At 37.0% G+C, this 138147-nt stretch overlaps 3 protein-coding genes across 3 annotated transcripts; 2 read left to right on the top strand and 1 right to left on the bottom strand.

Moving 5' to 3' along the window:
* Positions 1-1825: 1825 nt before the first annotated feature.
* Positions 1826-6554, top strand: spcs3 (signal peptidase complex subunit 3). Its single transcript, XM_051121625.1, has 5 exons — positions 1826-2082; positions 2489-2564; positions 3974-4048; positions 4213-4328; positions 6326-6554. The coding sequence occupies exons 1-5, from the start codon at positions 1940-1942 to the stop codon at positions 6456-6458; spliced, it is 543 nt and encodes a 180-aa protein (XP_050977582.1). The 5' UTR covers positions 1826-1939; the 3' UTR covers positions 6459-6554.
* Positions 6555-22481: 15927 nt separating this feature from the next.
* Positions 22482-73291, bottom strand: vegfc (vascular endothelial growth factor c). The gene is given in 8 exon segments (XM_051121694.1): positions 22482-23552; positions 25224-25406; positions 25408-25540; positions 33327-33430; positions 54175-54314; positions 57890-58080; positions 58321-58531; positions 72756-73291. Coding segments are annotated over 8 exon segments (1194 nt in total). The 5' UTR covers positions 72873-73291; the 3' UTR covers positions 22482-23437.
* A 16697-nt stretch (positions 73292-89988) lies between these two features.
* On the top strand, positions 89989-91074 carry LOC127163153 (uncharacterized). The gene has a single exon (XM_051106226.1). It carries the CDS (start codon positions 89989-89991, stop codon positions 91042-91044), a length of 1056 nt encoding a protein of 351 aa, XP_050962183.1. The 3' UTR covers positions 91045-91074.
* Positions 91075-138147: the final 47073 nt, after the last annotated feature.

Here is a 138147-nt window from a genome sequence, read left to right as displayed (position 1 = left end):
GGGTCATTTCCTGCAGGAGACATTTTGAAGTAATATAGAATTTTTGATGAATCAGTGGTTTTTATGTACACTCTGGTGTACATTTTTGTGTCATAAAGGGATAGTTCATCCAAAAATGAAAATTACCCTATGATTTACTCATCCTCAAGCCGTCCTAGGTGTATATGATGTTCTTCTTTCAGAGTTATATTAAAAAATGTCCTGGCTCTTCCAATCTTTATAATGGCAGTGAATGGGTGTTGAGATTTTGAAGTCCAATAAAGTGCATCCCTCCATCATAAAAAGTACTTGGCTCCAGAGAGTTAATAAAGGCCTTCTGAATCTTTATAATGGCAGTGAATGGGTGTTGAGATTTTGAAGTCCAATAAAGTGCATCCATCCATCATAAAAAGTACTCTGCATGGCTCCAGAGAGTTAAAATGGTATAAAATGTAATCTCTAGCTTTCACTAACTATCATACGTGTGTTCACAAGAGAGTGGTGTTCCAGTGGATGACACGGTAGGCTAACACGCTATGAACGCAGAAGAGAGCAAAACAAACACTGGTCACAAATTAGAAGTACAAAATAAGGATTTGAAAGAAAAATGTCACAGTATTTTGATATAAGCTTAGAAGAGACTTGTTTTCTGTTAAAGACAACATGTTTATAATATCTCTAAACACAATAGGTGAAAAAAACTATAATAGGTGTATCAGTTTCTCATAAAATGGACATTATTTTAGGAAATTCTACATATACAAAAGGTCAGGGTCATTTCCTGCAGGAGACATTTTGAAGTAATATAGAATTTTTGATGAATCAGTGGTTTTTATGTACACTCTGGTGTACATTTTTGTGTCATAAAGGGATAGTTCATCCAAAAATGAAAATTACCCTATGATTTACTCATCCTCAAGCCGTCCTAGGTGTATATGATGTTCTTCTTTCAGAGTTATATTAAAAAATGTCCTGGCTCTTCCAATCTTTATAATGGCAGTGAATGGGTGTTGAGATTTTGAAGTCCAATAAAGTGCATCCATCCATCATAAAAAGTACTCTACGTGGCTCCAGAGAGTTAATAAAGGCCTTCTGAGTTATATTAAAAAATGTCCTGCCGCTTCCAATCTTTATAATGGCAGTGAATGGGTGTTGAGATTTTGAAGTCCAATAAAGTGCATCCATCCATCATAAAAAGTACTCCGCATGGCTCCAGAGAGTTAAAATGGTATAAAATGTAATCTCTAGATTTCACTAACTATCATACGTGTGTTCACAAGAGAGTGGTGTTCCAGTGGATGACACGGTAGGCTAACACGCTATGAACGCAGAAGAGAGCAAAACAAACACTGGTCACAAATTAGGAGTACAAAATGAGGATTTGAAAGAAAAATGTCACAGTATTTTCATATAAGCTTAGAAGAGACTTGTTTCCTTTGCTGTAAACAAAACTTGGTTCAACAGTTAGCAGAAGCTAGAGATTATGGTTTATAAAGTTTTAAATATGTGTGGTTAAATATGGTTTATAAAGTTTTAAAAAAAAAAGCATCGATTCGCTTTAGAGGGCCTTTTTTAACCCCCCAGACCCATGTGGAGCTCTTATGATGGATTTATGCACCTTTATTGGATTGTATTATCTGTAAGAATAAAGTCTTACACCCCTAGGATGGCTTTAGGGTGAGTAACTCATGGGTTAATTCTCATTTTTGGATGAACTACCGCTTTAAATGTACATTTTGTTTACTTCACTCACATAAAAGAAGCTGTACTTAGACTGTTGAACCAATTCCTGACCACTTGGTGTCAGTATGTCCTTTTCAAAATCAAACAGGAAGTAGATCTTGCTTCCGAATCATCTTTTAACCGCCTCACTTCCTGCTTTGAACCTCCGGTCGGAGCGTTTCAATACATCTTTGTTTTGCAATACACTCTTTTAGTTTGATCAGAATTAGATTGAATCATGAATACGGTATTGTCGAGGGCGAACTCGCTCTTTGCCTTTTCACTCAGTGTGATGGCAGCTCTCACCTTCGGATGCTTTATTACCACAGCCTTCAAAGACAGAAGCGTACCGGTGGATATACACGTATCCAAAGTCATGATGTAAGTTAACTGCACAGTTTCTGAGTCTGCATTCACAGACTCATCAGAAAATTAGTCTCATCAAAAAATATTTGATTTTCACGAGGCACCGTTCATTTAGAATCGTTTGTTTTGCAGCATATGGCACTTGCAGATGCTGCTGACCTGGCGGCCAATAGCAGTGCAGCACATCAGCTATGCAGATTAAATTAATATATTTATTTTGTAAGGTTTTGTTCAACAATATTTTGAAACAAGATCTGTATCTGAAATTATGGAAGAGAGAAAGCACTATATTGTGTAGGATTCCCTTACTGTTACTTCATTTACTTATGTACTTTTTAAATGTGAATGGCCTGTCAGGTTGCAGGTTTGAATGTAGTTTCACTTGAAACTTTACCAACCTTATTCTGTCTTATTTCTCCAGTAAAAATGTAGATGACTTCACAGGACCACGAGAGAGGAGTGACTTGGGCTTTGTGACATTTGACATTTCTGCTAATATCCTTTTGACAGAACAGACCACTGCTGTGCCACACAATTACCACCATGTTAAAAAAACAAACAAACAAACAATCAAACCGCTACTTTGGTCTATAGTTTCTATGAAAGCCTGTTTTCTGCCTAGAAATTTAAAAAATAAAGTTATTGTGACTCACAATTCTGATTTTTTCTTGCAATTCTTAGGAAAAAGTCCACTTCCAAAACAAAGATTCACATATAATGTACTCACCACCTTGTCATCCAAGATGTTCATGTCTTTCTTTCTTCAGTTGTAAAGAAATTATGTTTTTTGAGGAAAACATTTCTGCATTTTTCTCCATATAATAGACTGATATGGTGCCCTGATTTTGAACTTCCAAAATGCAGTTTAAATGCGGCTTCAAACGATCCCAAATGCGGTTGCAAACGATCCCAGCTGAGGAAGAAGGGTATACAGTTAGGGTATGTTGAAAAACTGCAATCGTATTTTCTCCCTCAACTTCAAAAATCATTTCAAAATCATCCCACATCACTGCAGAAGTACTGACCCAGTCTTTGCAAAGTGAACATGCAATGAAGATCAAACACCCTTAACAAAAAAGGTAAAACAGCGATATAGGACGATTTTGAAGTTTTTCGACATACCCTAACTGTCATGAACCGGAAAAAAAAACAGTCCAGGCAGAGTAAGACAAAACGAACATTTGACATTAAAAAGTATATAAATTGTATTATTCTTATGAAAATAACCGATTGTTATGGTCGATAAGACCCTTCTTCCTCAGCTGGGATCGTTTACAACCTCATTTGGGATCGCATTTAAACTGCATTTTGGAAGTTCAAAATTGGGGCACCATATCAGTCCATTATACTGAGAAAAAAGCTGAAACGTTTTCCTCAAAAAAACATAATTTCTTTATGACTGAAGAAAGAAAGACATGAACATCTTGGATGACAATGGGGTGAGTACATTATATGTAAATCTTTGTTTTGGAAGTGGACTTCTCCATTAAGATTTGCAAGTTGTAAATTGGAATTACATCCAGACATGGAATAAAAAAATGTAAAAGGTAATTGTGACTTTTTATTCAGAAATGTGAGGAAAAAAGTCAAAATTCTGTGAAGAAAAGTTGAAAGTACCTTTTTTTTTTTTTTTTAATCCTGTGGTGGAAAAAAGCTTCCTTAAGTTTATTTGTAATTATTATTTAAAAATTTCCTTTATTTAATGTTTCTTTATTCACTGCTTTATATTTATCATTATTTTTGCAAATTTAATTCCTGTGTAATTTTTTTTTTTTTATGCCATCTCAGTGCACCAGTCTTTGTAAATGCACCTTTTTGTGGAATACGTGCCACTTCAGATGTAGCTTCAATGCAGTTTACACCTGGAACTAGATTTGCATTATTTGCCTTAACCACTTTATAACATCTGCAGCCAATATTTGATTGGAATGTAAAGGAGCTCTTTCTCTACCTGACTGCTGAATATGCAACCAAAAGCAACGTAAGTCCTAACCACTTCAGTCTACCCAGAGAGTCAGTGGGTCTGGCAGACATAATTAACTTATAATTTAACATTTTGTTGATGAAAAAAGCTGTTGAGAGATTGTAATATTTCAAACCTGTTTGTGATTTTCATATCAGTAAAGAGTCTTTATTTCATATTAGGCACTAAACCAGGTGGTGCTATGGGACAAGATTGTCTTGAGAGGTGACAACACCAAACTAAACCTGAAGGATGTTAAATCCAAGTACTTCTTCTTTGATGATGGGAATGGTCTAAGGTTAGTTCCATTTTCTTTCATTATTATTTATAAACTTAGAATCATTTGACAGCCATGTGCTCTTACTAGACCGTCTCATTCTAGTGTTTAATGCTGAGCAGTACTCAAGCTTTCTATTTGAAAAGCACCTTTAAGACAATCACTTGCTTTGTTTCTGAATGAATCAACCAACAGAGTGTTTTCACGACACATCGTCAGTCGTCCATATTGGCAGCACTGAACATAAACAATGCCACTGAGCCGATCGAAACCCGCATATTTTGCTGATTATTGCTGCTAAAAATGATTAATTGTTGTCATGGTTTGGGCTGTACTAATCTGTCATTTAAAATATGACTACCTAACTTGTAACAAATCAAGGAGAAGAGTGCAAAAAGTGTTTGTGGTTGGCCAAACTGAACCAGGATTTACAGGGTAAAAATCTTGACATTCGTGTGTTCTTATCATTTGCGGTCAGGTAGGTAAAATATTATGGAAATATCTTAATTCTCCTCATACATATCTTTACCACCTATTAAAGTAGAAGTTCACTTCCAAAACAAAGATTCACATATAATGTACTCACCCCAAGGGGTGACAAGGTGAGTAAATTGTAAATTGTTATTCTGAAAGTGGACTTCTCCTTTAACTTTAGTTTTGTCAAAATATTGTGCCCTTTCCTGCTTACTAAGTCCTACTCTATATGATTTAGCAGCTTCCACACATTTTTTCCATGGTTTAGACAGCTTAAATTAGCAGAACAACATATTCGGTAGTACATTAACCGTGCCATCCGTGCTGTTGTTTACATCCGAGTATCGCTAGTATGGCCGTACATCCGTGTAACTGACCAAATTGTGACGTATGTGCAAACCCTCTATTGGATGAATTGAATGAAAGACTGAATGATTCACTATGCCATCACCTACTGGCTTGTAGTTTCATATTGAGAGTATAATTTCATTTTTCTTTTTAGTCATTTAACTTTCAACCATATTTGAAGTCATGTGTTGTTTTTTTTAAAAAATAATTTTAATACCCTTTATTATTATTTATTCAATGTTGAATCCAAATATTTCTTTCTAAAACTACTTTTTGTAATGTATATTCAATGTTTTTTTCTCATTTAAAACAGTAATGACTTTAAATGATCTTTTGAAGCCAAAAGTGATGTGTGAATAATTAGATTAATTAATCATATGTTTATGTGTATGTTTTGTTTATAATACTCTAAGAAGGGCATGCCCAAACTTGGACCTGAAGGGCCGGTGGTCCTGCAGAGTTTAGCCATAGCCACTAGATGGCAAGCTTGCAACCATTAGCTGAAAAAGTGTAATGGCTAAAGCTAACGCTTCTGGTCTGGCAGTACATGGGAAAGGAGACCAGAGGCCTCCTTTTTTTTTTTTTTTTTTTTTTTTTTTTTTTTTTAGAGAAAACGGCTTATCATTTAATGAATCGACAGCCTACCTGTTAATCTTTAACATGTTTTACACTAAAAAATACTTTTGGATTGAACTATTTTTAGAGTTTACCACGAAAAAAAATGCTGTTTTATAAGATAAGTCACTGACTTTTTGTGACAGGTGGGATTCAGATTATGGCACTTTTCATTCATTCCTATGATATCCGTAAACGGTAATTGAGTGTTGCACAACTCAAGGCTGTAATGTGATTGGTTAATAAGAGACACGTGATCCAAGTTAGCCATTACGCTTTCTCCAATAATAAGTAATACAAACCCTTTCATCTCCCTATAGTAAGACAATCTCTGGTTTAGCTCCAACTTGCCTTAACACACCTACCTGGGATTTTCTAGCATGCTTAATAAGAGCTTGATTTGCTGGTTCAGGTGTGTTTAATTGGGGTTGGAGCTAAACCCTGCAGGACACCAGCCCTCCAGGACCAAGTTTGGGCACCCCTCCTCTAAGATCTGAATCTGATAATACCCCAGTTGAGCTGAATGAAAATTGACCATGATATGAACTTATCTCTCTTACATTTATTTTTCCTTAATCCAGGGCGAATAAGAACATCACTCTCACTCTCTCATGGAATGTGGTACCAAATGCTGGAATCCTGCCATTGGTCATGGGATCAGGACACAAGAGTCTGGCCTTCCCTGAAACATACGAAACAGCAAAGAGCTACTGAACTGTTCCAGTCCATCCCAAACTAAATCCCAAACTAAAATATTTGTAAATGTTGTGCTCTCTACGGGTTTTAATAAAAGTTGACAAATTGTTTTAAGGAGTGACTGTTGTTTAAGGGTGTAAAGAAAATAATTGGAACATCCAAGGGATAGTTTAACCAAAAATGAAATTTTTGGGCATCCAGGATGTGGAGGTGACTTCGTTTCTTCAGCAGAGCACAAATGAAGATGTGGGACCCACGGCTTTGAGAGTCAAAAAAAAAAAAAAACATACACAGACAAAACCAAATTAAATCCTGCGGCTTGTGACGATACATTGAGGTCTTTAGACACATAACAAACATTCTGTGCAAGAAACGGAACAGTATTTATATAATTTTTTACCTTTATGTGTATGTTTTTTTTTTTTGACTCTCTCAGCTGTGGTTCCCATTGACTGCCATTATATGACTGACAGACTGCAACGGTTTGAGTTAAAAATCTTAATTTGTGTTCTACTGAAGAAAAAGTCACCTACATCTTGGATGTCCTGGGGGTAAGCAGATAAATATCATTTTTTTTTTTTTGGTTGAACTATCCCTTTGAGAGTTGGATGTTATATGCAGTTCTGCAGCCAATTACAGTTGTAGTTACAAAAAAGCCTAAGAATATTTTTCTTTAGGAAAAATTATTCTCTGGTTTCTTAAAACGGTTTCAATCAAATAATATTTTTATTCGTAACTGTGTGTTTTGGTTAGTTTTAAAACATCAGTTTGTCATAGCAAACATACATGTAGTAACCAGTTAAAGGAAGGAAGCACAATCATTCAAATTAGGGTTTTGAGAGCCATATACATGCAAAATTAATTCCAACTCTAATCAAACACACCTAAACCAAATAATCAGGCTCTTTGGAATTATTTGGAAAATTAGTGTTTTGGAGTGTGTTTCGTACTAAACTGCTAGTAATAATTTTAAAATAGCAGGTTCCAGATTCAGTCACCAGATGGCAGCACTTGAACACTTCACTTTGTCCGTTGCAGTATTTTAATTGGATACACACTATGACTGAATACACCAAAGCATAAATTGCTTGTTATAATGTGCCAGAAACATACAGTTTTTGTAAAACTCTTAACACATTTTCTTGTTTCCACACAAATTGCAGGTCAGGGGTGATTGTTTTGTTTCATTAAGCCTCAAATTCATCAGTCTCACAATCGTTTCTTTGAAAAACAGAGAAACAGAACATTGTGCAATGTTTAAAAAAAAAAAATAAAATAAAATAAAAAATTTATTATGACTGAAACTCATTAACAAGTAACACTTTCCAGTGCAGACTGACAGGATCACTGTTTGGCTAAGGAACCAGAACCAGAAGTCATTGCCTAGATACAATGATGTGATCACATCCGAATGGCATGACAACACTTGCTCTTCCAATCAGTGATGTGACAGTGTTTGGTAATATAGTCATGTTTTTATTTTTATGTTGAGTGGAGTGTCCAGAAAATCTTCTGCTTTTAATATGCAATTCATGTAAAGGCTCTCAATGAGAAAGAAAGAAAGACACAGAGAAAAGTACCCCACTGTACAATTGCACATCTCATTCCTGTGAGGGCAACATTGTATCACACAAAAGAAACAAAAGATCAAGGTTTCTCATTCAGCGAGAGCAGGTGAAAGGAAATAGGCCAAATATTTGTACCTAAAATTCAATTTCTCAACATACGTAATAGAAGTAATTTTAGCAATTCAAGCTGTTTTGCTGTAGTACACATGGAGTGAATAATAAGAGGCAATTCACTCGCATTTATGTGCGCCATTTGGCCCAAAAAAGAATGTTCTGGACATTTTCAGTAAAATAAGATACAAACCAAGGTTTAAAATGAGGTGATTGTAGTGAATAAGAGGGATTTTATACTATAATAAAACCAAATGATCACATAGCTGGAACTTCTCCCTGTCTCTTGAAAAACGAAGCATGTCACAGATCAGAAAGGGGGGCTAACAAAGATCACTGGTCTTGTAAACTAAAAAAACCTGTGATTCAGTATATAGAATAAATTATCAATGGCTTGAGTTGGCATGAAATACAGCACACAAATGGTATAACCTGCTTCTCTTTTTCATTTCAAACCAGTCACTTTCATTGTTTCAAAACTGTTCTGACGAGAAAACAAATTCATCTACATCTTGGATGGCCTGAGGGTGAGTATATTTTCAGCAAATGATCTTTTTAGTGAGCTCTTCCTTTAACAGTAATAAATTCTTTGTTACACATACTAATATTTGCATTATTTGCTTGGTCCCCCAGTCCCAAAATACCACACAGATTCTTTCCAACATGGACAGTTCACAATTCATGTATTTATGGAAGTGGTCTGTGTAAACAGGAATTAATAACAGATTCCATGGCAGTTCATTCATGTTCTAGAGTCAGGTGGCAGGCAGCACCACCGGAGCACAGGGACTTGAGTAAGCAGAGACACATTGTGTTGAAGTCCTTCAAATGGAATGCCACAGATGCTGTTTGTGTGAATCGTGCCTTGTCTCCATATGCTCTTTCTCTAATTCCCAATGCAATTGTAATATTTGCCATTATTTTGGGCTGATGCCCATCTGTGGCATTTAAGGAATTCTGCTTTGTGTCATTTCCAAGATAGACAGAATAGAGATGATGTTCTATTGTGGTTTGTTTAAACGATGCGGGTTTTTCTAGCCTCTGTGCTACACATTCCACTTGTCTGATTCATTTAAACATTAAAAACCAAAGTATGCAGGTATAGCCATTGTAAATGAAACCACAAATTCCCTGCTTGGAATAGATTAACCTTTTGTGTGTTCTCACTGGAGATTTCACTGTTGAACGTGTCAGTGTTTCAGATTTACCGTGTTTGTTTTTTCTGTGGCTGTTTGTCTTTTGTCTCAACAATAATCACTCGATATTTCCTTTCCAGCTAATGTCAAATGCAGCGTTTATTCTTTCGGTGTATGCGGTTCTTTGTCTTAAGGGGAGAGTACGGAGTGCAAAGGATCTTAAGGAAAACAGATTTGAGGAGTAAGGCTGTCTGAATCACTGGAGTTCAAAGGTGTCTGTTTTCCTTGCTAAGACTCCAACAAGCTTCAGAAGACTTTACGTATGAAGTGCACATACTGTGCTTCAGCAGTGTCTCAGGAGAGCAATGCTATTTGCTAAACTCAAACCTTTCATTTCCTACATGATAATGACAAACTCAGGTTGCTGCAGTGTCAGTCTGAAGCTTGGCTTTTAATGGAGAAAAGCAAAAATAATTATATATAGATACCCATATCAGGGACGTTTCCTCTGAGGAGGCAAGGGAGGCAGTGTCTCCTCAAAATATGAGAAAAAAAATTGTAGTATAAAAATAAAAAAAACACTAAAAATGTACACATCACTTGTTTTGAATTGCAGCGGCCAAAATAAGAAAAATGTACACAACTTCATTCTGTTCAAAAGTTTACACCCCCGGCTCTTAATGCATTGTTTTTCATTCTGGAGCATCAGTAAGCGTTTGAACCACCTGGTATAGGTAGCATATGAATCCCTCAGTTGTCCTTAGTGTGAAAAAATGGATCTCAAAATCTTAAAGTCATTGTTGGAAAGGGTTCAAATACACAAAAGCAACACAGTATTAAGGATCAAGTGTATGTAAACCTTTGAACAGGGTCATTTTTATAAATTGTTCTCTTATTTTCTCTTGTGGACTATATTTAAATGTCTTTTATGTGAAATATCTTATTCAAGTCAGTACAAAATAAAAAATAACACGCATTTTGTAAGATCCCTCTTATTTTGGTAAAACAATTTACATTTTGAGGATTCTTCAAGGTGTATGTAAACGTTTGACCTTAACACAAGTTACCCCGAATCCTTGAATTTGATTGCTCGAGCAGTCAAGTCACTTTCGTTACAGTCATTAATGGTCGGAATTTTTGGTTTGTTTTATCTAAAGAAACATTGTCCATTAGCGACACCAGCAGGTAAAGAATAGAGGGTATGCATGTGACGTCACCTTCAGCTGGAGTGGCTGCGGCTCCGCCCACTGAGTGGTAAAAAGACTGAGTGGCAGCATTAGTGATGAGAAGTTCGGATCATTTTACCGACTCGGTCCTTTGAGTCTCGTTCAGCAAAATGAACGAATCTTTTTTCGAGTCATTTCGTTCATTTCGTTCATTTTAGCAAAATATAATTAAAATGTTACGTTTTACCTCCCTAACACATCTACTGCTTACACAAACGTTGATCACACTACAAACAAAACAAAACTATAATGCTATAAGAAACAGAAAAGATTCATTCATTGTTTACCTGGGTCTTTAGTCTATGATTCGCTCACCTCGCCTCTTATCTGACAAGTTTTCGGGTTTGAGTTGTTCGTTCATCACGTGACAGCCCAATTAGCTAACCAACGCAGTCTGAGCCGGAAAGAGAATTGATTAGTTCATCTCTCGAGTCCTCGGGTTTGAGTCGTTCGTTCATCACGTGACATCCCCGTAATGTTAACCTATGCAACCTGAGCCGGAAAGAGAATTGATTAGTTCATCTTTTGAGTCTTCGGGTTTGAGTCGTTCGTTCATCACGTGACAGCCCTGTAATGTTAACCTATGCAGCCTGAGCCGGAAAGAGAATTGATTAGTTCATCTTTTGAGTCTTCGGGTTTGAGTCGTTCGTTCATCACGTGACATTCCCGTAATGTTAACCTATGCAGCCTGAGCCGGAAAGAGAATTGATTAGTTCATCTTTTGAGTCTTCGGGTTTGAGTCGTTCGTTCATCACGTGACATTCCCGTAATGTTAACCTATGCAGCCTGAGCCGGAAAGAGAATTGATTAGTTCATCTTTTGAGTCTTCGGGTTTGAGTCGTTCGTTCATCACGTGACAGCCCCATAAGGTGAACGAACGACTCTAAAACAGGTGAACTAATTCCAGTACAGAACCTAATAGGATGTTGCGCATGCGCGACTGAACGAATCACTCCCCGAGGCGACTCGTTCGTCCCGAGTCACATTAAAGATTCGTTCAAAATGAACGAATCGTTCAAGAACGACCCATCACTAGGCAGCATTGGTTTCAACGCGAATGCTGCGACAGAACAAGAACAAGCTTTGCGATTGACTGTACAAAAAGATTTGACAAGAAACCTGAGGTATATTTTACAGACTGCTGAAAGCTACTGAAAAGAAGCAAATTAATCGCTGCAATTCAAAGAAACTAATGGTTTCCAGGCAGCGAAACACGGATTTGCGGTTATCATTTCATGTTAATATGTTGAATTGTGCCGTAAAATCATATCCTATATATTGTATTGTAGTATATCGTATTGACAAGTCATATACTAAATATTTACCATCTTAAATTCTGCATAACTGGATGTTTTTTTCCCCGGTGTCAAAATCAGACAAATATAAATGTTAGAAAACACGATTTCTGGCTGCATCAATATCCATTGACCACTGGATATTTATTAAGTTGTCAGAAACATTATATCAGGTTCAGCAGCCTTTAGTTTAAACTGATTATCGTTTGTTTACTCGCGTTTTCGCATCTTCCCTATTAAATCCATTCACGCTAAAAGCTCTTTTGCCGTTCAGTCCGGCTAAGGGGGCGTGTCCCGGCGGGAAAGTGACGTCAGTGCATACCCTCTATATGACTGGTTCGGCTGTGATTGGTTCATGCGATAAATCCCGCCTTTCCGCCCGTTCGCGCATGAACAATATGGCGTTAATGGGAAGACTAATTTAAGAAAGTAAGTAAACTCGCACACTTCGATATAACCACTTTGTTACATGAAAATAAGACTCAAGGTGGCATGAAAACATGATCTGTGGGAGTTTTTAGTGACTTTTAGAATTTTAAGTAGTAATCTCTGTGTCTGTGATCAATATTTACTGAGTTTTGATGACCGATGATCGGAAAAAAAAAAAAAAAGTTAAAAATTAACTATTAAAATATATTGTTTAAACTCTTACTGGCTTGAGTTAATGTTTTGGAATAAATGTAAACTGCTTAAAACACTAACTTGATGAAAATCATATTTGGCTTTAATTATTAATGTAAACATAGAAAGTAGACGCATTGCAAGTAATGTTTATTTAACCAAGGAAATACTGGGACATTAATTTGCATTTAATTAAAAAAAAATCTGCAAAATGTTCATTATTTTACCAAAATAAGAGGGATCATACAAAAATGCATGCTATTTTTTTATTTAATACTGAACCTGAATAAGATATTTTACATAAAAGATGTTTACATGCAGTCCACAAGAGAAAATAATAGTTGAATTTATAAAAATGACCCTGTTCAAAAGTTTACATATACTTGATTCTTAGTGTTGTTACCTGAATGATCCACAGCTGTGTGTTTTTTCTTATTTTGTTTTGTTTTGTTTTGTTTTTAGTTGTTCAGGTGTCCCTTGTTTGTCCTGAACACTTAAACTGCCTGCAGTTCTTCAGAAAAGTCCTTTAGGTCCCACAAATTCTTTGTTTTTTTTGTGTTCAGGATAATTTAACTTATTTTGTCGTCTGTGAATAATGTAAGTATCTCCTGTAGCTTCTGCAGGGCTGTACTAAATTAAAAAAAAAAAAAAAAAATGACATTTGGCCAAAATAAGAAAAATGTACATGTCTTCATTCTGTTCAAAAGTTTACACCTCTGGCTCTTAATGCATTGTTTTTCATTCTGGAGCATCAGTAAGCATTTGAACCACCTGAAATAGTAGCATATGAGTCCCTCAGTGTGAAAAGATAGATCTCACAATCTTACAGTCATTGTTAGAAAGGGTTCAAATACATAAAAATGCTGAAAAACCAAAGAATTTGTGGGACCTGAAAGATTTTTCTGAAGAACAGCAGGCAGTTTAACTGTTCAGGACAAACAAGGGACTCATTAACAACTATCACCAAAAAAAAAAAAAAAAAAAAAAAAATCTGTGGATCATTCAGATAACAACACAGTATTAAGAATAAAGTGTATGTAAACTTTTGAACAGGGTCATTTTTATAAATTGTTCTCTTATTTTCTCTTGTGGACTATATGTAACTTATCTTATTAAAGTCAGTACTAAATAGAAAATAACATGCATTTTGTATGATCCAATTTACAATTTTCAACAGTGAACAATTTACATTTTGAGGATTCTTCAAGGTGTATATAAACGTTTGACCTTAACAAAAGTTACCCCGAATCCTTGAATTTGATTGCTCGAGCAGTCAAGTCACTTTCCGTTACAGTCATTAATGGTCGGAATTTTTGGTGACTAAAAGTTACCACTAGGTCTATGAGTTGGCTTCATGAGTGAGTTAACAAGGTCATTCGCTCAGCTGATTTGTTCAGAAATCCTGATTCACCCAAGAATTATCTTTATAAGTATTTGAATCATTCATTCAGCCTTGCTCAAATGCCATGGTTCCATGATGAGTGGGTGCTTCTTTTGAAAAAGTACTTACTTTGACCATTAGAAAGTATGTTCTATGTAATACGAATGTGTGTGTAGTATGAAAGTAGTCTACCAGTGTCAGTTCCATCATTTCACGCTCTCTCACAGCCTCATGGGATAGTAAAGTATTCACTGAATGTGCACTTTAGAATTTCACTGAATGTAGTAGGGCATATAGGTAATTTTTGCATACTATTTTTTTAAAACTTGTGGCTACCATATAGTAGGGAAGTATGATTCCTTCAAACAGTTTGTTCAAAAATGCTGACTCATTCAGGAAGAAGTGACTGTCTTTATGAATGAATCAGTTGAACCAGTTTATTCACAATCTCCTAAATGCCACTACTTTTTAAGCTTTTCTGCTGATGGATTATAGTAAGTACTATGGGTTCCACCTCCAAAACTCAAACCATACACAAAGATAATATGATGTAGGCTTAAAGTATCTACACCATTATGCTGTGAGAGGACTGTGAATTCACACACTTGCTTTATTACAAACTCCCTTCTTTCATTGTTGTACGTCCAATCCAGCACACACCCATCTCCTGAAACACAAGCTAACACATATAATGGGATTCTCAGTGACTCCTGCCTCGCCCCTTAAAAAGGTCATAAGTCGTGTTCAATTTCTATAGCAGGAAGAGTGCATGATAGTAAATAATGGGTACTATGATGTAATGTATGGTGTGAACGGGTCGCAGTGGCATGAAGACTATCTGACAATCTGGAGAGCAGGGCAATTGACACCGTTTCCTTCCCTCCTCTGAGGATTTTGGCCATCCTTGAAAGAGTTTCTTGGACCAAGTCAAGACTCTTGTTATTGTCTTAAAGTATCTAGGAGACAAGCTGACAACAAACTGTTTTTGAAAACAAAAAAAAGAAAAAAGAAAAAAGGGTTACATTTAAACAAAATCCAGAAATTATGAAATTGAACTTTGAGCAACAGCGTTTGGAAGAATGTCAAGGCAATGATAAACGTGTATGATAAAAAAAATGATTGCCGGGAAGAGGACGAAATATGAGAGAGGAGTTTTCATTTCACCTTAGAAGCTGGATTTAATTTTAGTATGCACTTTCAGTGACATACTAGTAAACTTTGATTGAACTAAAACATAAGTTGATGTTGACACTTAAGGTTATTATGGCTGATGTGGTTTGGCATATATTTAAAACATTCAGTTTCGTCATAATGTTTTCACATAATAAGGTGATGTTCACTATAAATCTAAAATCCCCTGAACTGTTTGATGAATATGTGGTTTAAAAATCATTATCCCCTCTAGAATTCGATGAAAAAACATAACCCTGCTTTTGGTTAAAGCTGAAATAATACTTAGACAACATTACTTATGTGCTTTGACAACAAAAGTTTCTCTGCTCTGCAATAGTAGTGCTCTGTGTCCTCTGGGGTTTAAGATCAAATCGTTTTTTACAAATATTAGGAATAAAATTATGCCAATTTACTAGTTTGTTCACCCAAAAAAGAAAATTCTGTCATTAATCACTCACCCTCATGTCGTTCCAAACCCATTTGACCTTCGTTCATCTTCGAAACACAAATTTAAATATTTTTGATGAAATCCGAAAGTTTTCTTCCCCTGCATAGACCCAGAAAGGTAGTAAGGACATCGATAAAATAGTCCATGTGACATCAGTGGTTCAATCTTAATTTTACAAAGCTACGAGAAAACTAAAACTACGGTATTGTTCAACCATTTCTTCTCTTCCCTGTCAGTCTTCAACAACGTGTGGTACTCTCGTAAATGCGCGGCAGAGAAACGAAACGTAGTGCATCCAGGTTCTATGTCAGATTGCTGCCTCCTGAAAACTGACACAGAAGAGAGGAAATGTTTAAATAAAGCTGTTGTTTTTGTTTTATTTGCACACGAAAAGTATTCTCGTAGCTTCATAAAATTAAGGTTGAACCACTGATGTACGTGGACTATTTTAACACATCCTTACTAATGTGGTACTTCCGTTGTTGTCTATGCAGGGTCAGAAAGCTCTCAGGTTTCATCAAAAATATCTTAATTTGTGTTTTGACGATGAACGAATGTATTACAGGTTTGGAACAACATGGTGAGTAATTAATGACAGAATTTTCAACCCTGCATTTTTTTTTTTTTTTTTTTTTTTTTTTTTTTTGTCAAGAATTTCTTCCTTCCTTTTTTTTTTTTTTAAATTATTTTTTTTTCTTAATTATGATATTAAGTTTTATCACTGTGATATTTTTTGACTTTATAACTCCAAATAATATAATTACTTGAACTTTCAAGTTCAAGTGATTTAATGCACTGTAATTGCATATTTCTATATATTTTTTTGAATAAATGAAATAAATCATCATGTATAATCAAAATGTCTACCAATTAAAGGCAAAGCAGGTGGGCTGAGGTGTTCTGGCTTAACTCAGTTGTTAACACAAAGAAATTGCTTTCAACAAACTTCTCCTCTTGGGTAGTTTTGTTCCATTAAGCCTCACAGGGGCTTGTCTCCCACGTGGAGCTCAGTTGTGAAAATGTGTTGCAAAATGGCTTTCTTCAAGAGTAGTAAAGTTGAAGTGTGAAAAGCAACATTGTATATTTGTGTGTGTGTGAGTTGTTGGGCACCATTGGCTGTTTCAGATAGATTCAGACTACATCTGGAGTGTGCAAATTACAGTTACCGGCTATAGTAGCCCCAAACAGCCTGAAGCCATGCATTTATAGATCCTGCCTGTGACTTAATTCATTCTCAAAGTTTTAACAACCATTGTAGACTCGACTATAGCTGTGGACCTCAGTGGAGAGTAATGGTAACTCTCCTTTTGTTTGTGCAAGCAGTTTGTGAGTTGTCTTCAAAACACCAGTATCTGACCAAATAGACAGCATAACCCTAATATAATCTAACAATTCCCAGATGACACAAAGCAATTCCAGAAGTAAGGGTGAAGCTTTCTCTTTTAAGTAGGCCTGTGTGTTTATGGCTTAAAGAATGCTTACTTGTAAATTTGAAAATAGCTCCAAAAGCACACATCGTCCTCTATAGACGATCGAGGAATTTCCAAAATATGCTAGTGACCCAGAACAGATGGAAATTATCAGATGGATTTAGAAACAATGGATCATATTCATAAAACCTTCAGATATTTCTACTGTCCAAAAGTTTTTATTAAAAGGACAAGATGATGCAGAAAGTTTGTATTGCTGAAAAGGTTCTGCATGGTGGATGACATGTAAACACCCTTGAAAAGGTTTTGACCTTTAAAAATTTATTTACTTTTTAGTTTATTTGAGGCTGATCACAATCAAAATCAATCTGATAATGATTTTATTACACAATGATGTGACGTTTAGTAATTTCCATGCTGAAAAGGACAAAAGACAACCTTTTAACATCATAAAATGAAATGTCAAACGGGACCTTTTGAAATAATTATCTTAAATTTTAAAGGATTGTTTTTAGTGATTTTAAAAGAAGTTTTAAGTGCTTCCCTGCTTTACTGCCATACACATGTCGTGGTTTTAAAAGACCCAGTGAGTTTAAGAACAAACACGCTGAAGCTGTCACAAGCTGGATTTGCTTAACTCTGGTTTTTATTGACTAAACATGTTATTTCGACCAATTTTGAGCCAGTCTGAACCAAGAGAAAGCATTTTTTTGACTGTATACTGAAATGATTGCAATCTTATTAGTTTTAAATGCTTTAAGGCACTTTTTACAAACACCATTTTAGAGAGTAAATCTCCATAAAAGGATCCGCTGGATAGCGTATCTGTGAATGAGAACTAGACTGTTTGAACTAATTATAGGATGATATGAAATAATAATAAACATTAATAAGTGAACTATTCTCAGAGAATGAAAAAAAAAAAAAAGAATTTATTTTCTCAGTCTTTATCCATGGGAGAGCACAAGATGTAAAATTAAAAATTGATCAAACCAAAACATCCTAAAGCAGCCAAAGGAAATAATTGGCATGACTATAAAAATAAGACTAACACTAAATCGAGGCTTCAGCTAGCGTAGTGTGAAATTAAACCAATTTGAAGTTTACTTTCCTACCGATTGTCAAAATATCAGTTGTAGATCTTGTTGCAGGATGAACTGGTCAATGATATTTTTGTCCAAATGTGATCATTGTTTTTATTTTGACTGTAATCTGATGATTGGATTGGATTGGTTTAGACCACCAGAGTGTAATCCTTATTCCCCTGATGAATGAAGACGTGCTAAAAATGCTGTATCTGCTATAAGCTTTATATATATATCTACTGGATCTTAATGTACACTTGTTTATTCTAGGCCATATTTTCCAAAGTATCACAGACCTAATGGTTTTAAAAGCTTATCTTGATTGATTACAACTATTTCAGACTCTCCAAAAAGAAGGAATGTCATGTTTAAGTTTAAATGACATGCTATAGGAAAAGTACCGAGACAGATAGATGGATTCTGAGAAGTCTGTGTCCATAGCAGGCCGTCTTTTGACCCCTGGCTGTTTCTTCACAGGCGTACATAGGGTGGCTTTAATTGTTTAAAGGAAAAACACCCTCCCAACTTGCCAATATCCACATCCTCTCTTTCTTGCCCTTTCGATTAATTTTTCATAATCACTTAATGGTTTCCTTTTCCCACACGCTAAAAAAAAGCAGGCCCATCAGGGCACATTGATGCTTATTCTGGCCTCTTTTGTCAGTAAGGCCTCAGCGGAATTCATGCCAGACTGTCTCGCTGAGGAGATCGGATGGTGCCGGGACCCAGAAGCTGCTGTCATTTTCAAGAGATGAACATTTAGACCCTAGCCATCATCCTGAAACGTATGTGTTGGGGTCGGCCTGTGACTGATTGATTTGCTGAAAGGCAGAGACGTGGGAAATCAGGCAACGTCCTCCTTTTTCCTTCGTGAGCTACTCCAGCACCGGGTGTAATTTAGAGGAAGTCTTAATCTTTTAGCGGAGGAGTGGTTGGGAGGTGTTTACCTTCTTACACTTGTGTGTTTATTGTGGTGGTTTGGTGGTTTCGGGCAAGGAGGAAAATGTGGGAGGGGGCGCTCTGGCTCGACTAGCTGGGCAGGAAGAGGGTGAGGTGCTATGGAAGGATTTGCATCCTGTAGGTCAGGTTGACCAGCCGTATTGTACTATAATATGGACCGTTTCATATGACTGTACTTGCTAACACACAACTTTGAGTGACATCAGGACAACCATAACTTCCAGTGCTGCCGGATCCATTAAAGCAGCAAAGACGCCAAAAACTGTGACTCCTCAGGAACTCAGTCTAAAATATCCATTATTTATAGCCTCTGAGAAAAGAGAAAGAAATGGGGTCTGTTTTCCAGGCCAATCAGTCAGTCAGTCCATGTTCTCCCTCTTGGGTCTGTCAGGGACATTGAGAGGGAGTCATTCCAGGTCTCAATCATTGGAGGAGCATACCCAGCTAATACAGTTCCTCAAGTAGTATATGGTTCCCACATTCCTAACTAACATTGTATGGAGGTTTTTGTGTAAATAAGTAAAGAAATTAAAGGATTAGTTCACTTCCAAAATAAACATTTCCTAAAAATGTACTCACCCCCATTTCATTCAAGATGTTGATGTCTTTCTTTCATCAGTCAAAAAGAAATTGAGGTTTTTGAGGAAAACATTCCAGGATTTTTCTACATATAGTGAACTTTAATGGGGATCAATGGTTTGAAACTCCAAATTGCAGTTTCAATGCAGCTTCAAAGGGATCTACACGATCCCATCCAGGGAATAAGGGTCTTATCTAGTGAAACGATTGCTCATCACAAAAAAATTAAAATGTATATACTTTTTAACCACAAATGCACATCTTGCACTAGCTCTGTGATGCTCATCTGCGACTTCACGCATTACGTAATCATGTTGGAAAGGTCAACGCGTTGTCTGTGTGTGGTTCAAAATGGTTGGGTAGGGTGAAAAACTCCATGTAACTTTCTCCTCTAAATTTAAAATCGTCCAACATCGTTGTTTTACCTTTTTTGTAAAGTGTGTTTGACTGACTTTGCATGTTTGCTTTGTAAACACTGGGTCAAGACCTACGTCACGCATGCTAGAGCTAGTGCAAGATGAGCATTTGTGGTTAAAAAGTATATAGATTTTTATTTTTATTTTTTGAAAATGGCCATTCGTTTTGCTAGACAAGGCCCTCAGGTTGTGTAGAGCCCTCTGAAGCTGCATTGGAACTGTAATTTGGACCTTCAACCCATTGGCTCCCATTGAAGTCCACTATATGAAGGAAAATCCTGGAATGTTTTCATCAAAAAAACATCATTTCTTTTCAACTGAATAAATAAAGACATGAACATCTTGGATGACATGGGGGTGGGTAAATTATCAGGACTTTTTTATTCTGGAAGTGAACAAATCCTTTAACTTGAAGGTTTCATTTAGAGAACAAGTAGCTTAGAAATGCAAGTTATCTGAAATTAATAAACAGAATATATACATGCATACATTTTTAAATTTAGTCCACAATAAAAAAAAAAAAAAAAAAAGCAAAATAAAACAAAACTTTGACTCGTATACCATCCACAGCCTAGCATTTTTACCAGATGCAGCTGTTTGGACTCTTATTCTGAAGGCACCTACTCACTGCAAAAGATCCATTGATTAAACACTCATCTACAGACTCATTTACTTCTTGGATGGTCTGAGAGCAAGTACACTCTAAAAAATGCTGGGTTAAAAACAACCCAACTTGGGTTATTTGGAAACCCAGCGCTGGGTAAATATTAGACAGAACACATGCTGAGTTATTTTTACTCAACTGGTTGGATTAAATTTTTATTTAATCCAACCAGTCAACTTTTGTTTTTACCAAGTCAACTTTTGTTTAAAAAATGTTATATTCCTGGCCTAAAATGGACTGGAATTACTAGATACAATAAATACACACAGAATTACTAAAGGCAACAGCAATAATCAACAGATGAACATTTATTATTAAGCAAGAACCGCTGGACAAAATGCAAGACAAATTGAATGGATATTTGGGGAATACAGCATAGTTTACAATGTAATATTTAAAAGTAGTATTTTAATTTTAATGTATTCAGCGGTTCTCTGTAATCATTTTTTGGCAAAATAGTGCCAATTATGAAAGCCATTTTTGACAGCTGAAGTTGTGTGAGTGATTGGAAGCATAAATTCACAGGCCAGACATTTAGACAAATGAGGATAGTACTCAGTTGATTGCCAGACCCCCTAGTAATGCCACAAACAGATTCCACAATCAGCTCTGAAAATAAACTCTGCATTTCCCCTCAGGGTACATGCAAACAATTGGTGTCATGCTTGTAAAATGCACATGAAGGCAATAATATCCCTAACCAACAGTACATCCAAATCCATATTAAAATCATGTGCAGGTGAGTTAAGTTACATAGCACCCAGTTTGTAACAGGACAGTACGGGAAAGTGATCTCAACTGCAATACAAAAACTGGCAATGCAGCAGATACCTAAATGATGCCAGGTGTGCATGATACTGGAGCCTGTTCAGGTGTAAAATGCAGGCAGACATTATAGCTTTTATAGACTCGAGGATTTACTTGATGACCTCTAGCTGAGGTTCCCAAGACCACACACACAGGAAGAGATATTTCATCAGCAGTATAGCATATTGACATGTTCCTGCTACCACAAGTTTTTCTATGCATAATCGAATTTACGTTACTCCACATATATCCATAAATTCGTTGTTGTGCTGTATTTCGGTCGTCGCTTATTTTTGTTTACATTGTATAAACATGCTAGCTGGGATGTCTGAAACTCTAGTCCTTTAAAATTACCAGAACAAACCACTCATTTATTTACATGTCCGTACTTGTTTTCGTTTCTAGTTCATTGGGATATACAAGCACAGACGAAAACCCAATGTCGGTTGCATGTTGAAATGTAAACCCCATCTTCATTCACCACTACGAAGAAGGTAAGCAAGCCAAAGCAGAAGGGGAAAATCAGGCTAGACATGGCTCCCCCCCCATTCTCAGATACTCATATCCACTGACCAGGCGGCTGTTTCTAGTTATTTCACAGTGATTCACTGAGTGCACACATGTTATTTTTATCAGGTCTCTCCTGGGATGGTGCAACGGATGCAGATGGCTATGGTACAATCTGTTGCAATCCAGGTTACAAGGGAAACCCTCGTTTCAGTTGGAAACAGATAAATGGTGCACAATTTTACAGTATAAAGTCCGTGGTAGCATGTCAGAGTATGCATTTTAGAGAAGGAAGAAGTAATATAGTCCAGATGCAAAAGTGATGCGACCTTAGATCTAAAAAGCCCTGTTGAGAAGCAGAAGAAGAGATGTGTGCGTGTGTGTGTGTGTGTGTGTGTGTGTGTGTGTGTATATAAGTGTATATGTGCCACTAAGGACAGTGGCCACCTGCAGTATGAGTATGTTTGAAGACAAAAGACTCGCTGGATTTTGCTCCAGAGCTTGTTTTTGATCCTTCCTGTCCGATGGATGAAGATTATGGTTCTGTTATGGGGCTACAGGGGGTTTCTGTGGAATGAGAAACAGTGAAAAATCACACGCACGGTTTTGGCAGACACAGACGCAAGGACTGAGATGGAAGCAGAGGTGATTTATTATATTTACAGTGTCAAGCTGAAACAGTGGGCGGATACCAAGTGGAGTTGGGCCAATCACATTGCTCCTATGTACACATCCACTGAGGTCAAAAGTCTTTGAGACCACTGATCTCCAAACCTTGAGGTCATTCATATACCACCTTTTTCACTTATACTGCTTTTTCTTAAGGAGGCAGGTTGGACATGATGTGGGTGGAATCCATTCATCACAGTTACTCATGTAACTCTTACGGAACTGCATACACGTAGCACCAGTTTTCAGTTATTAATAGTTGATATCCAGGTTATTGTGCCGTGTTAGAGTCTTGGATGTTGTTGGTTGACTTGCGTAATGATCTTAGATTGTCAACAAGCAATGCTTCCAGCACAAAAACATCTCTTTTCCGGCTTGCACTGTGAGTTTGATAGAACTTAATCTGGAATGATAGGTGCATATATTTGGTAGTCAAAATTGAATACATTTGAATCATGTGCAGTATTATTTCAATAAGATAGTCTAGCTTATAAATAAGTTAACAATATATAATACACATTTATACTTTATTTTACGGGACTTAACATGATACAAAAATATTGATCACAGTGTTTTTTTCTTCTTCGCAGAGATTCGAAATGAATGCTATGAACATGGGAGTTTCAAAACATTTCATGGCAATAAATTATATAATCATTATCTGACAAATACGAATAGACAATTCAGTTAAGACAATGAAAAAAAACATGGCTCCAGCCTTTAGAAATCTCTCTCGGTCCTTGATAGCTCACCCCATGCTTGATATGTGGGGTTGAATGTGGACATTTTTTTGTCTCCCGTTACTCCACGCTAGTCCACATGACTAGCACATGTGAGTCAGATAAGCAGCAGCCGAACATAGCACTGCTCCAAATGCCAGCGTGTCCGTTAGCATTCAGCGCCACCTGCGCTGTTAAGTGTTTAGTTTAGTCTCCCCCAGTATGTGGGTATACAGCGACACAGTTCATCACTGAAATACTCGTTATCATTACATCCTCTTTTCTTGGGGTCCACGTTACATGGCGGCCTGACACAACTAAGAAAAAGAGGGAAAAAACTGGTATTACTATCTGATATCATCAGTGTAGCATTAAAGTGCAGCAGTAATATTTCATATTACTCAGCTACAGTTGAAGTCAAAAGTTTACATACACCTTGCAGAATCTGCAAAATGTTGATTATTTTAGCAAAATAAGAGGGATCATACAAAATGCATGTTGTTGTTTTTTTTTATTTTTTTATTTAGCAGTGACCTGAATAAGATATTTCCCATAAAAGACATTTACATATTGTCCACAAGAGAAAATAGTAGTTGAATTTAGAAAAATGACCCTGTTCGAAAGTTTACATACACTTGAATCTTAATACTGTGTTGTTGCCTCAATGATCCACAGCTGTGTTTTTTTTTTTTTTTTTTTTTTTTTTTTTTTTTTTTTTTTAGTAATAGTTCTTGAGTCTCTGTCCTGAACAGTTCAACTGTCCGGTGTTCTTCAGAAAAGTCATGCAGGTCGTACAGATTCTTTGGTTTTTCAGTATTTTTGTGTATTTGAACTCTTTCCAACAATGACTGTATGATTTTGAGATCCATCTTTTCACACTGAGGACAACTGCAGGACTCAAATGCAACTATTACAGAAGATTCAAGTGCTCACTGATGCTTCAGAAGGAAAAAATGATGTATTAAGAGCTGGGGGTGTAAACTTTTGAACAGAATGAAGATGTATGCATTTTTCTTATTTTGCCTAAATATAATATCTTTTTCATTTAGTACTGACCTTCAGAAGCTACAGAAGATACTTACATCTTCCCCAGAATACAAAATAAGTTAAATTTACCCTGATCTTCAAATTTTCATCCCCAGCTCTTAATACATTGTTTTTTTTCTTCTGATGCATCAGTGAGTGTTTGAACCTTCTGTAATAGTTGCATGTGAGTCCCTCAGTTGTCCTGAGTGTGAAAAGATGGATCTCAAAATCATAAAGTCACTGTTGGAAAAGGATTCAAATACACAAAAATGCTGAAAAGCCAAAGAATCTGTGGGACCTGAAGGATTTTTCTGAAGAACAGTAGGCAGTTTAACTGTTTAGGACAAACAAGGAACTCATGAACAACTATCACTTAAAAAAAAAAAAAAAAAAAAAAAAAAAAAAAAAAAAACAGCTGTGGATCATTCAAGTAAAAGCATGGTATTAAAAATCAAGTGTATGTAAACTTTTGAACAGGGTCATTTTTATAAATTTCAGCTATTATTTTCTCTTGTGGACTACATGTAAACATCTTTTATGTGAAATTTCTTATTCAGGTCAGTACTAAATAAAAAATAACATGCATTTTGTATGATCCCTTTTGCATTTTGCAGATTCTTCAAGGTGTATGAAAACTTTTGACTTCAACTGTATATGTTGTTCCAAACGTGCAAGATCTTCGTTCATCTTCGGAACACAAATTAAGGTATTTTTGATTAAATCTGAGAGCTTTCTAACCTTGCATAGACAGCAACGCAACCACCACGTTCAGGTCCAGAAAAGTAGTAAGGACATTGTTAAAATAGTCCATGTGACATTAGTGGTTCAACCTCAGTTTTATGAAGCTACGAGAATACTTTTTGAATGATGAACGAAGGTCTTGCAGACTAGTATGACTAGCATTTTTCTTAGTATCTGAAAAAGCAATAATACTGATACATAACAGCAAACTCTTTTCTCACCTGCATGTGGCTTGATGGAACCGCCTTCCTTTTAAGAAGCACTTGTTAGGGGACTCTGTGCATTCACACGCACATTTGGTGCGGTTGAGAGGCTGATTACTAGGACACACTTTGGTGCAGGTGCACTGGCAGGTGTCCTTGTTGAAGCTCTGCTGTGGCCTGCAGGAAGAGGGCTTTGCTTTACACACACTGACAGGTGTTCTTGTCCAGGTAGCGGTGCGGCCCGCAGCCTGCCGTTCGCAGCTCTTTTCGGCATACGCACTGACAAGTCTCCTCATCCAGCTCTTTGTCGGGGCCGCAGAAGTCCTGGTCTATGTCTGCGGATGGAGAGAAGAAGAGAAATAAAGAAGTCCTTATTTTATGTTACAGCTTATTTTTTTACATTTGTGAGGAAATCTTTTGTCAATGCTATGGAATGCCTGGCCATTTCCCAGAGCGTTACGCAAGTAAAGAACAATGTCCAGCATGCACATTTGTCAGACATGATAAACCATTTAGCAATACAGGCTTTCTACCCAGCATTCCTTATGCTACCCCCAAAGGCCTAAACAGATGTTTTTCCTTTACAACTTGATGAAAACATTGCATTTGGTGGCTAATTTAACCCTTTAACTGTCACTGTCCACTTTGTGTTACTTCACCATATTACAAATAAATCCTAATCTAATCATGACAAACTATATATCGTTGGGAAGGTCTAAGACTTCTAAATGAATGTTTTACCACTCTTTTGTGATACAAATTATGTAGGAAAAGTATTGGATTAATTTATGACAAGAGTGCACCTCAAAATTCTACATCAAAACAGGAGACGTTCTTCGTTGCATTTTTCCCTATCACGCAATGGAAATCTTAAGAAACTGTATATCAACTGAAAACTTAAAATCTCAAAATTCATCCTTTGAAAACCATTTCAAAATCAGACATTGCATTACCATGGAAATTGTACATCAAAATCATATTACAAAATGTTTTCGTTCATGAATTATAAAATGTAACTTTGCATTTTCATGTCTATGTTCAAGATAGGGAGTGACAGTTAAAGGGTTAACTTTACTACAGTATATTCTTTCCTTTGTTTTGGAGTCTACAAAATGGCATAAGAGCTAAGAAGAGAGAAACTGAATTCCTATCACAAGTGTTAGTGTTTTCTAATGATTAAACTAATTGTATCCACACTACAAAAAATCAAAGTTATGTGGAAAGTCTTTGTAAATGGCCACATAAACTTTTGTCAGCATGTTGTTGTGCAGAGAACCTTGCAAAATAGACAAAATGTTATTTCTTTTAAACCAGAATGATTTAACTTTTAAGTTGTTGTCACATTCATGCGTGTCAATGGTGTTTTTGTAGCGTGGTTTGCCGTTGCTGTTTCAAGACATTTTCTCTTGGGAAACTGCTCTGTTACGGTAAATAAAAAGCTATACTTGGTTTTCCCTGGAAAGGTACCATCCAGTCTGGTTTTGCTGGAAAAACCACATTTATAAAACGTCTCTCACAACACCGAGGGATTTTTTAAAAATATGTCACTGTGGGTTCAACTCGCATATGATTTCACAAAACGTATTCCCTTTGAGAGAGATGGGGTTTTCCTCATTTACTGTACTTGAGATTCAAGTCAGCATTTATATTGGTTAAAATTACACTGAGAGCACATTTCTGCAGGTGTTGGATTTAGATAGTTGTTCCAAAACACTTTTAGGATATTCATATGCTGGCAAAATGGCTTTTATTAAAAAATTAGGAGGTTGGCTAAATGAGGTTGGATATATAACTTTGTTCACTGGACTTGAACAGATCAGATGCAATCTGTGAAAGATCATTTTTGGACACTAACTTTGTCCAAACCTATTAAATGTATTTGAAAATATATTAAAAACAACATTTCATACTTGAAATTAATATGCATTTTCTGTCAGTGCATTTGTAGTTTTTTTTTTTTGGTGGTTGTTGTTTTGTTTTGTTTTGTTTTGTTAGTAGTGTCTGGTTGATACAACTGTTTTGATATTATAATGAAGAAAAAAGAAAAAAGAACTGATCATGGCAAGGTTAGTTCAGGTCATTATGTCGTACAACATCATAATAGTAGTAATAATAATAATAATAATAATAATACATTTTTTAAAATAAATATGGAAGCCCGTTTCTATGGAAGACTGTTTGTGCCACTGGATATATATATTTTTTTAAAAAGACAATTGCGACTTCTCACAATTCAGATTTTTTTTTTTTTTTTTTTCTTGCAGTTGCAAGTTTACATTTCACGGTTTTGACTTTTTTTCCCCTCAGAGTTGCATAATACAAACTTGCAATTCTAACTTTTCTTGGAATTGTGAGATTTAATCTCGCAAATGTGCGGAAAAAAAAAAAAGTTGCAATTCTGAGAAATTCTGACTTTTCTTGCAAATGTGAGTTAGTATCTCACAATTTCTTTTCTCAGAATTGTGAGTCTAAATCTCTCAATTCTGACTTTATTCTTGCAATTCTGAGAAATGAAGTTGGAATTGCAAGATATAAACTCACAATTCTGAGTTTTGTCTAAGAATTGTGTGATGTAAACTCACAACTGTTAGTAATAAAATATTAAAGTAAGAATAGCTGCATATAAACTCGCAGTTGTGAGAAATGAGCACTTTTCTCTCGCAATTCTGACTTTTTTCAGAACTGTGAGATTTAAATTCACAATTGTGAGTGGAAAAAAAGTCAAAACTGTGAGATATAAAGTCGCAATTCTGAGAAATGAAGTCGGATTTGCAAGATATAAACTTACAATCCTGACTACAAATTGTGAGATCAAAAATGAAGTTGGAATTGCAAGAGAAACTTTTTTGCGTGATGTAAACTCACAATTGTTAGTAATAAAGTCAGAATAACGGGATATAAACCTGCAATTGTGAGGGGAAAAAAAAAATTAAAAATGTGAGATACAAAGTAGCAATTTTGATAAATGAAATCGGAACTCTATTCTGACTTTATTACAATTGTGAGTTTATTATCACACAATTTTGAGAAAAAAGGTCAGAATTGCGATTTCTCAGAAATTCTTTTTATCTCACAATTCTTACTTGTTTTTTGCAGTTGTGAGAAATAAAAGTCAGAATTCAAATTGGGCAATATAAACTTGCAATTTTCTTTTTGTCTTACAATTCTGACTTTATTTTGCAGAATTGTAAGTTTATATCTTACTATTCTGACTTTTTAAATTGCAACAGACGCTTCGCAAACAGCTTGATTGACATGCAGTCTGACCAATCATAACGCAGAATCTGCCATTCTGTCTGACAAACAAATCAGACAGGAGTGTAGATTAACTTTGGACTTAAACTTGAAAATTTGTGTGTATTTACGTCTTGAAATAAAATATGTTCTGATGTTCATACTTTTTTTTTTTTTTTTTTTTGTTGCTTTAAGTAAAGAAGAAAAGACGATTGGTTCACGTGTCGATTGATCTAATAAGGATCTAATAATACAGTAAACTGTCACACATTTAAAGAGCCACAAAACAGTATTTATTGTTTGAATTTCTTAAAAAAATAACATTTTAAAGCTGAGACTTCGTTTCATACCAGATGTAACTTGCTCTGTCTTGTCTGTCGGTGTGTTGTCAGTTTCCTCTTTGTTTCGCGATGTATTTTTTACTACGTGATGTGTAGTGTGAGAGTGGCATTGTTTGTCAGACATAGCAACAGTAACTAAGGAGGGTGGGTTTTATGAACGGTCAGTTGTGAGTTTATTAGGGGTGTGCTCTTGTATCCTACCTCTCTCATTCGGCATAAATCCAAATATTCCATAATATTTCTGTATTTGCGATGTATCCAAAGCTAAACTATTATTTATTATGTAAATTTTAGGCTTTGTACTTAAGTCGTGTTCCTACGGTGACACAGTGAGGCGGGCGCGCTGATGTTTGGTTCATTGTGTTTTATTTTGATAAAGTACCAACTGCGCTGTCAAGTTAGCAATGCTAGAAGCCTGGAACTGATATATTTTGTGTGTGTGTGTGCATCAGCGCCATTACTTCAACTTTCCTCATAAAATCAACTTAAACAAAAAACACACAGGATGTCGCGTTCTGCCATTTGAGTTTATTTTCTGTCACAAAACTGAACTGAAACTCAGCAAATATAGGCTACGTTACGTGTCGCACTGTTTTTCCCCCTTGTCTAACAGTTAACTAAATTAAATGTGTGTCAAATATTTATTCCTTGTATGTATATATGTACTGAAGATTTTTTAACTACATATGACATTATAATTTGATGATATATTTAGTATTTTCACATGTAGGTGGAAAAAAATGTAATTTGTACTACTGTCTGTTTAAAATAAATCAAAAGAAATCTAGCATAGTAGATTATTATTATTTATTTTATTATTATTTTTTTTTCCCTCTCTGTTGTACTGAAATCGTATCAAACAGTGACCCCCGAACCGAGGTACATACGAACCGTGATGTGTGTACCTTTCCACCCCTAGAGTTTATATCTCACAATTCTGAGAAAAAAGTCAGAATTGCAAGTTTATTTCTTGCAAGAAAAAAGGTCTTGGAATATTTTCATTTTCTTTATTTTGAACACTCTTATTTATCACTGACACACATCATTACAACACGTATCTGAAAAAAAAGAATCCATTCATACCACACAAATACAAATGTATACAGACACAGAAGAAAATACTCCATGCTGCAAAATGTTGCTTCACAAGCACAAACAAAACCCGGCCAAATTTGCATGCTCTGACAGCAATCAGTGTTTTTGCAATGGTGCTCTGTCATCGTCAAGCCACATAACTGCTCTCAAAGGATTTCAGCTATGTTTATGTGCCTCAAAGGACATACAGAACAGACTTGGGAAGGATGTGTAGAAAGAGAAAGGGCTAGTGGTAAAAAAATGACCCTTTGTGTCAGGATATCATCAGTTTATCTTATGCAACCTGCCACTGAAGCTGAGGAAGATCTTCCTACCTTTGAGCATTTATACATTAGAGAGCGAACGTATAAAATTACACAACTGGAAAGAGTTGAATACGTAATGCTTAGCTATTAGCAGTTAAAGTAAGCTGACCTGCAAGATAATGTGCTTTTACAGTATCCAGTATAAAGCTTTTCTGTCACAGACTGAGCCAAGTAAAAGGTGATGTGGGACATTTCCATGAAGCAAGGGAAAAGAAAAACAATCCCGACACATTCCTCCTATCGTGTCTGCTTTAGCAAAGATTCATTTCACCTGTTTTACTCCCCAACCGCTACGGTGGAGCTGCACGCGAGTCTATTATTCCATTTCGGTATGACAGTCAACAAAATTGGCCAGCATGCTATAGCAACATAACCATCTACACCAAATCAACCTGTCTTTTCAAATTTAATATAGTGCTGCAATACATGTGCAGCTTTTTTTATCTGCACTCACACATGCACTATATATTTATGCCTATTTTAGCCTTAGGGTCTTCTGACTGCATAGCTTATGCATTCTCATGCTGTGTGCATAAACCAACAGACTCCGGTTTGACCTGTCATATTTACTAAGCGTAAGGAAGACAAGTATGTCACTACCACAGCACTGATCCTGAATTACATCATGCTCCACTTGAACTAGATGTCTGGTTTGAGATCAGATAGAAGGGTGAGCGATTATCCCATTTTAACTGAGCACACTTTGGTGGGGATGTTTTTGTTTGGCTTGAATGATTGCCATAAAGCTGAAAGCAGAAGAAACTCAACTGTGTTTTTGTAGCCTTTGTTTTGTTGACGTAGTCAGGGTGTTGATTGCCGAGTTTCGCTGTGATTACGCTTTGCCTTGAAAAACTACTTCCTTTATTCCAGAGTGGACAGCAAGGTTGCATTGTCACCACCCATTCCAAGAACAATAAGTATCTTTCTTTTTTGCTCGCTTGCTTTCTTGCATAAATAAATACACTTTCAGCTTTAGTTACTGCGTTTAGGACTGCATATTATCATCAATTATTCATGTGTTATTATATAAATAAATAACAAATATGCAATAAATAAATAAATGGTATTAATATGCTGTTATAAATGCAGTAACTTAAGCTTGATTATTTATTTAATAATACAAATAATAGATGTTTATTAAATGAATGCATAAATAAACTTCTGCTTTAGATATTGCATTTAGAACAGCATATTAATACAAATTTATTTATTATTAAATAAATAAATGACAAATAAACAACTAATAAATAAATGGTATTCAAATGCTGTTCTAAATGCAGTAACTTAAGCAAATTTATTTTTCATAATGTAAGCAAATATATTTATTTATTTCATAATGCAAATGTAATAAATGCATGCATAAATAAATAAACTTCTGCTTTAGTTACTGCATTTAGAACAGCATATTAATACAAATTATTTATTTATTATTAAATAAATAAATGACAAAAAACAAACGAATAAATGGCATTAAAATGCTGTTCTAAATGCAGTAACTTAAGCAAATTTATTTATTTGTTTCATAATGTAAATTTAATAAATTAATGCATAAATAAACTTCTGCGTTAGTTACTGCATTTAAAACAGCATATTAATGCAAATTATTTATTTATTATTATATAAATAATTAACAAGCAATAAATAAATGGTATTAAAATGATGCTATAAATGCAGTGACTTAAGCGTGCTTATTTATTTAATAATACAAATAATACATATTTAATAAAAAAAAAAACTATAGTTACTGCATGTAGAACAACATTCTAATACAAATTATTTATTTATTATTTATATAATTGACAAATAGACAACAAACCTTCGAATAAATAAATAAACATGGTATTAACATGCTGTTCTAAATGCAGTAACTTAATCAAATGTATTTATTTCATAACTTAAGCAAATTAATTAATCTTTTTATGTATTTTATAATGCAAATTTAATAAATGAATGCATAAAAAATAAAACTTCTATAGTTACAGCATTTATAACAGCATATTAATACAAATAAATTATTAATAAATAAATAAATGATATTAATATGCTGTTATAAATGCAGTAACTTAGTCTGCTTACTTTTATTTATTTATTTATTTATTTATTTATTATTTAATACAAATTATACATATTTAATAAATGAATGCATAAATAAACTTCTGCTTTAATTACTGCATTTAGAACAGCATATTAATACCAATTATTTATTTATTTATTATTATATAAATAAACTGAATTAATATGCTGTTCTAAATGCAGTAACTAAGGCACATTAATTTATTTATTTCATAATGCATATTTATTAAATGAATGCATAATAAACCACTTCTTTAGTTACTGCATTTAGAACAGCAATTATTTATTTATTATTATATAAATAACAATTAAGCAATAAATGAATGTTCTGTTCTAAATACAGTAACTTAAGCTAATTAATTAATTATAAAATTAATTTCATAATACCGATTTAATAAATTATTGCAGCATATTAATAGCAATTATTTTTATGAATTATGTTCTAAATGCATTAACTTAAATGTATTTATTTAATAATACATATTTAATAAATTTTATATTATTAAATATTATTAAATAATAAATTATTATTAGAGTGAGTAAATATTATATAATAATTATAATAATTTATTATTATATAAATAACAAATAAATTAATATTATTAAAGTATTTAATAATACATATTTAATAAATTAATGCATAAACGTGCTTTAGTTACTGCATTTATGACAGCATCGTAATACCAATTATTTATTATTATTAAATAAATGAATAAATAAATAAATGATATTAATATGCTGTTTTAAATGAAGTAACTTAAGCTAATTAATTCATTAAGTAAGTAATTTGCCATAACTTACTAAAATGCTTCAAATATTTTCAGTGTGACTCATGACTTCTAAGCATTTGAACATAAATCAGCTTGCCAAACCATTAAAATAGCACTACAAACTTTTTCCTCTTGTAAATGGATATATTTTTGTACTACATACTGTATTTCTTATTGAAGAAAAATTCTCTCCTCAGTTGGGTCCCTCTTTCAGTAGGTTTATTTCTCTTTCATACAGTCATGCTCAGACACATATGCAAAACACAGCATTGTAAGGCTTTAAACATGCACATTAGCACTTACCAGAATGCGGTTTTGAAAAAAGGGTGTCGGGCAGTGGCACACATCTGCATAAGCGATCACTCCAGCTGTGATTCTTTGGGCATGTTTTATTCGCCACATGACATCTGCGGAGGAAATAAGTGATTAGCAAGGAGACAGACGGTAGCGTGGTTTGGGAAAAAATCCACAATAAAAGGCAATTCACCAAGCGCTGACTCACATAAACAAAAAATGTTAGCTGTTGACTTAACTGTTATAACTCAGAAACTGATATTTCAGAGATAGATCTCTTTTGATCACAGTCTGGGTCTTAACCTCACTGCAAATGAGCCTATTTGCATTCTTTAATTCAATAATAAAAAGTCCAACTTTCAAAGAGGACACTAAAGATGACTTCACAGACTACAAATATATTTCATTCTGATCACTGACTTCTGAACAAACCTCAAAGGAACTGTCCTGAAAAAACAACATTTTATGCTTTGTTATAGGTTTGGCAGGACTCAGGCAGTCTATCTACAGGATAGAAGAGTCAGAGTAGTTTCAGACAGAGGGAAGGAGGGAGTGATGCTATCAGAGTCCCTTGCTGTCCTGCTAACCAGCAGCACATGGTGTAGTTGGCATGGAGGTCATACTGAGCGAAGTAGAAGCACACTACAGTCCTTTAAATCATGAACAGCACAGGTCAGATTCTTACAAATAGCCTATTCAGATGCCACAAATACTGTAATATATTTTAAGAACTCTAAACGTATGTTTTTCTTAAAAATGTTCAGGAGTAATGCGTCAAGCATCCGTATGGGTTTGCCATTTTGCCAGATACACTGCCAGTCAAAAGTTTTTGAACAGTAAGATTTTTAATGTTTACTAAAGAAGTCTCTTCTGTTCACCAAGCCTGCATTTATTTGATCCAAAGTACAGTAAAAGCAGTAAAATTTTGAAATATTTTTACCATTTAAAATAACTGTTTTGTATTTAAATATATTTTAAAATGTTATTTATTCCTGTGATTTCAAAGCTGAATTTTTAGCATCATTACTCCAGTCACATGATCCTTCAGAAATCATTCTAATATTCTGATTTGCTGCTCCAAAAAGATTTATTATTATTATGTTGAAAAGAGCGGAGTAGATTTTTTTTTTTTTTTTTTTTTTTTTTTTTTTTTTTTTTTCAGGTTTCTTTGATAAACTAAACAAAGTTCAGAACAGCATTTATCTTTTGTAACATTATAAATGTCGTCATCATCATCACTTTTGATCTATTTAAAGCATATTTTAGTTCAGATAAATGGTGATCTTTGGATCTTTCTATTCATCAAATGGAAAAAAAGAACAGCAAATCAGCATTTTAGAATGATTTCTGAAGTAATCATGTTGAAAATTTAGCTTTGATCACAGGAATAAATTACCTTTTAAAATATATTCAAATAGAAAGCATTTATTTTAAATAGTAAAAATGTTTCACAATATCACTGCTTTTGCTGTATTTATGATCGAATAAATGCAGGCTTGGTGAGCAGAAGATAATTCTTTAAAAAGAATTCTTCTGGTATTGTACATTTGCTAACAATTGCTAACATGCATAACCGGAAACAAGAGAAGCAATATTAATTCAGATAGGAAGTTTGTCAAGTGCAAGTAATCAAAAATCAGACAGGTCTTTACCACGTTTTGCATGGAGTGTAAGAGATTTTTACCATGTCAAGTTACAGATATGACAGGATCTATTGTTTGAGTGAAATTTGCCAAAAATTGCATGTTTCAATACGATAGTCAGGACCAAATATAGCTGTTGTTATTCTTTCAGTCTTGTGCAATATACTAAGTATTGCAATTGAATCTGATTTCTTAAACTATTAACCACAAAAGGAATATGGAAAATGTGACTTTCATTTGACATTGCTTGCAAAATACATTACAGATTAAGCCTTTTCTTCCCTGAAAATAAAACAAATCAAATTGAACGTTTAGATGTCATGCATTTTTGTTATAAATTATATTATATTAAAGGTGACGCATAATAAAAATATGAATTTTTCTGTTTAAATGCCACAACCAGATCCCTGGTGCATCTAGCAGCCCAGAAAACATGGAAAAAGAGTTTGTTTTTTTTTTTTGTTTTTTTTGGTAAACCTTTCTCTGCCAGCTTTTGAAAAAAAAAAAAAAAAAAAAAAATAGCCGCTCAGGTTTCAATCCACCACCCATCTCTTCCCCCCCTGACACCAGGTTTTTTCAATCCCTAAACTAGCCCAATCGCATTTTGGAGGGGGTCCCTTGGTAAAAATCACATTCTGGAGGGTAAAAAAAAAAAACAAAAAAAAAAAAAAACATTTTTTGGCAGGGTTCCCCTGGTAAAATTCGCATTCCACGGGATAAATATCATGTTATTGAGGTCGCTTGAACCGCGGACTTGGCAGCACTGCCGTGATGTAGAAAGGAGATATTATTATAATATTACCGCTCCTTAATCTGCACGTTTCCACCCACGGCATTGCTACAACAGGGTACCAGTTCTAATGCTATGGCGAGCAAACCATGCTAACTGTTCTGTCTTTGGCTGCACTGACGAGTACAGAACACTATTTAGACTCCCAGCCTCAGAGGAGACAAGAAAGCAGTGGATTTATTGATTTATTGACTGTATATTACACTGCTACCACACAGATCTAATACAAACATGCAATTTCCTTCCCAGCTGTTTACCTTCAGAGACGTAACCGACTGTTTTTGTAACTTGTGTGTTTTTAACATAAACTTGTGTGTATTTGACAGTTTAAGCGCAATAAGACATGAAAGACAATTTAGTTTAGTACTCACATGCCGTGTGACAGCTGCTCTCTATGCGCGTGAAAACCAGAAAACCGTATATCAGAAGTTTATACTAATATGGTTTAAAACACATAATTTTAACAGGATAGTCATGATAATTAAAACCAAACAGATGCTTTTTAGCAGAGTATCGAGCTTCGAGCTGTAAAGGCACAGCCCTATTCTGGAAAAGGAGGCACGGAGCAGTAGCTCATTTGCATTTAAAGGAACAATCCCTCAGAATGGGATGATTTTTGCAGAGCTCATTTTGATAAGGTAAAAGGGAGTTGTTTTACACAACCATTGAGAATTTTTAACCAAAGTATATTATAGACTTTTCATTAAGAGCCTAAAGAATCATAACAGCTTGTGGAAAATGGGCATCCGATGACCCCTTTAAAAAAAGAAGCATAATTGGTGTCCTTTAATGTAACCTTGAGATAAAAAAAAAAAAAAAAAACAATACTAAATTATAAATGCCTCAATCAGTACATCAATTCAAAATTATGATACAACCAACTAGCACATCTATGTTTTCCATTCCATTTATTTTCCAAATCCAACACTGACTACTAGGAAGATCCAAACTGAAGTCACAGATGAGGTCAAACTCATCTTCTTGTCTGCTCCATTATCCATCTATCTTCTCATGGCCTCAGATTTTCAGTCCAGGCTGCAGCTACTGGGCAGTGAAATCACGGGCCTAACCCAAGATAAACTTTACTCTGGCTTCTCTTTTGTGAAGTGATATGAATCTCCAAAACTGGAAAGTGAGTGTTAACCTAAGAGTGGATCGACACTAGTGTGAAGCATTGCTTTGCTTTTCCATTAAGTGTGGACTGCAAATCGTCTGGGATTTTATATTGCCTGCAGGCAAGAAAAACGATACGGAGAAACCCGTCGAGGAGAGTCCTGTTCTATTAAATTGTGCGAGGAGGTCATTTCTAAAGCCCTCTTTGAATTTCAAGACATCTTTTTCATTTGCATTGAGTGTAATCAGTGCATATGCATATGGTTTTAAACATCTGCAGTGCATTTACATATATCCACAGCTGCAAGGCATCTATAAACTTCAAGGAGATTTACTTTTAATTGCGACTTCATCCGTAGATTATTTGACTATCGATGTTGGGAGTCAAGCCATAAAACAGATTCTAGGACGCAATATTTTTAAGTTATTATTAGCACATCAACAAATCTCAGAAACTGATGTAACCGTAATACCCTGTAGTTAAACTGCCACAACCCATACAGTCCAATGAAACTGAAAGGCCAAGGGCAATGCTTTTCCTGACCCCTAGAAAGACTCCATCCACTAAAAATGTCATGTCGTGGCTCACTGTGAAGAGAAGTTGGCATGAATTCTGGGAAAACTAGCTGGCTCTCCCTCAATTTAAAAAAAAAAAACAAAAAACCCTTAGCGGATTTTCAATAGGGGACAGAACTGATAACCAACACTTTGAAACAAGTTTGAAATTAACATTTATTAATATATTCAATAAATGAACATTTATTAATAAGTTAAGTTAAGTTAAAATAATAATAATTAATAAACATTATGTAAATTGATTATTTATAAATGTTCACCTTTTGATTATTGTTAATGCCTCTAGTAAAATGTGTCTGATTTTTAATTTACAAGGTTCATTTTAAGCCAGCCATATACAGGAAAAAGGTAATGTTTTTAAAAATGTGTAATTTATTGTAAATATTACAATCACAATACCCTATATTTACAATTGCAATTAACTATATATATATATATATATATATATATATATATATATATATATATATATAAAAACGCTAAGTCAACATTCAACGCTACTGAAACTCGTATTTTAGGAACAGGTAAATATATTATGCTAATATGATTGAAGTTTATTAATTGCATTGTGTTATTTAATAACTATTTCTGCCATCTCTACACAAAGACCAAAAAATTACAAGACAACAAAAAAAAGCTTTGGCACAATCAAAAGCTTTTAAAAGCATATTTCTATGAGTTTAGTTTAAACACTTGCAGAAATCCACATATACTGCAACATACTGCAATCTTAATCATTCAAGTACTATATACAGAACTATATACTGTAGTGCATAATGTCAGTTCCATATTGACTACAAAGTATTGCTGTTTACTTATAAAGCCCTAAATAGTTAAGCTTTATGTATTTATCATGCTACAATCCATCATGCTTTTTAAGGTCACAAAACTCTGGACTTTTGGTAATACTAAGGATATCAAAATCCACTAAACGTGGTAGAGAATTTTAGCATTTGGCTCCTAAATCTTAAAATAGCCTGTTTTGATAATATACAGGGCTCACACACACTCTCCGTGTTTAAATCTAGATTAAAGACACATCTCAGTAGCCAAGCATTCACATAATGCATCTCATAACCTTGTGCTATAGTTACTTTGGCTCAAATGCACATGATTATCTATTGTTTGAAATATTAAGAACAGCAACAACACTATTTATTTTCCAACTGCTGTACTGTTTCTACTTCAGTATGTTACTATTATGCCAGATTCAGTTTGAATCCAGCCTCTAATGAAGATATAGATGACCCCGACACCTGTGAAGAGATGACGCCAACCCTGACGTCAACTCTAAATCAACATAAAAGCTTCTAATTTTCCTTAAATTGTATTCATGATGATCATATAATGTAACCACTGCTTTAATATGTTAACTGTTTCTGCCTAAATAAATGTGATGTTAACTATCTGCATAATTTTTATAATCTTAGAATTAATTTTTGCCATATGCACATTACTTTAACAAAGTAGACTGTGAAATACTATTATTAGGGGTTCAAGCGTGTAGCGCTGAAACCGTACTGTAATTGTTAGATTGGCCAAGGATCAGCAATAACCATGTTAAACTGGATTAGGCAAACCAAACCGTAAGTCATAGAGACTTGAAACTTGGAAGAATGGTGGTACTCACACCTTCTACAACTTCACCAAGGCTCGCCCCAATCAGCCTGACTGGGGCGCTACAGCGGTCAAAAGTATGAAATCACTCCTAAACCGTTTATCACAGGCTCAAGTGTCTCCTGTCGTTGGAATCATCCCTCAGATCATCCTTGGATTCATCCATCACCCTGATGAAATTTTCGGGTATTTTGCTTTTTTTTTTTTGTTTTTTTTTTTAAAGTACCTACTTTTGCGAATTAGTACTAGGTATTAGTACTAGGTATACGCCTGATCTGAACAAAACCAGTGCAAAAAGATTTGCTTGAGAGTGAATATTAATAATTATCAAAAAAGACTTTTGACTTGCCATCGCAAAGGGACGCCAAAACGTTCGAAAGGGACAGGGCCTTTACTAAAATGGTGAAATTAGATATCTTTGCCAAACTCACAACGCATATGTAAGAGCTGAATCTGAGGTCACATGAAAAAATTTGCGGAGCTTGGACACGAAAGGCACTATCAGAGGGAAGAAACCTAAAAACAGCCATAACTACCCAACCGTTTGTCCTGTAGACACGATAAACGAGACACGGTACTTTGGTCTTGGTCCAAAGTACCACAAGTGGGTATAAGGACATTTGCTTATCTCAAAACACATGGCCAGCATAGGCCAATACACTCCGAGCGTCTATTAGACCAGGTTAATGGGCATTGATCGAAACGAAACTTGGTGGCCTGTTTAACTCGTGGCCCTAAAGGTCTGTGAGTAATCTGATAGAAAACTCCCACTGAGGGGGTGATATCACATTTTTCAAGGGCGTAAACAATTGTATATTGCACGTTTTTCACACATATGCGTATCAGCCTTCCTCTTTCCGAAAAACTTTGCCTCTAGAACCACTGCTGTCCATCAAACCGTTTGTTAAATGATTGAGAAAATGTAAAAAAACATACTTTTGTGAACTAGTCTTGGGTTTTTACTCAATCTGGAAAAAAAAACACTACAGTGCAATTCTCTGAACTCTCTAGGTCAATAATTATAAAAAATGTTGAAATTTACCCTTTGGAAAGCTATAATAGGGTCGTTTAGAAAAGGGGCCTGTCCAAATATACTTAAAAGCCTATAAAGCCTAAATGAAAACTCAAAACTTCACAAAACCTGCTGAGCACATGCGACAGGTGATTCTAAACAATCATGCAAAGTTTTAGGGAGTTCAGACCACAGCTGGCATTATAAGAAGAAAAAAATGTTTAAAAAAAACATATAAAACATATTTCTATGGAAAATTACCTGGATTTACCAAAAATGCCTTTTTAATCATTTATTTAGGTGGCTTGCTAAATAATATGTCGTGTCTTTTTTTTTCATATGTGCTTAAATGCCTTAAAGCACTTGAACCCCAGTAATCGCTACTTGCATGGAAGCCAAGAACCAAATGTAGATTTTACCGTGGGTTAACTTTGCACTTAGTCAATCACAAAGTCAAATTTAGACCTACAGACCCCTCTCTCTCTCTAGTCTATTCTAAAGGAAATACCACTCACGAACAAGTCCTCAGAGAGTAAACTTTTTTTTTCTAAAAGAAAAAAAAAAAAAGATGTGGAAGTGAACGATCAGGTTGGGACCATTCAGACCCATGCTATTTATTACTTTGTCACCTCCCTCTCTCCCTCCCATTTTCTTTACCACCCTCCACTCTCTCCTTCTCTCTGTTTTTGTGAGTTTAAGTGGCTCGGGCGTAATGTCAGGTCCCCAGGCAGTTTTGGCTTCAGAGTTATCCAGCGAAAAACCAGGCTCAGATGTGGGTTTCCCCTCTAGATCAGAGAGACACGAGACTTCACGGTCTGCCCTCAACCTTTGCGCTGGAAGATATGTGTGTCTGTGTGCAAGTGTGTGTGTATGTGTGTGTTTGTGTGTTCAGTCTTACACCCTGCCGAGAACTGACTCGGATGTAACAGCTCCAGTTACAGGTCCACTATCATTAACCTCCCTTGGCTAAAAGGTGAGAGGTCAGGACCAGTTAGCATGACCCAAGGCTGGATCAGGTCCAGTGAAGGACCATTCTCATGCATACATCAACCCTCCTGTCTGGCTGTCCATGAAATCACTGCTTTTCCACCTAGACAACATGGTGATATATTACCCATGTAGAACTGGTTGTCATTAAGGGTTTGTTCACACTGCACACAAATCTGAATTGGGTTTCACATCTGATCTTTAGGACTGACTGTCCACACTGTCAGTTGCAAATAATGAAATATGTTTGTTTGCAGTCAATATGCAGTGTGTCTGCCTCATTTGTTCTAGCAAATAGAAAACAGCCAACATACAGTTGAAGTCAAAAGTTTACATGCAGAAAAATCCTTCAGGTCCCACAAATTATTTGTTTTTTGATCATTTTTGTATATTTGAACACTTTCTAACAGTGACTACGTATGATATGATTTTCACACTGAGGACAACTGAGGGACTCGTATGCAACTATTACAGAAGGCTCAAATGCTCACTGATGCTCTAGAAGGAAAAATGATGCATTAAGAGCCGGGGGTGAAAACTTTTGAAAAGAATGAAGATGTGTACATTTTTCTTATTTTGCCCCTATTTTTTTTTTCATTTAGTACTGCCCTTCAGATACTACAGAAGATATGTTTCCCAGAAGACAAAATAAGTTCAATTTACCCTGATGTTCAACACCCCCTGGCTGTTAATGCATTGTGTTTCCTTCTGCAGCATCAGTGAGTGTTTGAACCTTCCATAATAAATGCATACGAGTCCCTCAGTTGTCCTCCGTGTAAAAAGATGGATCTGAAAATCATACAGTCATTGTTGGAAAGGGTTTAAATACCCAAAAATTAAAGAAAAAACAAAGAATTTGTGGGACCTGAAGGATTTTTTCTGTAGAACAGCAGACAGTTTAACTCTTCAGGACAAACAATGGACTCATGAACAACTATCACTAAACAAACAAAAAAAAAACAGCTGTAGATCATTCAGGTAACAACACAGTATTAAGAATCAGTACTAAATAAAAAAATAACATGCATTTTGTATGATCCCTCTTATTTTGATAAAATAATTAACATTTTGTAGATTCTGCAAGGTGTATGTAAACTTTTGACTTTAACTGTATATGGCTGATACTGAAGCCAATAATTATTTTCATGTTGTAACTGATAAAAATAAATAGCCAATATTAAAAAATTGTCTCAATAATACATTAAAATAAATAAATAAATAATAAATAAAATGTATTAAACCTAAAAAAAAACTGACCATCTTAAATGCTAAAAATTACAAAACTAAAAATTAGCCTCATTTGACCATCCCACAAGATGCATGAGACAACCATGGCAAAAACATGTTCAAATTGCTCATTCATCTATTTATTCATCTAGTGAATATTTCAAAATTCTCTCTATGAAGACAATGAGACAAAACTCTGCAATTTGTATGTCAAAAAACTAACTCTGATTCTGATCATGAAGATGCATTCCAAAAAAATTGTCTCAACTATACAAATCTGAGTCAAAGAATACTCTAGAATATCAGAATATTGCTGCCTCTCTGACAGTATATGATGAAAGCTTGAGCAACCATTGAATAAGCAGCAAAAGCAACAGTAGGTGTAACTGACGCAAGTGCTGAGATTGCGCCCTGCTGGACACAGTATGTGTTATGCATTTGATGACAGAACAACAAGCTTTCTGACACAATGCACTGTAAACACCATTACATGTCAGTCCGCTTTGCATTCTAAACTTCAAACATACCATGCAAGCTATTCAAACAGATGTCAGTATAATTAATGTTGCGGGTGTTTACTTAGAAAAAGAGAAACAGGTTGTTGAATATCAGAACCGTGAAATAAAGCAAATTGCAGACTAGGCCCGAAACGGTTCAGCGGTAAACTACACACGTACAAGGTTCTCAGTGTGTTTTCAATTACCATATGCTCAGTGGCATAAGACAGCACATTCCTGAGAAAAGAGGGGGGAGATAAAAAGGACTTATGATATGGTCCACGCGAGGTGGAAGACGACCTATTGGATGACTAACGTGTGCACTTGCACCTTGCGTAACGCAAAACAGACGAGTCCATTTAGTCTAGCAAGGTGTCAGGAAGATAATATATAAGCTAGGATAACTTTGAGAGCATGCTTCTAATACGACTACACTGCCATAGATGTCCATAAGCCACATTGAGACAAATCCGCATTCCCACCTCTACAGTAATTCAACAAGCCCATATGTTGTTTGTTACACAGCACGGATTCGTTCTTTGCTGGGGGCTGTCTAAAGAGGTCTGCAGATTTACATTTAAAAGTCTAAAGAGGTTATAAATATCCATTTTCCATATATTAATGTAAACTACGCTACAAGCCATAGTCAGCCTGCACTTTGAATCACATTAAAATGCCAAAACGAAGGTCGGCTGTTCAAACAAACACGTATTTCATATCAACCTCTTTGCTCTGTATTTCTAAATGCTGAAAACACTACTTATCATACCTATAATAATGGACTGCTAAACGTTCCAGGAATTCAAACTTCACAAGAGATTGAAATCAGTTGCTGTTACCAGGAGATCTTCAGATCAGCAGAATAAAGCAGAATAAAGCAGTATTGGCAGTGTGAAGGTAATTATATATCAAGATTAGAGTACGCATTATTGCAATGTTGTTATTTTGGCTGGAAAATCCGTATAATGATGTTTTACATGAGAAATAATGAATCATAGGCAAATGAATTTTTATAATAAATAAATAAATGCACACCTAAGGTGGTAATGCAGCCACTGCGCAAAGCGGAAGGAAATAAAAAGGCTTGTTGTAGGTTGTTAGTGATATCAAATTTTAATACGGTCAAAACCTGCTTTCAACTACTCTAGCTGTACGTTTCCTGAAAAATAATTGGAGACTTTCATCAATGTGCATTAACCAATCAAATTCAAGCATTCAGCAGCCCCATAGTACAAGCATTACATAACAATGGTGTAAATATTCTATTACAAATATTCTGTTTGTACATCGGATGTTCATTTTCCACGAGTTGACATGATTTAGAGTTTAGGGTCTTCATAAAATGTCCTCAATGGTCATGTAAAACAACATACTTTTGGCCTAGTCAAAAACAGCTCTGTTCACATTTACATGTTTCAGTGCATGTCTCTTTAAATGATAATGAGCTACTGCTCACCCCACCCCTCTCTTCCGTTTTTTTTGTATCAAAAACAAAACTAATGAACCGTGTCCTCAGTGTCTTATGTTGGGAGAAAATGAAGACTTTTATGTTTACTTTTACATCCCACTATAAAACACATGCATTATGAGACACTGTTGTTGCTACAGCTGAGGGTGGAAATATGCAAATACAGGACAGTCTGTCAGTGGTTGTGGGCGGGGCTTGAGCAGTATGACATCATACTCAAGAATCAAACAATCAAAACGGCTTGATAATTGAGACTGTTTAGGTTTTTTATGCAAACGTCATGTAAAATTTAATTTTGCATCCAATGCCCCCTTTAATTCTCATTATATACATTTTTTGATACACTTGGTCACAAACCACAAAATCAGATTTTTTTTTTTTTTTTTTTTACAACAAATGAAGTCAGTTTTTGCATCCCATTATGCAACATTTAAAGGATTAGTTAACTTCCAAAACATTCACATATTTTATAAATTACTCACCCCTTGTCATCCAAGATGTTCGTGTTTTTCCTTCTTCAGTTGTTAAGAAATTCTGTTTTGTTTTTTATTTTTTTGAGGAAAACATTTCAGGAATTTTCTCCATATAGTGGACTTTTATGGTGCCTGTGAGTCTGAACTTCTAAAATGTTTAAATGCAGCTTCATCTGAGAAAGAAGGGTCTTATTTAGTAAAATGATCAGTAATTTTCTAAAAAAAAACAAAAACAAAACAAAACAAACAAAAAAAAAAAAGTACAATTTATACACTTTTTAACCACAAATGCTCATCCTGTCTGCAATGCACGTGCGTACTCTGTGCACTCTGGTATAAGACAGTTAGGGTATGTCGAAAAACTTCCATGTCATTTTATCCTCCAACTTCAAAATCGTCCTACATTGCTGTTTTATCTTATTTTGGAAAGGCCATATGACCTTTGCATGTTCACTTTGTAAACACTGGGTCGGTATTTCTGCAGTGATGTAGTACGATTTTGAAGGTGGAGGAGTAAATGCAGCCCAATCTCAAGGCAATTCATACATATTTTATGAGGTGGCTAATTCGTACAAATTTGAACGACCTCAGTCATACTACCTCACTTGTATGAACTTACTCGTACAAATTTATACGATTTTAGTGAAAAAGTATGTATTTTACGTATTATTATTGCACAATACGTATGAATTCGTATAAATCACCTACATATAACCCCACCCCTAAACCGACCCTTCACCGAAATCGTACAAAATCGTACGAGAGTTGAATTAGACACCTCGTAAAAATATGTAAGAATTTGTTGTGAGATAGCGTTGGAAAATGAGATGCTAGTTTTTAAACATACCCTAACTGTATTGACCCGGAGTGCACAGAGTACGCATGCGCATCACAGAGCTAGACAAGATGAACATTTGAGGTTAAAAAGTATATAAATTGTAAATTTACAAAATGACCAACCGTTTCACTAGATAAGACTTTTCTTCCTCGGCTGGGATCATTTAGAGCCCTTTGAAGCTGCATTTTGGAAGTTCAAACTTGCAGAGACCATAGAAGTCCACTATATGGGAAAATTCCAAAAATGTTTTCATCAAAAAACATAATTTCTTTACGACTGAAGAAAAAAAAAAAAGACATCTCTCTTTATAATCATTGTAATATCTATTGCTCAGTATTTGATCATTTTTAACTAAAAAAGTTGCGGAATGCAGCTTTAAATATTATTGTTTTTATTGTGTTATATTCCGTTTAATAATTATCTACCTCCTATATGTCTGCATATTGTTTGTACTTTCTTCTCAACTGGAAGCTCCTGTCACTAAGATAAATTCCTTTTGTGTGTAAACATACTTGGCAACAAAGCTCTTTTTGATTTACAATGTCTGAGTCTACAATGCAGTAGCCATGCTTTAACGCTGTAACACAAATTAGACTGTAAGAACTGAACTGGCATACTATAAACATTGCATCCACAGAGTAATAGAGTAAGAAGATGGTGTTTCACAGCTGTTATATAAGAACTTGGTAGTTTACGAGAAAGAGTGGAAAACAATAGTAAAATCCTGATGAAGTGACAAAAAAACAGACACGCATATTGGCAGATAAAGAACAGCTGAGGGTCAAAAGTCATTAGGTAACAGTCTGATTTTGATAGCCCCAGTGATGTCTGAAAGTTTCTCCTCCTGGAAAGTCTCTATTTTCCTAACATAGTGAATCATCACCTCGCAAACAATACAGAGAGAAAGCGAAACGCAACCACGAGCCAACTGCTGATAATCACTACCAGCCCTCTGCCATTTCACTGCACATGCGTTGATAACACCAATAGGGTTTATATGCTATGTTACACTCTAGACCACACATCTGAGGTGAAACGCGTACTTTTTCTTCTTCACAACAAACAGTGGGAACGGTGTGACTTTAACACCTTGCGGTCCAAAGCTGGACGCTTGAAGTAGACCACCCTGCGTTAAACCCCGGCGGTGCAGACTGCCCTTGTCTTTATCAGATGGCACAGGTTCAGGCAGGATTTTTCCGAATATATGATTAGAATCAAGCCGAAAGCATTCAAAGCTGACCTGGAGTGATCTTGAATTAATCTGGCCTTGGAGTCAGATTAAATAAAAAAAAAAACCTTATTCTACAACGAATTCAGAAAGCATACTCTGCAACATGGAGGAGATTGCAAGACAGCAAGTCCCCAGCTCGCTTGTTGACCTTCTCACAGCTGTAAAGACAGCTGTAAACAATTAAAAAGACAGCGTAAGAGACAAGCACACAGTAAATGACGTCAGCTAAAGGTAAAGCTGCACGTCCGCATTGAACTCTCCATCTCCAAAATGTGGCATCCTCACATGCGCAGACGTTGTGCTGTCCCCGCTTGCGTGAAAGCACGAGAGGAATGAGGAGATGAAGCCTCAGTGTGTCCAGGAAACCAAAACAACATATAACACACTTCCACAGTGCAGGTCGCCCTAGGAACACATCTGCTTTTTCTTAAGCAAGGCCTGGCTGTGCAGGACCTTGTGGGGGGATGATGCCTCTTTCCTTTTCACTCCCCCTACCGCAAATCACTTTGACAAGGGATGGCTTAAGAAAAAACAGCGCTGAAACACATAACAATAAACAGTTCTTTTCCTCAGTTCTTCACTGAGAGGCTCGTGGGTTGCTTTTTAGCGTTTAACAAGTTTCAGTGTGACGTGTGATTACGTTTAATAAATAATTAAAGGGTTAAGTTATCCAAAAATGAAAATTCTGTCATCAATTAGCCTTCCTCATGCCGTTCCAAACGCTTGATACATTCGTTCATCTCATACACGGAGCACATCTGATAAGGTAATAGAAGATGAAACGTGCTTGCTTGATGCCCGAGAATCAACTGGGTTTGTTCTCGGAAGTCATGCAAGTACCATATTTGACGTGCTCTATATATGTGCACTAATCAGTGTTTATATGTGAATAAATGCCTTATGTTAACCATATAAATGATCGTGTCTGTTAAGAACACTTCAGAAGCTTAAAGGAATAGTTCACCCAAAAATAAAAATTCTGTTATTAATTACTCGCATTCATGTCATTTCATACCCGTAAGACCATCATCCATGTTTGCAACACAATTGAAGATATTTCTGATGAAATCCAAGAGCTGCATAGACAGCAATGCAACTGACACTTTCAAAGCCCAGAAAGGTAGTAAGGACATCATTAAAATACTCCATGTGACATCAGTGGTTCAACCATAATTTTGTGTGCAAAGAAAACAAAACGACGCATGCTGACGCAGGAGCCACTGATGTCACATGGACTACTTTAACAATATCCTTATTACCTTTCTGGGCCTTGAACATGGTAGTTACGTTGCTGTCTATGCAAGATCTAAAAGCTGTCAGATTTCATCAAAAATATCTTACTTTGCATTCAGAAGATGAACAAAGATCTTACAGGTTTGGAAAGACATGAGGTTGAGTAATTAATGACAGAATTTTTGGGTGAACTAACACTTTTGGAGATATTCATAACCAGTGTTGGCTAAGTTACTCTGAAAATGTAATTTAAATTACTGATTACAGATTATTCCTTTTAAAAGTAATCAAATCACTGTTCTGATTACTTTATTTCAAAAGTAATTGGTTACATTACTAGTTACATTACTTTTTTCTGTACATCCACAAAATTTACGAAAAATAGTACGTTTGAGTGTTGCCTAACATCCCAGCATAAACACTCTAAATCTGTTATTAAAGCATCAATATTCACAAACCACTGTTATTTTTACTAAAAGCAATAGGCTGCTGCGTGCGTGGTTGCAGAATGCACGGCATTTCGAACGGTGAGTGGATTTTCTGATTGTCCATTGCATTCCAGAAATCAACATTTTTCAACGCTGCAAACACGTGTTAGAAATAGAAACTTTGCCTATGCGTACGCGTGTTAATCGTTTTTGTTTTATATTAGTAGTTCTTGTCGCTTTTGTGCAGTACATAAATAGCAGTTCATTTGTTTGAGATATTTTATGTTAAACTTTAGATATTTCTATTTTGCTGGAGTCCCGCATATCATTTTATTCTATTGCGTCCCGCACACACGAGTCTCTGCCCTCCCGCATCCACACACGCCCATCAAGTCTTGTCCCGCACCACTCTCTGTTATGTCGATTAGGACCTGCACTCCAGCTGAACTTGACGCTACAGAGACAAGACACGGGACAAGACTTTATGGACGGGTGCGGTTGTGGGCACGGCCGGGCAGAAACTCATAGGAAGAGAACAGAAGTTGATGCGTTGCTCTGCGCACCCGGTACGTTCTCAAGACGTTTTAATGTGCCGTGCTGCCCTTTCAGGAGGTTTTCACGGTCAAAAAAGTTTTCTTTTCCTCTAACTGACAATGCACAATAATGTTTTTGACGGAAATAAACAGAACGCTTACTTTCCTCTTTCCATGCTAACTTTGTTTTCATTGGTAGTATCCGCTTCACAGACGCTTACCAGTCAAAGTAGGTCTCAGGTAGAGGACGTCGTGTGTGCTAGCCAACACCCTTATTACAATCTAGATGTTAAAACACATTGTGTTGGCAATGATGTAACACAGCGGTAACGCATGCTTGTAACTATACTCTAATTACTCATTTGGAAATTATAACATGTTAAATTACTCCGTTACTAAAAAAAATAAATTATCCTGCCCAACACTGTATATAACAACAAATAAGGTTAATGTATCCAAACTGGAATTTGCCTAGTGCTAGCAATTACTTATGCACTGTACAGCACCAAATATACAATGCAAATGACTAACCAGCATCAAAAGATATAGAGCAAATGCTGTTTACTAGTTCACATTTTATTACTGATGTAACACCTCTGTTGTTCCATCTGACATGGAGTGTTTTGGTAAACAAAGTAATGTCAAATGTTGAACAGCATCACCGTACTGTATATGTAAAAGCCAATTTCCGAAGTGTCTCATCCTCTTTGCCTTTCTCAACGTGGCCAACATCTCTGTGACGCTTCTCCTCCTGTTTGCAAACAGATCTCTGAGCAATGGAGCAACAGACTGGCTTCCATTGCCACACATGTGGGATCGATAGGTTCCCTCAACACAGAAAGAACAGCCGCTGTTTTTGCACACAAAGCGTGCATTATTAACAAGTCTTTTTCACTCATTTTCTTTCCTTTCCTCATTGCGTGTGCCAATGAGTCACTGTTTAGCACAGCGACTTCTGTCACGAACATGTGAATGGGCTAATACTTCGATCAAATGGTTAACATTTACACAAAGTATGTGAGGGAACAATGCAGGGTTAAAAACAGGGGCTGTGTTTCATTGTAAAAAGTACTGAAAGACAGAAAACAGACTCAGGGTTCCAATTCTATTCAGGACAGTATTTTGCAACTCATTTTGGTTTTTGCAGTCAACACCTTTAATGTTTATGCACAAAACACTCGAGGTTGAGCTACGTCATGGTTACTGGCATGGAAAAATATGACACCAAAGCATAGCTATCCCAATAACTGCGACATAACACAACCTCCAGTGATTTATTGCTTTTGTATAGTGTTAAGTCATCACAAAAACAAAACAAAGTGATGGTTTGGTACAGTTCTTTTAGAACTCACATTTCATGGTCTGAAACAGGGACTCTAGGGAGTTATCTTACCCTACTGTGTGGGGAACGAATTATGATTTATGTCCCAGTTAAATAACCTGACCTCAAAGATAGGATGCATGCATCCTTTGCATTAGGAAATGAATCCTTTGCAGAAAGAACCCTAATCATTTATTAATATTAATTAATATAGTAACCTATAGCTTAATACCAGATATTATGGAGCTTAAAATACAACAAGAAAACAACTTGAATATTCAGTATTCAGTGAACAGGTTGTAATTAATCTTTCAGAAATGTCTTAAAATCTATGTTGTAGTAGTGAGGAAAACTTTTACGTTTTTAAGTTGTTAATACCTAAGAAACAATTACTAAATAATTCATGACATCGCATTATAACAGCATTCAAATATGCATATAATGCCTAACTGTTCAGTTCATGTGCATACACTTATGAATATATATGCAAATTAGGGCTGTCAAGCGATTAATCGCGATTAATCGCTTACAAAATAAAAGTTTGTGTATATGTGTACTGTGTAATTATGTATATATAAATACAAACACATTAATGTATATATTTAAGAAATATTTACAAGTATATGTATTTATTATAATTTTTATATAATTAATATTATATATAAATAAAAATATTTTTTATATAACATATTTCTCTTAAAATATATACATTCATTTGTGTGTATTCATACATACATAATGATTACACAGTACACACACATATATTAGGCAAACTCGAACTTTTATTTCGCTTGCGATTAATCGCAATTAATCACGATTAATCGTTTGACAGCCCTAATGCAAATGTACGCATTTCATGACAATCTGAAGAAAAAGTACATTAGATATAGATAAGATTTAAACATTACATAATATAAAACTTCTAAACATGCTAAGTTGCATTATGGAAAACTTCAGCTCAGCTTAACTTTTAAGCTGATGCAGAAAGAAATTTGAAGATAGTTTTACTGTTGATTCATCTTCTTTCTCAGTTCACATTTCTTGCCATGTGTCTATGCTCTGCTATATGCTCCGCTCTCATTATAATGACTTCTCTATCTCTCGCTGCGGCAGCAAGGGAAGAGGCAGATGTATCGGAAATAAGGAAATTGGGTTTGGGATTAAAGAAAAAAAAATTATGTTTAGGCTTATAACTTTCTGTCTGTCATTATTTCTCTGGTGGCTAAAATGCAAGGCCATCACTGTTGCTCTGTGTATCAAATTAAGCATTTCAATACACTGAAGAAGTTACAGTTTGCTGCACAGTGGGATGCAGTGGTCTGAGTTTTTGCAAGCAATAAGCACTTTTTAATGTACATATAGTGTAAGTCAAGGGGTCATTACATCCTATATAGTCAGCCAAAAATGGTTATCTCTGAATTTCTAGTTTTTTGTTCATATTGTAATTAACATGCATTGTATTATGCATAACATGCATCTTTTCAAAAATACGTGGGATCCAGGGATTGACAGCACTGACAGTTAGATACCACCAGCCAAAATTAATAAATATAAAAAATGAAATGTCCATTACAAACAACATAAATATAGACTGTTTGCATCGGGCCACAAAAATACATGTGCTTTGTTGCTCGCTTGTCGGTGCTGCTTAGTTAATCAAAGTCTGCACACTGCATGGTAAGTTCATTAAGATTCCCTACTGGGATTTTCCTGCCTGACAAAACTCCTACAACAACAGATGAACAGGAAGTTCTCTGTCAGCCTTAACAATGGGTGGCCACACCACACCATCAATATGAAAATCAATTTGATGAGCTACTGTACGTCATTGGGTGTGCAACTACATCCAAAATACACACATCATGTAGCCACATATCCGCTGATGAGACGCTCCAGAGGGCCAAAACAAACTGGGAATACAGTAAAGTCAATATCTTGAATGTCTTGGTGTGATATTTTATCTTTTATATAAGATACCCTATCATCTGTTGCTTCCACTGCCTGAGAGTTAGTTTTAACACTTTAGCACTTACTTTGTTTGAGGTTTCTGTGAAGAGTGAGCAAAAGAAAACTGTTGTTCTGTTTCAACCTAAACTGTTCTTGCCTTTACATCAGTCCAAAGTAACATTCAAGGTACACATTTTTGCCTGGATAAAAAGGCAATCCCAAAATGAATTGTGACAAGCTTAACAGAAAACAAAAACCCAAGATGGCAGATGAGAGAAAAGTTGGTTGTATGTACAGTTGAGGTCATAAGTTTACATACACCTTGCAGAATTTGCAAAATGTTAATTATTTTACCAAAATAAGAGGGATCATACAAAATGCATGTTATTTTTTTTTATTTAGTACTTACCTGAATAAGATATTTCACATAAAAGATGTTTACATATAGACTATAGGAGAAAATAATGATTGAATTTATAAAAATAACCCTGTTCATGTTTGCATATGCTTGATTTTTAATACTGCCTTGTTACCTGAATGATTTTTTTTGTTTAGTGATAGTTGTTCATGAGTCCCTTGTTTGTCCTGAAAAGTTATACTGCCTACTGTTCATCAGAAAAATCATTCAGCTCCCACAAATTCTTTGGTTTTTCAGCATTTTTGTGTATTTGAACCCTTTCCAACAATGACTGTATGATTTTGATATCCATCTTTTCACACTGAGGACAACTGAGGGACTCATATGCAACTATTACAAGAAGGTTCAAATGCTCACTGATGCTCCAGAAGGAAAAATTATGCATTAAGTGTTGGGGGTGTAAACTTTTGAACAGAATGAAGATTTGTACATTTATCTTATTTTGCCTAAATATCTTTTTTTTTTTTTTTTCCCATTTAGTACTGCACTTCAGAAGCTACGTAAGATACTTACATGTTTCCCAGAAGACAAAATATGTTACATTTACCCTGATCTTTAAACTCAAAAAGTTTTCACCCCCTGGCTCTTAATGCATTGTGTTTTCTTCTGGAGCGTCAGCGAGTGTTTGAACCTTCTGTAATAGTTGCATATGAGTCCCTCAGTTGTCCTCGGTGTAAAAAGATGGATCTCAAAATCATACAGTCAAAAAAACACACACAACTGTGGATCATTCAGGTAACAACACAGTACTAAGAATCAACTGAATGTAAACTTTTGAATGGGGTCATTTTTCTAAATTCAACTATTATATTCTCTTGTGGACTATATGTAAATGTTTTTATATCTTATGCAGGTCAGTAATAAATAAAAAATTAAATTATGAAATTTTGTATGATCCCTCTTATCCTGCAAGGTGTATGAGAACTTTTTACCTCAACTGTAAATAAACGTTTTAATTCTGCACAACTTAGTCACTTTCAAACCAAGCAGCTTTTGGTTGGTCAGTAATTTCTGTTGAAAACCACATAACCAACTTGAACCTGTTGCAAAATCTGTGTGGGGAAATCTTTCACCCTCAATTGAAATCTTGTGGATTCCCATTGAAATGGGTGGATTTTGTCTGAGAAAATTTGATGACCAATGGTTAAAGTTACCGCACCTTTAGTGAGATGTTAACTTCGTCTAGTCTCTTGTGTGGTGTGCAGTGTTGCTCTTATACCATGTTATCACCAAACCATGTGCTTGCACTACTTCCGACAACAGTACAAATGGATTTGGAACAATGTAGACTCCATGGCGCTTTTGGCGCAATACAATCCGACAGAGCGTTACGCTGTGTTGGCCTACACTGATATTCTATTCCAACCTCTCAAATATTCAAAGCGACAGAGAAATGAAAGAATAGTAAAGACTTAACACATTAAAACCTTCATCAAATCATCAAAAATCATCATCACAATTCATAAATAGCACTTAGGGAGAAGTGAAGGAGTGTGAACACTTACTCTGGTAGGGCCCTTCGAATTATTGAGTGCTGCTGTCGGTACAAATCCTGTTTTGACAAACAGCTGCAGGAAGTGTGGTTGGCGAAGCTTATGGTGACTGGCTTGGCCCCATACTTCATAGGAACTGTGATTTCGAACAACTGCAGAATGAAAATTGAAGAAGGGTCAATGAAATCAAACTTGAGGTAAAATGTGAAACCGCATAAAGGGTTACTTAGACTTTTTAAGGAGTTTGCTGGATGTCAACATGAATTGTGGGCATTCAATTATATCTAAATCAAGATTAGTGAATGGATTTATGTCTAAAGGAGTTGTGCAACTGTGATTGCACAGAGCCTTTCTGCGAAATCAGTGTACAGACACAACCGCAACTACAGTCTGATCAAACAAACTGGTAAGGGGAAATGGGTAATGGGGAACTCGTGCAAGATAATTTGCAAGCCAGGCAAATACTGTTAGACCAATAAATCAAAACTTCCTCCTGCTATGGGGAAACATTCCAAGAAATTTATGTTGAATGTGCAGTTATAAGGGGTAGTAACGGAAATGTGCTCCTAAAATGGCATATGTATATATATGGTATATATCATAAATGACGTTGTTTTTTTTTTATGAATATGATTTGTAACTGCATGTTAGATTGAGACCATATTAGGAAAGAAGGTGTGCTTTTAAAGAACAAAGCATTATGGTTTCAGACTAATCGTGATTTGATTAATTCCTAAAAAGTTTACCCAAAAATGGAAATTCTGTCATTATTTACTCACCCATAAAAAAGAGAATTTCTGACGCTTCAAAAAAAGTACATAAATGCACCATAAAAGTATAATAAAATAAGTCCATATGAATTGTGTGCTATAGTCCAAGTGTTGCCATACAGCATCGGAAATTCACTGACAAACGTTTCCTTCAGTTAGCTGTGAGTGTTAGCTTACCACTTTTAGGATATTTTTATGACGATACTGTATCTTTTTTAAAGTTTGAAGGCTTCAGTTGACGTAATTGCAATTGCATGGAAAAGAACATGGAAAGAAAGTCGCACAGGCCTGGAACATCTTGAGGCTGAATCATAGATGACATAAATTTCATTTTTGGTCTCTATTGTCTTGTCTAAGTATCATGCACGCTGTGCAGCCTCTTTAAGATGAATAGTAGCTGCTATAGAAACCTAGATTCTTCATATTCTGAACTAAGGCAGTAAATTCTTTTAGCAGGACAAACAAACAAACAAGTTTCCAAAGCCTCTGGAATGCTAAACCTCCCACGTCAACTGCTGTTGGATTAACAAACCACTCTCAAGACACACATAAATGAACTGTGTTTGATGAGAAAGACAATTATGGGATGTTACAGTCTCTCCCTGACTCCAATGATTGGCTCAATTCACTCGGCAGAGTTTCCATTCTACCTCTCCCTTCTAACTACATAGCTACTGTACGTCTAAAGCTTTAGCATTGAAAATCTGTGAAAATATATCCAGACTGCAAAGATAATATTAAACAAGAAAATTGGAAAGATTAACAACCCATCTCAGCATAGACTAAACTGGTGAAATGCAATAGGGTCAAAATCTTGGGAAATAAACTATTTCTCTTTGATGTTCGCAGGACTCTATAATTTAGTTATTAACTGCTTTTACCAGGACAAGTGATCCCAAAAGCTTCACTTGCTCACCCTGTAAATGTGTCAGCCCACCAGTCTTGATGATAAAAACACTTTACTGCAGTATTAACAGTCCTGAGTATTACGTAGGTGCAGGTGAAACAAAGGTCAGACGAAACCAGAGGTCCATTTCATATGTTTTCTTTCTCTCTCTGAGACTGATGACACGCTAGCAGGTTTACTTGTCACAGTTACTTCACAGATATAAGTTTGATATTTCACTCTTGTACTGTAGGTGTCTATGTTGTCATTACTTTGTGTTTAATGTAAATAACTTATCAAAACTAATACCACTATATCATGTTCATCTAATGGATATTTTACTCTTGACCCAATCATTTCGTCAATGAAACCTGGAGATTGTAATTTCATAATCCAAATCTTACTAAGATATTTTGAAATATCTTCACATTGCATCTGCTGTTCAGGCTTTGTGCCCAGAATGGGAGTTTTACGTCTCTGGCGCAGTAGCGTGGACATGGAGACCTTGACCCGCACAGGCGGCTCAACTGGTGGGAGGGCGTCATGGTTTAAATCACAAGAGGAGAAGCCATTGCCTGCTAAGGTCAGCCCACCCAAAATAAGTGGGCAATTAAAGGAGGCCTTCTTGCAAATAATTCACAGCCATGACCTCCCAACCAAACCCCTGCCTCGTCCCCAAGTCTCTAAATCATAGCTTAGCTGATCATCTGAGTTCTGTCTACACTGGGAATAGGCTTTAAAACAAAAGCAGACGCTTTTGTTCAAAGCAGTAATGAACAATTTGATTGAAGATCATTCAAGTTTACTATGTTATTACATAGAGGAATAGATTTATATATAAGGTGTTAGTTAAGGGTACGCAGTGAAGCAATTATCTGTATATGTATCTGTATTTGATGCAGTTGAAAATAATCTGCATCTGTATTCAGATAGAACCAGATGTGAGCGAGGCTTTAACCAGAATCGTGCTGAACCTAAAGCTACATTAGTCTACATCAATCCGGATACATTTGAAAACAGTGTTTGGTCACACTTTATTTTAAGGTCCAGTTTTTGCTATTAACAAACCATTAACTACGGCTTTTACTTCAATAAACTCATCTAATTTGTTGCTTATTAATAGTTAGCAAGGTAGTTGTTAAATTCAGGTACTGGGTAGGATTAGGGATGTAGAATATGGTCATGCAGAATAGGTGCTTAGTAAGTATTAAAGGGGTCCTATTATGCTCTTTTCCAAAGTCTTGATTTTGTGTTGGGAGTGTACTAGAACATGCTTTCATGCTTGGTGGTTCAAAAACGCATTATTTTTAACATAATTTACATTATTACAATGCATTTCTCCCAACCTGGCACAAATGGCTCGATTAGTTCCGGGTTTATTGAAGGCCCACCTTCCGAAAAACAAAGTGTGTTGTGAGCACCCCTTTAATAAACAGCCAATACGGTAATAATAGGCATGCTAATAAGTAACTAGTTAATAGTGAGAATTGTTCCTGATACTAAAGTGTTACCCAATGTTTTTTGTTTCATAACACTTTCCATCCACACTAGAATTTTCCAAAAGGTTTCTCATCCAAACTGAGATGATACAGACAGAACAGACAAAGTTATCACACCATTCTTATAGCAGAATAAACATTTTTATCATCTTTGCGGGACTGTGACATGAGGAGTGGAAAAAGTAACACATCTTTAGCAACAGTATAAAAGAGATTTGCGCTTAACGGGCACAATACTAGTATAAACAGACATCTGTCAGTACAATATGTGTCACATGACTAAAAATGCTTCATTTTCAAATATGCATCATTTTCGAATACCTCCAATCTCACAGTCACACTACAATGTGAAAACAATGTTTTCAAATGTATCCATTTAGAAGAGTATTTTCAACAAGCTAGTTCCCATATGGCAAAAATGCGGTCTCAGTGTGGAAAGACAGAGAAAGTTATGTAAAATTCATGTAAAGTGAGTCATGTAAAATGAAGCTTAAAATTGCACGTCAATACTGCTCACCCTTCGTTCAGATAAACAGGTTTATGGATGCAGATGCAAGCTGACAATCACTCACCGTCTTGCTGATGTATGAAGTGCTCATGTTCTTGCACACTTGCTCCTCACTGTTACAGCAGCCCCCACATCTGTAGACAGACACGCAGGGTGGTTTATAGAAGGTGTTTGTAGCTGCCCCAAACTCTTTCCCCACATCTAAACAAACTTGGCGTGGCATGCACAGGGTGTTTCTCCACTCTGTCTGAATACCTGGAGGAAGCGCAGCAAGACAGGAAGAACAGACACATTAAAAAAAGGCCAACAGTGAATGCATGGATTTGTATGCACTGCAATTATCGCAGATCACGGTCTGACACATTCTTGGCGTCCTAAAGAAACTTTGTCTCAGGATTGTCAAAAAGCATTAAAAAGTCTTGCCTGTAAGACAATAAAGACAAAAAACACACCGCCAGCACAGTCTGTGCTGGTCCTAAGTTAATAGTCACTCACTTGTAAAAATATCAAGATTGATGAAAGCAGCCGCATAGGAGGCCTCCTCCGACCTTGTTTCTGTGGAGCTGTGATCTCTGTGAGGTAAGCGCGATCCTATCTTGGAACGACACTTCAACATGCTCCAGTAGCTGGGGTAAACTATCCTCATAAGCTCATCCACGCTACCCGCTGAACGCAACTGCTCCACCAGGTCTGGCTCTGAATCCTCCTGATAAGACAGAGAGACCAAATAAAACTGGGGATAAGCAGCCTGTCAACTTTGTTCCGTTACACAAGTCATATTCACATTTTTTTTTTTCACAAATGTTGTCACAAATAAGAAAGTAACTAAGCTAAAAAGAGCTAAACCAGAGTAACACTTAAAGGGGTCATCAAATGCTAAGTTCACTTTTTCATGTTGTTTGAACATTAATGTGTGTTGGCAGTGTATGTACAAATATACCCTATAATCATAAAAATCCATACAGCGGTTTTTAATTAATCTGTAAAAACAATATTCCCTTTTTCAAATCGAGCCATTCTCAGATGCCTGTCGGTGAGCCGTCACACCGACAGAGGCCGCTCCCACGAAAGTTGATTGACATGAGCGTTTTACCTCGGATCAGCTGTCACAGTCCGCCCTCTTTGTTTCGATGCCTGAGCATAAGTCAGACAAGAATATCTCGGATTGAGTGATTGAGGTGTTGAAGATGCAGTAGATTACGTTGGTTTGTGAAGGGAATGCGCCTCCAAATCTACATATATCTGTCTATGTTCGCGCGAATCATTCATGATCCAGCTTCACTTACAGCAGAAGTGAGTATAAAGGTTTTTTTTTTATGAATCTTTGCGATCGCCTTCCCTTAAAACGTAGTAGTTAGGAAGTTTAGCGGCTACAGTAAACAAGAACGTCATTCCACAGAGAGAACAGAGGGGCGGGGTGAGCAGAGCTCATTTGCATTTAAAGGAACAACCCCTTAGAATGAGATGATTTTTGCAGAGCTCATTTTGAAAGGTAAAAAGGGTGTTGTTTTACAAAACCATTGAGAATTTTTAATCAAAGTATATTAGAGACTTTTCATTAAGACCCTAAAGAATCATATCAACTTGTGGAAAATGGGCATCCGATGACCCCTTTAAAGGATTAGTTCACTTCTGAATTAAAATCTCCTGTTAATTTACTCACCCACATGTCATCCAAGATGTTCATGTCTTTATTTCTTCAGAAAAGAAATTAAGGTTTTTGAGGAAAACATTCCAGGATTTTTCTGCATATAGTGGATTGGTGTAAAGGTCCAAAATGCAGTTTCATTGCCGCTTCAGTGTGCTCTACATGATCCCACATGAGGAATAAGGGTCTTGTGTAATCTAGTGAAACGATCGGTCATTTTCTAAAACAATAAAAAAAATATACTTTTTAACCACAAATGCACAAAAACAACTTGTACTAGCTCTGCAATGCATGTTTGCATATTACCAATTAAGTAATTACATTGGAAAGGTCAAGTGTGGCTAGTTCTTCATCTGTGTACTCTAGTTCAAAAGGGTAGGGTTCATTTACTTCTCATTCTATAAAATTGCCCAACAATGATGTTTCACCTTTTTTTTTTTTTTTTTTTTGCAAAGACTGTTTGACTTTCTTTGCACATTCACTTTGTAAACACTGGGTTAGTACTTCCAATTACGTCACAAGTGACCTTTCCAATGTGACTACGTAATGCATTGAAGTTGTGAAGACCGAGCTAGTGCAAGCATTTGTGATTAAAAAACATATTAATATATATATTTTTTTAGAAAATGACAGATTGTTTTGCTAAATGAGACCATTATTACTTGACTGGGAGTCCTTTAAAGTTGCATTGAAACTGCAATTTGGACCCGTTGGGCATGTTGAAGTCTACCATATAGAGAAAAATCCTGGAGTGTTTTCTCAAAAAACTGTCATTTATTTTCGACTGAAGAAAGAAAGACCTGAACATCTTGGACAACATAGGGGGGAGTTAATTATCAGGAAATTTTAATTGTATAGTGAACAGTATTTTGAGGAAAAAAAAAAAAAAAAAAAAGGAAAGAAATTCTTAAAAATATCTTTTTTTTTATGTTCCTAAGAACAATTTCATTAGGGTGACTAAATGATGACAGGAGTTTAATTTTTGGGTTAACTATCAGCAGCACTTGAGTTACAGTTACAGAAGAGAGTTAAACCAGTGCTAGGCATAATGAAGAGCTGGAATAGAGCATTGCCTTTCCACTACAACAATTAAGCATTGCCATATTGGATGTATCCCAGAGAGACTAAGAGAAATATCAATTGTTTTTATTGCGTGTTTCAATCTCTCATTTGCTTATAAAAGATGGTTTGGGACTTTACTCACAGAACCAATATTTGAAAATCTAATCAGCAATCATAAACACATGTGATTAACTTTTCCATTGTTTTATTATCACTAGACAGTTCCACTTCGGTTATGCCATTTGCATTTCTGTTTGTACATATCCTCAGCAGATGTTTTCTTACTAAATTACAACAAAATCTACAAGATTGATTTAACCATATACCAGTAGCATTTTATGCAGTGTTTAATCAAGCTGACACTACAAAACACCATTTGCTTATTAGACTGCGTCTTAAAATGAACAGCTGCAAAATCAGTTGGTAGATATAGGTATAGGTTTTCCATATTGTGAATGTGTAGAAATGAAGTTTGAAACTGAGACATGCAAGTAATCCCTTCATTAATTGAACGGTCAGACCTCAGTGGTCTCTCGTGACCCAGACAATTGACAGTATTGCTTACTCAGTAAGCTGATGGATGTGATCCAGGGTTGCCTGTGAAGACGGAGCCATGTCCGTCTTCAGCAATAGGCAGCCCAGCTCACGCAATCAAACCCCCTAAGTCTTGACCTCACCGTAATCCGCAGCAGAATGAGAGTTTGTAAGAAGTGTGAAAACACCAACAGCGTCTGAAAACAGCCCAAAGTCCCTGATGGAAAATGATACTGCTGTCTGGGACATTCCAGGAAACGTGCCCAGTTTACCCACATGGCTGATCATGACGGTCGATAAAAAAAACAAAAACAAAAAAAAAGTGCACCCTCCCCCACTTGTGGAGGTGTTAAAAAAGTGAGAAAAACACAACTTGAATTGAACCACAATAGAATTCGAAGGCCAGTTTGGTACTGGCCAGGTCTGAAATCTCATTAGGCAGATCACCAAGTTTACAGCAGAAAATTTATATTTGCAAATGGTAGGAAATGGCTTCGCTCACTCTTACGTTTTGTTGTAAAACCCATTATTTACATGCAATAAAATTTTTGGCTGGATGAGTATAAGCAATGATTTTCTAGGCCTCCCTATTTTATCTCATTTTTAAAGGAGATCCTCAGAACAAACAAGAGCGTTACAGTTGGACAGTTCGAAAGTATAAACCTGAAAGCCATTTTTTATGATACAGGACACACCACTTTGCCAAAATCCAACCCTCAACAATAAAAATGTAACCATTTATGTGAAATATGACTTTAAGGCTGCATAGTTTCAAATGTTATCATAAAACATAGCTGAACAAGACTTTTAAACCCACATTGTTACCTGCAAACATTCAGTTGCGCCGCACACCAAGGAAAATAGCTCTAATCGTGGAAAAAGGAAAAATATAATCCTTGTAGGAAATGACCGCTTCTCCCTGCATTGACTCCCTTCTGTTTATTCAGGAAACTCAAATAGCACAAAAAGAGTATGAACAAGACTATTGTATGTGGCCTCTTCCATGCCTTTGTTTACAGTGATTCCTGAGATAACACACTGGTCTGTTTCCTACTAGAAACAATGGAGACCAAGAAAATGATGTGTGGTGTTCAGCGTACAGACACATTCACACGTGAGTCAGTCCTAAACTTAAGGTTTGGTAATTGTAAAAACGCAGATACAATGCCCTATTTTTATGTTTCACTGGCAACTAAAAAAAGAGACTGATGGGAGAACGATACAAATGGGAACCATGAAATCTAACGGCATTTGACCCAAAAATGCATTCATTGTTTCACTCTTGTGATCTAATTCATATTTGGGATAATATTACATAATGAACGTCATTTTCAATAACAAATATAGCTGCAAGCCGCAATTACCAGTGTTCAAGCGCTTAAGGCATTTAAGCATATAAGGAAAAAGACATTACAAATTATTTACCATGGCTGCACCCACTAAATCAATGATTAAATAAGCATTTTTGGCAAATCCAGGTTTACCAAATATAGTCTTTTTTAGTCCTTTTTTTTTTTTTTTTACTGTTATAGCACCAGCCGTGTTCCAATCTCCTTAAAACTTTGCATGCTTGTTTAGAATCTCATGTGCTCACCAGGTTTAGTGAAGTTTTAAGTTTTGTTTTATAGGAGTTTGGGTAAATCTGGACAGAAACCAGTTATAATTAATTTAACTTATATATTTTTTGATAATTATTGACCTATAGAGTTCAGAGAATTGCACTGGGTTGTTTTGTTTTGTTTTGTTTTGTTTTTTTGTCAAACAGTAGCAAAAAACCTAGGACTAGTTCGCAAAAGTAGGTTTTTGACATCTTCTCAATCATTTAACAAACAATTTGATTGACAGCGTTGGTCCTAGAGGCAAAGTTGTCTGGAATGAGGAGTTTTATTGTATATTATGTGTATGTGCGAATGTACAATCGTTTACGCCCTTGAAAAATGCAACATCCCAATTTCTAATTTCTCTCAGACCTTTGGGGCCGTGAGTTGAACAGGCCTACCGAGTTTCGTTCCAATCGGCCCGCATTAAACTTGTCTAACAGGTGCTCAAACTTCATCGCTCAGTGTTTTTTGAGATACACAAATGTCCTTGTAGACACTTGTGGCACTTTGGTTGTGCAGTTATAGCCATTTTTATGTTTTTTTCCATTTAATAGCACCACCAATTGGCCAAGCTCTGCTATTTTTTTCCTGTGACCTTAGACTGAGCTCTTACACAAGTGTTCTGAGTTTGGTGGAGAGATATTTCATTCCGTTCAGGAGTTTTTACTAAAGTTCATTTTACTAAAGGTGGTCCTGCCCCTTTTGAACGTTTTGGTACCCCATTGTGATGGTGAGTTGAAAGTTCAACTTTTTTTTGATAATTATTGATATTCACTCTCTAGAGAATCTTTTTGCACTGGTTTGATTCTGATCAGGTGAAAAACCTAGGATTAGTTTGCAAAAGTACGTTTTTCAAAAAATGAAACGCACTGTAAAAAACAATTTGTTGAGTCAACTTGAAATAATTTGTAACCTGGCTGCCTTAAAATTTTAAGTTCAGTCAACTCAAAAAATGTTTATTCAACTTAAAATGTTAAATTATACTATGTGACAACATAGTATAACTCAATATTTGAGTTGAATCAACTTAAAATTTTAAGGCAGCTGGGTTACTTACCCATCTGTTAAGTTTAGCAAACACAAATATCTAAGTTGTTATTTAGTACAACTTAACATTTCAAGTTGAATAGATTTATTTTAGTTGACTGAACTTAAAATTTTAAGGCAGCAGGGTAACAAATTATTTTAAGCTGACTCAACAAATTGTTTTTTTTTTTTTTTTAACAGTGTACCCAATTGAATCTGAGCTAAGGATTCCAATGAAATAAGACACTTGAGCCTCGTCTGAAAGTTTAGGAGTTTGCGATTTTGCACTTTTGTTCAGTGTAGCTCTCCCGTCAGGTCGATTGGGGTGAGCCTTGGTCACGTTGTAGGTGGTGTGAGTACTACCATCCCTCCAAGTTTCAAGTCTCTACGACTTACGGTTTGGTCTGCACGCTATGCGCTCGAACCTCTAATAACATTAACATTAAATATCACATGTAATTTCATATAAAGATTAAATGTAGAATGCATCCAACAGCTTGCAGCCATTTTATTATGGAAAAATCTTACACTTTTTAAGGATTTAAAGTTGAAGTATGGCCTCAATAAGAGATCACATTTGCCCTTGGAGGACAGTGATTCATGGAAAGTGATGAAATGATGACCTGATCATAGATGCATACAATGCTGCATGGTCAGACATGAGCCACATTGTGCTGTTAACCAATAAAAAATTATTCACCTCTAATGCTAGAAAGTATGTCTCATTCAATGAATCACAATAGAAAGCAGCTGGGTTTAACCCTTAGGACAGGATACCATGTCCATCGTAACAAAAACAAGATCTGATGCCATGCACGCAAGAGATCCCAGTAATGACGATGACCCCATCGTGACTGCCATTATTTTAAAGTTCAAACTTGAGTCAAACAGTTTGGTGCCAATTAGAAAATGTGCATCATTAGATGGAAGGATCATTTCAGACACCACAGTCACTTGACGGCTTAATGTTTCCTGAAGCAAACCACAAAACTGACACAATGACAAAAACAACTAGATCCTTTTTTGGCAATGAGTTTAGCGTTTATCCTCTTAGCTGATACCAGCATCCGGAGATATTTTGGATGAGGTTTCTGGAAGGCACCCTCACTGCATAAATTCCTTTAGTCTGAGTCAAAATGCTTCATATTTAGGCCAGGTTTATACAGTTTCATTTCCATTACAGTCACCCCATACCCCAACTAAAACATAATCAAAACATCAAGCCTTCACAATTTCATTTTTTCCATGAGTTTTTCAAATAGTCTTTACGTAAAGACATAGCTTGCTGCCAATTATGTAATCAGGCAGTGTTTGATGTACTTGCATATAGTTATTTAAGATTAAAAAAAAAGCCTCATGGTTTATTGTCTATAATGGGCAGTTATGAGATTGTGAACCAGACAGTCCTAAATATTATAATTATAACAGTGCTTAACCAGATTGCTTCTGCACACTTACAATAAGTTCTAAACAAATAAAAGGCAAAGTTAAAGCCAGTATTGTACTAATTTCTCCTTAAAAAAACAAATGCTGTCACTGGGGAGCATTACAGACATCATCACAGATGCTCAGTGAACTCAGGTGGAACATGGCCCCCGTTTTGGACACTACAGCAGTGGTACATATGCACAAGAACACATGTTGCATCTGTTCCAGACATACCTTTATCCTCAGTATTGGACTCTAGAGAGTAAGCTTGCGAATGGCGCTCTGCTCGCTGAACTTGAAGGATGTCGTTGAAGTCTGCTAAGGGCATGTCTGAGGCTACGTTTGCCGACACTCAGGAGGAGAGGAAGAGGATCTGAGATATCATTAACCCTCTAATGATCTCTTAGAAACCCTAGAACTGGCTGCGAGCTTTGAGCTTTTGACCTAGGGGAGAACCAGTTCCTTGGAGAATAAGTCTGGCTACAAGTCTGAAGAGTAACTGAGACCCTCTTCGACATCCAAGCTTCCCACATTTCAGACAAACAATCCTAACCTGTCCTGTTTTCCTGAAGCAATTGAGATGTTCCCCAAGGCAGAGAACTCCACTATAAGCTCATGAATGCTATATTACGGCCTCTCATAGGATTTTTTTCAACTAACCGCTGGACCGCTGCATGCGCTCTTGAGACCAGACCATCCGCATGGAAATTATTTTTCCAGTCTTAAGCCTAGTATCTGCTACATCCATTAAACTGACCTTGCAGCACTGCATACAACACAGAGTGGGTTATTATACAGGACTCTATCGACGTCTCAATCAGTACATTCAAAAACAATGTTTTGATATAAACATCTAATAAGCTCCAGTGTAATTACTCGGCACTGTTTACACTTTGTTTTGCGCTATTACTAACTATGCCAACACTAGAACTTGCTTTTGATCGAAATGATATCAGTTTTCACATTCATTTGACTCTGAATCTCAGCCAAAATGGAAAGTCGTTTCAGAGGCAAAGCAAGCTGATTAAAGATTATAAAGCCAAATAATTTGTTTTTGGAAAATTTGGGACAACATGCACTGATGAATGAAGCACAATAAGACATTTGTTTACTTGCATTATGAAAGTAAACAGTGTTAATTTTGATATCACATTGATTTTAAGAAATAATCTAGTGTTTGGTTTGAGTCCCACAAGAATCTCTCTTCCATTTTTAGAAGGAGTTGCTTTCTTGGTCTGATCCGTTTCACGTGTAAAGGCGAGCATGTGTCAGGATGCAATTACTGTGCACTTCTGACGCGTACTTGGTTAAGGTTTCTGTGGTGCAATAAAGTTATTAGCCTGGAGCGTTGCCCACTACTCAATAAGACCACAGGGATATTAGGTCTAATGTTCTGTAACCCAATTCTTAAGCTCTCCAAAACATAATAGAGCTCTACACGAAATCCCAATGAAACTCCCTGTAGGCACAAAAAAAAAGCTACACAGTGGGGGCAGGGGGGGATGGGGTTCTTGATTTGGCATACTTATATGAAGCAAATATCCGGCCTAAGCAGAAACTGTCAAAAGCGACATTAGTAAGGTTTAAGCAGCATCCACTCTGTGAGTATTCATATGTCTTGGAATGTGGATTGCACATCGCTTCTGAAGTCTTAAGAAAGCTTTAAAGGATTAGTTTGTCAAAAAATGCTACTCTGTCATCATTTACTCACTCTCATGTCGTCCCAAACATGTACGAGTTTGTTTCCTGTGTGGGAAGCAAAATGAATTAATTAGCTGATATACCAAGTCGCACTTTTCCTTACTACGCCGTTTCTGCTTCTAACCCATTTTCACTGAATGGAAAAGAGCAGCTTGGACATTCAGCTAAAATATCTTCTTTTGTGTTGCACATACATGTTATGAGGGTAAGATATTTTCTTCTTCACTATTCTTTTAGTAAATACAGGACACTAATACTCAAATATGCGACCCTGGACCACAAAATGTATATCTGAAAGCTGAATAAATAAGCTTTCCAATAATCCGGCGATACGATACGTATCACAATACAGGGGTTGCGATACGATATGTTGCGATACATTGCGATATTGTAAACAAGGCGATATATTGGGATATTTCTTATTTTATGAATAGGACATAATTTTAGGAAAGCTGTAATTAAGAACACACCACCACATGCAAACCATTCAATGTTATTGAATCACTTTTTGTGCAGTACGAGTAAAGGGGGAAAATAAAGTTCTTGCAAGATTCTTTAGTTATTAAATGTATAAAATGTAAGCTTTTATAAACAGACCATATTTATTTTTTGCTTTACAATTCAAGGTAACGGACGTTACCTCAAAAGCCGAAATGATGCCACACTTTACACCGAGGCGGGAGCAGAAACTTAATTTTTGATAAGTAATATGCATAGCTAAGAACTTTATATGGACAACTTTAAAGGTGATTTTCTCATTATTTAGATTTTTTTGCACCCTCAGATTCCAGATTTTGTAAATAGTTGTATCTCAGCCAAATATCGTCCTATCCTAATATCGATACACGTGTGGATACTGTATCGATTCTCAAAAATGGAATAGCGATATTTAAAAAAAAAAAAATAATCATACAAGATTCATGACAGCTGCTTCATTTTGAGCTTATATCCTGACTGCTAGATTGCAGTCTTCTTATATCTGAACTTAAAGATTGACAGGAAATATTACCATAGGGGCACGCCGCTAATGTTAGCGTTAATGGAGGATGAAAGAATAGTTTTATATATACTTACAGTAGGAAATCTACAACATATTTTCATGGAACATGATCTTTACCTTATATCATATTGGACACATGCAATGTATTGTTGGCTATTGCTACAAATATACCTGTGCCACTTATGACTGGTTTTGTGGTCCAGGGTCACATATTAGGACCTTTTGGTACTTAGTAGAACAAACCTTGCACAAAACAATGCCAAATAGTAAGAAGGACTACTTCATGCTTCATGTAGTATAATAAAACTACATGATTCATCTGTAAACTAATGCACTACTCTCTTGACTCCACTCTGCAGCAGTGATAATACTTGTGCTTTCATTAAATTGGATGATATATTTGTTTCAGAACAGACTTTTTTCCTGGCCTACATGTGCACTACCTGTTCCTTGCTCTGAACGGGTCAGTACACAAAACCTGTTTTATCCTTTAGAGCAGTGATCCCAGGGGTTTAAAATGATTTCCATTTCCTTTGTAATTCTCTAAGTCTTTGTTAATCTGAAAGTCTTTGCTACACTGCAAGTCTTGACTTCTCATAAGATTTGTACAAATGATGGCATGTCCACTCGTGGGTGATATTTCTTGCTTCTCTGGTATTTTAAAATGTTAATGACTTAATGTTTTGCCAAACGTCCTATCTAAATTTGAATTATAAATAAATCTGCCATTGGGTCTTAAGAAAGGTTTCTGCATGATTGCCCACTGAAGGAAGGAAGCTTGGTGAGAGTTTTTATTTTGCCTAAATGAGGGGTGTCCGATCCTGCTCCCGGAGGGCCAACATCATGCAGAGTTAAGCTCCAACACACTTGTCTGGAAGTTTCCTAATTAGCTGGTTCAGGTGTGTTTAATTAAGGTTGGAGCTAAACTCCGCAGGATGTTGGCCCTCTGTGACCTACAGTAAATTATCTACTGTTTGTAGCTTAAAAATGAATCACTGTAATGACGACCAAATGTACAATATTAATGATAATGCTAAACGATGTTCAGTATAATGAGTAAAAAGAAACACGTCTCTGATTTAATAGAGTACTTAATGCTTACTGATGGCGTTCTGAGGTACAAGACAAAAAAGTTGGGAAACTTGCTTTATAGTAGACCACCAAGGGCCTAGTCCCTATAATTTAACAGTTTACACTCCCAGAGTGGCCCACACTGGCTTTAATGTGAGTGATAAGATATTCCCTAGAAGAAGGCAGGTAAAAAAAAGATTCCAGTGCTTCTCCTTGCATATGAAATTGCAAACGCAGTCTCAGATCTGAAGAAAAAAAAAAAAAAGTATGAAACACACAAAAAAGTCCCCCAGATGCTTCAGGCACACTGCTGGGCCACAGTCAGAGCTGAATTCCTCTGCAGAAAAGGACTGAGACCTACAGACGGTTTACAGACAGTCCAGAAAGAAAGAGACGGTAACCTCAAAGTTACAACTACAGTACTCAGATCGAATGTACGATCACTACAGAACTTTACAGATGTACAAAGCAAAAAGTATCTGTGTGCTCCTTTAGCTGCCCATGAGAGTGAGTGACTGTATGAGGAGGGACATTACATTTGGTTATCGTTAACAAATACTATTACAAAGACAAAATCTAGAGGTGCAGAAGCTGTAACTGGGGCAGTACTCCTTCTAAAAGTACACTTCTGTACCCTTTTTACCCCTAAAGGATCATATTAGTCCCTTAAAATTACACATTAGTACATAAAGTGTACACATTAGTACCTTTTGAAAGGGTACTGACAGCTTTTGTACTAATTATTCTGAGAAAAGTTATTAATTTAAAAAAAGTTGCCAAAAGATTGAAAACTAAACTAATGAATGAACCAATTAGGCAACAAGCAGCCCCATTAAACAAGCAAAGTTCACTTGGCATATTTTCTGGAACAGCTGCTGAATGGAAAGTCTAACTGATATTGAAAACCAAAACACAAACTATATTAAAGCGATAATTCACCCAAAAATGAAAATTCTGTCATTAATTACTCACCCTCATGTTGTTCCGAAGACCTTAATTCATTTTCGAAACACAAATTAAGATATTTTTAATGAATTCCGAGAGCTTTCTTACCCTGCATAGACAGCAACACAACTGAAAGGTAGTAAAGACATCAGTAAAATAGTCCATGTGGTTCAGCTGTAATTTTATGAAAATAAGAGAATACGATTTGTGTGTACTGTTTTGTGACTCCCCTGAATGCACGTTGAAGACTGAGACAAAAGAGAAGAAACTTTAGAATAAAGTTGTTATTTTTGTTTTCTTTGTGCCCAAAAAGTATTCTCGTAGCTTCATAAAATTATGTTTGAATCATTGACGTTGCATGGAATATTTTAATGATGTCCTTACTACCTTTCTGGGTCTTGAAAGTAGTAGTTGCATTTTCAGATTTCATCAAAAATATCTTAATTTGTTTGTTAATGGTTTTACAGATTTGGAATGATATTAGGGGTTAATAATTAATTACAGAATTTTCATTTTTAGGTGAACTATTGCTTTAACCCTTTTCAACACATTTACAGTAACCGCTGCCACTGCAGCCTCACCTAAAGAGAACTGAGAATTAAACTAAACATCACTTCAAATCACCCGCTCATTTTCATTCAAGAATGTATGCAAGCCTTTCAACCATGTCAGTTCTCACAGCATTGCACAATAAAAATAGCTTTTAAGAAGTAACAACTATTGAATCACCCCATTTGCAGTAGTTGCCTAATTCCAAGAATGGCTGAACTGCTGACCTTCCCAAAGTCTTCTTGCTTATGTCATCACGACGTCTGACTTTCCCTGCCCCCCAGGTGAAAGCTCCTCTAAAGTTGTAAAAGTGCTGAAAGGTAGTTGTGCTATATCTGAAGATAAAGGATGAGCGGATCTGGCAGGTGGATTGGCTATTAGAGTGGAAAAGATAAGAGACACAGATGTGGGTAATCTGTTCCACCTGTGCTAACTTTCCTACCTGGGAAGCACACATGACCACACACTCACAAATGAAAAGTCGTCCCTGGGGAATCCCTTAGTTATCACCAAAGGGCAGAAGTAAATAAGCAAAAAAAGCTCTTTTCCTTCTAGCTGAAGGTGTTTTGTTCTTAGGCATTCATCACTAACCATATAACACTCAAACAGGCTGAAATGTAACACTTGCTTACTTATCTCCAGAGACTTGCAACATAGCAGCTAATAATATAAAATCAGCATTCCTGAAGCAGTCAACATCCCTTTTAAAAAATGATGGAGTTTCTGTAAAGCCGCATGACGAAATCGAACGTCACTCCCAATGAATGAGGTCAAGACTGCAGCAGAGCCATTAAGACTACAAATCAGAAGTCCCAGCACCTCATGCGCACTCCCTAAGCACCCACATTTCCCAGATGACCTCTTTAGAAAGATAGTCTTACTTGACAATAACTCTCTCTACATGCACAACCCTCATGATTTACATTTAGAATCACAATTACTCATGATTTACAGGACAACTTTGCCAAACAGATGAGAGATGGCCATGATGGAAAAGTCCAAGGGAGAGAAATAAGGTCAGTATATTAGCCGAGCGCTGACTGATGCCCAATGAATTATTAAGTCACCCATCCCATACATTCATATAGCATACAGCCACATGTGCAATTACGAAACAATTATTCAATTCCGTGGCGTAAGCGCAAGACAAATATCCCCCAAGTGGACCAAAAATAAACCATCAGAAATTAAGCAGCTTTTTTATGTGGTTGCTGTCGCACTTACAATTGACTTTCCCTACACTCGGTGAATTCCAGCTAAATGAATCTTAATAACCGTTGAATTTCACAGCGACCCAAAGGAGTTTGAGAGCGAGAGCAGTGAAAACAAAGCGAGTCTAATTTTAGGCAATCGTGATTAGTGTACGGCCCATGTCGCACATTACCGATGGGAATCATTTCAAGATCTTGTCAAGATGTCCACGTTGCTGCGTGTAGCATATGGTATCATTTATACACTGCACATAGTAAAATTCCAAAGAGTCCACTGCTGCTGTATATGAAAAGATAGAATGTTGTGTCAAAGTAATCACGTATAGTGGCTGTGTGAGCCAAAAGCACTACAGAGACTAAGAACTAACAGACATCTCCACTCTAGTGTGCAGAGAGGTCACTTTGGAGCTCCTGAGGTAAGAAGAGATATTAAAATTGAGCCAGTTGAGTACACTGATCACGATCATATTAAAGCTCGTTCTCTCTTCGTTCTTTCTCAGTGGGGAGACACAGACAGAGACTACTTCTGAAGTTGCTGACCCAATGACACCTGCTTCCACTTTTTATGGCAATAAAATAGTGCTCTCAAATGGTTTCCCTTTTAAACCAGTGATTTGTGAATGTATATATGAATTCTCTCTTTGACTTCAAAAAGTGATGATTTTCTATTTTCTCACCCAAAATGATGTCTACATGCTAAACAGATGAAAATGGTAAATATTCCAAAGGAACAACCATGCTGAATTTGAACATAAAGTCAAAAGAGGGCAGTCATATAACATGAGCAAGGTCAAAGGTAAACACCAACATCATGTAACGTTATTAAAGATCTGTCCAAGCTTTAGAGTTTGAAATACATTTCTGAATACAAATTCCAATTATGTGTTTCTGCAAAGGTATCTTAATAAAATGAATCAGGATGTAAATATTGGCTAAGTAGTCTACTACAACAGCCTAGTCACCAGTGCCAGTGATGTTGGCTGATGATATGTTGTCTCAATGCTCCAAACAGTACTACAAAGTTTTAAAATAACTTGTATTATGAGTTTACTTCATGCTAACTTAAGGGTAACAAATCATTATTAATAAATGATGCGTTAAACCAATTTTCTCAGCTTTTAATATGACGTGGAAATGATCTTGCCGGTGCTTACCATGGCATCCCCTTGATCTTGGTCATAATCATAATCATAGTAGTCGTGAGTTGACTCCAAAGCAAGGTTTGCATAAAACAATGCGAGACAGAAGAAAGAAATTCCAAATAAGTGCATTTTAGAAGAAAACAAAATCTCTGAAGTCTGAGCAGAGTCTGTTGAAAGTTCCTCTTTTTTCAGCTCTCAGCAGCAGGTTTCTAGAAAACTCTGTCCTTAAACTAAAATAACACCCATGTGTACATCCAACATTTTAAGAAGGCACTTCGATACTGGTCCATGGAATGCACTGTGAGCTCGTCCCTTCAAAAGCGGCTGTGAACATCCACTCCGTGCGGAGAGAGTATGGAAGTGCGCGGAGCGCTCAATAGCATGTTTTATGCAATTTCACGCTGTTACTTTGGATCCTTCTCCTCCCCCTCTCCGTTTTTCCCCAGCCTGCCTCTCCGGTCGCTGTTAGACACATTCCGAGACATCAAGAGAGGAATATGAGTCATGGCACGCGCGCTTTCTCAGGTGTCGACTATAGCACGTCAAACTCATTGTGTAAACGCAAGAGCGCACTGAATGAACCTCTACAGTTGCAGCTTTTTTTTGTGTGTAAGGTGAAAGGTCAGTGCTTAAAGGAACGATGTATCCCAGAATGAAAACTGAGTCATCATTTACTTACCTCATGTTTTTATGCTGATACTTTTTTTCCCTCATACAATGGGACGGGGACGGGGCATTCATGGATCAAACACTGACGCAAAAGCAACATAAAAGTAGTTAGTGTTAATTATTAGGTGTATTTAGAACTTTTAACCTAAATTTTTGTGTTTTATATATATATATAAGAGACACAGAGACACATAACTTGTTGACAATGAAGTGTTTTGCTGCTAACTCAATTTAAATTGTTAAAGGGGTCATGACATAAGAAATCAAATTCGCCTTGATCTTTTGGCATATAAGAGGTCTTTGTTCCATTAAACATCCTGCAAGTTTTATAGCTTAAAACATCCTCCTCATTATAATCAAGGACTTTATTTAAAAAGCACAATATGTAAGATTTTTTTTTAATTAAAATGAATACTCCACCCCAAATTGAAAATTTTGTCATGTCGTTCCAAAAGCTTAAAAGCTTTGTTTGTCTTTGGAACACAAATTATGATATTTTTGATGCATTCTGACAGCTCTCTGGCCCTCCTATAGGCAGCACTGTAATTAACACGATCAATGTCCAGAAACATAACAAGGAGATTGGTAAAATAATCCATGTGACATCAGGGGTTTAGCCGTAATTTTACAAAGCTACGAGAATACTTTTTGTACACAAAGAAAACAATGTATCCATGTGTTGCTCCAAAATGGTGCTAGGGTGATGCCGAGGAGACAGATTGTTGAATCTTTGCCTTTTTTTTTTTTTTTTTTTTTTGTGTTTGTGAAAAAACTTTATTAACATCATAAGTAAACCTCAAGCAACATATTAAACATATATATATGAACACATACAGGCTGATTTATGGTTATGTGGGCCTCTCTGATTGGGACTGAGTTAATTGGGGCAATTTTCCTGAATTCACCCTACGCAAAGTGATCTGCTTTGGGGAGGTTTTAATTCTGTTGGAGGGTTCTTTTTTACAGTGGGTTTTAAGTCCTCAAGTTCAGTGAGTGCTCTTCTAATGCTGTGGAATGCAAGTCCTACTTGAGTCATTGTGTTCCATTCACCGCTGTCAAAGGGTGGCATTTAATTTCGTGATCTTCTCAAATACTACTTTAAGTAGCAGGCTAAACATGCACTTTCAAATGCATTCAGTGTTAACACTAAAGGTCTAGACTGAATAGGCTCAGGGCTAAGGGTTTGTGAATGATAACCTAATTAGCCATGACACTACTGAATAATTCAATGCGAAACAATGCACATTTAATTGCTTGGGTTGTTTTCCAGAGGAACAGAGAGAAAATGTTGCCTTTGCTGGCTATTAAATAAAAATATAGGCTATAACAATAAGAGAATGCCAACTTAATGGTGAAAATGGCCATACAATTGCACATGCAGAAGGCATAGTAATTCCAAATCATTGTAAATTACCAACAAAAGGCTTGTCAGTCATACACTTGGCCGTTGCCAGTTCCTTTGCCTACTTATTTGACTTCTCTTTGCTCATGAACAGTCTTATTCTGCTTCCCTGAATGCTTTGATTGGTCTAATACTAAAAGGTCAAAGTTCAGGGTGGTTTTATTAGGATTAACAGGGGTCACTTTTGCTTTTTGACGTTACTAAACACATTACTTCATTGGAGAAGTTATAACATCGTCAACCAGGCGCCTAGAGCTGGTTTAAAAATTCCACCACAACTGATGTTGTCTTATAGAAGGCATTTGATTTCCTCAGTTGGACTTTTGACATACTTAGCTTAAGTCCCAAATACTTTCAGAAACTGACTGTAACTTTTATGCTTTTGTTCTACATGACCGTTTACATCCTTTTACATTTTTCCCTCCTTCAGCCCACACATACCACGTAATCTGGAATCGTGTCCTTATTTAAACTCTCTGTGCTTTGTCCTCCAGAACTCTTTTCAAATGAAAGCAGCTTTATGTAGGATTTGCTTAATGCCTTTATTATAAAAAGTTACTGACCTTTACCAGTTAAAAACTGATCTGAGGATTATATCTGACGTTATTTGTTTCTTTTTTCTATGCTTTTTGCGACACATTAAAGATGATGCATTTAAAAATGAAAGAAAGAATATCTCTGCCCTTCAGATTTGCTTTAGCATAGTTTTCCGAAAGGTTGTAATTACATCGATAGATTAAACAGGTTCACGGGAAGTGGTTCTGAGCTGTGCCTCCCTTGCTTCCCCTGATGAGGCATCACTGGTTATTTGTAATATAGCTGGTGTTTAGAAGAAGTGCTTTAAACCATCCTAGCACAGTTCTGTATTACACCTGGCGACTAACTTCATTGTATGCCAGCACTTGAGTCAGTCTGTGGCCCGGGAAAGGAAGGCACCACCATAGGAATTTATGAGGGTCCTCATGGCACAGTGACCGAGCACTGTCTAGCACTTCTGCTTGTCTGCTCATGTGTGCACAGCTTGTTCCCACACACTGGGAATTGCTCTCGCCGGAACTGGGAAACAATGGGTGTGGGAGTCCTGTGACTGGAGCCGCTGCTTTGGGAAGCGCTGGACCCTGTTAATGCTGGAATTTGCGGTGTCCCTTGCGTTTCAAACAACGGCTGTGTTGGGTAGATCGATGAGGATAAGATGGCGAGGTCACGGGGGGGCAGGCCTAATCTTGCATTCTCCAGCATTCCTTGGCATCCTCATTGGTTTGTTTGTAATAAATTATAGAGTATTTTGAAATTGAACGCCTACGGTAAGGGACATGCATACTTCGACATTTTAGTGTTTAATGTGTGTAAAATTCAATTAAAATGACTGAAAAATCCAAATCTATTTTCAGTTAGTAAATAAATAAATAAATAAAGCCGTTGAGCAGATGTCTCCACAACAAAAATGACACAATAGGACTGAGAACCAAGTGGAGGGCCGTGTTTCAGAGATTAAGATGGGAAACGTGTTGTGACTGAGATAAGGAGTGGTTTTAAAGCCTCTTTGTTTCACAGTTGACAGCTGACACAATTAATTAACCAACAAATAAGTAAAATGACCATGCAAGAGCATCTCTTGTGTGGTCTTGTGTGTTAATATAAATGTGTTTTTGATAAGAACTGTCACAGCTAATTTTCTTCTTTTCAAATTCATGCCACTGGAAATGATTTATACAGTTGAAGTCAAAAGTATACATACACCTTGCAGAATCTGCAAAATGTTAATTATTTTACCAAAATAAGAGGGATCATACAAAATGCATGTTATTTTTTTATTTATTTTTTAAGATATTTCACATAAAAGATGTTCACATATAGTCCACAAGAGAAACTAATAGTTGAATTTATAAAAATGACCTTATTCAAAAGTTTACATACACTTGATTTTTAATACTATGCTGTTACCTGAATGATCCACAGATGTGTGTGTGTGTGTGTTTTTTTTTTTAAGGGAGTCCCTTGTTTGTCCTGAACAGTTAAACTGCCTGCTGTTCTTCAGAAAAGTCCTGCAGGTCTTACAGATTCTTTGGTTTTTCAGCATTTTTGTGTATTTAACTCCTGTTGTTTCCAATGACTGTATAATTTTAAAATCCTTCTTTTCAACTGAGGGACTCATATGTAACTATTACAGAAGGTTCAAATGTTCACTGATGCTTCAAAAGGAAAAACGACACATTAAGAGCCAGGGGTGTAAACTTTTGAATGGAATGAGGATATGTACATTCTTCTTGTTTTGCCTAAATATCATATATATATTTTCTTCATTTAGTACAGAAGATACTTACAAACAAGTTAATAAAAAAAAAAAAAAAAGGTTTTGACCCCCCCGGCTCTTAATGCATTAGTTTTCTTGGAAGCATCAGTGTGTGTTTGAACCTTCTGTAGTCCCTCAGTTGTCCTCAGTATGAAAAGATGGATCTCAAAATCTAAAGTTTTGGTGGAACGGAATAACAGAATTTAAAAGTAAACACATCAAAATATCTAAGATTTACCAGGTATGGTGATCAACATTCCTTTTGAGAGAAATAATAGTAAATCCAGCCAAGACACCTGTTACCCTGCTCTCCCTGTGGTGTATTTTGAGAGAGTAATTCTTACATTCCTGGCTTCAAAATCTTAGACTTAAGGTAATGGTCAAAATTCTAAAATAAATTCTAAAATAAAAAGAAAACGTAGACAAAACCCCAACTTATATTATTCGTATTAGGCAATGTTCTGACTTCATACAAAAGTGTGTAAACCACTGCTTAGACAGTCACAGGCGCTAGAGGCATTTGACCCTCGGCTCATTGACATATTTGCCGAGCAAATTACCTTCACTGAAAAGGTTTTCAAAGTAAGGGACCAGTGAAGTGACCTCTTAAAAACGATCTTTTACACATGTAAAAACATTCCTGCTCACACACATACTGGCACACACACACTTTGGCATTCGAGAGACGCTAAAGAGTGAGAGAATGGGGCCGAGACAGAGAGAGAGAGAGAGACCTTCCACCTCTGGCCTGCTTGCATTCGTATGGAAATAAGTCTTCTTGAGAAGTTTACGTTAAACTCTGAATGAGGATTAACATGGCTCCCGCTTCACTAAACAAAGCAATTACTGAGCACACATCTCCCTCAGCCTGACCGGCTGTATAAATATTGCAGCAAACAAATTGCAAAGTCACAAACAAATTTTATTTCTGAGTACAGAGTAAATGATTTTAGCACCAAATGTACTAAAACTGGTTTACTTGCATTTTTCACAACAGCTTGAGATGTGTTTGTAATTCGATTAGATGTGCTTTTAATACAGGCTAGTACAATTCAAGGCCGCTAATGAGACTACTGTTTCCCACCTTTGTTTACTACTTGTTATGAATGATATGGGTGCAAGTTGTTTGACAAAAACAACTGATATATTTTTATCTCACAAATGTGAAAAACTTGAAAGTGTAGTATCTCAGGTTTTCCTAAATGTTTATATATACTAACACCCACATAAATCACACTACGTGTGGAGGAATGACGCCTTTGACTTTCACAAAAGATAATCTGTAATCTGTCTAACAGACAGATTTGTCCAAACGGTCCCTTTAAGCTTCGCTAGTCATATACAGTGGGCCATTTCTCTCCATGTTAACATATATTGAGATTTAATCTGTTTTCTTAAGAATATAATCAAGCAAGCCTTACTAGTTCTGATGAAATAGAAATTTATGTAGCAGCAGACAGTTCCCATGGTGATTATTCATGACCTCATGTCAAACTTGCTCTTTTACAGCTTGTACTGTGCATGCTCATTTCTCTTGTATATTTTTTCCTTTCAAAAGTAATTACGACAAGCTCAGTTTAGTAATTGGATCAGTCAGCATATGATGTATTTAGGGAACTGTGGATAAAATGTCCATTTTTTGGAAAATGTCCTCTTTTAAACATGACTCAGAGGAAGCAGGTTTGACTTGGCATAAGAATGATAAGACTTTTAGGCGAAAACAGTGGTGTGTGTATGTCATTTGATAACATATTAACATTCTTAGTCATTGTTAGGAATTCACAAGACTTACAGAAGGTCAGATAGAGAGTCTCTTAGGCATCTGTCTTGTTGAAAAAATAACAGCATATGTTGGTTAGGAATGTTTTGATGCATGGAAGCTGGTTTGAGCTGGTTATAAATTGGTTTTGAGCTGGTTTCAGCTGGTCATGTGCTGATCCTAAGCAACTAGCTCCTGCTCAGGACCACCTTAAACCAGTTCATGACCAACTGAGGACCAGCTCAGACCAGCTCAAACTATCTACCATATTTTAAAACATACACTCTGAAAAATGCTGGGGTATTTTTTACCCCAAATGCTGGGTTCAACATATTGGGTCATTTTATTGGATTATTTTTAATATTTTTTTTTTACCCAGGTGCTGGGTAGTTTGTCTGTAACTAAGTTGCTGGGTCATTTTTAACGCTGGGTTAAGCCTGTCTCTGATGAAACAACTCAGCTGCTGAGTTACAGTCAGAGCGCATGGTTTTTGAATCCACTACAGGAAAGACCGGCGCTGCCTATTTGGTGCACTTCTTCAGCAAAATAAAGGTTTTTATACATTTTATTTCATTTATAAAGTCTTTACTGTGCTGTAAATTGTATTATTTTATGCAACGCAACATAAGGACAAGATATTAGTCAGCTGCGTCAGCAGCGGTTGCATGATGGAAACACCTTTTGCCTTGCATAAAATAAATGGATTTTATTCATCATAGTACTGCGTTTAATTTAATTTGATGTTAAAATATGTTCTCTAATGTCAAAAGCCCTTCACCGATCGGTGACACGCCGCCACGAGAATTAGAGCTATTTCGGTAAAAAATGATTACAGAGAACGGTTGAATACATTAAATTTAAAATGCTACTTTTAAATGTTTTTAATGTCTAAAATGCTTGTTAAATGAGTTTAAATGTATGTAATATTGTAAACTATCCTGTATTCACCCAAATAAATTCAATTTGTCTTGTATTTTGTCCATGTGTTCTTGCATTCCGGTCCATTTTAAGCCAGCAATATAATAATTTTTAAACAACAGTTGACTTAAATAAAATAACCCAGCATTTTTCGTAAAAACATTTAACCCAACCAGCTGGGTCAAAATAACCCAGCATGTGTTCTGTCCAATATTTACCCAGCACTGGATTGCCAAATAACCCAAGTTGGGTTGTTTTTAACCCAACATTTTTAGAGTGTACCTAACCAGCACATGCTGTTTTTTTTTTTTTCAAAAAGGTGGAGTTCAACTTTTACAAAATAAGCCTGGTTTTCTAATAGCTTTCCTGACAGATGACAACTTTATATCTCTTTATATGGACTTTCTATGGAACTAACACTGTTTCAGCAGTTTTAGAAACAAAGTTAGACTAGAAGATAACAGAAGTCAGTGATGGAGTGATTCCTTTTTACAAAGAATTGTTTTTCTTCATTTCACATAAAAGTTGTGTAAGCGCAGTGTAGAAATATGAGGGGAATATTTTATGAAATCAAATACATTGCTGCCAAAGAAAATTATTTAAAGCAGGAAATAAACTGTACAAGACAGAAATGCCAGTAAATCCGATGACAGACTAGATGATTTTGGCACTGAGCTTCCTCTAAGCGAAGTCTTTTGGGACGCAATCCCAGCTGTATCAGCATGGCACCTCTTCTTACTGTATGACTGACATATGTGTGGAGTCATGATGTACATCAGAATAAACACTAATAAACCAGAGCTAGTCTGAAACCCACTACAGCTCATATAACCTCCAACCCATATGTGTTTCAAAGCCTCATGGGGCAAATGTGCAAAATAAGTGGTTTGTTTCTAGATCATGGATAGATGTAGGATGTTCACAGAGGGGTGTATGGGTTTTGTAGTCTATGTCGTGGGAGTGACAGCAACTCATTTGCAGTATTGAGGCTTCATGGACTGGATATTATCATATTGGAACTGGCTATAGAGCACCTGCCAGTCAAACAACAAAACCAACTGTTACTCTTCAAAAGGCTGAGGTCAGATCACTTGTGAATTAGGAAAATGACCCTTCCGTACTAGCTGACGAGAGAGAGAGAGATGAGAGAGCGAGGGAGAGAGGTGGTATGTTTCCCATGAACGTTTGCCAGGTTCTGTCGGACTAATCCGCTGGGAGAAACAAACCCAGTGTGTTTCAGGGCTTTGGTTAAGTAATGAGGAATTCTTGCCTCAGTCTCTAATAGGAGAAAATGGGCTTTTTTCTTGTCCTCAGGACTGCACTGATGTCTCAACCTGCTTCGTTATCCGAGAACCAAGCTTTTTAAACATCGAAGAGCTTGTTTATTTCACATTAACACAGATAGTCTTTGTCAAATAACGAGCCTTAGATTGGCGCATGTAAATCTACATGTGAGCCACACAAAGACTTAATGGTGACCAACGAGAGGCTTAAAGTCCGATTTCTTCTTGCTACTCATATATCTGCTAGTCTCCAATAAAGTGCACATCCTTCATCAAACTGTCACTTTTGTGTTTCGTGAGAGCGGTGCAGGATGATTACTCAACTACTAAATCACTCATGTTCATATCTGCGTGGGTTTTATGACTGTTTATGAATTTTTTTTGTTATCCTAGTGATGCCATGAGGTTGGTACTAAAACCTCTGGCTTGTAGGGATCCACTCGGCCATCATTTGACCTCCTAATGAACTTAATGAAATCTAAAGAATTCTAATCCCCGAAATGCATACAAAGACGTATGAAAGTCAAACAAAATTACTACCTGTCAAAACAGTCATGGCGCTCTTCATTACTGTGATAGCTCTCAATGATAACATGACCTCATTACCTTGGTTTGGTAAAGTATAGGTATACAGTATCTCATTGGGGCACTTTTTTGTCTTTTAAAAAGATATAAAGCATCAAAATACAATTTTTAAGCAGTAGTTTGTGGTTCTTTTGTGAAGAAATGAGAAGAAATTCTTGAATAAAGCTATTATTTTTGTTGTCTTTGCACACAAAAAGTATTCTCATAACTTCATTATAATATGGTTGGACCACTGATGTTACATGGACTATTTGAACAATTTACTACCTTTCTGCGCATTAAATGTGTCGGTTGTGTTGCTGTCTATGCAGGCCTTATGGGTTTGGAACAATATAAGGGTGAGTCATTAATGACAGAATTTTCATTTTTGGGTGAACTGTCCCTTTAAGATTAAAGTACACATTGATTTTGTTTTCACAACCATCATTTTATTTTAGACTATGTGTGTGATGCATGAAACAGGATTATCTAGGTTTAATGTTGGATCTGAATTTCTTGCGTAAGGAGACAGAGTCAGCTAGATTTTCGGTACTGAGCCATTATTAGTATTCCAAACCAATGAAATCATCCACGCTGTCTGTTTTTATTTACTCAGCGGCATACCATATGAAGAGGTCCTCTGCTGTTTCATGGTTGTCTATTTAGCTTTAGCAGGATTAATGTTTTTCTAAAAACAGTCTGCATGAGTGACACAGTGTGTGTACATGAAATATATGGCTATATCAGAGTCATGCTGTGTTAAAACCCTCCTGGAAGGTTCCTACTTATGATTTCGGAAACCACAATTACAACATAATTGAAGTGATTTTGGTTGGAAATGAAATCACTGGAAAATTATATATTTTCTCTCTCTGTTTCACTTCCTGACAGACATAGCTTTTGATAATGCACTGCAAAGAAGTGCAAAGGACACACATTAGATGTGTATTTTAAGGGTCATAGACGACAAAAGGAATTGTAGTTTGCTCACACAACTCTTTTTTACTTGACCAAAAAAATTATGTTCAAAGCCCATATGGAAATGTAGTATAACATATGACGTGTTATTTCTTTCTACATATCCTAACCCTTCACAATGATCACATGTTTAGTGTGAAACTGGTCTTAGACGTGTAAACTTACAACAGAGGTCTTGCAGGAGCGGTCCTATGAAGACACACTGTTTTCTAACTCTGCTCCAGTGTTTTGGGAGAGATGAGTGATTTATCATCACCTCCTGATGACAGCAAGGAGGTCCACTTGTGTAAAGGTTTTCAGATTTTAATTCTCATAAATCAGTATTGATGCAATGTCAGCACACTGCACAGAAAAGCTGGATTTTAAGGCCTGGATTTTACGGGAAGCCACAGAACGGAAACTTCAGGCCCCAGGTAGACCCAGGGTTAATGCACACAGAGGCTTCTCATTCTGTTCCACAGGTCTTCATCTCAATCAATCATCAGTGCACACTGTCATCAAGTTTCAGCTGTAAAACTGGTAAATATACATAATTTATATACACAGATCTTTTTAGTTTGGCATTTGTAGACATGTTTTGCAGTTTTAGCCACAGGTAAATATTGACTGACTTTAATAATTTCAGAAGGAACATGAGGAAAAATTTTGACAAAATTTCCATTGAAAATAATTTAAAAATATACCAACATTAAGCGAATAGGTTTGATCCTGCAAATTTGCTTTAGCTCTTGGAAAACATTCACAGCAGTAAAGCCAGTCTTATAGTACAACATGGATCTGGGATCATTTTACATTTTAGCAGGTATAATTTTTGGCATAAGATTCAGTGGTGCTTTTGATCCAACAAGGCTGAACATTCCTTTTGATTTGTGTATGGGACTGCTATGTTTGAGTTTTATATTGCCTCATGTAGAGAGACTATATTACTCCAGTAAAGTAAGGGGGATGAAACAAGGGGGAGGTTTTAGATTTAATGTTCCTGTAGTCACACACCATTTAAAACACATTGAGACACAAATATAAAGTCAGCTTTTTCATGTCTATATCTCTACTTAAAGCTCTTGACCCTTAAGATACCAGGTTTGTTTGGAATCCTGCAGTGATTTTACTCTGTGATTTTAATAAGCTTTTGCGGATGTGTTTGATGGAATGCATTATTTTCACAGAATTCTGGAACTAACTTATTTGAAAGAAGATGAAACATGGTTTTGAAGTATAATTCGGTCAATATTAAAGGGGACCTTAATAGCAATTGTATTCAGCTGTGATTTTTGTGGCCGATTTTGCATAATTCCTTCTGAATCTGGTGCTAAAACAAAACGCTCAGCATGTGCAAATAAATGCTGTTATAAGCAACATAAACATTTTTAGCTTATCCCCGACTGTTTAACAGCAAATCCTTTTCTGCTTTTATTTAGTCTGAGATTATTAATATTCCTTCTCGATGTATTTAGAAAGTAATCCTACAAATATGATGCATGCATTAACAGTCATCCTCTGGTCAAACTTTTTCAGAAATGTGTCATTCCAATGAACAAGTTACAGTCAGACAGTGACAGTCACGTTTCATGATATTTGTATTTTTCAGGTTATTCTCTGAGCAGCAATGCTTGTTGATTAATCTGAGCAAACACATGAGGCAAGTCTTCTTTCACAACAAAGATGAAATCACAGGTCCTTGAAACATGAGCGAGTGGAGTAAAACCCCTCAAAACAGACACATTTTAATCTAAACAGTAGTAAATGAGACAAATAACAATCTGCTCTTTCTCGCCTTATCTGTAAAAAGTGGTAAAAATCTGTTGATTTGTAACATGCCACTCTCCCTTGCTATTCTCTCCCCACCATGCATTCACATCTGCTGTTTTGACCTTCAGAGTTTTACTGTTGTACTGCTACATCCATTATGTTTCTATGGTGACCTGCTTGAACAGACAAAACAATACAATCAAACAAAAAACTTTTCAAAATATTTCCAGTCCCCTGAAAGATTTGCTTGGTAGAAACTGCCCGATAGCATCATTTGGTTATTATATTCACAACTCACTTTCAGACTCATATTTCTGTGTTTTAAAAAGATTTAGATTGTGATTTTCTTTTCACATTATAATGTGCATTTGATATTTTTATACTACGGTACTGTTGAATACTTCAATCTGACTGGTAGACGAACGTTCTAAGTTGTGCAATTATTTTCAGGGAAATGAAGGACTGAAGTAGTTCCAAGCAGCTTTTGTGTTTTTGTTGCATCCGCTTTAGCCTCGATTGATTTGTTAGATTATTTCAAGTCAGGTTGTAAGTCATTATTTTTCAAGTCAGGACTTAAATGCCCACTTTTCTTAGCACTTTATGAAACAGCCCTCAGCAACAAAGTTCACAAGTTCAAGTTTACCACGTCAACGCTACACGCTACAACTAAGCATAATATGGTGCAGCTGGCGATCTCGTTGCCATACGTAAACAAACAGCGTTTTCTCGTGCGCCAAATTCGAACACGTGAATAATTTAGAGTCAACATTGATTATTTTTGAGTTAACATCGATTAGAATCACGCTTTCAACCCTCATCCGGGTGTCTCACTGATGAAAATGTCATACCGGTTTGAAGCTAATCAGGGTGAGGAACTCACTCCTCCAAAGTGTTATTTACTGAAACAAAAACATATAATTTAGCACAGGTTATTAAACCTCCCTTGTAAAATCAGTGGCTGAATAACTCCTAAATCCAGACTGCTTACTAAAAACGGACTTTTATTGTTCTGTTTGGTCTTTAGTGTCATTGTGCATGGACACAGTTCATGAGACACAGCTGTTTGTAAACAAACAGATGAACATATGTTCCAGGACGATTATTTTATTTTTCCTCTGAGGCACTGCATGTTCCACAGCTGTGATATCTTCATCCTATTTACAAGCAGCATAATGCCTCTTGATAGAGGGTTATTGCTCACTTTTATTGTTGTTGTTTTGTTTGAGTGATCTGTAAATTGAACGAAAGATTTCTTTGTGGCTAGGATATAACAGTCTGTGCCATGTCTCTCTGTGGACCGCTGTGGTATGCAAAACACTTCAGCTTTTGTTCATGCACATTTCTGGAATTAAGCTAGTATTTCTCATAGAGTGGTATTTTCCTCTTTTGTTTTTCAGTGGGATATCTGCACTATGGCAAGGCTGGGACCCACCAGATGGTGCTATGGCACAAAATTCATTGCGTGAGCATCATTTTCTGTAAACTTGTTACATTCCTGCAAAATTCTAATTAAGAAAGGCCTTGTGTTAAAGGAATAATTAACCCACGGATTGTTTTGATCTGTGCATATTTCTCTTCTGATTCAGATGAACTTTTAATTCGAGAAGTCAGTAAGGACTTGTAATTTGGCTGTAAGCAACTGTTTGATGTCAAAAATGTGTTAACGATCAGTTTGTTTATTACTAACAAGCAGCTTTCCAGCAGCCTTTTTTTCATGTGAATTACTTGTGGATTATTGTGATTTTGTGTTCCCCTTCAGGAACTCGAGCCGCGTCGAAACGCTAGGGGAACGCCTCCAGCGTGATCGCGCTCTGAATCACGTGTAGAATCAAACCAATGAAAGAACGAGACGTCATAGGCGGGTGACGTCACTGACCAGGAAGCATAAAAGCACGTGCGCCAGAACGAGCGTCAGCTTCTGTCTTTCAGCAGCGCTCTGTGTATGTGTCTGTGCTGTCTCTTTTTGGTTGCTAGTTCGCACCACTTTTATTTCGAGACAGATGTCTAAATCAAGCTCTAAATCAAAGCATATAAGCAAGCCAGGTTTTAGAGCGTGTGTTCCTCCCTGCTCTCGTTACATCTCGAGCGGGGATACACACGCTCTATGCGTGGCTTGTATGGGAGCGGAGCATGCGGCATCGGCCCTCGAGGGGGGCGATTGCCCGCATTGTGATGTCCTTCCAATGCGTGTGCTCCGCTCCCGGAAGGCTCTCTTCTCCGCGGAGGGAGCCTTCATTAGCGTTCCCCACGGGTCCGGTCCCGCTTCCGCCGAGGCGGAGCGGCGGCTGCATTCGTGGGGATCGCAATTGGATTTGGTGGAGGGTATGGAGACGGGTGATCCCCTATCTCCTGCCTCACCCACCAAATCCGCTGCCCGACCTTCGGGATCGGAAGCCCGCGCTGCGGTTTCTTCCCCCCGGGGGTCGCCTCCACGCTCCCCATATCTTCCTCTGAGGAGGTTGATGTGGTGAGTTTAGAGGAGGCTGCAGCACCACAGTTTCCCCAGTACGAGGAGCTGTTGGAGGTGGTGACTCGTGCGGTGGCCAAACTGAGCATCGATTGGCCCGCCGAGCCATTAGTCGAACCGCAGAAGAGTAAGTTGGACGAGAGATTTCTGCGGTCTCGACCACCTCCAGCACGCCGGAGCCTTCCTTTCTTTCCTGATCTCCACACTGAGGTGTCGAGATCATGGAACACGCCCTTCTCGTCCCGCTTGTTCATCCCCGCCTCTTATAACTACGGCTATGTGGCGGGGCTGGATGAGCGAGGGTATAGAGCGATGCCTCGGGTGGAACAGACGCTCGCGAGCTATCTGTCCCCCGAGTCCGCATCGTCTCTGAAGGCTCCGGTCTTGCCCTCCAAGCCGCTGCGTGTCACCTCAGCGTTGGTGGGCAAGGGGTACACGGCCGCAGGTCAGGCTGGTGCGTGTCTGCACACCATGTCGGTGTTACAGGCGTACCAAGCCGACCTGCTCAAAGAGCTGGATGAAGGCGAAGAGATAAAAGACAGCGATATCTCTGAGCTTAGGAGGACCGCTGATTTGTCTCTCCGCGCCACTAAGGAGACCGCCCGTGCTATTGGGCGGTCTATGGCAGCCCTTGTGGTCGCGGAGAGACATCTCTGGTTGACCCTGTCCGACATGAAAGAGAAGGACAGGGTCTTCCTTCTGGACGCCCCACTTTCGCCTTCTGGTCTGTTCGGCGACGCCGTCAATACCGTCGTCGACAGATACCAGGAGGCGCGTAAGCAAGCGGCGGCGTTCCAGCGGTACCTCCCTCGCCGCCATTCAGCTCATGGGGCTGCTGCGACGGAGCAGCCCCGGCCGTCTACCAGCTCCTCGCACAGGGAAGCGCAAAAACAGAGCGTGGCCACTCGCACTCCTCCCCATCGAGAGCGAGTGGTCAAACGCACTAGGTCGAGGACCTCTCAGGGGAAGCCCGATCTGCGGGTCGTGCTTCAGTCTAAGAGGTCCTCGACCAAGCGGTCCTGATGGTCCGGGACCGCCGAGGGTAGCCCCATCTGGGGGGGAAACGGGTCACACCGCAGTTTTCGGTGTCCGGGTCCCCCCTGTGCCCTCGGGAGACCGTTCTGCTAACCCTGCCGGTGCTTCAGGGCGCAGCGGTCTCCAGCGAGCATCCACCCCAGTCTCTCCCGCCCGGAAACGTAGCGGGGCTGGGGAGCTCGCCACCCCCCGCGGGGTCTCTGGGTCCGCTGGTTCAGGTGCTTCCTGCCGGGCAACCGCTTCAGGACACCGTTCCAGCGGCCCACATAACACCAGAGGCCAGCCTCGAGAGGCTGGTTCCCTTAGTAGATCATTTGGCAGCGTGGAAACTACTGCCCAATGTGTCTGCTTGGGTCCTGCACACTGTAGAGCGAGGGTATCGCATTCAGTTCGGCGCACCACCTCCGCCGTTCAACGGGGTCTCTCCCACATTGGTGGGCCCCGAGCAGGGTCTGGTAATGGAACAGGAAGTAGCCACTCTCCTGAGGAAGGAGGCCATCGAGGTGGTCCCTCCTCTCGACAGAGAATCCGGGTTCTACAGCCGGTACTTCATTGTTCCAAAGAAGGATGGGGGCCTGCGTCCCATTTTAGATCTGCGTCTTCTGAACCGCTCGGTCAAGCGACTGAAGTTCAAGATGCTCACCATCAAGCAAGTCGTGTCTCAAATCAGGTCCGAGGACTGGTTTGTCACGATAGATCTAAAAGACGCATATTTTCACGTCTCCATCCTTCCTCAACACCGGAAGTTCCTGAGGTTTGCTTTCAGGGGCGAAGCTTACCAATATCGGGTTCTTCCGTTCGGCTTAGCACTCTCCCCCCGCACCTTTACGAAGTGTGTGGATGCAGCTCTGGCTCCTCTGCGACTCCAGGGCATCCGCATACTCAACTACATCGACGACTGGCTGATACTAGCGCAGTCGGAGATGGTGGCAGTTCGGCATCGAGATGTCGTCCTCGCTCACATGAAGGCGCTGGGGTTAAGACTGAATGCCAAGAAAAGTGTGCTTTCTCCATCTCAGAGCACCACTTATCTGGGCGTGGTGTGGGATTCGACCACGATGCAGGCACGTCTGTCTCCTGCTCGGATCGAGTCCATCCTCACTGCAGTCAAGAGAGTAAAGCTAGGCCAGTCACTCACTGTCAAGCAGTTCCAGCAACTGCTGGGTCTGATGGCGGCAGCGTCCAACGTGATACCTTTTGGCCTGCTGTACATGAGACCCCTACAGTGGTGGCTCAAGACCAAGGGGTTTTCCCCGGGGAAATCCATTTCGCATGATCAAGGTCACGCGGCGTTGCCTACGTGCCTTGGACATGTGGAAGAAGCCTTGGTTCTTGTCACAGGGCCCGGTGCTGGGAGCTCCTTGTCGCCGTGTAACGCTAGCGACGGACGCGTCCCTCACCGGCTGGGGAGCGGTCATGAGTGGCCACCCTGCCCGCGGTCTGTGGAGCGGTCGCCATCTCACGTGGCACATAAATTGCCTGGAGATGCTGGCCGTGTTTCTGGCTCTGAAACACTTTCTCCCGGACCTACGAGACCGCCATGTGTTGGTCCGCACCGACAACACATCGGTGGTCTCGTACATCAACCACCAGGGAGGTCTGCGTTCGCGCCCCTTGTACAAGCTGGCGCACCAGATCCTTGTGTGGTCCCAGGGCAAACTCCTCTCGCTGAGAGCAGTTTATGTTCCTGGGCATCTCAACTTGGGAGCAGACATCCTGTCGAGACAGGGGCCGAGGCCCGGGGAATGGATGCTTCACCCCGAGGTGGTGAAGCAGATCTGGAGAGTGTTTGGTCCAGCCCAGGTGGACCTTTTTGCCACGAGGGAGAACACGCAATGTCCCCTCTGGTGCTCTCTAGTTCATCCAGCTCCCCTGGGGCTGGATGCCATGGTGCAGACGTGGCCGAGGCTACGTCTGTACGCATTTCCCCCGATCGCTCTGCTCCCGGGAGTTCTAGAGAGAGTGCGCCGGGACGGGGTGTCCCTTCTTCTAGTAGCCCCGTTTTGGCCGGGCCGAGTATGGTTCTCGGACCTGATTTCGCTCCTCGACGGCTCTCCCTGGGAGATTCCCGTCAGGAGAGATCTCCTCTCACAGGCAGGGGTTCCATCCTTCACCCCCGGCCGGAGCTATGGAAGCTTTGGGTGTGGCCTCTGAGGGGGCTCACCTCTTAGCTTCCGGTCTCTCAACCGAGGTTGTTGAGACCATCCTCCATTCTAGAGCTCCCTCTACGAGGAAACTGTACGCCTTGAAGTGGAAACTTTTCACTTCTTGGTGCGGACGCCACCAGCAAGACCCAGTTAACTGCCCAGTCGGTTCAGTGCTGGAGTTCCTGCAGGATCGGCTATCCGCAGGGTTATCCCACTCCACCTTGAAGGTCTACGTGGCGGCCATTGCGGCCTACCACGCCCCTCTTGGTGGTTTTTCCGTGGGTAAGGACCCCCTTGTTACACGTTTCCTCCGCGGTGTTTTGAGGCTTAGGCCTCCGGTACGACCTCGTGTCCCTACTTGGGATTTGTCTGTGGTGTTAGAGGCTCTCTGCAGGCCTCCCTTTGAGCCTATTGAAGGAATTTCTGACAAGTTTCTCTCTTTAAAAACTGTCCTTCTCATTGCACTTTCTTCTCTTAAGAGAGTGGGGGATCTTCAGGCCCTTTCTGTGGCCCCTTCTTTTCTGGACTTTGCGCCAGGCCTTTCTAAAGCCTTTCTCTACCCTCGTTCGGGTTATCTTCCTAAGGTCCCCTCCTCTACACCACAGCCCGTTGTACTTCAGGCCTTCTGTCCTCCCCCCTTTCGGGACTCTGACCAGCAGAAGCTAAACTGTATGTGTCCGGTGCGGGCGCTGGACACATACGTCCATAAGTCTGCCAGTTGGAGAAAAACTGACCAACTTTTCGTCTGTTTCGGCCCCCCTAAGAGGGGTCTTCCCGCTTCTAAGCAGTCTCTAAGTCGCTGGATAGTGGACGCTATTTGCTTGGCGTATGAGGCCTCTGACCTTCCTCCTCCTCTAGGGGTCAGAGCCCATTCGACCCGGAGCATGGCTGCCTCCAAGGCCTTTCTTGCGGGGGTGTCTATGCAAGACATTTGTAACGCGGCGGGGTGGTCCACGCCCCTTACTTTTGTAAGGTTTTATGAACTTGACCTTCGGGTCTCCCCGGGTTCCTCGGTCCTTCGTCCTAGCACATCCTAGGCAGGGACTGGGAGTCTGGCGGCGTGGGCATCTCGTTCCCCTAGCGTTTCGACGCGGCTCGAGTTCCTGAAGGGGAACGTCTCAGGTTACGTATGTAACCCTGGTTCCCCGAAGGGAACGAGACGCCGCGTCTCGTAGCCATCCTCCTGCGTCCCTGCGAGCGCTGCTTCTCTCCTGGAAGCTGACGCTCGTTCTGGCGCACGTGCTTTTATGCTTCCTGGTCAGTGACGTCACCCGCCTATGACGTCTCGTTCTTTCATTGGTTTGATTCTACACGTGATTCAGAGCGCGATCACGCTGGAGGCGTTCCCCTAGCGTTTCGACGCGGCGTCTCGTTCCCTTCGGGGAACCAGGGTTATTAGTGTGTGAGGTTTTTTGAATTTCTTTGGCATTGAATTTGGCAGTCATAATAATTTGGCATTGTCTGCTCACATGATAGAAATGTATTACTTTATTGACATTAGAAATGATTTTGTGATTATGCATTCCTTGATAGGGACATTTTTAAAAATGAGGTAATTCTAAAAGATATGTTTAACTTCATAGTTTCTGAGGAACATTATTATAAATTATTCGGACGCTGGAGTACTTTTGGACTATTACAATATCAAATTTGTCAAATTTTGGCTGTTCACATAGCTCAAAGCAGAATACTGTCCAGCAGCCCATCTTTCAGCATCTCTACCATAGACTGACCTCTCCATGGCAACTGCAGCCTCAATAGACCCGTTTCACCTCTTTATTCTAACACAAGCCAGACCCCCAGCAAAGAACTTACACACTTATCCTTACATTTTTGCATGAACTCCAAATCAATCAGCTCTGTGGACCCAGGCCAGCGAGAGAGAGTCTTGTCTCGTATTATAAACTATGTTCTCAAAACACAGCTCTTACGGTGTGCAGTTTGTAGAAGGACATTTTGTAAAGTGAGCTTAAGTTATTTATGAAAAAGCTAGTAATTGAGTGCAAGGTCTGATTAGTCATCCAAAGCTTGTTTTGAATACCGAACAAACAAAATGTTTTTCCCCCAACTCAAAATGGGGGCTAATGAAAGCATTGTTGCTACTCAAGGTCAACAAACTAAAGTAGTTTCCACCCCTAAATGCCTAGGATTTTTAAATGATGACCGGATTTCCTCTAGGCCCCTGTATTCAGAATTTGTGTGTTTTGTTGTTTTTTAAAACAGTCTGCAGTGCATTATGGCCTGGTTTGAGATTTTAAATCTCAGTGGGACTCAGTGGAAGTCTGTGGTGAACATAATATCATAAAACAGCCATTAAGAGCATAGGAATTTGCAATGATATAATGATTAAAAATACTGAATTTTCATTTTACTGTACTGTCACTGAACTGTGTGCCGCTAACATTACCAAATGGGGTTGGAAAAATGTTTTACTTTGCAAAACTCAACCTACAAATGGTTTACAATTGTCTCAGTCCTTAAAATACTTTAACATAAATGTTTTTGATCATAACTGATCTTGAGGACCAGGCGTCCAGTATACAGTGGAGATCAAAATTAAAGAACAACCTGCAATTTTCTAAAATTTCAAGGTTACTGCGTAGTCCTATTTGAAAGTATCCTAACAGGAGTAAGCACACTTCATCAACTAATTGTATTCTGGAGCGTTGTATAAAAAACTTAAAGAATACTGATCAAAATGATAGAACACATCCAAGTTTCTGGTGTTAATCTGCCACCTGGGGCTAATTTCTTTAACTGTATGACAAACCCTATTTAACTGGCAGCATTCCTCCAATTTTCACTGAGGTTGCAAGAAGGCGGGACGCTCTAAGGTGACTGAACCCCTGCGACAGGAGGTTGTCCAGTTGTAGGCCAAAGGGATGACCCCTTCAGCCACTGCAAGAGAAGTTGGTCATTCCAAGTCTGTGATTTCTCGAGTATTGCAGGTTTACAAATTCATTAAAGTCTCACAGAAAGGCTGGTCGTCCACTTTAGACAAATGAACAAGAAGACAGGATAATGCAGAGACTTTCAGTAGGAAAGCGGTTTAGCACTGCAGCTGGAATTGCTTTCCAGTTTAGTGCTGAACAGGGTAAGGATCTGTCTCGGCACGTTTAAGAGAAGTCGGACTGAAAGTGCACTCTGTAGTGACCAAACCTCTCATCAGCAGAAAGAATCAAAAGGCTAAGCTCAATTTTGCTGAGGACCGTGATGTGTGGAGAGAGGAGAATTGGTCAAGAGCTCACGTTAATTCATTTGGGTCTGATGTGAAACATTTAGTTTGCCGTCAAACTGAGGAAAAAAAAGACTGAAGCCCAAGTGTGTAAAGAAGTCACTGAAAGGTGGAGGAGGAAGTGTCATGGTTTGAAAGATGTTCTCTGCACTAGGAGTTGGGCTTATACAGCTACATAGCAGGGTGAATGCAAATGTTTTATCAGCCAAGACAATGCCCCCGTCACACTGCAAGATAAGAACACTGAAATAATGAAATGGCCGGCCCAGAGTCCTGGTCTAAGCTTGATTTGAAAATCTTTGGAAAATCATTGGTGACAACATTATGGCTAAGAAACCCACTATAGTTACCGAACTTTAAAGAGAGTGGAAGAAGAGTGGACCAAGGTCACGCCAGCGGAGTCTGAGAAACTAGTGTTGTCCTGCGGCCACAGATGTGCTGAAGTCATTCAAAGCAAGGCCCTCTACATTTCCTACTAATTTCTGACAGCTGCAACCCTCCGGAATTTTATTTGTAACCTTATTTTGTGCTACAGTGGTTACTGTTCTCTAATTTTGATCACTGCGTTTTCCACAAAATAAAGGTTTTTGTCAAAATGCCTTGGGTATTTTGTCAAACATGTTAGTAGAATAGTGACATACTTGTAGCTATTTAACATTCCTTGAAATTTTGAGTGATTAATGTTTCAGAAAAAAAAAAATCAAGTATTTATAGATCTTTCTCTAGTTTTGATCTCCATTGTATATTGGTTATGTTTTTTTTAGTCGCAGTTTGTCCCATGCAGACCTTTAGACCCTTTCACTCTATTGTGGAATTCAACATCTTTCTTTTTTTTTTTTGCTGGGGTACAGTCTGGTAAAAAAAGGCAGGAATGCCATTTCTCACCACTGATTTGGAGAGGCTTCCTCAAGGACCCTTTGGGGAGTCATACCACTCTCATGACCTACCATGACTGTTCTTACTTTCTTTGGACCTGATTGTTTCTCAAGAAATATATCAGTTGTTTGGCTACAGCATCCTGCTTCTCAGACATAAAGCTGAGAAAAAGTTGTTTATTTTTCTCAATCATAAAGACTAGTGCACTCTTTAAATCACTTTTAAGGATGGATGTAGTTACTGAGATGATTACCTTTTTACCTATAGGTTATGCAGCTGGTGGTATTTATAATTGCTACATAATCTTTAACATTTATATGTAGGTCATATTATTACATCCAGACATTATAAATATTTCTGTGTCATATTTAGTCTAGAACTCTAGGTAGAGCTATTATAATTGAGACATCAGTGTGCGGTGCAACCACAGTCGATGTTTTTAATTCAAAACCTGCTGCAGCAAATTTGTTTGTGTAAATGACCTGCAGTATCAGGTCTGTATCTCATAGTTCTCAAATTGATTGGATCCGCTTTGTCTAAACAGTACTGAACTCTACAACCTGTGCAAGGCCTCTTATCAGCCGTAGAAAAGTATTTTGAAACTGAACACAGGCTGTGAAAGAAAAAAAGGGTCTTTAGGATGAAGAGATTGTGAATTCTGCACTGTGTGAGTTATGAATGTGGATGAAAGATGGGCATGTCGGCATGAAAGGTGGTGATGTCAGCATCCCACATATGGAGACCGGTCACGAGTCACTGGTGCCTGTGCGGTTACAACTCGGGTCAAATGCCAGACAGTGTGTCATGCATAATGATGCTGGTACATGATTAATAGTAACCCTCGCTTGCATCTAAAGTGCAATTGCCCTTGATAAACTGCAGTTAAATATGTTTTTCACTAGCCATTTGTGGACTGGAAAACAATGACATTCGCCATATATCATAAGTACAATAAATTGAGCCCCTAGAAATTTTGTTTTTGAGGCATCTGTGTATGCGGATGCAGGGAAATGATCTTTGTTTATCTTTGTCTGTCTGCATCAGTGTTTTTGACAGTATTTTTTTACCTGTTAAAAATAAATTAACATCCATAGAACAAGAAAAATTTATGGGTAAAGCAAAATTATGCAAGAATATATACAGTATGCACTTAAGCAAAACTTGTTTACTTATTTTAAATTTCAGCAAGGGTTATATAGACACTGCTGTTCAAAAGTCTGGGATCAGTAAGGTTTTTAATGGGTTTTTTTTTACAGAGTTTTCTTATGCTCATCAACGGTGCATTTACTTGATCAAAAATACAGAAAAAAACAGTATTGTGAAATATTGTAACATTTTAAAGGAACACAAAATGGGCTCATTGTCCAACTCCCCTAGAGTTAAACAGTTGAGTTTTACCGTTTTCGAATCCATTCAGCCGATCTCTGGGTCTGGTGGTAGCACTTTTAGCATAGCTTAGCATAGATCATTGAATCAGATTAGACCGATAGCATCTAGCTCAAAAATGACCACATATAATGACAATATTTTTCCTATTTAGAACTTGACTCTTCTGTAGTTACATTGTGTACTAAGGCCGATGGAAAATGAAATGTTGCAATTTTCTAGGCAGATATGACTAGGAACTATACTTTCATTCCGGCATAATAATCAAGGAACTTTGCTGCCGTACCATGGGTGCAGCAGGCGCAATGATATTACGCAGCGCCTAAAGGAGGCAGTAAGTTAGTGTAGATGCAGAGTTGCAACCGGCTGCTTTAATATCATTGCGCCTGCTGCACCCATGGTACGGCAGCAAAGTTCCTTGATTATTACGGCAAAATGAGAGTATAGTTCCTAGCCATATCGACCTAGAAAATCGCCACTTTTCATTTTTCGTCCGTCTTTGTACATGATGTAACTACAGAAGAGTCAAGTTTTAAATAGGAAAAATATCATAACTCTTTGGTCATTTTTGAGCGAGATGCTAACGGTCTAATCGGATTAAATGATCTATGCTAAGTTCTGCTAAAAGTGCTTTCGCCAGACCGGGCGGTCGGCTGAATGGATTCGAAAATGGTAAAACACAACTGTTTAACTCTAGGGGGAGCTGGAAAATGAGCCTATTTCCAAAAAAAGTGAAGTGTTCCTTTAAAATAATAGTTTTCTATTTTAATATGTCAAAATCTATTTTTTCCTGAATTTTCATCAGCCATTACTCCAGTCTTCAGTATCACATGATCCTTCAGCAATCATTCAGATATGCTGATTTACTTTTATTATCAATGCTGAAAACAGATTCATTCTTTGATGAATCATGGTTTTAAAATAGAAATCCTTTTTTAACAGTATAAGCCTGGCTATCACTTTTTATCAATTTAACACATCCTTGGTGAATAAAATTATGAATTTCTTTCAAAAAAAGACAATAAACATTTATTGACCACAAAGGTTTAAATGATAGTTGAATGTTACAAAAGATTTCTATTTTAAATAAATGCTGTTCTTTTTAGCTTTATTAAAGAATGCTGAAAAGAAGTATTACAGGTTCCTACAAAATATTAAGCAGCACAACTGTTTTTAACAATTATTATAAATCAGCATATTAGAATGATTTCAGAAGGATCATGTGACACTGAAGACTGGAGTAATGACGCTGAAAATAGCAAGAACTTTTTTGGGGTAAGACATCACATTTCTATAAAAGTGCCATCCTGTTTTGTGCCCAAATTTGAAAGCAGAACATGAGGGCTGATGATGAACAGTCCTCTGCTTAATGATCTCTAAAAAGACATCCTGGACTCCCACTTCCCACAGAATTTAAATAAAGTGCTCTGCTGTTGACATGTCTAAATGTGGGGTTGTGAAGTCCACATTAGAGGATATCTCAGTGATAGCAGCTTCAAAAGCCCTGGCCTCTGTCACTGTTGTTTCTGGGGACAACGCTCTGACCCGCTGAGAACTGAGAATGGAATCTCTGTGAAACAGAGGATTGATGTGTTTTTTCAAGGCTGTTATATCCTCTTGAGTTTTTTTTTAATGGATTGTTTTTCTTCCATGAAATTAATTGTTTCACATGTTTCAAAAAAAAGAACGATCCCATAATCATTAAGGGATTTTGCTTAATGCAGGGTTTTTCTAGAGCATTATTAGGGACTGGTATTCGCTCACACACTATGACAAATTAACTGCTGTCCAGTCTATTTAAGCTAGGTTACCACCATGACATTTCCCATACGTTCAGTCCTGTTTAGCACTGCCAAAAAAAATCTTCTGCTGACAACCCATGACATTTGAAATTGTACTGATTCGGAGCTAAATGGCACTCGTATCTAGACAGTAGCCATAGTTCCATGGTGAGTTTTTTTTTTTTTTTTTTTTTTTTTTTGCATTTATGCCACTGAGCCCGGGAGTGGACATTGAGTTCCTCTGGGAAACCTCCTGAATGAATTTCTCAAATCATCAGAAGCACTTCCTGGACAGTATCAAGAGAGAACGGTTTTTAAGTACCGAATTATGCTTAGTGTTTTTCCCTTGATAAAGGCCAGTGTTTGCCTGTCTGCTTGTTCTAGAGAGTGTGTGGGCAGGACATGTCAAGCCATATCAAATGGCATTTTGTTTTAAAGAACCCACGTGATCATTAGAAATGTCATTAGACAATGACATTTTCAGTGTTTCCACTTTCTCAAAATGCCTTTTTTTTGGGGATCTCAGCAGAAACAAGATGTGGAAAACCAGCATTACACTGACTTTGGCGTAAGTGCAATGTAGTAAATACAATGTGATTTGTATTACTTTTGATATTCTATAAAAAATGTGTATATACATTATTCATTATATATTCATATGGTGAACCTGGACCGCAAAACCAGTCATAAGGGTCAATTTTAAATTGAGCCTTATATATCACCCGAAAGCTGAATAAACAAGTTTTCCATTGATGTATGGTTTGTTAGGATAGGACAATATTTGGCCGAGGTACGACTATTTGAATATATGGAATCTGAGGGTGCAAAAAAATCAAAATATTGAGAAAATCACCTTTAAAGTTGTCCAAATGAAGCTCTAACTAATGCATATTACTAATCAAAAATTAAGTTTTGATATGTTTACAGTAGGAATATTATTAAATATCTTCATGAAACATGATCTTTACTTGATTTCCTAATGATTTTTGGCATAAAAGAAAAATCAATAATTTTGACCCATGCAATGTATTTTTGGCTATTGCTACAAATATACCCCAGCAACTTAAGACTGGTTTGGTGGTCCAGGGTCACATGTATATGTGACCCTGGAACACTAAACCAGTCATATGTAGCAGGGGTACACTGCCCTCCAAAAGTTGGAAACACCCCTGGCAAAGTGTGGTTTTGGACGATATATCCGCATAAATCCTTATCATTTTTTGGTGCAAATACATTAAAGTGACTTGACATTATCATTGAAGACCAGCAATAATAATTTTCATTTTGATTACATAATAATGGCAATATATACATGTCAAAGTCAGACATTACCCCTTTGCCAGCTGTGATGCCTGGTTACTGGTTTAAACTTGGCCCAGGTTTTTAAAAGATTTTTGGGTCAGCACACCTTAATAGCTTCAACAATTGATTGCCAATTAAGTTTAGAATACAATGAATTTAGGCCCAGATTATGCAGAGCTGTAATAGCTGCTAATGGTGGATATTTTGATGAATCGAAAATTTACGTTTTTTTCTATGTGTAAACGCTTTATGTAATAAAATTTCGTAGGTTGTGTTGTCCCTTATCAGTGCAAAATGATCATAAATTAAAAAGGATTCATGCCAATATTGTCCAAAACCCCACTTTTCTAGGGTGTTTCCAAACTTTTGGAGGGCAGTGTATATTTGTAGCAATAGCCGAAAATGCATTGTATGGGTCAAAATGATACATTTTTCTTTTATGCCGAAAATCATTAGGATATTAAGTGAAGTTCATGTTCCATAAATATATTTTGTAAATTTCCTCTTGTAAATGTATCAAAACTTAATTTTTGATTAGTAACATGCATTGCTAAAAACTTAATTTGGACAAATTTAAAGGCTATTTTCTTAATATTTTTATTTTTTTATTTTTTTGCACTTTCAGATTCTAGATTTTCAAATAGTTGTATCCCGGACAAATATTGTCTTATCTTAACAAACCATACATCAATGAAAAGCTTATTTATGCAGAGTGATTTTTAAATTTCAAAAAACTGACCCTTATGACTGGTTTTGTGGTCTTAACATCTTAAATCAGAGATGAAAGTTTTAGATTCAAAGTCTTGGTATACATGCATAGCAAAAAAATATCTTTCTCAGTATTTTTGTTTTCCAGTACAAACTGATAAATAATCAAGATATTTAGATATAAGTGTAAAATAAATTGTAAAACTGAACAAAATAAAATGAGTTTTTGCTTTAAACAAGAACAAATGTCTGTCAGTTGGTATGAAATGTAGACTTATGTCATTTGTAAATTTGCATCTCAAGTAAATGTCTTGATTTAAAAATCTTTAAACATTTGTAGTGTGATCAGAAATACAATAAATACAAGTCTTATAAAGGTCCTTTAAGACGTTATGAAAGTTAAAAAGTCTTAAAACCCACAGAAACCCTTTATATAGGCACAGTGTGAAATTTTATTATAAAGCACACATGCTTTTTTTGGAGTGTGGAGGGTAATCTCTGAGCCCACAGTCTGAGACTTCGAAAACCCCTGGCTAAGACTGAACTGTCAGACCTTAGTCAAAATGACAGCGATAGAAAGCAGTGGCATGGAGACCTCCCTGAAAGATAACAGCCGCTAGGTACTAATTTGCAAGGTGATGAATGAATCGTCTGTAAATCCCGAATACAGACAGAGAGGTTAATACAGCTGTACTGCATAGCATTAATCAGATGCTGTCGCTTAAAGATGCTTTCCAGACCTATGTGAGAATAGAAGGAAACGCTGTTTAAGGTATGCAGCTGTATAGAGACAGTAAATAAGATGCTAGCTACTTGATCTTCTCGAGCTATCTTTCAATAAATGTGGTTTGAATTTTGTTATGCTTACAGTAACTGGTTGCACACACAGCTTGTGGCAGCTTTTCATATCTGTCATGTAATGTAAGCAAAACTTGACAGCCACCTCAGGGCAATGACAACTGAAGTGGATAAATTAGGTTTTTGTATGCAAAAATTAAAAAGTGCAAGCTTTGAAGAATATTGACATCTTTTATCAAAGCTGTGAAGTAACAAGGACATTTTTCTGAGCTGCTGTCAGCTTTATTCAAACGTTAAGCCACATCTCTACAACATCTTTAAGCTGTCATATTTTCAGCATTGTATTTTTTTTTTAGCTTGAGCTCAACTTATGATATTAGTTAAGTTTGTTTATTCCAGAACGGTTATATTTTAGTTTTTCATGGTCATTCCACCCACCACCCTTTGTCCCGGAGTACAAAAAAAAAAAAAAAACAAAAAAAAAAAAAAAAAACACAACTACTGATGCTTTTTAAAGGGATAGCTCACCCAAAGATGAAAATTAGCCCATGATTTACTCATCCTCAAGCCATCTTAGGTGTATATGACTTTCTTCTTTTTGATATGAATACAGTCTTTACAAACTTTATAATGGCAGTGAATGGGTGTTGAGATTTTGAAGTCCAATAAAGTGCATCCATCCATCATAAAAAGTACTCCACACAGCTCCAGGGGGTCATCTGAAGCAAATCAATGCATTTCTGTAAGAAACATATCCATTTTTAAAACTTTATAAAATACGTAGGGTGTAGGTGTAATCTCCAGTGAGAAGTGACGAATGTGGAAGTGCAGGAGAAAGCAAAACAAGTACAAAACAAGGATTTGTAAAGAAAAATGTTGGAGGATTTCAATATAAGCCAAAAGTAAGCTGATTTTCCTTTGCTGTAAACAAAACTCGGTTCTCGCGTTGCTAGCATTTTTTCACCAGTGCTTACGGCTACGTCATATGTCATCCGCTGGAACGCCACCCTCTCGTGTATGCGAATACAACAGTTAGCGGATGCTAAAGACTAAGGTTTATAAAGTTTAAAAAAGGATATTTTTCTTACACAAACACATCGATTTGCTTCAGAAAGCCTTTATTAACCCCCTGGAGCTGTGTGGAGCACTTTTTATGATGGATGGATGCACTTTATTCGACTTCTAAATCTCAACAGCCATTCACTGTCATCATAAAGCTTATAAGAGCCAGGATATCTTTTTTTTTTTTTTTTTAATATAACTGATTGTATTCGTCTGAAGAAGAAAGTCATTAACACCTAGCATGGGTGAGTAAATCATGGGGTAATTTTCTTTTTTGGATCAACTATCCCTTTAAGAAATGTAAATGCACCGTTTACATGCAGTAGTCAAGTCACACATATTTTAGCTTTTTATACTTATCTCTACAGAAGGCAAAAGTGCTGTAATGCAGCTCAATTCAGTTTAAATTTTGTCCTCTTATGATAGTGTCAACTCAGTTAAATCTGTAAAATTACTGAATTTTAATTTTCATTTAGGCCCCAACTGCATTAGTAGCCAAAGGCAAACATATAATGCAGAACTTTATTACATTCTGACATTTTCTGCTCAAATTGGTGAGGGTTCCTTGGGAGGCAGTGTTGGGCACATGGTGCGGTATCTGTGTGCATTTCTCTGTCACTCTGCAGCAGTTTCACAGGTTTGTGCCTGTCTGCTTTCCTCTTGCATTGACGTTGAGTTGTGACAGTGGGTAACATGTTTCTGAGCAGCTTATGATGTAGAAAATGATCTTGTCTATGGCACCATGTGAGCTGACTGCTCTGCTATTTGGAAATCTAATAAATAAAGAATAATTTAATTCTTTCTGATATGATCCTTTAATTACTTCAAATTATATAAATAACTTGCATAGAGGGCGTATGTCATGACAAAAACATTAGCCTATAAAAGGGAAAACCTATTAAGTTGTTTTCCTGTCTGCCATAATAGCCACTTCAGTTTTGTTTACATCGCTTCAATTTGTTAAGAATAGTATCGTAGTAAGTCATGCTAAAATCAGCATAACTTAGGACAGGAACTTAAAAAAACTTTTAGAAGAAGGGAATCTCTGCCCGCATGGAAGAAATTGCAAGCTTTTCTGAGCTCCTGAAGGAAACCATCTGTCATTTACTCATTATAGCCCACAAACAGTAATAATCCAGAATGAGAAAAGTGGCCAGTGTGGATTTGAAGGTGGTTAGATGGTTCAATTTCTTGCCTCAATCAGGAAAGATTAGAGGTCGTATTAGAGTCAGAGTTCCAGCATAGTGTGAATTATCCAAATGCGGTCTGGAGAAATGACAGGATGTTTGCTTGCTTAGATCAGATGTGTTCAGTACTAGATTACATCCAGTGAATGCAGTGGAGGTCGGCACTGATATGGGATGAAGCAAACTACTTGGGAAGTGAAAGCAGGAATAGAAATGGGCAGTTTTGTTTGTTCATAAGGCTTTAAAAATGTAAACTATGCTGCCATCTCCTGGTGTGTAGGTTGTAATTTTGTTGCGGCTATTGCATGTACAGTATATGAATGTAAAATTACCTTTATGTTTGCCAAAAGTATTAGTTAGATTGAAATATTGAGTTTAATACAAGAAGTCAGAATATGAAATGGAAAATTTGGAAATAATAAGACTAAAGAGGATTTAATTTACATAAAATAAAATTGCTGATTTTATACCTAGTTTCTTCCTTTTATATAGCTAAACTGTAAGGAATATTGTGCATAATCTAATTGATAAGTCAGTAACATAGGAATAATTAAATTAATTTCCAAATACATTTTTTAACTAATTTAATAATTTTGAAGTCAGTTTCAATAAATACATTGTGTTTATGTTTGATATTTTTCTTTGATCCTGAAATTATGCATCATGAAATCCTAAAACACATTTGAGGTGTTAACAGATATGTAGGCATATTTGACCCAAGACCACAAAACCAGTCATAAGGGTCAATTTTTTTGAAATTGAGATTTATACATCACCTGAAAGCCGAATAAGCTTTTCATTAATGAATGGTTTGTTAGAACAGGACAATATTTGGCTGAGATAAAACTATTTGAAAATCTAGAATCTGAGGGTTAAAAAAAAAGAAGTTGTCCAAAGTTGTCCAAATTAAGTTCTTAGTAATGCATATTACTATCGAAAATTAGGTTTTGATATATGTATGGTAGGAAATTTACAAAATATCTTTATGGAACATGATCTTTACTTTATATCCTAATGATTTTTGGCATAAAAAATGGCAAGACAAATCGATAATTTTAACCCATACAATGTGTTTTTGGCTATTGCTACAAATATACCTGTGCTACTTAAGACTGGTTTTGTGGTCCAGGGTCACATATGTGTTGAGCAATTATGGAAAGTAATGCAATAAAATTATTTTGAATATCAAGGAGAAAGGTAGCTTTATTTATTTATTTATTTATTTACTTATTTATTAAGTTTAGAGATCAAATTTACATGGGTTGTCATGTCGAACTATTGCTCTGCTATTAATTTTTCTTGCTATGCTACACTGCTTGATTCAGTAGCACGCACAGCGGTGAACTCGAAATGAAAATCACTCACGGTGAAGTCCTGAGAGCGGTTTTCACAGCGGTTTGTAAGTTCAGCATCACTCACTGAGCGAATCGCAGACCAAATCCTGACCATTTTTCATGTAGCGCTCCAAACGTGAAACAGCAGGGTTTAGGCGCACACATTTGGTCACAATGTGAAATATATTTATGGAAATAATGGTAAGTCTAATCATGAACGCATCAGTTCATTCATAAAACAGAAAAAAATGAAAACCTGAAAACAAAAAAAGAATTGACTGCTTTCACTAGCATGCTACAATGGTGTTTAACTAATGTGTGTTGTCTGTTCTGTAGTGCTTAAAGAAATTTGTCAGAAAAATATTAAAACATTCTTTTAAACTCTTCTCTTTGCTGTACCATTATTTATTTATTTTTTATAATATTTGTTAGTATTACAGTTGCATACACCTTGCAGAATCTAAAAATGTTATTAAGAGGGATCAAAATAAGAGGGATCATACAAAATGCATGTTATATTTTTGTTTGGTACTGTCTTTAATAAAATATTTCACATAAAAGATGTTTACATATAGTCCATAAGAGAAAATAATAGTTGAATTTATAAAAATGAAGTTTACATACACTAGATTCTAAACACTGTGTTGTTACCTGAATGATCCACAGTTGTTTTTTTTGTTTTGTTTTGTTTGGTGATGGTTGTTCATGAGTCCCCTGTTTGTCTGGAATATTTAAACCGCCCACTGTTCGTCTGAAAAATCCTTCAGGTCCCACAAATTCTTTGGTTTTTTAGCATTTTTGTGTATTTGAACCATTTCCAAAAACGACTGTATGATTTTGAGATCCATCTTTTCACACTGAGGGACTCATATGCAACTAATACAGAAGGTTCAAAATGCATCGTTTTTCCTTCTGGAGCATCAGTGAGCGTTTGAACGTTCTGTAAAAGTTGCACATGGGTGATGTTTAAATAGGGATGTTTCACAACCCTATAACAATTCTCACCATTGTTATGTCACAGTACAGATTTATGTTGTTTTTATTACCTATAGACTATTCTTCATGTCTGTCTTTTTCCATTTGCATTCATCTGTACTTTGGTTAGAGCACCTTGAGGGTTAATCTTTTACGCGTACATGCTTATAAGCACTCATGGTTGACAGAAGAAAGGAAAAGCTGACTTTCTCATTTTCCTTCACTTCTGCACCATTTGCTTCATAATTTCTGCAGCAAGTGGAAGGGATTGCTTATTAGACGCCTCCACTAATCAGACCCTAATGGACACAAGGACACTTTGCCGGCAAGCCACAACTTCAGGGAAGGGACATTGATTTTAATTGAACGTGGAAACCTTCCATTTGATTCTGCAGTTAATTTTCACAGCAGGAAACACAGAAGGGCATACACAGTGCTTAGTTAATTCAATTTGCTTCATAGATTCAAGATTCTGCTTTTCGGGCACTTGCAAAAAGGACAGAGAAAGTCATTGAACTCAGTGGTTTGTACATTTTAAGAAAGGCATTCATGGAAATGTATGTTGTGAAAAGCTGTTTCATACGGTTTATTGGCCAGTATTTTAGGTGTGTGTGTGTGTGTGTGTGTATTTTTTTTTCTCCCATTAAAACTACCTATACTATAAAGTTTGAATCAAATGAATCTTTTAATCTATAATCTGTTACAAAATACAGTTGAGGTTATAAGTTTACATACACCTTGCAGAATCTGCAAAATGTTAATTATTTTACCAAAATAAGAGGGATCATACAAAATGCATGTTATTTTTTTATTTAGTACTGACCTGAAGATATTTCACACAAAAGTATAGTCCACAAGAGAGAATAAAAGTTGAAAATATAAAAATGACGCCATTCAAAAGTTTACATACACTTAATTCTTAATACTGTGGTGTTACCTGAATGATCCACAGCTGTTTTTTTTTTTTTTTTGATAATTGTATGATTGATATGATTCTGAGATCCATCTTTTCATATTGAGGACAACTGAGGAACTCATATGCAACTATTACAGAAAATTTAAACACTCACTGATGCTCCAGAAAAAACGTTTGAACAGAATGAAGATTTGTACATTTTTGCTTATTTTGCATAAATATATATATTTTTTCATTTCGTACTGCCCTTCAGAAACTACAGAACATACTTACATGTTTCCCTGAAGACAAAATAAGTTAAATTTACCCTGATCTTCAAATTCCAAAAGTTTTCACCCCCCGGCTGAAACCAAAGAATTTGTGGGACCTGAAGGAATTTTCTGAAGAACAGCGGTCAGTTTAACTGTTCAGGACAAACAAGGGACTCATGAACAACTTTCATTAAATTAAAAAAAAAAAAAAAAAAACAGCTGTGGATCATTCAGGTAACAACACAGTATTAATCAAGTGTTTGTCTTTTACGTGAATTATCTTATTCAGGTCAGTACTTAATAAAAAAAAATAACATGCATTTTATATGATCCCTTTTATTTTGGTAAAATAATTTTGCAGATTCTGCAAGGTGTGTGTAAACTTTTGTTTTCAACTGTATTCATTTTCATACTGTACATTATAATATAATGTATAATAATTTGATAAAATTCACTTGTAGCATTTAAAACAGTCCATTTAAGTTTTTATTTATAGATTTTTTTTTTAGACAAAATACAGAATTTGATCATATTAGCTAGAATTTCATAATATATGCATTTCTAACAAAATGGCATTGTTGCTGTACATGTGGTGAGAGCATTTTTCAAAAAGTTTATTCCGAAAGTCAATTACAAACCGATTCATAATGTAAGCTAATCCTCGACATGCCCATTAAACAGACCGCTTCTGATTTATAATATTTACTCCACATGACAATGTTTATTCAGAATGCTTTGTGTGATATATCCACTGCTAATGTGGAGATGACAATGAATAAATACATTTCGTCTTTCTTTCATTATTTTTTTTTATTAGGTTTCCTCACCCCAATGTATCTTACTGGTGGTGCTGTCATAGCAGCAGTTGTTTGAATTAGGCAATAATGTTGTCCAAAGATAAATGCTCATCTCGGGCGGGCGGCGACCCAGGAATCGTGATGTACCAGCCTGCCCCGATGCCAGAGGAGCAGGAGGAGAGCTCAGCTCCCTCCTGCTCGCTCTTAGGACCAGGCTTTGGTGCGGCACCAGCGCAAAGCCACGGTTGGCTTACCACCCTGTTTTTCCGGGGTTAAGGATTTGTCCGCTAACTCGTTGGCACATGCTGCGTGGTGTCTGATCAGCAATAGTCTGTGCCCAGTCATATTCGGGATTATTTTGTTCCACTGCATTATATCATCATAAGCGTTAGAGCTTTTGTACTGTATGTTAGCGTTATTATGAAAGTGGGCCAGTCATCAGACATCTTTTTGCGTTCAAAGAATAAGCTGTATTCCGAGTAAAGTAAGTTTGAACACTTTCATCAGCAAATGTGATGGCGACAGCATGCACCAGTAAATGCTTATTGACTTTTTTTCAGTACAAGTGGATTGTTCATATTATTACAGTACCTTGCTAAAGTTATTGCCATTGTGCCTGTACTGTCATATTACTTAAATTATTACAGCTCACAATAATCAAATTCAAAATGAAAGACTAAGAGAGAGAGAGAGAGAGAAAGAGAGAAAGAAAGAGAGAGAAATATCAACTGGCTTCATCCATGAGGGGCATTTGCAGTTTACCGAATTGATTGTTTGTGAATAAATGGTGAGGTTGATTGAAAAATACTTATCTGTCGAGTCCAATAGCACTTGTTTACCTGCCAATTTGCATTAGCACAAGCTGTTATGGGAGTTACTGAATGTCCCTCTTGTACATTAATTTGTCTGTCTGTTAGTAATAGTTTGTCAAATTTTGTACTTTTTCTAGAGCTGTTTACTTTTTTGTAGCTCACTTTAGTTTACTTCTTAGTCAGTGACTTTTGTTTTAGAATAGAGTTGTTTGAAAGAAGCATTTCATTTTGTGCTGTAATTGCGCTTAGTGTCCTGTTTTACTTTTTAACTTTAAAAACCATGCATATTGTGGTGATTCCAAACATACATTTACAATCCCATGTGCAGTGTTCAGTATAAAGAAAATGTATGTGCTCAGCTGCTTTAACATTTGCTCTCTTAATTTTTTTTCCCCCCTCACTGCAATTGATCTTGCGCACTCCGTGCATCTTGAGTTTCTACATGCGTGACGGATCAATCCGGTCACGCCTGTCAGTTTGCAGCTTAGCAAAATCATGAAACCTTTCACTGAAGATGAAGGCGGATTGAATATTCACTCGGCGGGCACGGCATCGACGGCTCTTCCTCTTCCTCTTATTGCTAGGAAATACCCGCATGAAAACCGGAACGGCCTGACAAGAACACACGTTCTACCCTTTGAGCAGCCTCCTCCCGTGTCATGCCAGTCAAGCCGTGAGAGTTGAGATGGAGAGAGGGGCCTGATCAGACCTGTTTTACAAGTCTTATGGCAGTGCTGGCGGATCCGCACCGCAGCACCGTTCTCTTGCTCCCACAGCGCCCGTCAGGATGGACCGATGCTGGAGAGAGCCATCTTTTCTCCACTGTTCAGGCATTTAACAAACAGGCTCCCGAGACTTGCATCATAGCTCTGCTTTTGAAAGAGCTCTCGAAAGTTTCACCTCTGCTTTTAGCTTTTGAAATGTAATACCTTTAAAAGATGTGAAAACGGCTGCTTTCATGAAGCTATTAAGGCAGGTTTCATTTATTTTTATGAGGTTACAGGTTCTGTGTGCATTAAGGCAATTTTCCCCCAGTATGTAGATAGAAGATGCATAAATTTGCTATAAACCTATTTATCAGCACAACCATCTTCCTTGATATAAAATACTGAAATGAACTATATTTTCACTTTATTCTAAAGGAATAAGAAAGATATTGTAATGGACCTACAATAACATAAATAATTGTGATTCATCACTCCAACAGACATTTTTGGAGTATCTCCAAAATTTAGATGCTCTGAAAATGTGTTTTCATTTTATTTTAAATGAATAAGTAATATAACATACATCGTAATGAACCTATGATACTTAAATAATCGGTATTTTTTCACCCCAACAAACATTTTTTGAGCATCTACTAAATGTCAGTAATTGTGATTTATCACCCCAACAGACATATTTTTTTGAGTGTTAGTAATCAGCGTTCATCGCTCTAACAGACATATTTTTTTGAGTATCTACTAAATGTCAATAATCAGAATTCATCACTCCAAAAGACATATTTTTGGAGCCTCTACTAAATGTCAATAACTGGGGTTCATCACTCCAAAAGACATATTTTTGGAGCCTCTACTAAATGTCAATAATTTGGATTCATCACCGCAACAGGCATATATTTGGAGCAAATACAATATGTCAGTAATTGGGATTCATCACTCCAAAAGACATTTTGGAGCATCTACTAATTGTCAATAAATGGGATTCATCACTTTAAAAGACATTTTTTGATCATCTACTAAAAATCAATAATCAGGATTCATCACCCCAACAGACATTTTTGGAGCATCTACTAAATGTCAGTAATCGTAATTCATCACCCCAAAAGAAATATATTTTTGGAGCATCTAGTAAATGTCAATAATCGGGATTCATCACCTCAAAACAAATATTTTTTGGAGCATCTGCTAAATGTCAATAATCAGGATTCATCACCCTAACAGACATATTAGAGCATCTGCTAAATGTACATGCTAAAAAAAAAATCTGATTATTTAAGTAGTTTACAGATACAGATGCTTTTAATGTAGGTTCATTATGATGTACATTATTTCTTTACAGTCAAGTTTGTTGTAGTTCTCGCTTTAAAAACACAATTTATTACATTTATTACTGGAATTAAAAAATACAATACTGAATACTACAATTCATGCATTTCCATTTAATGTTCACATTGTTTTTGGGATAAAGGCGTATCGGAATAGCATTTTTATTTCTTTGAAAATGACTACTAGTACATTGAGTAAATAAATATGTTTCAGTAATTTTCTAACAGTTAAACAGTGTTACTTTAGAAAAAATAAATTTCTTGTATTGTTATTGTGCTCAGATTTTCAGTTCAAAATTTTGAGGCAGCATTGCCTCCCTTGCCTCCTTGGCCAAACCGCCCTAGGCTTGCTGTGCGAAACAGGCCTAATACTGCAGTAGAATCCCTTAAAAAAAAAAACACCTGTACTGGCATCTTCAGAAAATTATGTGACCCACAGATCAAGCCCATAGGGGTTGAGCAGGTGAATCTAAAAGCATCAAGTCACTGTACAAGAACTTTGCTGACACAATCATTAAACATCATCCCATTACAGCAAAGGTCACAGGGTGTGAAACAAGCCAAATAAACAGAATGGGGCTGTTGACAAAAGGTGACCATAGACTCGTTTTTACAGACTTCTCATAAAATCCACCACATGCTCCCGTCTGCGGGGGGAAAGGCCTGGCGTAATATGCATTATGCATGAGTGGCGCCTCTAAAGACAGCTCATTGTGTTCAGAGGGGATCGGTAGTCCTGTTCTTTATTCTATGTTTATTGTACAGACAGATTTGAGTGTAATGAAATAAAATGCGTGGGTTGACGCACCCCAGGTGAAGGTGACAAAGTATACAGATTAAATGTTCACGCTAACAGCATGCACTCGAATGTCACAATATTATTAAAGCATTTCGGATTATTAAATCAATGCCGTTTCCATCCTGCTGCTACTTACTTTCTGCTTGCTTATATATTTTATTCTATTTAATAGCTTTTAGTGTATTTGCAAAAATAATCAGAGGGGAATCAAGACCTTGTTAAATAACAGTGGTAGCTTGTAAATTTACATTTAAGTGCAGATAATTATGATAAGTGAGAACGAAGAGACATTTTTCGCTTGACTCTTCCTTTTGACGCCTGTGGTAGGTGGTAATAAGTGGCTGAAGACTGTAGCCCGTGGACCATGTCTTCTCTGTCTTGTTATCCCGGCTCTAAATCTCTAGTATGTTGGCAGTCCAGGAGATGTGTATTCCCAAACACGCTCCCTAACTACCTCCCCCAATGGTAACCATCATCATGGCACACTCTCTCAAGTACTCCTACACACACGTGCGCGCACACAGCCTGTCGGCTATATTTAGTAAGACTAATTGGGTGTGTTGGAAATCACCGTCGACCACGAGTGACACAGATGAAGTTGAAATGAATCTCCGGTGCATTGTTTTATTTTTGTTTTATTATCATGTTTTTTTCTCGTTCTTTGTAGTGGATGTTTCGCTGCATGGGAAAGTTCGAGCAAATGCAGCGGCGGTTTATGTGACAGCTCATTTAAAGGAAAAAAGGTGTGAGAGACTGAGGAAAAGATGAAACAGTGTTTCTATAAATGACTTGCTTGTCCTTTTTTTTGTCAAGAGGGCCCTGGGCAGCTTTAGTCCCATAAGGTGTCAGACAGGAGCGTCTCGCTTTTGATGTCGGAAATAAGTGACTTGTCACTAGGGAGGTAAACAAGCGCAGCATCTCTCATGTGTGCGAGCCGCTGATTGTGTTGCGGGTCAACAGGCCGAGACAAAAGCGACTCTGATTGTGAGACCGTGATGTGTCATTGACAGCCATTTGCATGCAGGTCAACCCATTTATTGAGTTGCCCGTTTAGCAAATAACTAAAGCGGCCATTGTCATGCCTGTGAAAAACAGATTAGGTTGTGTTATGGAGAATAAATTCTTTTAAGTGATTTGTTCTGTAGGTGCACACGTGCAGCTGCTGTGTAACTGTACAGATGTGTCTTTGTGATATCGTGGTTTCTTATTGCGAGTAAGCAGCAATGTGGCAATACAAATTCAAAAATTTATATATTTTTTAAATATTTACTATTTAGAATTTTTTTATCCAAGTGATATCTATCTGATGTATAATTGGAAAAATGCGAAAAACATGAACATTTCAGAATATTATTATTAGTACAACTTCTTGGTAACAGGTATTATAGAAAAAAACTGGAACAAGAAGGTTAATTAGTTAACGTTTGTTAACTACGTCAGTTAACATGAACTAAGAATGAACATACTTCTACAGCATTTATTAATCTTATTTAATGTTAATTTTAGTATTTACTAATGCATTATTAAAGTTGTTTTTGTTAACATTAGTTAATGCACTGTGAACTAACATGAACTAATTTTTATTAACTAAAATGGTAAAACTTTACAACAAGGTTCATTAGTTAACATTAGTTAACTACATTAGTTAACATGAACTAAGAATGAACAATACTTCTACAGCATTTAATAATCTTAATGTTAATTTTAGCATTTAATAATGCATTATTAAAATCACACGTTGTGTTTATTAAAATTAATGCATTGTGAACTAACATGAGAAAACAATGAATGACTGTATTTTTATTTACTAACATTAACAAAGATGAATAAATACTGTAATGTATTGTTCATTGTTCGATCATGTTAGTTAATACGTTAATGTTAAGAAATGACACCTTATTGTAAAGTGTTACCACTAAAATGAATGAAGATTAATAAATACTGTAATAAACATTGTTCATTGTTCGTTCATGTTAGTTAATACGTTAACTATTGTTAATAAACGACACATAATTGTGAAGTGTTTCCGAAAAAACGAAAACAAAAGCATAAAAATGTTTTGTTACTTGAAATCATTGTTTACTAATGAAATATAAAATACTGTTTTATAATGTACATTGCACATTTTAATTTAGTTGAACTTATATTGTATATCTAAAATAACTAAAACTGAAACATTAATAAAAACATAGACATTTAGAAAAACTACTAAAAATAACAGAAACACAACAAAATTACTAAGACTTTAAAATTAAAATGAAAACAAAAATATGAAATAAAAACTGCTTTAAAATACTAATAGTAATATAATACTAAAATAACACTGGGTTGGTAAATCCACAAGTTTGTGTAAAACCTGATCATCCAGCATGATTTGAGAATTTTTCAAAGAGATTTCTGTACTTTTTAAATATTTATTTATTTTTAATCCTAAAATTTATTTATTTTACTTTTTTTTTTATTTCAATGTTCCATTTTGGTAACACTTTAATAAGGTGTCATTTGCATTAGGTAAGGTATTAACTAACATGAATGAATGTTTATTACACTATTTATTAATCTTTAAGGTTAGTTAATAAAAATACAGTCTTCCATTGTTGTTCATGTTAGTTCAAAGTGCATTAACTAATGTTAACAAACACAACTTGTTATTTTAATAATGCATTAGTAAATTCTAAAAGTAGCATTGCCTAAAATTAGTAAATGCTGGAGGAATATTATTCATTCTTAGTTTATGTTAACTAATGAACCTTATTGTAAAGTGTTACCTTTATTTTTTGTGAACCTAGCTGTATGTTTGTATCAATTTTTTACAATTTAAATCAAACTGCAGAATTGTGCCTGCAGTGGGCTATTTATACGGCCTAGTCATACAGTCAGAATTAATGAGAGTATGTGTTCATACATGTGTACCTTAGTATGCATTTGATTGTATACGAACGCACAGGCCACACACTGTTCTCCGTGTGTTAATTCCAAAATCCCCCCTACAGTTTACATGCTGAGGTGTATGTAACCTTCCTCTATCAGGTCATGTCTGAGTCTCCTAATAAGTGCTGAGAGGCCTCTCTCCAGTCATCGTGGTGACAAGAGCAAACCGTACCCGTCCACAGGGACTTCCACACACACTCTTTACCTGTCGTAATACCCACGACCTTTTCTGCAATAAGAGCACATCATCCATGGTTTGGAATATAGTTTGCTGATTAGATGAGCGTCTGTTCCTCCAGGCTCCAGGAGAGGGCACGATAGGACATTCAAAAGTTTGATAAGCATCAGCGGACTCAAGGAATCAAAAATGAACCTCGCATATCAGTTCCAAGCACATCTATTGTTTGGCTTTTGAAAGCTGTGTTAATGGTTTCGCATTTGATTTATTTCATTTAATTATTTTATAACATAGGGGGGGAAAACGCTCTAACGTTTTTAATCTGTATTTGTCTGGTTTTCCAGTCAAGCTAAACATCCTTAAACAAGATCAGGTCGCTTGAGGTAAAATTGCATGTGGTATTAAAATTGCTTTATTTTTTTTTTAACTATTGGCATTTTTTAAGCACTGCCCTTGAAATTTTAGTACATTTTTTATGCTCAAACCTAAAAAAAAAAATCTTGGCAATCAAGAAATAAACTTAATTTGGAATTCTCTATGTTTTATGGAAACAGGTATTTTGTAATCCTAAATAAGTACTCTGTCAAAGTAAACTTTTTTACCATATGTCAAACAACAAATATCACTGAGTGTTTCCATCAATACAGACACGGATATATGAAGGATGACGTACCTTTTCCCAAAACAGAAACTAATGTCGGTAGAGCCGAGATAGCTCATCTTGTCAGGCACTGAATCATAATGAGAAAATGTGAAGTATATTTTTATTTTCTACCTGTCTGTGCATTACTCTAAATAAGCTCTTCTCATTTGGGAGGCTGCATTGGTGAAAGCGAAGCCGAGAGATGTGTAAAACTTTGTTTTTGTGGTGTATTGGATGTTCAGTCGCAGGATATTGCTTGTAATCAGCAGTATCGGAGAACAAGAATGTCATTGTCTTACCCCTCATTTCCCGTCCGGTTCAGATGGTCAGAGTGAGGCAAATATTAGATCAACAACATGTATGGAAATATATGATTACAAAGAGAAGCTGTTGCGCCGCAGACACCTCTGCAAGACGGTAGTTCTCCTGTTTCATTATTCATCTCACAAATACAATTTTACATCATATTTTATTCACAAGTTCCTCTGCGCTTAAAAACGACACCGTAAAAGTTAATTGCGGTGAAGTTTCTGAAGAACGCTCACAAGGGCAAACGTGTGTTTATGAAAAACACACCACATCTGTGGTCTATTTTTTACCTGTTTGGTCTATTTTACAATATTGATTAGAACGAAAGATTATCAATGAAATGAGCGTGCCCTTTTAAAATATAGCCTCATCCATCATAAATGCCCTTTATAAGACATTCACCGTGTTTCTCTTTCCTTTGTTCTCGCCGCGTCTCTCTTCTTTTGAAAGTGTCCGTTTTATCATCATTTGCCCCCCTTTTTTAATGCCCCTCCTCACCATTAGCAATACGCTTGACACATCTTGCATTTGTTCTAAGACTGTCTGCAGGCTGTGTAGATGCTAAAGACAATTTTGTTTCTCACTAGTCCTGTGAGATTCGCGAACCACCGCTTCAAGGGAAAGGACCTCTGGGGTCGAGGTGGACTAATACGTTAACTTATTTGGAACAATAAATTTATTGTACGTATAACTTTGAATTAGGTGAGCACGCGTCTCTTTTTTTCTCTCGCTGTCGCGCACACACAGGTGGCCGAACGTTCACATCAGGGCATGTTTAATAACACCAAGAGACATGCAACTTCTGCCGCTCTCGGCTGTCCTAATTACATTCGTCTTTCTGACTTCTATGAAAGCCTCTCTGAAACTCATTTCACTGGAGACAAGGAAACACGAGCTGGCAGCTTTGACGGAGCTCTCATTTTGTCTGTCTATAAAGGGCCGAGGGGCCTCTTGTTTGAAACAAAGAGCACTAAATTACAGCGTGTCATCACCTCTCTCCAGAAATTCTTGATTGTAGCCAGGGCGGCTGTGGACGTCCAAGGCTTTAATGGCAAAAATATATGCCATCAGCTTCCACTGACGAAGCACGGAAGCTACCTGAATAGCCATTTATTGGAATGAAAGGAACTCCATGCCAATGCGTTGTGATTGCTTCCATAATAATGGAATGTTCCTGAATTGTTCTGATTGGCACGGCTATTGGATGCTCATTTAAGTGTGACCAATTACACCCATCATCCTGTCACGTTATTTTTTATTTATTTATTTTCACATTTTTCTGCCCCAAACTGCCAGATTAATTGGAAAGTTGAGTTCCCTTTTCAAAGTTTCCAAACTTGTTGCCACTCGCAACAATAGCGGGAGTACTTTTGCCGACTTTGATAGCGGCACGCTTCTGCATGACGGCTGATACAGAGAAGTCATCATCCGTCCACTTTGACACTCCACACCATGGCATTAACAGCCACCTAAGCGTGGAAAGAGCCGCGCACTTTGTGAAGGTTTCCTGTGGACAATTGCAGGTCACGGCTCAAAGCTCTCGCGGCCTGTCGGTCTGATGAGGGGGGAGTATGCGGTTCTCGTGCGCCGTTTATAGAGCATTAGAACTGCTGGGCACTCGCCCGCTTACCTGACAACACCGACTGAGTCGCGAGCGCCGGGGCGGTGGCTCTGCTGTGCTCAGTAGTACGGAATAAAATCCGTGCCGAATTGTGGTAGCGGCGACCTAAGTCGCTTTGCTTTGTGTTTCTGAATTCCTTTCTTTCTTTTAAAAAAGAAAATCAATAATGTATTTTTGCTGTAGTGACATGAATGTTTATTAAATTTGATATCTAATAGAGTGAGGAGAGTGACTTCTTATTTCATGCAAGTGAGCAGGATTATTTTTCTCCTTCCCTTCGCCTTTTATTCACCAAACTGTGTCTTTTGGATGCTTTGCAGCTTATTGTCGACGAATCCCCCCTCCTTGCACTTCAATTCGTCTTTAATTAAGAAAAAATGTTGAGGCTGAAGGTGAATTGCAGATAATGAGCGGCAAGGTTGGCCTGTTTTTTCCCCTTTCCCTCCGTGCGCCCTGTAAACCGCTCTTTATTTTCCCTGTCAACGGTGGCTGCTCCTCCAGGACAGCTAGAAGCCTAATGAGCTACAGGGGAGACAATAAAAGACTTTCCTCCCTCCCTATCTCTTGCTCTCCCTCTACTTTTTTTCTTACTGTGTCTCTCGGTGTGACAATAGGCCTTTGCCAGTCACCGGCTAGGAATCTGTTTCTGGAAGGAGGGAGTTTAGAGTTATGAATTTAATCAAACCCTGATTAGATGAGAATTTAATCAACTTCTGTTTCTGGAGAACATTTTTATTTGGATACAAGAGCTGTCAGAAGGTGCAGTGATTTTCCTGTTTTTTTTTTTAAAGAAAAGGTCCTTGTTTTAAAGTTAAGCTTAAGGGTAGTAGCTGGTTTCTAAGCTGGCAATTAGTTGGTCCAAACTGTTTTTGCTGGTGCAGGCCTGTCGTTGAGAGGTTGACCAGTATCCATGGTTTAAAGTCCAGTTTGACAAGATATGTGACCCTGGACCACAAAACCAGTCATAATGGTCATTTTTTTTAGATTGAGCTTTATATATCAGCTGAAGCTGAATAAACAAGTTTTCCACTGATGTATGGTTTGTTAGGATAGGACAATATTTGGCCGAGACTATTTGAATATATGAAATCTGAGGGTGCAAAAAAATCAAAATATTGAGAAAATCACCATTTAAGTAGTCCAAATGAAGCTCCAACTAATGCATATTATTAATCAAAAATTAAGTTTTAAGACATTTACAGTAGGAACTTTACTAAATATCTTCATGAAACATGATCTTTACTTGATTTCCTAGTGATTTTTGGCATAAAAGAAAAATCAATAATTTTGACCCATGCAATGTATTTTTTGGCTATTGCTACAAATATACCTCAGCGACTTAAGACTGGTTTTGTGGTCCAGGGTCACATATGTGATCAGCTTCTAGCTGGAATCGAAGCAGTTTATGATGGATTTTCCATCGAGGTTAAGCTTAGAAATGTGAATGTAATTTCATTGTATTTTTCCATCAAGAGGCAGGTTTCTTTCTTAGAATTTTTCTTATTGAAGGTGAATATCACTGAAGTTAAAGAACCAGCATTATCAAGGTCTTTGCAGGAAGGTCTGGACCTCTGTATTTTTTTCGAGATGTATATAATTTATATAATCTGCAAATATACTCTACTTTAGTGCTGAAAGTATTTTGCACAACGCCAAGATAACTCATAATCCATGTGAGATGAAAATATGCAATTTACGTGGTGATATTATTTGTAGCCTTTAGTAAATTCACTTGTTTAAGAAAATAATAATTCATAAAACAGAAATGTTTACTTCACTGACAGATGAAAATGAAAAGACAGTACACTGTAAAAAACAATTTGAGTCAACTTTAAATAATTTGTTACCTGGCTGCCTTAAAATTTTAAGTTCAGTCAACTCAAAAAATGTTTATTTAACTTGAAATGTTAAATTATACTAAGTGACAACTTAGATATTTGAGTTGAATCAGCCTAAAATTTTAAGGCAGCTGGGTTACTTACCCATCTGTTAAGATTACCAAACACAAATATCTAAGTTGTTACTTAGTACAACTTAAAATTTCAAGTTGAATAAACTTGTTTTAGTTGACTGAACTTCAAATTTTAAGGCAGCAGGGTAATATTATTTTAAGATGACTCAACAAATTGTGTTTTTTATTTTTTACAGTGTATTAAACCCAACTCTTCCTCAGCAAGCTCGATTTTGGGATCTCTGTATTTATAAAATTCTGCGTATGACTCTGCATCTGTGGAATATTATTTCTCTCCTTCATCTTTGGGGACTGTATTTGCTAAATGCACTTAATTCATAGATATTAATGTAATAGTAGCATAATACAAGTTAATATTTACAGTGCATTCAATTTCAGAAATGAACTATAACAGACTTAAAGCAAAGTTTCATTGTAGTTTGACTAGGCCTCTGTATCTAGATGTCCTTTGACTTTCCAATTACTGAGTGAGTATCTTGTTACCCCTGCCCTTTGTCTTAACAGGGTGAAAATCTCAGATCTCACCTTTCACAAGAAAGTGGGTACTTTAGATATCCTTGTGTTTGATACCTCAGAGCATGCTCCAGGCAAGGTTAGCATCTTGTAAACCTGAATAAAGGGACTAAATGCAGCCTCAAGGACTCAATGCCATATTTTATTCTTCTAAAAAAAAGTAAAAATGAATAAATAATAAAACAATGATACTAAAATAAAAACATTAAAATATTTTTTTCCATCATTGCCTTTTCCAATACATGATGTTTTGCAGTGGAAATGAAATTTGAAACTTTTTTTTGTAATAAAATGACAAATTGCATAGCTAGAATTTTATGAATTTATGATGTGGATGTATTTTTTATATATTATTTTAATCTAGTACATTAGGTTTTGTGAAAGAAATGACGCCTGTTGGAGAGTCATAATATTTAAAAAATTAAAAAATCATTTTAACATAATCAATATTAAAATGTTTTAATGTTTGTTTCACCATTTTAATCATCATACTTTTAAACATAATACATTTCGTTATTTTATCATTTGTAATATAAATTTTTCAGTAGCCGAACTAAAGTTTGGTTGTTGGATTCATTTAATTAGATTTTGCCAGCAGAAAATATTGGGCCTATGAAAACCTATGATTTAATGCTAATTTATTTTTTTACTAAATTATGTGTGTTCAATTTTAGTTGAAGTTCTGTTTAAATGGTTTAATTATGTTGTAACAAAATGATGTCTAATCAGTTGAATAAAAAATGTCATAATTTATTAGTTTCAACAATAATAGTGCTTTATGAAATGATTTATATTTTCAGAGGTTCTGTGTTGTCTGTTTTCATTTTTTTTTTTTTTTTTAATACAAATACTATTATGTATTTATACTATTATGTATTGAAATATATAATACTTGTGGTGAATGCATCACATTAATTCACCTGCTTTTTTCTTTTAATTTTTATTTAAATTAATTTTCAGTTTTACTGTTTAAATTTAAATATGGAGAACTGGGGAAAAACTTATTATTTAAGAAACTGTTATTATTATTATTATTATTATTATTATTATTATTAATTTGAGAAGTTACTAAAACAGCCAAGAGTGTCATGAGTGCTTGTGGTAGATAAAACTGCACAAAACATGCAGACCTCATATTTAAATAGCAGTCTTTTTGCAGTTTAATATTCACAAACACAAATGCATATTAAAATTTGATTGAACATTACTTTTTTGACAAAAATACACATTTTGAGAAATTCCACTACATTCTGTATTAAACAGTAAATGCCATTTTTACTCTTGAGCCTCACAGTTACATCTACATAGTAGGGCTATAAAAACGTGTATAAAACCCAATTTGTTCCTGTTCTTGAGAATACTGTGAAGCCAATCACTAACAGAATTTCTAACTATAGGATCAGGGGAGGTTGTGGCAGTTTTGACCTTTTTGGTGATTCAGGTGTCATTCACACAGTGCGCATTAGAGCAGTCAGCCTGCCTTGTCTGTATGGGAGAGAGATATATGACACGCTGCAGCTGACGGTGTTATTAAGTGTATGGACATGGAGATGAGACCGGGTGTAAATGAAAATGGGTCTCTCTCTCTTTTTCTTGCTCTTTCTCACTCATGATGACTGGTAGATCTGGCAGGAGGGGTGCGGCTGATTGGATCTGTGTATCTGCCTTTGATAAGGACTAGTCGTGCCATTGCCCTGCAGATGAAAAGAGTTGCTCCAGCCACAGAGCTGCCCACATGACTTCTCTACTTTGGAATGTGAGGACACAACAGATTTTATGAGTAAAGCATCCAGTTAGGTATTTGGTTAATGTACTGAATCCTGTTTGCTAAGGTTAGATGTTAAAAATGCATATGTAGTTACAGGAGAACTCCACTTCCAGAATAACAATTTACAAAAAATTTACTCACCCCCTTGTCATCCAAGATGTTCATGTCTTTCTTCAGTCATAAAGAAATTATGGTTTTTGAGGAAAACATTTCAGCATTTTTCTCCATATAATGAACTGCTATGGTGCCCCGATTTTGAACTTCCAAAATGCAGTTTAAATACGGCTTCACACAATCCTAAATGTGGTCCCAGCCGAGGAAGAAGGGTCTTATCTAGCGAAACGATCGGTTATTTTCATTTTAAAAAATGCAATTTATATACTTTTTAATGCCAAACGCTTGTATTTATTTAATGAAAAAAAAAATACAACATCAAAATCGGGGCACCATATCAGTCCATTATATGGAGAAAAATGCAGAACTGTTTTCCTAAAAAAACATAATTTCTTTACGACTGAAGAAAGACGTGAACATCTTGGATGACAAGGGGGTGAGTACATTATATGTCAATCTTTGTTTTGGAAGTGGACTTTTCCTTTACATTTATAGGTTTGAAGTAAAATGACATTCAGTCATTTTTCTTGGACATAGAGCATTGTAATGGAGAGAAGCAAAGAAAAGGAAAAGTTTAAAACTAAACATTGAAATTAGATCATTATTTACATCCACTCATGGTTTCCGTAAAATATGCAGTGTTTTTTTTTCTCTGCAGCACAACATTTTTGAAAGACCTTACACTGCTCCCTATTATTCACTTAGTATTAAAAAATCTCCTTTTGTACTACATATTAAAAAAGAACTTGTGTGAAGTGATAGAAACAGATTAATCTGGGAAAGTGAACTTCATTAAATTGCTCTTTGATAATGGTGGCATAAACTTACCGTCTTATGTTATAATAAATTCACACCATATTAAGACTGTCACAGCAAATTATCAGAAAGTTTGTGCGGTTGTTTGCAAATGTTCAAGTGAAGTCAGACTCAGAATAATCAAGGGATGTTGATCAGTTGAAATAATCATGGTGTGGGTGATTTTAAAGATTTTAAAGCATGGGTCTTCAACAGGGGGTCAGTGACAGCGCTGCATGGGGTACGCCAATTATTGTTTGATCTCATGCTAATTTTTGTGGTTAAAAAAAATGAATAAATACAAAACTGCCATATTAAGGCAACTTCTAAACTACAGTTGAAGTTTGGCTAAATGATTAATTTGACCTCCCATGTTGAAACCACCGAAAATCACGCAAAAATGAAAATTACCCCATGATTTACTCACCCCCAAGCCATTCTAGGTGTATATGACTTAGAGTTGTATTAAAAAAATGTCCTGGCTATTCCAAACTTGATAATGGCAGTGAATGGCGGTAGAGATTTTGAAGCCCAAAAAAGTGCACCCAAACATGTAAGAATAAAATCCATATTTAGAACTTTATAAAATGTAATCTCTAACCTTCACGAGAGATTGGCTTTCCAGCGGATGATGTAGGACAGGGGTGTCAAACTCAGTTCCTGGAGGGCCGCAGCCCTGCCGTTCATATTAAACCCTAATTAAACGCACCTGATCCAGCTAATCATGTCCTTCAGACTTACTTGAAAATGAAATGGTATGTATGTTGGAGCAGGGTTGGAATTAAACTCTGCAGGGCTGTGGCCCTCTAAGAACTGAGTTTGACACCTGTGACGTAGAATGTAGGCGTAGCGTAAGCTCCGGTGAGAATAAGATGTTTGAGAGAACCGAGTTTTGTTTACAGCAAAGAAAACCAGTCTTCTCGTGTAGGGCTGTCACTATAAATTGATTCATGGATAGATTCTGTGATTTTTCCGAATGTGTTGCGATTCTCTTTTGAATTAACTGCAGATGGCACTGTATGCTTTCGAAACAGCCATACTCTGCTTGCTTCCACTTCCTTACACACACCACTTGAACTTAAAATAATCATTTATAGAGTGGGCTCAAGTAGTCATTCATAAAGTGGGCTGTCGTGTCATAAAAGCATAAAAGCCAAGATGCAAGTACATTTAACCACTTTAATTACTTGTTGAATGCATAAGCACTCTTCTTCATGAGCATTTGAGTGTACCTAGACAGGTATGTCCAATGCAGTTGTTTTGACTAGTTTCAACATTATTTATTCTTCAGACATTCTTCTTTAAAAGAAAAGAAGTATCATGTCAAGTGATCCAGGTATGGGCCTTATGGAAATTTCAGTATATCTGGAACCGAACCATACAGGGCCTTAAAAATGAAGACGACAAAAGGAAAGTCTGTTAAGACCCAATATCTAAAAGGGAATTGAGATATAATCAATACTTCTTGAGTTACAGGCATACAAACTTTGGAGAAAACACTTAAAGTTTTACCCCAAGCTTTTAGCCCATTTTTGGATGGTCACCATTGGCACATAATGTAACAAAGATTTTTAAAGGGTCATGAAACCCCCTGTTTCAGCACTGGTTAGTTCTCACCCTAGTTTTGAAAAATGCTGCAAAAGAGTCAACTTCGGGTTCAAACAGTTTCATTTCACTCCCATTGAGTTAACAACACAAATAAATGCACAGACATTTGCACTCTGCATCGAAAACATATATATGAACGTGCTTTTGCACCTCCTATTAACTTTTAAGGCTTATTTTGTGGCATTCCTTTTGATAGGTTGGGTTAAGGAGTTGTAAAAACCACTATTACACTCACCTTATGAATGAATCGTGTTTGTGCCGAACTCTACTTACAAACCAAACAAAAACAAACACTCTCCTTCGATCCATTAATGTTTCTCTCAGTTATTGTATGCAATCTCACAGTCTGAAGCGTCTGTCATAGCAAATCAACACGCTGTCGTGATTAATTAGATGAAAAGTCTTCTCATAGGATAAGAACCCGCAGCCTCATGAATAATTATGAGACACCGATGCGTCATCGATGTACTAGTCCATTGCCACATCACAAATTGTGACGTCAGCACAATGTAGATTTTAAACACGGAAGATGAAAATAGAGCAAAAAAGCTCAAAATTAACCAGTTTTCTCCAACAATTAAAATTAATGGATGCTAACATTGTCATCTATGATGTGCAACACAAACACCTCTGCTCAAATCTTAGAAAAAGTAGTCTGGGGTTTCATTAACCTTTAAAGTCAACAGAATTTACTAACAGGCCTACTAATATCTGTGTAAAAGAAACATTATGATGCTGCCATCTTTCTAAAAATCATTTTTACTCCCTTGTAATTTGGCTCTAAATCTCAGGTGAAAATGGTTATTTTGACCCCCCTCCACAAAATAGTGGATTAGTCAGTAAATATTTATCCATGACATTTAATATTTTGGCTTTCATCACTATACATGTCTATCTTTTTTTAGAAATAAAATATTGGTAAAATCTAAAATTTGAACCGGGGGAAGTTTTTGAAATTTGGTTGATTTGACACCGAATTACCCAATTAATGGATTGTTTCTTTTGCTATTTGGCCAGATGGAAGCACAAAAATTAAATTAGTTATAGTTTTTGTTCATGAGTCTGCACAAATATGACAACTGACACTTTTGAGAACCCCAGAAACATAAAAATATTTATTTATTTATTTTTTTTTTACCTGGGAGTCTTGAAAAGGCTTGAAGACTAAAGCTCTAAAGTTCAGAACGAAAGGTGCGTCTTCTTTTTAAGTAAATATGTGGTACATATCCTGTCCATAAGAGCCTAGCTTTGACTGCATTTCTATGAGGGCTGCAATGATCGTTTAGTTGATTTAGCCTGCTGGGAAATGGCTTTTTATGAGGGTCTGGGGAACATATGAAATTCATTATCAATTAATATTTTGAGAACCAGTGAGCGAAACAAGTGCGCAAACTCAAGACAGTGATATAATTTGGCTGAATTTGTGCCAAAGCCGTGGGGAAGTGGCATAAACAGCTATTTATTACAAAGTACCCCGCACTGATTAGTTGTAAATAATATAAATGATAATCATTTCATGCATAGAACTATTAATGATTGTTACTATAACAGATTTATCACTTTTTAGAAACCTATCATACTATAAATGTACTTTTTGCCTCTAATGTGAAAAACAAAATCAATGGTGTATAGCACAGTGTTAGTGTTTAGAAATATTAAGCCGTTAAAAGGTCTTCTAAATATTGACCTCTGTGTTGCTCATGAATATTGTTCTATATTCCTGTCCATAGAGCATGTATTTACAGTGTTTGAGAATGATTTTCTTTGACGGTCTCTATAACTGTGCATTACAGAGCTTAAGGCGGAAAGAGGCTCTGACTGCATTTTATCTCTATTCCTTTTTTTCCCGGAGAGCCCGTGCTAATGTTTATCCTCAGCTTAACGGCACGGTAATGTCGTGCTGTCAAAAAAGGAGGGCGTGAAAGGGCTCCGTCTCAATGATTTGCTAGAAGAGAAATGCAATTAGCCTACCAGATCCACCACTAACTGCTTCCATCCAAATCTGCAATCCACGGCACACTATGACAACAGCATTATATGCCATGACTACAAATGTGTCCCATGCTCTTCTCCCAGGCTCCATTAGTAATTGTAATGAATGTAATGTATCACAAGTAAGTGCTGGAGGTTAAGACATAAATCCACAAGCATAAAAAAAAGAAAGGAAAGAAAAAATAAAAAGAACAGTAAACATATCGAAGAGAGCGTTGCATGAATAATGCAGCTGCCTGCACTGAAATCAAAGCAATATCCAGTTTGTAAATTAGTGTCAGTGCAAGTCCTTTTAGCCAAAGTCTAGAAATCTGACATGCTACTCCATGTCTGCCTCCTTCACTTCTGAATAAGAAATACTCTCAGTAAGGATAAAAAAAAAAAAAAACATAAATGAAATGTTAATGAAACTTCTTGAGTGGAAACTTTTTGTACATTCGGGTTGTCTCATACACTGCCTGCAGGCAGACAGCTTATTAAAATGACCCCCCACCTTCGCTTGTGACTTTGCCTGACTTGGTCATTGTGTGTGACTTTTCCTTCCCGACTTTGTGCCTGTGGCAATGTCATTAATGAAAAGACAGACTTCGAAGAAGAAGAATTTATTATTCATGTGTGTTGTTTACCAGAAGATGAAAGGACATAAACTGTAGTGGTGACCGTCAGGCACTGTCTTGTAACTCCTTTTGGCTGGTATGAGGTTTAATATCATTGCAAAGATGTTGTTCATAAACAGTGGGTTAGTGTTTTCGTTTATACCAATATTCAAATCAAACTGTGCTGCCCGGAGGCATACACAGTATCATAATGTGCACCCCAGGGCAACTTTGCATCTCCTACATGGAAAGATCCATCAATAATTCATAAATTCACCAAAATGACCTTAACCGAAGTGTGGTTTTCGGATAGGGACGGAGTTCGTGACATGTAAGGCCTTCTGAGCGCGAGTTGGGCACTGGGCAGGGATGTTGGCTCAGCATTGAGCATCTCAGACGTGTTCCTTCTCCAGTTCCTGACCGTGGATTTACTTCTAATGCTCAGTATTTAGTTAACAAGTGTTTGTTTTTCTCTTCTGCATGTCTGGCATGCACTTTCCTGTAAACCTCTGTGTTTGAGATGAAAAGAGGAACGCTAGAGAACATGCGTAATCCTTTCAGAAGTCAGTGTTTGCGGGTTTTCAGTACCATCGACCAACCGTACTCATAATCACCCCCTTCTGTGTGAGATAAGAGATCTCATATGACAGCATAATGAGCATGGAACATCTCCCTGGTTGGGTAAACACTATTTCCAGACCTTGTCAAGCAAGGCAGATGTTTCTGGAACGTCCATGGGTGGCTGCTGATTTAATGACTGGACTCGTTCTGGAGGAGAGGGCCCAGTGTGGCTTCTCAGAACTCAGCCTTGGTGACATTTAAGAAAGGTTGAAATAATTACTGGCATGAAAGCCTCCAAATCAGACAAATTTAACCCAGATGTTATAGAAAGGCTAAGTGGGAAATGCCAGCCCCTAATTAAGTGCTTAATCGGAGAGGTGTTGAAACAGATAGGCTAGTTTGATGTCTAAGCTGAAAAGCTCATTAAAGATATGTCGTTTGACCCTTGTTCCTTAATCTCCCTTAAGAATTACACCCCACCGTCCAATGACGGAGGTAATAAAGCATCCGGTTTGATAAAAGGTACATCAAAATACCACTGCTCATCAAATTAAGCTTCAAATGCTGTGCATGGCACTCAGGAACAAAATGTCTGTATGACAGAAACATTGCTAACTTGAAATCTTTCCTTACGTGGATACCAAAATTTGAGAGAGTCATTTCACAGTTCCCTCTCAGCTATTCTGCTTTCTCAGACCTCATGCACATTATACAGATATGTATGCACATCTTGTTTGCTTTAGAGGGTTACTCCACCCCAAAATGAAAATGTTGTCATTAATCACTTACCCCCATGTCGTTCCAAACCCGTAAAAGCTTTGTTCATCTTTGGAACACAATTTAAGATATATTGGATGAAAACTTGGAGGCTTGTGACTGTCCTATTGACTGCCAGGTAAATACCACTGTCAAGACCCAAAAAAGTACGAAAGACATTGTCAAAATAGTCCATCTGCCATCAGTAGTTCAATCTGAATTTTATAAGTAACGAGAATACTTTTTGTTAAAAAAAATCAACAATTTGTCTCCTCTGCGTCACCGTAGCGCCATTTTGGAGAGTATCTGCTGGATGCAAACTGCGTACACTGTTCTGTGTCAGCCGCACCACACGCATAAGTTTTCTACATATATTTACACTTTGATTGGAACGAAAACAGTGTATCCGACGTACAGTTTGTGTCCACTGGATACTCTCCAAAATGGCACTACGCTGACACGGAGGAGACGAATTGTTGGATAAAATCTTTTTTTTTTTTTTTTGTGCATACAAATGTATTCTCGTCGCTTCATAAAATTCAGATTTAACCACTGATGGCAGATGGACTATTTTGATGATGTCTTTCATACTTTTCTGGGTCTTGACAGTGGTATTTACCACTGTGGCAGTCAACCTGCCGGTTTTTGTCCAAGTTATCTTAAATTGTGTTCCGAAGGTGAATGAAGCTTTTACAAGTTTGGAACGACATGGGGGTTCACGAGTTCATGCTTACATATAATTAGCCGGAGTATAGTAATGCATATTTGGCGTGCTGTCCGAGAAAGGTCTCCGAGCTCGGGAATGGCCCGAACCCAGAGAACCCCCCTAGGTGTAGTGAGAATTCGGCGTGAGGAGATGGGGTGGTGGAGGGATGCTGATAAACTGTCAAATGGATAGAAGCAAGTCAGCTGTATTTAAATTTGTAGTGTTGATTAGCTTGAGTGAGCTCCCCTTGTGATAATTAGGCTAGGTATCTGACGCGCTCCTCCCGAACCTTGTTAATAAAACATCATTAAGTGATTAATGACAACATTTTCATTTTGGGGTGGAGTAATCCTTTAATTATTTTACAAAAGCGCAAGGTTTCGTTGTTATTGTGAGTGCACCAAATAAACGTAGAGTCCTTACAGATTCAAAAGATGTATTATGACCCAAAATAATGGAGAATTTTAAGAGCAAGTGACCGCGTCGGCATCTCCATCTGTTATACAGGGAGCGCGCTACTATTCAGCTTCCACAGTCCGCAGAGACACTTGAATATCACACATTTTTCCAGGTTAACATTAAGTTGAGCAGTCATGTAAAGTTGCTACTACATACATCTTTCAGATGAAAAGCCATATTTGAGGTCAATTAATGATATGTGAGCATATGGATGTTCTGCCTGATATACTATATTACCATGTATATTACCATGTTAATGATCTGTCGGTCACTGCGTGTTTTTTTTTTCTGTGACTTGGTGCCAAATCAAATTTTGGTCAACCAAGCCTCTTCTCATTGACTAATGGTAAGTCAACTTTGCACACAAAAAGTATTCTTGTAGCTTCATACCATTACGGTTGAACCACTGATGTCACATGGACTATTTTAACCATGTCCTTACTACCTTTCTGGACCTTGAATGTGGTATTTGCATTGCTGCAAGGTCAGAAAGTTCTTGGATTTCATCAAAAATGTCATAATTGGTTTTCCGAAGATGAACGAAGGTCTTACAGGTTTGAAACGACACCAGAGTGAGTAATTAAATAATTTTCATTTTTAGATGAACTATCACTTGAATTTTAATCTTTTGAGTCTCTTAAACTTAATTGTGGCATTTGTTAAAATAGTTATTATAGAGGATGTAGGGGAAATATAGGGGATTGTTGTTGCTGTTTTTATACACAGTGTCTACATGAGAAGTGACATGCATCCACTTGAAAACTTTTCCTAAACCTGTCTGCTTGTCCTATGAAAGGTCAGGGTTGCTAGAGCCAAAATGGATGGATGAGAGGTGCCACTTAAGCCGTATATGACATCTGCTGACATGAACATTTCACCAATACACACCTAAGTTTGAAGTGTGACATACAGTATGTTTTTTTTTTTTTTTTTTAAACCCTGGTCACAGTGACCATCTAGTATTCAGCCTGGAGGCAAGTTTAACCATGTATTTGTCTCCAACATCCTTCCCCCTTTCTCATTCTGGTTCCACGTCTCTGTCTCTTCACTGTCTCTTCCGAGCACGTATTGTTTTCCATATGCCATCCACATCCCCTGCTGGGCACGGAGCATCTTTCCCTCTCAGCACATTCAACGCAATCAGTTGCATTTTCAGCGCGCCGCATGCAGCAAAACATACAAGCAAGACAATGAAGAAGAGAGAGGGGAATGGGGCCATAAATGGGACCAATTTGCCTTCTCCTTCTGTCTTTGTTTTTTAATGAGCACATTTTCCCACCAGCAGGTTAAAAATATCAAGCCCTCCCTAAATGATCATATTCACCATTGCCTCGCTGTTCCAGCCCACTTTGCCAGGCTGGTGACATTTTCTCTAGACGCAACGAGCGCTGTTGCCTTCCATACACATAGGCGCACACACAAGCATGTAAAATGCTTATAAATGAGACATGTGTGCTGGCAGCTGTGTGCAGCTTTTCCTGTTTTGGAGAGGAGAAACTCTAGGATTGCTCCAATGGGTCTGCCCACCTGCTCCTCTGTGTTGACTTGCCCTTCCACATTGCCATTCTCTCTACTTCCTGTTTCTTTCTTTTTTATCTAACTTCTCTCTTCTCCTTTTCTAATTTTTTTTTCTTGTTCTGTTCTTAACTTCTGTTCAAGAAGTTCCCCAAATAATTAGATATGTCCAAGATGTCCCCTCCAAGTATTTTACATTCTGAATGCACAGCTGTTTGTTGTTAACAGGATAATTCACCCAAGAATGAAAATTCTATCGTTACTCACCATCATGTCATTCTAAACCCGGAAGACCTGAAACAACTTCAACAACATTATGCTCAATCTTCAACGCATTCACGTAACCACCACAACGTATGCATGTGCCTTTCTCTGATTGCAAACAAGTTGCAGCACATTCGGATTCTACGACAGAGCGTCAAACTACTGATGTCACATGGACTATTTTATCGATGACCTTCTGGGCCTTCAGTGTGTTAGTTCTGTTGCTGTCTATGCAGGGTCAGAAAATTCTCTGATTTTATCAAAAATTTCTTAATTTGTGTTCCGAAGATGAATAATGGTCTTACAGGTTTGGAGTAACATGCTTTTAAGTTAACAAAGATTTTATTAGAAGTTATATACAGTGAGTTCCATTTTTAGGCTGGACTGCCTGTATTCTAAAAGCACCCTTCAATGTCAAAAAACTTATGATCAGTCAAATAAAAGAAGACAGGCTTTATTTAAGCCAGGTGTAATTTCCAGTGTGATCTGCTGGTTTTAACATTGAAAATGTGAGGTAAAATATAAGCAGATAAACCTTTAATATTGGACAACTGTTTCACAGTAGAAATTTTGAATGCTTGACAGTGATATTTACTGAAGCAAATGACTTTTTTTTGTCTAATGTTGCCTTTTTGAATTGAAACAATAGGCTATTATGTAATTCATAACTAAATGTGATACCTGACAGTAGCTGCGTTTCCATTATCCTTTAAATTGCACACAATTGAAATTGTGAATTGAAACTATGCCTAATGGAAACTTGTCAATTTTGCAAAAACTCGTATCACAAAAATGTTTTTACGCTCACGTGAGGGGGTTTTTCAGTAAATTCGAAAAAGGAAAAGGAAATAGTGGCCACTATGAAATATAAGTGGCTTTCCCTGCCATTAATGCTTAGACTTTTTACACTGCACATGTCTGCGGTAAATTATGGCTCTGACATGGCCACCGGAGCTGATCATGGCCACTCTAGTCAATGCTTGTGTTTATACCAGCAGAGCCACACATGTTTCTGAAGTGGCTCTCCATGCTGCTTCTGTAAAGATACACACATACGCCTCTTTCGATTAAATATAGTCACAATTTCTTTGCCATGACTTATTGTGAGAGGAAAAAATTATGTTTTAGTCGCATAACATTGGTTAATGGAAGTGCCGTCATTTAGCAATACTTTTTTAATGACATTTATAAAATATTGCCAAAGTTTTGCGCAAATCTGTCATAGAAACGTGCCTAGTAATATCTAGTAAAGCAAACTACTCAGTAGGGCTGGAAAATATGACCTAAAATTAAAATCTCAATTAACAACGTTGAATGTTTTACCTCAACCTTTTTTTTACCTTGCTTTTCTCCTTTTTCTTGCCCTCATAGATATAGAGTTGAATCTGACTCATGATTACTGTTGCATGTGATTTTCCTCTCAGCGATCTTGTCCTGTCACTCTATATGTATAAAAGTGTTTATTCTCGGTTCTTACTGGCCACTCACACAGAGCATGTTGCAGTGCTCAGGAATGGTTTAAAAAATAAGCGCAGCGCGGAATGACTACTCCTCCATGTTGCCGTCAAATACAAAAGTTGCTATGCCAGCCAGCTACTGTAAACAAAAGCTAGCAACGCTTGCCCCGCCTCCATGGTATTCTGATTGGTCCACTGTTTTGAAACTGACACTGATGAACGGCGCCGCATGTGTTAACGTTGTCTTAAAGGTCCACTGAAGTGCCTTGAAACATGCAGCATTATTTTATGTGGTGATGTAACTTCAACTCAAACAGGAAGACAGGGTGGGACATATAGAGCAGCCCCGCTCCCTTTTTAAAATAGCCAGTAGGGTTTCATTTATATCCGCTCGGGCCACAGCTCGGTAAAACCTCATTTGACAGCTTCTGACAGCCACAATCTAATAGATTACCCCCTAGATTCAATATGAAACGCTTACTTAAACAAAACACTGATCACAATGATGCTGAAGCTGTGTAGATTTAAAAATGTTTAATATATTCCAACTTGTGCATATGACTCGCTTCGTGCTATCCCGTCTCTGCACCAGAGCCAAAGTCTGGAGTAAACTGTGCACTCTGCTCCAATCGAAAGGATATTTGTACTGTCTGAATCGTTCCCTATCACCTACATTGTGAACTACATGCCATTCACCATACAGAAAATACTAGCACTGTGAACAAGTGACTGTCTATTTATAGTGTAGGGGGCAGGAAGCTACGGATTCTACAGAGCGTTTGATGTGAAGCTAAAGTGCAGGGTGGTGTCATCAAAATCGTTGATTCATATTGGCGGAAATGAGAAACTGTATGTTTTGAATGCTTATATCTTGTAAAGGTGAATTTTGTCCTTGTTTTGGAGCACACTAGTTTATAGATAACCTTAAGGCTGACATATTCATACTAAAAGCCCAAAAACTTTTTGATTTTGATTTCATGGGGACTTTAAATGCGCCACTCATGTGCGAGATGCTGCAAAAGACGTGAGTGCAACAGTCATACACATCCATAGCACCAACTATACGCAATAATATGTTTTTAATGGGAAAGAGGTTAGAGGTTGTACATTTCAGTTTTGATTACTTATCATCCAGCCCTACTACTCACTTTTTTTGGTCAAATTTTGCAGTTTTGAAAATTATAGACTATAGTAATGGAATTTATGTAATTCATAATTAAATGTGATGAGACAAGAAACACTAAAGTAGCTGTTTCTGGCATATGGCGATGGCATTCTAGTTCTTTTACTCTTCATCTTTTCTTTAATTGTCTCTTTAATTTTTTTTTTTAATTAATTCCTTTAAATTAAAAGGACTGTTACTGCATTGCATTACATTTATATTAGTTTACAAACCACAGTTGTTCCAGATTTACTTTTAAACCACTTTTTCCCTCTATCATTTCTTCCATTCTCTTTCACACCGCCTGTATTTCCTCTTATCGGAACAAGTGCGAGGATGTGCAGTAAATTGTGAGGAACTGTCCTCGCGTTGAAGTGCGTCTGACAGCCCGTGATCACACACAAAGCCTGTGTATAATTCTGTTTGTCCTGATGCTCAGACATGATAATGCAGCGCTGATGTCTTTGCCCAGCTATTGGATTACTTAACAAGCAGATAGGATTTCTGACACGCAGGTTATAAAACAACACAATAAGAGACATGGTGCGGATAATTGATCTTGTTAAACCATTTGTTCCAGATGTCAAAAGTCTTGGGTGGACTTGTGCTGAGGAATACATCTTAATACTCCAAAGTAGATCTGGCTCAGACATTACACAATAAAAGCAATATAAACTGAGTAAATGCCTTATAAACTCGGTCTGACTGAGCTACTCATATCAGGGTCATTACAGGGTATGAATGAGGTGCTGAATAGGTGCCTGTGCTGTTCTGCCACACGTCAGCAGCACTTATTTTTCCCTCGAGGCAGCAATATGACTCCTCTAAATCTATTCGCAACATCTGTTTTGATCAGCGTAAGAGATTTCACTGTAGCTCGCACTGAATATATCACAGCCTTCCATGAGGCAGCGTCATGGTTACAAGAAGCCCAATTAGAGTCACTAAAAGCCTTTTATGCCTTACGTATAGACGAGTCAGATAAATGACACAGTGCATTTTAGATTTCTTTTATCACTATATCCATTCTGGAGTCACTTTCTGTCTCACAGCCGAATGCTGTGGTTCAGCGGCAAGGTCGGCTCATGTTGTCAGTCAGTGAAATGGCTCTTAGCTTAGGTGTTGTTTCATATATGCATTCTCACGGAGAGGTTGGCGTTATATCAACATACTGCGACTTTTCTCTCTCTGTCTGTCTGCGTCATTGTGTAGCCCCTTGGTTGGCCAGAAACGGCTTACAGCCTTGTTACGTTGGGCAAATAGTCATTAAAAGCAAATGAAAAGCAACTGTGGATGCCAGACATAGACCTGTGCAGAAGTCATTGTGGGTGGTGAAGAATATGTTATACAAATACACAGGATGAGAACCTGAGAAACTGTCTTCATAAAATAATTTTCAGTCTATAACTAAGTTGTTTCAGACACAAACCAAGTCAAATAGAATAGCAAAATGCAAGATTTCGTTGTGCCAAATATGAGCTGTATACATAGTTGTCATCATGATGAATGTTTATTTATTCACACTAAAAATTAACTGTGCTGACATTGTGCCTGATTAATTATGTGATTTGCTTTTTTTTATTTTTTATTTTTTACTTATCAGTATTCGCTTGTTAAGTGGTGACGTAATGCATCCAACAAATGCACCAACTAGGGTTGTGCCGATAGACGATTGGATCGTGTATCGACGATAGTCAGAAATATCGCCTGTTGCTGATGCCTTCGACGTTAACAAGACGATTTTTATTATTATATCCGTCAAAAATAGTTTAGGCGCCTAACTTAAGACTTTAGCGATGCAGTGCAGAGAGCCGCTTCTGGGGAGCTTCAAAAACTTGCCGCGAGGTGGCTGGTATAAACACTTACGGTGTACACTACAGTCTTTGTATTCACAGCGTTCCAAACACAAATAATTTTTATACTTATTTATTCATATGTATATTTTCATATAGCTATCTGGGATTTCGCTATGGAGTTATTCATTTTGGTAGTATTCTATCACATTGTGAGTGTATATTTGCACCATTTGTTGTTTTCTCGTGGCATCTGATAGAGCATTTGGACACGGAAGCGGTGACGCGTGATGTCCGACTTAACAAGCGGATTGGATGATTGTGGGTATTTAATTGTAAATGCTCAATACCATTTAATATTTAGATTAGTTCACTCCTGAATTAAAATTTCCAGATAATTTACTCACCCTTATGTCATGGAAGATATCCACGTCTTTCATTCCTTAGTTGAAAAGAAATTAAGGTTTTTGTGGAAAACGTCCTAGGTTTTTCCTCCATATGTGACCCTGGGCCACAAAACCAGTCATAAGTAGCACAGGTATATTTGTAGCAATAGCCAGCAATACATTGTATGGGTCAAAATGACCGATTTTTCTTTTATGCCAAAACTCATTAGGATATTAAGTAAAGATCATGTGCCATGAAGTTATATTGTAAATTTCCTACCATAAATATATCAAAGCTTAATTTTTGATTAGTAATATGCATTGCTAAGAACTTCATTTGGACAAATTTAGAGGCGATTTTCTCAATATTTTATCAAATAGTTGTATCTCAGCCAAAAATGGTCCTATCCCAAAAAAACATACATCAATGGGTTGAAGGTCCAAATTGCAGTTTTATTGCAGCTTCAAAAGGCTCTACAGCTGAAGAATAAAGACCTAAAAAAAATTGTTTTAAAAATTGTTCTAAAATCGTTCTCAGTATTATAGAATAGCATATAGAGTCCACACCACAGCTTTAATCATAAAGGCACAAAGAAAAATATTGTTGGAATCACTTTTTTTCTTTTTTTTCCAGCTGATGAATGATTAAAACCATTGAAAGCCAATCAGACTCAATCCTGGTGTCACAAGCTCGAGAATTTAAAGCGGCAGATGAGCGTGCGCTTAAAATAAACAGGCGATATCTTACACTGGAGTGGATGCTAATATAGTTATCTGTATAGTTATTGTTCTTGGGGTAAATGGGTTTTTAAGGGTCTTATCTAGTGAAATAAGTCATTTTCTGAAATAAAATAAAGTAAAATAATAATAATAATAAAATAAAATAAAAATTAATATACCTCTTAACCACATATGCTCATCTTGCACTAGCTCTGCGATGTGCATCCGTGACTTCACGCATTGCAATTGCGTTGGAAAGGTCACGTGTGGTTAGTTCTTCGTCTGTAGGATAGGGCAAAAAACTCCATCTCATTTCTCCTCAACTTCAAAATCATTCAGCATTGTTGTTTTACCTTTTTTTGTAAAGGGCGCTGGACTTTCTTTGCACATTCGCTTTGTAAATTCTGGTTCATTACTTCCACCCACGTCACATGTGAACTTTTCAATGTGACTATGTATAAAGTTGAGCTAGTGCAAGAGAAGCATTTGTCGTTGAAAAATATATAATAATTTTTTAGAAAATGACCAATTGTTTTGCTAGGTAAGACCTTTGTTCCTCAGCTGGGATCTAAAAATCCCAGCTGAAGCTACAGTGAAACTGCAATTTGGACCTTAAGCCCACTGATCCCCACTGAAGTTTACTATATGGAGAAAAATCCCGGAATGTTTTCCTCAAAAATCTTAATTTCTTTTCAACTAAAGAAAGAAAGACATGAACATCTTGGATGAAATGGGATCAGAAAATTTAAATTTTGGAGTGAACTACTCTTTTATGCTTTAAAATACCAATAATTTAATATGTTAAATGTAGTGTTTAACATATTTTGTCATTTTGTGATGTCTAAACTAGTATTTATGTAGAATTTATGTTTTATTTTTAGTTTATTTAGGAAAAATAGATACAAAATTTAATATAAGAAGTTACTGATCAGAACTGTAATACTGTTGCAGCAGACAGCACTGTTTTGTGTGTGTGTGTGTGTGTGTGTGAGTGAATAAGGAATAATCTGTAATAACCATGTTTATAGAAAGCAACCCTGATTGCACAAATTACAATAATTTAGCATTTAGTGCCTGGTTAAACTAAATCATGAGTGGTTGGAAAATAACATGGAGGGTTTTTTTTGGCGATTGAAAACGGTGTATAAAAGTGCTGCAACTGTTGAGTGAATTCTCCCCTTATGCTTTATGTTTGCTTTGGAAATAAATAATGCTATTGGCAGAGGCCTGTGTAGGAATTCCAGAGACAGGGATTTTGTATTGATTTCTTGTCGAAAGAGAGGCGTGCTTTTGATTACAGGTGCAAAAGCGAGAATGCAGTGGAAACACTGCAGGTGTGTGCATAAGAGAGGAGAGTCTGAAGACAGTCCATCCCTACGGGTTGTGGTTTCACCCCGTACTGGAGTTAATAGAGGTCACTGCAGTATGGTCAGGAGACTGAGCCTCCATTTTCTCCACCCACTGAGGAGAAATGATAGCTGAAGCTGAAGTCACTATATACCCTTCTGGATATAAGCTCAGTTTCACCCACACATGCTTCAACATTATCGTTCTCAACCTCTTCATTCAGCATTTATGAATTTGTATTGCCCATTAAGAGTAATTAAAGCAGTCATTCATCAGAAAATGTAAACTGTTATTTATTCACCCTTACCCACTCGTATAATGTAAGGTCTTTTATATAAATGACAGAAAAACTCAGTAAACATATAAAAGTAGTCTACATAACTGCTCTGACTTTGAGTCAGTGAGTTAATCCAAGAACTGAATCAGTCCAATTTGTAAACGAATCATTATTTTGAACTGGTTCTTAAAGGAGAAGGCCACTTCCAGAACAAAAATGTACAGATATTGTTCTCACCCCCTTGTCATCCAAGATGTTCATTTCTTTCTTTCTTCAGTCGTAAAGAAATTGTTGTTTGAGGAAAACATTTCAGATTTTTCTCCGTATAATGAACTTCTATGGTGCCCCGATTTTGAATTTCCAAAATGCAATTTAAATGCGACTTCAAATGATCCCAGCCGAGGAAGAAGGGGCTTATCTAGCATTTAAATACTTTTTAATTTCAAACGCTCATCTTGTCTTGCTCTGCCTAAACTCTGTGTATTCTGACTCAAGACAGTTAGGGTATGTCGAAAAACTCCAATCATATTTAAAACGGTGATGATTTTGAAATTGAGGGAGAACGTGAGATGGGAGTTTTTCGACATACACTGTAAAAAATAATTTGTTGAGTCCACTTAAAATAATTTGTAACCTGGCTGCCTTAAAATGTTAAGTTTAGTCAACTCAAAAAAAGTTTATTCAACTTGAAATGTTAAATTATACTAAGTGACAACTTAGATATTTGAATTGAATCAACTTAAAATTTTAAGGCAGCTGGATTACTTACCCTTCTGTTAAGTTTAGCGAACACAAATATCTAAGTTGTTACTTAGTACAACTTAACATTTCAAGTTGACTAAACTTATTTTAGTTGACGGAATTTTAAATTTTAAGGCAGCAGGGTAACAAATTATTTTAAGCTGACTCAACAAATTGTGTTTTTTATTTTTTACAGTTTACCCTAACTGTCATGAACCGGAAAAAAAAAACAGAGTAAGACAAGACGAGCATTTGACATTAAAAAGTATATAAATTGTATTATTTTTATAAAAATAACCAATCGTTTCGCTAGATAAAACCCTTCTTCCTCGTTGGGGATTGTTTATAACCGCATTTGGGATTGTTTGAAGCAGCATTTAAACTGCATTTTCGAAGTTTAAACTCGGGGCACCATAGAAGTCCACTATATGGAGAAAAATGCTTAAATGTTTTCCTCAAAAAAACATAATTTCTCTACATCTGCAAGAAAGAAAGACATCTTGGATGACAAGGGGGGTGAGTACATTATCTGTAAATTTTTGTTCTGGAAGTGGACTTCTCCTTTAGCCAAATTTCTTTATTTGTGTAACAAAATAAATGTTCATGAATCAGAATCTGGTTCTGGTGATCAAGTTTAACTTACAGACTCTTTGATCACTGAAGGGGAAGATTATCAGTGATCAATACCCT

Source organism: Labeo rohita, chromosome 1 (assembly GCF_022985175.1).
Source record: "Labeo rohita strain BAU-BD-2019 chromosome 1, IGBB_LRoh.1.0, whole genome shotgun sequence".
In the NCBI taxonomy this organism is placed as follows: Eukaryota; Metazoa; Chordata; class Actinopteri; order Cypriniformes; family Cyprinidae; genus Labeo; species Labeo rohita.
Note: the sequence above shows the minus strand (reverse complement) of the source record. Positions and strands in the feature narration are given on the sequence as shown.

Coding starts and splice junctions, on each gene's coding strand:
- spcs3 (XM_051121625.1), top strand. CDS start 1,940: ATGAATACGGTATTGTCGAGGGCGAACTCGCTCTTTGCCTTTTCACTC. Junction 2,565..3,973: donor CATTTGACATTTCTGCTAAT/ATCCTTTTGACA, acceptor ACTTTATAACAT/CTGCAGCCAATATTTGATTG. Junction 4,329..6,325: donor GATGATGGGAATGGTCTAAG/GTTAGTTCCATT, acceptor TCCTTAATCCAG/GGCGAATAAGAACATCACTC.
- LOC127163153 (XM_051106226.1), top strand. CDS start 89,989: ATGGAAGCTTTGGGTGTGGCCTCTGAGGGGGCTCACCTCTTAGCTTCC.